We start from the raw sequence: 140,669 nt of genomic DNA, 5'->3' as shown, positions 1-140,669 counted from the left end.
TCCAGGATGGGACCCTGGTCTTCCTCAGAGCAAGAGAAGAAGAAAATTGGTGGGTTCGTCTGCTGTTTTTGAGACAGTTACATTTCCCATTCTCCCCTTTCTGGTAGCAGCAGCTTCTGGCAGAGCACATGGCCACTCTGCTGCCAGGTGGCCTTGGAAGCTGATGGATACTTCATCTGAAACTGCCTCAGCAAACTGACAGCCCCTTGGTGACCTCAGGGACTAATATCAGCTCCGGTACCCAGAAAGGGTGTTTGTAAGGATGCCTTGTGGTACAGACCAGCACCTCAGGCAGCGGGTGGCACCTGTTGGCAATGCACAGAGCCCAGGATTGGTGGCCCTGGCTCCATCCTTGTCTCTCTGACTCCTTCGCTGTGGCTTAATTCAGCCCTTAGTAGAGCACCAGCCAGGAGAGGTGTAGGAAATGCAGCTTCCTCTGTCAGCCTCGCAGCCCTGGGGTGAGCCTGCCCCGCTCCGCTGGTGGTCCTAAAGCCACAGGAAACCCTTCAGCAGCAGCAGCAGAGAGCACACCCCCCACTGCTCAGCACGATTTGGGATTCCTGATGGTCTGGATGACATTAGGCAACTTCCCACAGCTGCTAATTGGGCCAGATCTTCCTCCTGCTGGTATAATTGGTGTTTTCCAGTGATCACTCAGAGCCAAGTCTGGCACCTCACTGTGTCTATCACTGTCCCAGACATGTTATTTACCGAGGACATACTTTTCATTACTTTAGCTCATCAGTCCTGACTCCTCCCAAAACATCTTAGAGGCTGGTCATGGTCTTTGATGGTTTCTCTTAGATCAAAAGCTCATCAGTGGAGAACCCGGGCCCTTCCATTCTCTCCTGAATGGACAATTTTCTGTGAAGCACCTCAGAGCTGAAGACAATGTCAGTGGAGACCGAAGAAACCATCTCTTGTTGTAGATTCTGCATCCTCAAAAACATGTCCTCGCTTTCCCTAAGGGCATCTCCCAGATGCTGCAGAAACAGCCAGGGCAGGAAATTATTTGGGGGAAGGAGCTGGCAGAGGCAGCAGAACATGTTTTTCTTGCAGACAAAGTTACGGTGTTCCTTTAGCTCTCCTTGACCTCAGCAGTGACCAGGGAAGGGAGACTGGCTTTATCTCATCCCTCGATTTGCAAAAACGCTTCTCATGCTTCCTTGCTGCTGCTGCCGCCATGGTGCACATTGCCCCTCCAGAGCCCTCCTCCTGCAAGTGAAGGCTGAACCGGCTCCTTCCTCCCCACCCTGGGCAACTCCTCGTAGAGGGAGGTCACCTGGCACCCTTCTCAGCCACTTCCCATCCTTCACTTTGACTCAAGCACCTGAAGACCTGTGCGCTGCTCTTTGTAAACTCAGCTAGTGTCCTCTCCTGTAACAACCATATCCTCTATCAGGTCAAGAGTGTCAGGGCAACTCATGCTCCATGAGACACCTTGCATGTCTGCCTTGGGTGAGTGAATCCTAATTGGTTTGGGGTTAATCCTGTGTCCTTCTGGTGGCTTTCTGAGCTTTCTTCCCCATCTCTGAATTGCTAAAAGATCTCGTCTCATGTCAGGGATCCATCAGCCCTGGGAATATTGCCTCTTTAGGTTTACGAGAGACACAAACTCTCCTGTGCTTACGTTGATTTCTGCTTTTCGTTCAAAGGCACCGCTCAGCTGCTCGGGTTTTGTGCAGCATGCGGAACTCCTCAATTTTCCGTAATACCCTGTGACAGTTAGCTTCCTCTGCCTGACTTAATTGAAAGTATTAAAAACATCATGTTCTTCAGAGCAGCCTATTGTAAGAAATGAAGCTGCCTTCTCACAGTCTTCCCTCTCCAGTTCATCCACTACTTGCAGAGAAATGGGAAAGCACCATTTAAGCTCTCCCTCCCACCCTGCCCCCTGCCCAAGAAGCTCTGCCTTGCACAGGGCTTTTAGCAGCCCTGTGCTTGCCTTCAGGGTCTCTCTCCAGTCTGCATATTGGCTGTGGTTACCTGAGCTCAACCTCCTGACACCATGCTTGGTCATCACACAGCAACCTGTCTCCTGTGAGGAGCCCTGAAGTCTTCATGTTGCTCAGCAGAGGGGAAGGGATGCTTCATCTTTTGCCTAGAGATGGTGTCATCCCCCTGTTTTGGTCATATGGGGCAGCCCCATGGTTAGGGGCCCTGTCCCCTGGAGGTCTGTCTGCTGCGGGAGTGCTGGTGCCATACAACCAGCAGGTACCATGTGCAGGAGGGTTTAGGATGGGCTGAGGGAAGGCAACCTGGGGCATGGTGCACCAGAAAGATGCCTTTCCAGAGCTTCTGAAGAGTCACCCCAAATACCTGAATTTCTTCTTGCCATCGAGGCTGCGGCCCCACAAGATGGGGGGCACAGACCGGCAAAGCCTTTGTCACCAGGCGTAAATGGCAGCATGGCTGGGACCATCACCTGCAGCCTTAGTTGGGGGCTCCTCTGAGCACCACATCTAACCTCCTCTATCATCCATCTCCCTCAAAACAGCCAATCGATCACCTCAGCTTGCGTGGCCATGGGGGCTTTGAGGACCAGGATATCCACACTGTGGACAGAATAATGACACAAATGCCCCATAACAGTGGACTAAAATTACTGAGGTGCTGAGCGATTACCTTACTCTTGGGACTGATGGAGTCTGTCCCAAAGCTTTCATATCCTCCACCAGCCCACAGCTGGGAGACTTAAGAGATGCCAGTCCCCTCAGAGCCAGCTGAGGCACAGAGCGGTACAGAGCCACTGCACGACGTGTGACTGGAGGAGGTGATCTGAGATCTGCGGTGAGGAGATGCGTCGCCATCTCACATCCTCACCTGGTGCCCTGGTGAGAGGGAACCAAAGCAGGCCGATGCCAGGGTGGGCAGGGTGCACGGCAGTTGTGCTGTGACTAATTATGGATGGGTGAAGGAGCACTCAGAGCCACCATCACTACAGCCGCTGCAGACCTACAGCCTTGCTTGGCACTGGCTCCCCTAGTGCCACCCGTAGCGAGGGCATCACAGCATGAGAGCTGACACCAACTCCGAGCTACCACAGGTGAGGCTGAACCTGGCAACCCTCTTCTGCCCACAGGTAGTTCATGGAGGATCCCGAACCCTCCCAGTTTGTAGCAAGGGGTATGCCCCACCTTTTGCTTATGCAAGGTCATAAAAATCACTAAAATTCACTAAATATTGTGAATTGTTGTGATTGGTTGTCCCACGATGCATCAAGTGCCCAAGTGTTACTACCATGCCACAAGCTCCCTTCCACTCTTCCCTGCCCCCAGAAGAGCAAGGGATGATGCACAGCCTGGAGCACACCTCTTTCTCCTCCTCCTCCACATCCTTCTCCTCCTCCTCTGTCTCCTGCTCCTCCTCCTCCTCTTAGCACTGCTGAGGAAGGAAGGTGAGGTCCTGCCAAGGCACAGCACTTACCTCATTCTGCCATCAAAAATCAAGCCAGCCCAGTGATCAGCTGTTATCAGTGCTGATTCTTGGTGCCCTGGGATGGCGTGCGAGAGCAGAGCTTGCTGCACAGGGCACTGCGTGTGCACCCACACTAAGGAAGCAAGAGACAAGGGAAAGCACAGCACCCTGTAAGAGGTGTAAAGGTCCCAGGTGGCCCGGGGTTTGGGAGCTCTGCTGTTTTCCATACCTGGTTTGCTAAAGAAGAGAATTGTGGGTCCCAGTTCTGTCAGTCCCGTTTTTAGGCTTCACTGGAGAGGGACTGGAGCACCACTGGCAGGAGGATCATCACCATCTCACCTGTGGAGTAGAGGGGAGTGGTGGTCTCCAGAGGGAGAGCAGTGTTAGACTTGAGTGCCCAGCTCAAAGCATAAACCCTCAGAGCAGCCACTCTCTCAATGTGTTTTAGTGTCACAAAGCATGGAAATACCAGCAAGTCTAACATTCACCTCTGCTGCACCCCTTTTTGCTACTGATGCTGAGGAGCAGCTGAGCAGGATGTGCTACGCCTGCAGGTGAGCTTGGGTGGGAGCTGTCAGATGTACATCTGGGAGGAGAAGAGCTCTCAGGATGGGCCAGAAATTATTCCCCTCTGTTCTTACCTTCACAGTAAGAAAAACCTGATCTTGATCTAAATTGGAGCCTTGAGGAGTTCAGCAACCTTTAACCTGTCTCTGAAAGCTTTGGGGGGTTTCTTTTTCTTTTAAAAAACCCAAGGAAGTGGCTGTCCCAGTAGAACACATATCCAATCTCGCTTGATTCCAGCAGGCAGTTTGCTCTTGCCGAGCAAGCAGCTTGGGAAATCAAAAAGCCAGCCCCAGCTGCAGACAAGCATTGATAGGAACAAGCCCAGTAACCAGAAAGGCCGGGAGCCACAAAGCTGGCTGCAGGAGGCCAAGTGTGTCCCTGGTGTAAGGTGGCTACAGCAGGGACTGTGCGTCTTGCAGTGCTGCTGGTCACAGACAGCCTGTCCTAGGCAAGCGGCAGGCAGAAAATCAACCTGCTCATTTCTGCTGAGGCACCTTCTTGCTCCCTGATCAAGCGATGATGGGCAAGATGGGACTTCAGAGGCCAGACTGCCCTCCATCCCCATTTCCCTTGGGAAGGAGAAGCTTTGAGTTGCTCTCACTTTTTTACATAAATAGGGGGTTTCTGTCCAGGATATTTTGTCTCAGTCTTGGCTTTGGAACAGTGTGGCTCACACGCTGTGCCTGGAGTTGTGGTGGCAGGGTTGCTCCCTGGTCACACTGCCACTCATAGAATCACAGACTGGTTTGGGTTGGAAGGGACCTTAAAGACCACCTAGTTCCAACCCCCCTGCCACAGGCAGGGAGGGACACCTTCCACTAGACCAGGTTGCTCCAAGCCTCATCCGATCTCCTCCAGGGCCCTGCAGATGTGAGCTGATGGGTCATGAGGGCATCGCATCACGCTGTGCTCAGTGGATGCCTCAGGAGGGGGCCCAGCCTGAGGTCTCTGGACCAAGCTGAGTCCTTGCCCACCTGCCCTTCATCCCAGCTCTCCTGCCCTGGGAGAGGCAAGGAGCAGTGTGACGTCCCGGCAGGGCTGGGTGCTTGTGCTCCGGAGCTGCTGTCTCCGGTGGAGGCGGGCAGAGCGTTGCGCACAGGCTGTGAGCATCAGTGCCACACTGCCAGCCCGGTGGCCTGAGGGGTCCGAGAGGCTGGAGCAGCCCCACTGAGGTCAAAGGAAGGACAGATACACAAGCTGCATCACACACACCAGTGTCTCCAGCCACCATCCAGTGGCCATGACCCTGCTCATCCCTTCTCCTTCCCCCGTCCCACTGAGCACAGAGCACAGTCACAGCTGTCCCTGCAGCACCCCCAGCTCCTGCCTTTGTCTTGTCAGTCTGGACAAGGCTGCAGAGAAGGGAAGGAATCAGTCTGGGGACTCATCCTGCTGCTCCCCTTGCTGCAACAATCAAGGGTGATGGATGTCTGCAAAGGACACAGAGGAGATGGGGTAAGGTGCGTTCTACCATGCCCAGCAGCCCAGGGCTGGCGGGGCCATGGCACACCACGGTGTGCTCCCAGTCAGGTGGCACCAGGTGGCTGGAGCCAGCCAGCTCGGGGACAGCGCTGAGCCTCCGAGGCAGCCCATCTCTACAGATTTCCTGAATGACTCGGGGACAGACTTTACACCATGCAAAAACCAGCCAGATCTAATTTGCAGATTGGGTTAGTGGAGGAGAGATCAGACAATCCACTTAGTGGGTTTGTTGAGCTGTATGCGGCTAAACCAGATTAGGGGCAGACGCTCAGCTGGGGTAAGGTGGCACAGTGCTGTGGGAGCCCGTGACAAAGCACCAGCCTGCTTCCTTCCCCGTAATCTCTCTAGGGGCAGCCTAACGCTAGCTGTGAAGTGACATTAATACAGAGGGATGGATTAAACGGGAGATTTGGAGGTAGCATTATGCATGAATTTCTGCTTTGTCTCACTCCGGGCATCCCACATGAGCCCTTCCGCAGAGAAAGGTGATGCACAAAGGGCTCTGTCGCTTCTACAAATGCTGCCCCTGACTTCGCTGGGTTCCTGTGGCCACGGTGTTTGCTTGGGGCTGTTCACAGCCCCAGCGCCCACACCCGGGTGCAGCTCTGCAGCTGGGAGTTCTTGCTCTGCACAACAAGGGGATAAGGGGAATACAACCTCTCTCCCCCTTCCCAAGCCTATAGAGCAAACTCAGCCCAAATTTTCTGTCACGCTGCAAAGCAAGCTCAACCGCTGTGTCCCTCACGCAGCTGGCTCTTCAGCCACAGGACTCCCCCAGCTTCCGATCTGTCTCATGAAGCACTTCTGAAACCTCATTTATCTATGAATTAACTAATTTCATTTCTCTCAGGAAGAGAACAGGACACAGCAAGCAGTGTGCTGTCTGACTGAAGGCACTGAGCACTGCCTTGGAGAAGCCCACCATCCAGCTCTCAGACTGATCCCTGACCTACGAAGACCTCATGGGCACCCCAGGTACCCCCATTTCCCAGCTGAATATACCAAGAGGATCAGTTTGTTCCATTATCCAAATATTGTTAGACTTTGCCTCTTATGGATGAAGAAATGGAAGCTGAAGGCATATTTCACCCAGGACACACCAAGGTCTGGTGGAACAGCACCATGGAACAGCCAGCATACCCTGAATCTAACACCACTTTGCTGTAGGACTGTGGTGCATCACTTCCCCACACACATTCACCCCTTGATCTGCAAACCAGCAACAGGGTCATTGCACCGTCCTGCTTTTCTGGCTGCTCCTCAGGCCCTGGGACCTGTATGGCTGAGCTGGGGGAGAGGGAAGAGACACTCACTCATCAAAACAATCCACATCTCAGAATTATTTTCTTTTCACAAATATTTAGTGAACAGTGCTGTTTCATTCCAAACAAACTCTTTCATCTCTTTAAGACACTGCCGATTCACAGAGACAAGGCTAAAGCAAGGAATGGGTCAATTCCACATCTTTTCAATTCAATCTGTACCAAAACTCCTTTGAAAACCTCAACATCAGCACCAAAGTCAAGACATTTTCTTTCCAATTTGTCACTTGTAGCCTGAAAATAAAGGTGAAAACAAAATCCTTCCAACCGAAGAGCAACTTGGATAGCGGAGCCTGCGGGATTCCCGTCCTCCCTCCTGCACCCTGCCTACACGCAGAGCAGCACGGCTTGAGCCCCTCAAGGCGCGGAGGGGGCTCACTCACCCCAGCACTGACTCGTGTAGCTGCGCTTACTGCACGGCACGTGCCAAAGGGATGGGATGGCTCCTTAAATAAAACAAGGCACCGCATTTTTTGGGACAGTGGATGTGCAACTTCTCACATCACCACCGATCACCTTTGCTGCTGTTCACACATGGCTGAGATCAGGGACCCTTGTTCTGCACTTTGTGCAAACACTGCTTAAAGGTCCTTTCCAACCAAAACGATTCCATGATTCTGATTCTATGATCGAGTCAGAGGCAAGACAGGCCCAGAACAGGGGGGAATGATGACAGCACCTTCCAGCTTGTGCTCCAGTGCCAGCTGGTTGGGAAACACAGACTATACCCTGTGCTGGCTGTGCTTCCCCAAAGGTCTGGTGAATCTTCCTCTGGTTGTGGGTGCTTCTCCTCCTCTTCCCCTCATTGCATTCATACACTCCCAGGAGGATGGAAGCTGAAACAAGACAGTTCTGGATAAAGAAGGGGCCAACTGGGTCACAAGGATGATCAGAGGATTGGAGCATCTCTCCTACGAGGAGAGGCTGAGGGAGCTGGGGCTGTTCAGCTGGAGAAGAGCAGACTGAGGGGGGATCTTATCAATGCTCACAGATACCTTGGGGGGGTGTCAAGGGGATGGGGCCAGACTCTTCTCAGTGGTGCCCAGTGACAGGACAAGGGGCAACGGGCACAAACTGAAACACGGGAAGTTCCATGTGAATATGAGGAAAAACTTCTTTGCTGTGAGGGTGCCAGAGCCCTGGGACAGGTTGCCCAGGGAGGGTGGGGAGGCTCCTTCTCTGGAGATATTCAAACCTGCCTGGACATGACCCTGTGCAACGTGCTCTGGGTGACCCTGCTTTGGCAGGGGTTGGACTGGGTGATCTGCAGAGGTGCCTTCCGACCCCAACCAGGCTGGGATTCTGTGATTCTGTGATTCTGTGATCAGAAAGGTCCTGTCCGTACTCGAGTGCCAAACATGTACGGAGGGCAGGGAGGCAGAGATGTCCTCAACTACCTCCTGGTGCCCTGGGTGAACCTGGCAAAGACATCCATCCTTCAATCCCCTGTGACTCCCCGGGGACACAGCAGCCTCCTCTCCTCTCTGTTCAGACGGGTCTGAAGGCAGCAGTGCCGGGGAGCCCGTACCCGCCGGCTGCTGGTGGGGAGTCTGCTGGTGTGGGGCTGGCAGTGCTGCCAGGCACGCAGGGCTCCCTTGCAGTGGGCACGGGCACGGGTGCGGATCTCTGCAGCAGGCGAGGGCAGGCAGCAGGGCAGCGCGCCCCACAAGTGCCCAGTCAGCAGCACCCGCAGAGGCTGCTGCGGCCGCAGCCCTCCGCTCCGAGCAGGGTTTGCTTCAGTGAATGAATGAGGCAGCTGATGAATATTCAGAACTGGCGAAGCAGATCGCTTTCAGCTAAATTTGATCACAATACGGGATAAATTAAGCCATGGGATGAATGCATTCGAAATGAAGATTAAAAGAACGCACTGTACAAAGTCAGGAAAGTAGGTTTAGCCAAAATCTGACAATGTACACAAACAGACAAAAATAAAGTTCCTTTCACTGAGCAAATAATGAGGTCGGGATCAGCCTCTCACCGAGTTCCTATGGAAACATCTCTTTTTTTTTTTTTAATTTAAAAATAAAAGGTGGGGGGGAGAATGCCTGGGAAACGAACGATGCTCAAAAGGTCCAAGAATAGAGGGAGGTGCTCAACATGAGTAATATCTAGTGAGAAAAATAACCTCGTGTCAGGAGAGGCCCAGGCAGGCAGGAGGGGAGGCTGCCGAGCCCTCAGCCCCACCGCCCGCTCGGGGAGCTGCAGGGCTGGCACAGCACTGGCCCCAGCGCTGTGGGGTGCCGATGCCTGGCACGTCTGCAGCTCGCTGCAGGTCCTGGGTCAGGGCACTGGGCTCTTCTGGCAGCTGGGAGAAGGGTGAGAAGCGGGAAGCGTTTGGGTTTGCCACAGGAGCACAGAAATGGAAGGGTATCAGGAGACTGAGGTGAGGAATGGGGGCTCGTGCCACGCCTGCTCCCCATTTTGGAAAGATCCAGATTATCGTGGGCCCCTCGAGCAAAGCCAGGGACAGCGCAGCCGCCTTGGCTTAGAGGTAAGTGGAAACAAAGGCGCTGAGGCAAAACAGGGCTGTGGCCCTGCCCTGGGAAAACTGAGGCAGGGAGCTGGCAGAGAGTGGGCATGGGCAGCCCAGCCGGGCACCCAGCTCTTGGGCACAGCCAGGGTTCCCACCCCCTTTCACCGGTGGTAAGCCAGGCACTGCTGCCACCTCCGAGGGGCCCTGCAGCCTCCCCGTCCCGATGGACCCCTTCCCTCTGTCCGCACATCCCGCCGCGTGTGTGCTGGACAGGCAGGCAGCTCTGCTCCGGGGGGAGCAGCATCCCTTTGGGGAGAGGCTCAGCGCCTCTGCCAGGCTGGGAACGCCAGCGGAAAAGCTCCTGCGGGCAGCAGCGTGCCGAGGGGTGCAGGACCAGGCGGAGATTGCTGTGGTCTGCACCTCGCCTGCCCTGCCACCAGCCGCTCGCTGGGGCCATCAGGGCACAGCAGCACTCCCAGGGACCCCAGGGTCTCGGAAACCTGACGGGCCACTGTGCCTCCCCTGGCAGGTGGCCTCCTTCTCCTGCAGCCACACGGTTTGCAGGAGGAGAAAATTACAGGGCTGTCTGTCAGGCTGCCGGGAACAAGTCTATTAGCAGCCCCGGCAGGTGAGAGGGAAGCATTAGCATATGGGGAATGGGGGAGGAAAGGCAGCGTGTCTGGGACTGTTATGCCTGAGCAGACAGGTGACACTGGGGAGGTTATAAATAGATCCCCCACACACGCCCCCGATCGTACTTCTGCAAAATCTCTAAGGGGCTCAGAAGCCCCGTGCTCCTCGCTGGGGCTGGGGCGGGTGGTGGGCTCCCCGCGGGGCGGCAGGCGGGCAGGGAGCAGCGGCCTGTGCCCGCGACGCAGCACCAGCAGCGAGGAGGAGGCGATCCCGGCTGTGGGGGGGAACGGGAGCCCCATCGGGGGTGCTGGGGCTCCGACTGGGACCAGCCGCAGCAGAAGGCCTGGGGGAATGGCTTCCTCTCCCACCCTTTCTGTCCTCAGCTGAGGAGCCTGATGACTCGGGTGGGAGAGGAAAGGGCAAAGGCTTTCGAGAAAGGGACTTACAAAAGGAGCTGGCCGCTTGCGTGCCAACTGGAGCGAGGGCTGTGGGGTGCAGCCCCTCGGAAAGACACGTGGAAAGGCAGGTACAGCTCCAACACGGGCAGGAATGCACAGCCTCTCCTGCCAACGTGACCCCACAGCAAGGGGTTCTGCCACAGAGGCAGGGGGGAGCGCAGCCCTCACCCCCTCCTCGCCTTCCTCGGAGCATCCCTGCTTTCCCTCTCACCCAACGAACCAAACTGCCAGCCTGCGGTTCAGGGAGAGCTACTGTGCCCAACACCAGGTTATCCCAGGGACCCCACCAGCCCCCCGAGACCACGCTGCCCGTCACACCACTGCCAGCAAGGCAGGAACAGGTCTGCTGAAGGATTGCTGCAGGATGGGTGATGCAAAGCAGACCAAGGCCTTGGTTAGGCAAGTGACAGTTTACAGCAATGTCCAGGTTTAGCCCTAGAAGAAACAGTGATTTGACCTCGCAGGGCTGCAGCGAGCTCGGGCAAGCAGTCCTGCCTTGTTCTGCCATAAGAGGCTGGGTTCAGTCCCTGAGAGCACGAGACAGAAGCAGGGTCTGGTAGCAGTGCAGAGCTGTATCGCCCTTGCTGCACCAGCATCCCATCCGAGCCTGTGCGCCTCAGCAAGTTGGTTTTACACAAAGCAACAGCCGAGATCATCAACAAATACATGCCCTGTTCCCCTCCCCAGCAACAACAGAGCAACAACAGGTTACCAAACACACAGGCACCCGCAGCTCTTCACACACATGCTGATGCCCTCAGCATGCCGGGGTTTGCATACCCAGTTCAGGTGGCAAGGCTGGCGGTCTGGGCTGATGAGACATGAATCCTGCACACAAACATCCTGGAAGGGCTCCAGGGTGGCTTCTTGCCCTCCATGCATCCCCAGCCCACCCCATGGCAAGACCTAGAGAGTCATGTTGCTGCCTTTCCTGAAAACCACTGCTGCATCAGGAATATTTATTTCACAGAATCCCAGCCTGGTTGGGGTTGGAAGGCACCTCTGGAGACCATCCAGTCCAACCCCTGCCAAAGCAGGGTCACCCAGAGCATGTTGCACAGGGTCACGTCCAGGCGGGTTTGAATATCTCCAGAGAAGGAGACTCCCCACCCTCCCTGGGCAGCCTGTGCCAGGGCTCTGGCATGCTCTAAAGAAGTTTTTCCTCATTTTCAGATGGAACTTCCCATATTTCAGTTTGTGCTCGTTGCCCCTTGTCCTGTTGCTGGGCACCACTGAGAAGAGTCTGGCCCCATCATCTTGACACCCACCCCTAAGGTATTTGTAAGCATCGATAAGATCCTCAGTCTGCTCTTCTCCAGCTGAACAGCCCCAGCTCCCTCAGCCTCTCCTCGTAGGAGAGATGCTCCAGCCCTCTGACCATCTCTGTACCCCTCCGCTGGACTCTCTCCAGTAGTTCCTTGTCTTTCTGGAACTTGAGCCTTCTTAAACTATTTAGCTATTTTTAACTTAAAGCTCAGGTTGGGAAAACAACATAATGGTTATTTTTGCCTTTTGAGGAGTTTTCCACAAGCAAGGAGAGAGTCAGAGGTCATAGGGAGTGGAAGAAGTTGCAAGAGACCTCCTCCCTGCTTCCCAGGCTCTTCCATGTTTCTCCTGCTTCAAGGCTCCCACCTCAGGCCTTGGTGATTGCGCTGTGCTCAGCAGGTCTCACCCTTTGTTTCGCATGCCCTAAAGGAGAGCTTGTCTCTGCACTTGCAATGCTACATCTCTCTCAGAGTACCCCCACGTGAGAGCATCTGTTTCACAGCCCGGGGTTTTGGCCCAGTGCCCCAAGCGAGGGAGCAGCCCAGTGAGGTGGGAGACTTCAAGTGGTGTCAGGGCCAGAGACTGGCTATGGGTAAGGGACAGAGCAAGTTCAGAGGGTCCAGAGGTCAGAGTGGAGAGATTGCCACTGGGCTGCCTTCCACAAGGGCAACCGCCCTACAGTGTGGAACGACCTTCCTGTGGCATCCGAAGAGCTGGACTACAGAGAAGTCCTGCTGCCCCTCCATTGCCGGGGGGTGCAATCTGCGGGGGGGATCCTTTGTATAATCCCGTGCTGTTATGGGGGAGCGTGACCCAGTGTCACCTTGGGAGCAGGAAAAAACAGGCATTCTGCTCCCCCTCCTCACTTCTTGAAATGAGAAGGGGTGCGTCACCCGCAGGGCTGCAGTGACACACAGGTGCTGAGTTGTCTGCTTGTGCAATTTGTGGCAGTCAAATAAGCGCTACGTTAATTATTGCTGTGTTACAGCTCAACCTCCAGGTCTGTCACTTGGCAAAACTCACACTTGGGTTGGCTCCTGCTTCTGGGAACTTCCCAGAGCCTTCACGTTCAACTGGGAACGCGCGAGCAGCATGGGCACTGTCCCCGGCTGTGCTCGCTCCTCCTTGCTGGGGTCTGGCAGCGCGAGAGCAAAGCAGCCTCTGGGGGAGGGCTAAAAGCAGAGCCCCTGCCTGGGGCTACCCGCCACTTGGGCCATTTGCCACAGGCCACGGGGGGCCAGACAGCTTCTCTTCTCCAGGTGCCTCAGTCCCACCCCGCCAAGTCCTGGGAGAGAGCCCAGTACATCACAGCTCTGACAGGAAACAAGGCCAAGAAGCAAGGTGCAAACGGTGTGGGGGAACTAACCCCACAGCCCTACCGGGGGCTCGGGACCAGCACAACCATGGCAAATGCCAACCCAGCATGCCCTCCCAAAAAGACGGAGGTCTTGGAGAGCAGGAGTTGGTAGTTAGATGGGGCAGCTGCAGAACCACCTTCATCCAGGCTGCCAGGACTAAGGTGGTCCTGGACACAGCCTGTGCCAGGTTTCCCTACCTGTGTCCACACCATGCCAGTCCACCCTCCTCCCAGGCTGTAGTTGAGCCCCTCCAGCTCCCCCATGACTACACAGGGTTTAGTTCATTGCGTTCCCACTTGTACCAGGATGGTCCTGTTGCCATACAGCATTGCGTCACTGATTGCGGGCCAGCCTTTCTGGATGTAAACCCTTCCCACCCAACGAGTACTAAGAACATCCCTGTATTTGGGTATTTTGCACGAGGCTAATGGTTTTGAGGAATGGCACCTTTTGGCTCTTTTTCCAGGAAAGAACGTAGGGCTGGCAGTGCCAGTGGGAGCTATGAAACCAGGAGTGAAGTTTGGGCAAATCCTGCACCCTCTCAGCTCTTGACCTTCTCACAGAAGCAAGTCTCACAGGCCATGGTTGGCCTGTGTAACAAAAACTCTGTTCTGCTGCAAGTTTTGGTCTTTCCAGTTTCACTGAATTGACAGTTACTGACAGACTGGTGCAGAGGGACCAGTTTCTTCGATGCTGCCCACAGTAACTGAACTGCAGCAGGCTGCAGCCAGTATCTGCCACGGGCTTGTTCCTATTTCCAACTGTTGCTGTGAGCAGCAGTGGGACCAGGACATCAAGTCTCCTTTGAACTCTTTTCATTCATCCCCTGCCCTCACAGGTACAGGAATAAAAGGATCATCTTGGGTCAGAGCTGCAACAAGCAGCTACTTCCTATAATCCCTGTCCCGAAATCAGGTAGATTCTTAAAAAATAAGCGTGGGTTTGACAGAGTCATTGGAGGTCCACTACAGGTCACCTCCCACCCTGAAATCACACTGGTGTAGTTTCAATGTACTTCATTGGCTGGCCTGGCACAGATTTCTTCCTGCATCTTTCTCGAGATGTAGATGTTTAAAAGGCTCCGCCCAACCTTACTAAAAGCCACATGAAATTTTCATGTTGCCAGTCTGCTGGGACAAGTTTAATGATGTTTAATAAAGGCTGATGGTGCCTGAACTTCACAGCGGAGTTTTTTCGCAGACTCCCTGGCGGAGGGAGTGTGGAAGAGCTCGCCCCCACTGTGTCTTCTTCATTTGACTTGTCAGCATGAAGAACAAGCTATTGCGAGCCATGTGCTTATGAGACAGCAGAGAAAACGTCATGCAGCTGTGGATATTTTGTGTAAATGAGTCAGCATGGTCAAAATATGCTTTCTATGTATTAAAACCAAATACCATTGGGTTTTATTCTGAACCAAGATAGTCTGGGTTAGAGTTCAGCCCACAAAATGCTCTTACTATCACTCAGAGAAGACACCAGGTGGCTGGTCCAAGGAACTGTGGGTAAGGCAAATATAACTGGACAGAACACAGACCCAGCGTGATCTTGCAACAGCCTCTGTCAGTGCATGCCTGAAAGACCAAAGAGTTGCACCTCCATCGCAGACTTGTTCAGCAGCTTGGGACTGCCTGAGTAGAGCTTCCAGCACAGTGATGGCAGGACCTCAGTCTGAACCTTGCCTGCAGTTCTGTGCTGTAAGCCCACCTAGCCCAGCCTGGAGCCAAACACAACAAGCTGCTTAAGTCTTTAAGAGGGACTTAAGCCTTTAAGAGAGCCAGTTGCCATCAACTCCGTGTCAAGTACCAGACTATCCATATATAACGCTCCATACGCACCCGAAGGTTGTTCCTAGCATATCCACAATGCTTTTGGAGACTCCCCCAAATGCAGTCCGAAAGGCTGGACTGCTCTTTTGACTAACGCATGGAAGACTCCCAGTTTGATAGGATCTAAGTAGACAAGTCTTTCTGGGCACGACAAGTTTGAGATCCGAGAGCCACCACTCTCAGATCTGAGAGTGAAATGGGATCCCAGACTTTGCATGTTCAGAAGGTTGGAAGCCACTGGAATAACAAACACCACCCAGGGCTCTGGTATGACACCAAGCTTGTTATTTTTCAAATTCAGATGGATCAAGCCAGATAGCAGGAGGGTGGGGAAGGGCTAACGCAATCATTTCCCTTCCACAGCTGGAATCACAGCCCAAGCTGAGGGACAAAGCCAGGACCACTGCTTCTCTTGTCAGTACCCATCGGGGTGCGAATGAACAGGAGTCAGCTTTGTGCACTGTCAAGGGAGCGAACAGACGAGCCATTAATCATGGGCACATTTTCTAGTGGGCTTATCTCCTTAGAGGGAAGGTGGAAAGATGCCTGTCACACCTCAGTATAACACAGTAAATGGATAAACAAAATATCCTAATGGAGTTATGAATCTTGAATCCAGAGTTCTTGGCTTTAAAAGATACAAATAGCAAATGTCTCTGGGCCGCAGGACCAAAAGGCATCCTTGAGAAACGCACAAGGCAAAGAACAAGCTAGACACCTCTGTCAAGGGCAGTCCCCCCTAGGACTTTTCTATTATCTCCCAGACAGACTCTTCTCAAAGGGCGTACCTCCCGGTCTCAGCCAGAGACAGTCACAGGCGTAGGAGGTCCCTGCTGAAGAACTTCACCTGCTGCCACTCGGAGGCCCAGGTCCATGATAGGGACATCCACACTGGGTGTGCAGAGCCAGTGCTTTTGTTACAGCAAATCTGACTTGCGTGTGCAGGAAGGACCCTGTCCACAGGTGCACGCTGCCATCAGCACACACAGGCTGCTCCTCCAGCAGCAACTGCTGCATCCCACCTCCCCCTTCTCCTCGGGCCCTAGGACGTGCAGGCACTGCACTAGGGTCTGCTGCACTGGCAACTCTCGTCGCTCAGAAGTCACATCAGAAATAATCTCAGCCCACAGAGCAAAACCATCGTTGGCTGTGCTGCTGTGACAGGAATAGCTCTGTGACTCCAGGAGGCCAAGTTCACCCTTGCGGCAGCACCAGCATGCTTCCAGCATGGCACCCACAGGCCATGGACCCGTGTGGTTCTTGTGGTCCTTTGGATCCTCTCCTGGAGCAAAAGCCTGCAGCATCAGTCTTGCACTTCTATTCAGATACCTGAAAGGAGGCCTTCAGACACTACTCAAGACCACTGGGAGCTACAGGTCCACCCTGTCCTACATTCAGAGGCACAGCACCATCTGGTTATTCTGGGTTGACCACCTGTCTCCTGTCTTCAGTAATAGCATCTCTTTGCCAGGAGATTGCAATGGAAGGGCTGCAGGTAGAAGGCACCCAGCCAGCACCTCGGTGGAGAAGTATGCTCGGTGCCCAGGCCAGTGCTGCCCTTGGCCTCCTGTCCCTCAACCTCTGGCTCAGCCCCACCTGCGTGCTGTGGCATCCCTGAGAACAGGATGGTCCCCAGGCCTGGGGCAGCAGCTTGTCCTCTCCTGGGGGCATCAGGAACTCCAGCCAGAGCACTAGATCCTGGCAGCACACAGCAGCGCAAAGGAACAGAACAGTCAGCAGCAGCTTGGACAGCCCTGGGCACTGCACAGACACAGTGCTGGCCAGGACATCAGGATTATCTTTCTCCATTAACTAAAAGCACTATGGGAGTGCTGGCATCCACCTGGAAAGCCATCAGGGACAGGCACAAGGAAACTTGTCATCAAGGACTGCTGCTGCTCAGCATTTGCTTCTGGGAGGCTTTGCCTTAGACCCCTGTTTCCCCTTGAAATAACAAGCCTGTTTATATTCAATGTCTCGATGCGTGGAAGGAGGGCAGAGGACTTTCAGGCTTGGACTGCTCCCAAGGAAGTTCATTTGCACACTTTGCCTTGGCTTGGTTGGGCTGGAGTGGTGACGGTCCGGACCGCAGGGGGCTCAGGCGCTCAGAGGACGATGTCTAGCGGCAATGAGAGGAACAGAAAGGTGCAATAAAATGGACTCAGGCCATCCTGACGTGGATGACCCCTTCCAGACAGCACCCTTGGGTCCCACTCTGGCACCTTGCAAGAACACTCAGGCATGCCCACCTGACACTGGGCTGCAAGGCATCAACTCTACAAACACTCGCTGGCCTCCTGGCGTGTCAGCTCCCCACCAACTCACACCCCAGAGGAACAGAGCCATCAGCAGTGCTGGCAGTACCAGGAGGAGCGAGCAAGCCCGGTGGTGAGCAAGAGGAACATTTCCTGCTCATGTGGAAACAAACTTCCACCCACAGCAGCTCATGCTGGGCCAGGAGTGACTCAAACCCAACCACCTGAGTCCTATTGCTCTGGAGACACCCAGGCAGGACTGGGCATTTCTCCTGCAAGGTGAGCAGCCAGACTTTGGCAGGGCACGAAAGGACAGCTGGCAGCACGGCCGAAGGAGAGGGTGTAGGAGCCACGCGACGCAAAGCAGCAGTGGCACAGCTGGATGCCAGCTCCAGCCCTCTGGCCACCAGCCCAGCGCTGCCCTGCCTGGGCACGGAGGTGGAACTGGAGCAGGGCACCAACCTGCACCCTTGCCCCTGCCCAGCCCATCCAAGGGGCCGCATGTCACTGCTGGCGCTGGGTCCCCGCAGGGCAGCCCCCAGCACCCACAGGCAGTGCCTCTGCAGAGCGGCTGTCACCGAGCCACGGCACAGGCGCACGGGGCGGTGATTGCTGCGTGGGGAGGGAAGGGTGACCTTGTCCTATATTTTAAAGGCCACTTTTCGTCTACAAAAAGCAGCCAAATGAGGGCAGCAGCAGGGAGGAGGAGAGATGAGCAATGCGATGTGGCCGGGAGGCAGAGGCAATGCCTCCGCACCCAGCAGCGCTCCCCCCGCTCCCTGGCACCGCAGTGGCTGAAAGAGGGTGCCCTGCTGACCCCATCTCTGCTCCCCCTCCTGTCCTGCCCTGCTCCGTGACAGCGAAGGGTGTGTGGGGAGTGGGAGCTGTGGGGTGCAGGGAGAAAGGCAGCAGGGCTGTGCCCAGAGGGGCAGAGCAGGAGTGTTTGAGCGCAGACTCGCAGCTCTGAGTCAGGGTCCCCGAGTTGCTTCGGCTCAGGATCAGTGCAGCCCCCCGGCACCACAGCATGCCCTGCCAGGCTGACAGCAGCCACAGCCCCCAGGTCCTGTGCCAGTCGGCCAGCCCTGCGCCACGTCTCGAACACCAAGGGAGTCTCAAACACCACCAGAAGTGTGAACCAGGAGCCCAGCACATCCCATACGTGTCCTGCGTGTGGCAGCCCTTATTTTCTCAACGAATGGTAAGAATTCTCTGCAAGATCACCAAGTTGGACCATCACAGTCCAAATGTGTCCCCCACACTGGTTCAAAACATCAGGAGATAAACGGAGAACCCCAAGTGCATGGTCAGCTCTGCCAGGGAAACACAAACCTGACTGTGACACAAACCTGACTGCAACACCCAGTCACCTCCCCACTCACTTCCCGAGAGTCCCCGTGAGCAGGGTGAACCCCAGGGAAGGGCCTGGACTTTGGCTGTGGCTGTCTGGGGCCTAGAGAGGAGGAGTCCTGGCTGTCCCATCTGCTGGCAGAGCTGGGGAAGGGAAGCTCCTCCAAGCATCTGGTGGGGCTCAGCCTTGTGCTGCAGCTGTGAGATTTTACTCCAGGCTCTGGAAAGCACTTCAAAGATGTTCTTAGGCATTTTACTGTTTCAGAGCTTTAATGATAGTGCATCACTTGGTTGACAGGAGCTGAGAGCTTCCCTCCTCACTAGTGACAGAGCATTAGCAGAAGAAAGAAAGGCTGCGTTACGGATTGATGCTCTCCACTCAGTCTCCCATTTTCTGGGAGGAAAGATTGCTCAAGTGCAGCCCTTAAAAAAGAAGGCAGTTCCTGTATTCCAACCCCAAACCTGTAAGGCTTACTCAGGTTTAAACAATTCAAGAATTTCTAGCAAAAAAGGCCAAGGTGTCTAGAGAGAGGAAAGGACAAGGAAGGTCAGAGCAGGAGCATCGAGGGGACATGACTGCTTCACCTTTAACCTCTCTGGCAGAGGCAAAACATTGCTCCACGCACAGGGACCTGCTAACACCCAACCTCAGGCACTGCAGAGCCCTCTCCATGCCTTACTACCAGCTTATGAGCAGGTATTTAAGCATGTTGGAAGAAGCATCTGAGCATCAGTCTGGGCTGGCCTCCTGCCTTCTTGGTGTGAGGGCAGGCTGGAAAGAAGCTGATGCATTATCCTTCCCTCAATCTCTCCCTCCTATCCATCTCCTTCCACACTGCCAACCTCTCCTGAACTTTGACAGTGCCACAACTTGTGACATCTTCTCCCAGGCTGTTGGGAGCCCATGTCAATGGGGATGAGGGAGCCAGAACTGGGGAACGTTTCCAGAACACCAGGGTACTGCTCAACAGGCATAGGCAGGGAGGTCAGCCCACGAGGCTGTGGCTGTTCAGTGGACCAGGCTCCCTAGAGATGCTCCCAGAGAAGTTCTCAGATGCTTTTGCCTCCAGAAGTGGCCACAATTTGAAGCAATTTCCAAAATGATACTGCTGCCTTGATGGCACAGCAACTGGCTCTGGGGTCAGACCTGGGCTCCACTTCCTTGGAACCAGCTCCTTTGGGATGGACTCAGGGCAGGAACCCATGAAAGTCTGAATGGAGCTGAACATGGGCATGGAGGCTCATTACAGGAGATATCAACCTACTCTTAGTGCCACAGCATTGACTCGTACACTGTACTGTGCCAACTGAGACAATTTGAACAGTGACTATAAAGTTATATACAGCTGCTACACAGCAGCAGGGTGGAAAACAGACATCAGGAAAAGCTGGGCCTAAGATGGAGGGGAAAAAAAAAAACAACCCCGAACTTAGTCACAAAGCCACTTCTGTGAAAATCTATTCCTTGTCTGGGAGGAAAGGTAGGGCAGGGAGTCCCAAGGCCGTGCTGAGCTTCAGAGGTAGAGGACAAGCTCCTGTATGGCCCAGGAGAGCAGCAAGGAGCCGTTAAAAGCCGCCTCTCACCACCTCACCCGGCGCCGAGGGAGGAGCTGGGAATCGGGCGGAAGCAGGAAGAATTTCCCACTGCTGCCGGGGAAAAATGAGACCTCGGCACAGCTGCAGGAGCAGTTTTGTTGCTGATTGTTTTTACAAGGGGTTAGGCTAGGTCGATCATTAATATTAATGTCTCGGTAAATTATGCATATTATGTATTTGCATGAAGCATCCCCCGGTGCTGCTTCCTGCATCGTTAGCCAGCCTCCCCCTGCGCACCAGCAGCCTGCGCGCAGAGTCGGTGGCTGCGTGGTGAAATGGTTTGTTCTGTTAAGAAAACAAAACTCAAAGGGAGAACGAAAACAGCCTGGCACGGGGAGCCGGTCCCTGCCTGCCCACCGAGAGCAGACTGCAGCCAAGGGGGGCAAACCAACACCGTCACCTTCCTCCATGTGGGACAGAGTAGCCAAAGGTAGGATCCCTCGACTAGGCAGAGGGCAAAGGAAAGGGCGATCTCCTGCCCACCCATCCTCTCCCCAGGATGGATAGATTCGTAGCCCTAAGCTAGATACAACAATCCCATCACAGCCTACATCCAGTCTCCCCTATTTCCTCCCCACATCTCTGTCGAGTTCTTTTCTCATGCCGTGCTTGGCTCCTTGAATTCTGCTCCTGGCTCGTTACTGCTTGTAGGAGCCCAAATTGTATCATCACGTCGTTACCAAGCCATGCACCTGATTTTCTGGTACACTGTGTCCTCACCGAGAGGCAGCTCCTTACAGCTCAGTGCTCCGCTCGGTACAAGCCGTACAAATCGTGTTGCAATGAGCAAAGCAACACTAACTCTCATCTGTCACCTGCCACGGGCTTTGCAACGCCCTGCGCGGCACCACGCGTGGGGGCGGAGGGGTGTCCAGACCGGCCACTTCGAGCCTTACATCTCAAGCCACAAACACAGATTCACTGTGGTTAGAAGCTCCAGGCAGGCTGCTGGGGCCACTCCTCCGCCACACGTCCCACGCCCCACCGCACGTCCCACTCCCCACTCCATGCCCCACACCCCACCGCAGAGCCCCAGCCCGAGCTACCAGGGCCGTGCCGCTGAGCTCGCCGAGCAGCTGGGAGCAGCAATGGGAACTCCGCTCCTTCCCCTTCCCGTCATCACTGTGACTGTGTCCCTGAGGGGCACCTGCAAAGGACCAGAACCAGGACACGCTATATGGAGAGCAAAACACCGTGGAGGCACCCCACTGGCCCCCTGCCCACATGGGGCCACCCTGCCCCATATGGTCAGGAGGCCACATCAGCGCCCTGCAGCTCCCTCCTTGCTTGACCTGCAACAAGGATGGAGGCACAGACAGAAAGGACTTCACAGTTGGGGTGGAGCAGCCTCTCATGGGCTGCGGCAGTGCTGAGTGGGGAGGGACCGCGCTGAGAGCCACAGCTTGTCCTCCACCACTCACCAAACCCCCAAGTCAGCGCCAAGTGCCACACTTTGAGCACAAGCCCTTTAGCCAAGAGTCAGTCTCCAACCTCAGTGCCATGTTTCCACGATGCCTTCTGCAGGTCTCTGTGAAGGGTATCAAGAGATGACTAAGAAGCAGAAAATGCAAAGAGGAAAGACAAGACACTTGTGTGGAACTGAGGCATCTAGAACACCCTTAGTCCACAGTGGACAAGCCACCTTCGAGAAATAGCCCTCCTGTTCCACCAGCTCCCATGAGCACGCCTAGCAGGGAGGGACAAGGACTCATCACTGTCACCTGCAGACCCCACAGACTCCTCTCCACCAGTGCCCCCTGCACGGGAATGAGACAGATGTTACACTCTCCCTGGGCAGCCGCATTTGGGGTGTTTCCTCAGCCGGAGGTTGCAGATATTTGCCCAATTCTCTTTCAAATACCTTTTAATAGTTCTGGTCTTCACAACACCCTGTGAGAAACGACTTCACAAGCAAATCAGGTGCGGGGTGGAAGGATGCTTTCAAGGTCATCAGGCACTTCCTTGCAGCTCTATGGAAGCTGCCCCAGGTCCCACCTCTCCTCCACACCTCTGGTTTCTCAGAGAGGGTGTTCAGCAGTGGCTGTTGTACCCAAGACATAGGCACACCCCTACCATCCCCAAACATCATCCCATCACCAACCACAGCCCCGCCACAGCCCTGTCACTGCAGAGCAAGCGCATGGACACCGACACCCACTGGGTCCCCAGGGATCACAAGGACACGCTGGCTGAGTAGGAGACAGACAGACTGAAAGCACAAAGAGAGGGGGAAGCATGGTGAGTTGCATGGCCAGCTGTGGTCACAAGAGCTCCTGGACCACAGAGCCAAAATCCTCCAAGCACTGAGGTCCCTTGAAGGCACCATGGAGGACAGCTGTCCCTGCGGCCCACCCCTGGCAGCCAGCACAGGGCTAAGAGGGGCAGAGAGCCCCGGTCCTGCCCCAGGGTGGAAAGGCCAGCAGAGCACCCCCAGCAGCGGCTCAGACAGCCCTGCCCATGGCCACCGGAAAGGAAGGGATGGGTCAGTGTGTGGAGGCCACTCAAGCACGGTGTGGGTGGAGCAGAGCAGCAATTTCTTCCCCAGGAGATTATCTTCTTTGCAGAAGTCCTTTTTATCTATTTCTTCTTACAGAACACAGCAATCAGCTGCTCCTCAGCTCCTCCACACCTGGGGCTGCTACCCACAGGAAGGGGACGCTTGCCTTTCCTCCTGCTGTGCCAGGCAGGCGGGCATGGACAGCAGCGCAGCACACACAGCCAGGGCCAGGAGCTCCTCCCGGGACCCCTGTGACACGGAGGGGCCAGGGCTCCACCACCTTGCCTCACACCTCGGCCACAAGCCGCTCCCACCTGCACCCCCAGTACCACCACAGTCCCTGTCGTACTCCTGCTGTGCAAGCTGAGATCACGCCACCCAGTTTCCCTGGTGAAATGCAAGTGTGACTCTGCCAGCTACACACAAATACTACTTTTGGTGCTTGGGCCACTTCAAAGCACTTTCGAGGGACAGCTGCAAAACTCCGTCCACCCACCAGAGTCCACCGCAGCTGGTGCAGCCCTCCCCAGGCTCTGCGGGACCCCAGCCCGACCCACACAGGGGTGGCCACCTTCTCCTCCCAGCTCTGCCAGGCCTCAGCGTGCTGGATGCTGCCTTGCCTGGCACCAGGGTTCAGGGAGAGATAAACAAGTGCACATGTTGTGGAGGCACTTGCTGGAAGGGCTGTCAGAAGCGGTGCTTTTCACAAGCTGTGCTGTCCTTTGGCAAGGGGACCAGGCTGAGGACAGCACCCAACTCACGCTGTGCCTTACGCCGCACTAAAATATGAGAGTTGGCTTTGAGCAGCATCACGCCAAGGGAGCGCAGCTCTCCTCCAGTGAGCATCTTCAGGCCCCGTCTCTGCTGCGAGAGAACAGAAAATCTGACAGATGTTGCCCAGGCAGGATCTGAGGGAAAGCAGAACCGTTCCAGGAAAGGTGACCTCAAGGAAAAGCTCCTCCTTTTGTCCTTCACACTAGCTCTCCCTGCTTGCAAGAACACAGGGAGAAGGATTATTTCCTGAAGCCTTCACAGCACACGTCAGCTGCATGGGGAAGGGACGGGCAGAGCACTGCCCGGGGGGACTTCACTACCCAGCAAAAGGGTGATTCAGCTGACAGAAGGGCACAGGGAAGCATCGATGCCCCCCATATGCTAACAGGAGGTGCTCACCCCACGGAAGACTGCACGCCTCGGACCCAGCACAGCCACCAGCCTGCAGGACAGTTGGGGTGTTCCTGCATCCATCTCCTCCGCAACACATAGTGGAGCTCAGGACAACCCTGAGGTGCCGGTGCTGCCCCTTGGGCAGGTCGCTCCCCACACACTTGTTCCTCCCCAGCCAGGCAGCTTAGGAGCACATCAAGCTGCAGGGGCTGGAACAGGGATGGCCCTGAAGCTCTGGGCAGGGCTGCACACACAGCAGCCCAGGTTCCTGGCCACCCCCCATCCTGCCGCCCTTCACCATCTCCCTACCAGCACATTTCCACCCCGTGTCGAGCAGTGACTGTCAGGTGCTGGTTGGGTCACTCGCTGTAGGACTGGGACCTCCCATGGGCACCCACGCATCTCTGTCCCTGCTGCGAGCTGCAGGGAGCATCCCCTGGGTCTGGCCCCCGCTGAGGTCCCCCCAGGGAAGTCCTGCTGCCAGGGCCCTGCAGAGGCCCAGGTGCCAGCACTGCCAGCAGCCCCAGCTCGGGGACGGTGCCGTTGGCGGGGTGTGCTGCTGTCTGCCTGCACAGCCGTGCCTGGGCACTTTCAGCCCTGCAGCTGAGCTCTTTGCTGCTTGGACCCCCAGCCCAGCACATCACAGGGACGAAGGGCTGTGCAGGCGGAGGCAGAGGTGTTCTTCCTCCATCCCATCTCCCCAGCCCTCCACCTCTGTCAGATTTTGCTGTCCTTCCTCATCATACCGCACACAACCTGTTTCGCTTCCCCCAAATCCCATGGTCAGCTATCCATCCTACCTGCAGCACCCCTCATCTTATTCAAACGTCTCCCAAAACTGTGTACCTAGTGTCTTCCTGCCAAATCCAAGCAAGCATTCACATTTTCATCTCCTAAAACCCACTACTGACTCAGCTCCTGATGACACAGCCCACCATCCACACAGGGGAAGGTCTTCAGAGCAAACCACTGCTCTCCTCCCTAAATCTGCAGGGGTTCAACCACCACAGTGCTCTCATGGAGGTCCCACCGTGCGTTTTCTTACACGCAGCGGGGCTGCTGGTGCCACACAGAGACTCCAAAGCTCAGAGGGAGTGGGATACTTCCAGCACCATCTCAGCCCAGTCTGTGGCCCCTCCAGTCCTCAGCCCCCTGCACCTCGCCTGCCCAGCAGCCTGCTCAGCATCGGCACACCTTTGTCACACCTCCAATGAGCCACGTCTTGCCAGGGCTAACTGGTGTCCTCATCACTAGCAAACCAGCTCAGGCACAGCCTCCATTCCTGCCTTTGACCCTGCTGGTTCTTCATGGCAAAGAGCTCTTCCACCGTACGCTGTGTCATTGTAGGACCAGCCCCACCAGCCTGGGCACTTTGCTTACACATCTGATGTCTACCCATATAGGACAGGTTCCTGCAAAGTCTCATGTTCCAGGCCTGGACAGCCGTCACATCAAGCAGGGGCCAGCTCACAGCCAGCTGAAGGGCTGCCCTGCTGCTGGTGCCTCGGGCACTCACCAGTCACTCACCCCCATTCCCTTCGGGAAGCAGCCACGTCAGGGAGGCAGGGATGGCATGCAGAGCTCTCCTCCGCTGCATTGTCCCGTCGATTCACAGTAGTGTTGTAGAAATTTTCACATAAATTGTTATAGAAGTTCTCACGAATTAAGAATAGAATAATAAATATAAGTCTATCTGATAAACACAGATGGGCTTTCACCATCCATGAATATTGTTCTCAAAGCTCCTTGTGTAATCCTGACCTATGACTGAACCAATCATCAATCAAAGCTTAATGAGGAGTTAAGCAGGAGTAGGCCTAGAAGTATTACCTTCTGATGATTTTAGTAAAGGGGATGTATGGTTAACCTTTTCTTTACCTTGAAAGAAATATAAGATACTTAGAAATAAAGTTCTAAATAGACTTTAGCTATTTTAGGTTAATACTTAGGAGATGCTGGCTGTGGAAAACAGACTCTGGTCAACCCGAATCAAGACGGGACGCTGATCACAGCAAGAACATTAAGGATGGGGTGTCGACTGGAGTTGGAGCAGAACCAGAACATAAAGATCAGCTGAGCAATGGAAAAGAATGGACTTTTGTGGACTCCTGACAATGGACTTTTGTGGACTCTTGACGAAGGAAGAAAGAGGAATTGAAATAGTTAGTGGATTTTTAACAGAAGCTTATGAGTTTATGATGTAATTGCTTATTAGTTTCTATATAAACCGATAGTGAATTTGAGTCAGGTACCATTCACTGTGGTGGTGGGTCCAACTCTGAGTTGCTTCAATAAAGAATCAGCAAACCCAGAGACCCGGACTCTGCCAATTTTCTTTAACAGTAGCATCAGGAGAGGCCAGGATAAGTATCAAAGGTGAAAATCAGTGGGGTGGGGAGGAGGAGAAACAGCTTTGAAACCCAGGGCACAGACATAGGACTGTTGGTGAAGAGCAGTCGTCAGGCAGCAGCTGAGCAGGAGATCCTGTTCCTTGGCTCTTCCCTCACCTCCACAAACTGCAGAACAAGCATAGATGCTGCTGGCTCAATTTCACAGGTGCATGCCTCTACCAGTCCTGTCCCGGCAGCCAGGTTGGGTGCAGCAACTCCCTGCTCACATGCCAAACAAACCGATTTCATTGCCTTGCAAGAGCGCTTTGATTGCCAAGTCACCCTCAGGACATCCCAGGCCTCGGTCTCACTTGCTCCTTACTACATGGAGCACTTTACACCTGCTTTGCACCGGTGCACGCTCAGCCGGTGCTCTGTTTGGTGTGCGTTCAGAGGACCGAGGGCTGGCTGCAGATCCAGAGCCCTTTCCAGGGCCTGCCTCTCTTCAGCAACCCCCGTCCTGCACTGCAAGAGCACAAACACCACCGGCGTGAGCCCTCCCATCACCCACCATGCGACAAGAGGGAGAGAGAAGGTTTTGCGAGGCATTGGCAGTAACCAGGGGAAGAAGCAGAGCTGTTACCCAACGGCCCAAACCCACCCAGCTGCTCGGTACCTTCAGCTGCACAATGCACACGCTGGTGGCTCAGCTCCGCGTGCGTGCACACACCTATGACTTCACGTACACAAGCTGGTCAGCCAGCTCTGAAGGACCCTACCTGGTGGCGCTGGTGAAGCCAGCCAAAAGATGCTTTTACTGAGTGGTGACCTGAGAGGAACACAGAAAAAAAATTGGTTTACTGCTGGCACAAGACAAAACCTGCTGTTCCCTTTCAGTACTGAAGCATGGGAAGGCTGGTGGAGTTAAATCACATTAGAATTGGACTCAGACCCCTAACATGACAAGAGAAGTTGTCTGGTCTTTTGAAGCAGCAGTAAATGTTTTGTCACTGAAGAAGCAAAGGAAGAGGGAGAAAAAACTGTAAATCAAAGGTAACATTTTCTTTGTGAGTTTAAGAGAATCTTTGCAGGGAACGGTGAATAAGGAAGGTGGAACATCTTGCTAATGCAGGAGAGCTCTTGACCTGCCTGCCTCTGCTGAGGGATAAAGTGAATGAGAGCCCCAGAAGAAACATTAGATCACACTGGTTATCGGTCTTGTTAAGAAAATAAGTCCATTAAATGAACACACTTGGGCAGTGTGAACTTCCAGCAAGGATGAACACCCACAGCCCTCCCCAGTGAGCTCTTGCTAATGAAATAAAGCCATTAGAGGCCCCTAGTGACCACACACCACAGCTGGGTGATGTGTTTAACAGGTCCCTGCTGGATTGCACATGGAAGGTCTCTCAGAAGTCTGTAAAGCTCACAGCAACGATCAGCAGACTCTCAAATGATGCTTTTTAAATCCTGAAGTGGCTGCTTGAAAAACGAAACAAAAATACCACCAGAGAAGAGGCTGTGCTTAGGCTTGGAAGGATTGAGCCCACGCGCAACGCAGCGCTTCTCCTGCCTGAATCATCTCCTCTCTTCCGTTGCTGGAAGGTCTGCCAGCTCACCCCTGCCCCATCACCTCCTGCCCAGACTCCAGGAATTCACTGCAGCAGGATTTGTGAGTCTCAGAGATGGGGTCAGGTGTGCACGGTGCTAACAGGAGGCCCTGCGGCAGGAGCCCGGCTGTACCCCGCGTTACGGCCCGGCTCTGGACCTGCTCCCTGCGGGTCTCCCTGGACAGAGCCGTCCCCATCGGCAGAGCGGCGACTGGCCCAGTTCAGGGTCCCCTCGGCACACACATGGGTTCAGGTCACTTGCCATTTAACCTGTTTCAGCGGTTCACAACAGTCTGAAGGGCACAAAAACTTAGAGAGAAGGCACAAGCAGCACTGAGCGAATACTTACTAATGTAGCTACATCAAATCATCCAGCAAACCTTAGGAGAAGAACAACTCGCCTTCCTGTTTCTAGGAACAGTCGACCTCTGCTTGGAGGGAACAACTGCCCCTGAAATGCAGGTTATTGCAGAACTACACAGTGCAAAGCCTGTTTGCTCTGTGGAGCAGGCAATCCCGGGTGCTGGAGCAGCCAGCCCCTTTGCAGACCAAGGCGTGGCTGCGGGGCCTCAGCACGCACGTGAAGCATCACCTTCCCAGCCGGGTGTCCAGTATAGGCTTGGGATGCGTCCCAAGCGTTCAGTGATGAGGCAGCGCTCCCAGGGGTAACTGCCTACTAGAAACAATTCCTTGGACTGGGGTAAGGCTGTCTCCAGCCAGCTGCGTTAGCCAGGCATGAACACCCACTGCTGCTGAGTACCTAAAACACCCGGATGGGTCAGGAAAATACAAGCTGATCGTGTAGCGTGCATGCAGAAATAACAACATCCAGTGACAAACCTGTGAAGATGGAGGCACTCAGAGGTCCTTCTCCTTCACTGAAAACCCTTCTCTGCAAAGGAGCAGCTTTCTCAATCCAAACAAATTTTAACAGCAAAGTTTGTTTTAAAACACACGATGAAGCCTGTGCTCCTGCCAGTGATGCTCCTCACAGGCACCTTCACAGAAAAGGCAGAGCAAGTGGCCCCTCCCTCCCAGGACACAAGTAAAGATATTTTTGGGGGGAAGCTGTAAAAACTCACATCATTAACAGGACTGCTGCTGAAATATTAACTCACAAACTTCTCACCAGTTCAGTAAATTTATGAGCAACTTTCACAGCAAGGGAAGAGTCACACAGGTAACTTGTGCCACTGCTAACCTTCCAGCTATAGAATTAGTTTGGGGTATCCAACATAGGCTCCTGAAAAGCAATCAACAGGAACTCCCACTGTATAAACAAAGATAGCTTCTTTAAAAAAAAAGAAAAAAAAAAAAAGAACAAAAAAGAAACCCACAGGATGAAACGGGTCAGATTCTCAAGGGAATTCATGTCCCTTGGAGATCCTTTCCCAACACACATGGCCACCTCTTTGCACGCTCAAGTGCAAGAAAAATACCAAATTCTGTCCAGACAAAGGAAACAGCTTGTTTCATGCAACATCCAATACCTCCAAAGCAAGGACAAAACCGTGCCTACTTCGACACTGAGAGGGGATGTCTTTTCCAAACCTAGCTTTTTCAGCAGTAACATCCTTGATAGCCCTCATTTCCAAACCTCAGCAGCCTCCTGTAAGACCATAGCTACCCCTGCGTTAAGCCTTCCACCCCCTGCTCTTCTTCACCCTTTCAGCTGCTCCCCAGCTGAGGGAGAAATTGGGGATTTTTGAATATAAAACAATGACCATTTCCTTTTAATCTTTTAAGAAATACCTTTAAACTTGACACTTGCCATCTGTATTAAGGGTTGAATTTACTGTAACGAATAAAAACCTAGTAACTACCTTTATGCTGCCCTCTCATCCTAACGAATTCAGGCACAGTGATCAGAGCTGGGGAGGAGAAGCAACTTTTACTTTTAAAAATCAGCTTCTTCCAAAATAAATCAAGTGTGGCTAAATCTGCCTTTGGGGAGAAAAAAAAAAAGTGCAGAAACCGGCAGCACAGGATAAAACTGACTCCCAGTCCGATGAACCTTGCACATGCCCCAGGCAGACGCTGGCCCCCGACCTCCAGCCCAAGCCAGGGGCTTTGAGCAGCTCCAGGGCCAGCAGAGCCCCAGAGCCGCTCTCCCTTCTGCTCCCTGCCTGCGTTTTCCACCGCTCTTCCTTTACAAATACCAGCTGATTTCCTGAATTATTTAATGACCGTGGTGGGAAGAGGCACAGTTTTTACAGGCAGAGACACAAGTAAATCGCAAAGGGACCCTGCAGGAGCACTCCCAGTTGCTGGCACCTTTCTCTTACCAGGCCAGCCTTGCACGGCATCTGTAAGAGAGTGACTGAGCTGCAAACTCCCTCACAGAGGGGGAAAACATTCACGTGTGATGGCTTCAGGGATCTGAAGTCTGGGACACTTCTCTGCACTTAGCTAAGCACCCCATTTGGCCCCACGAAGGACGCAGGAACTGCCACCCGTCAGCCAGGCTCCTGAGGCCGCAGGAGATGAGAAGTTAACCCTCTCGTCGTTTCCTTCTCCCTCTCACTTCTTGCCTGCCCAAAGCTGAGGCCTGGCAGGGGCTCAGCTTGCAACCACACCGCGACAAGCATGAGCACAGCCTTTTTGTTTCGAACCCGTGGAGCACCTCAAGCTGCGGAGGCCAAGCGCCTCTGGAGCACAAGCTCAGCGCTGCTGGAAGCGGGCAAGGGGCAGCCCTGGCACCTCACTGGCCAGGCTGCAGCTGCACGACCCACTTCTGCTGCACCCTGCCAGCAGCCCCTTCCTCAGGAAAACGCAAAGCCGAAGGGGCTGCTGGAACGAGCAAGCTGGAACAGACCCACTGAGGCAGGCGGGGCAGTGAGTTGGACCAACACATCCAGAGCAGTGGCTCTGACAGTCCCTGTATATGGATTTTTCCTCCTATTGATTAACCCATTTGGAGTTTGTTTATTTGTAGTAAGGCTGTCTTGCAGCTCATTTACACCGTCTTAATGAGGCCCCTGCAGAGCCTCCTGTGCATTAATTACAGGCTCCAGCACAGCCCATGCTTTACGGAGCATCCTCCCACCCGCGCTCCAGCTCCACGCCGTGGTTTGCACACTTGCCTCCGCGGGACAGGCTCCTGCTCTGCCCAGCCCCAGCCCCGCTCTGCCCAGCAGACTGCAGCCGGACAGGAGGTGCGCGTTCTCGCAGGGGGGAGCAGAAACAGCAGAGAAATAGCTGACCACACTGGGAAGGAATGACCATTCACCGCACATCCCTTTTATAGTAACAGGGCTGCAGAACGAGCCGCTGTCGTAGCTGCGTTGAACAGCAATATCAGGGGAAGATTATTTCCTTTTTCAGAGAAAGGGATCAAGATGTTCCATTTCATTTTTTCCATATTCCAGGAGCTCAGTGCCAGCTGCTCCATCTGCAGCAGCTTGCACAGTCTATGTCCAGCTGTCAAAGCAGCAGCAGAAATAAATGTTGCTCCAAACAAAGGTGGTGTATGTCTAACAGACTCTGAAAAATCTCTCACTCCTGTTAGTTGTTAGAGGCACAAACGGCAAATGGATAATTTGCTATTTCTGGATTAGAAAAATAAGGGTACAATACTAACAAACACTAGAAAAGCCTAATAAAAACAGAAAAAGCCTTGAACTGAAACAAGATGCACATGGAAAGGCCTAGGTTTACCCTAAGAAAACACTGAGCAAATAACCAAAAATTCAACTCACCCTTAAGGGGTAAAAGTGAAAGCACCAAGGAAGAGTTCAACTAACAGTTAATCCCTGAGCTCACTTCAGATTTAAAACCACAGCACTTAGGAGCTACACAGAGTCACTGATGGATTTCTACAGCTTCCCCACCTGCTCCCTTTCAGCTGTAGTTTGCATTTAGAGGACAAGAACACCTCCACGTCTGGGTAACATCTGACACTATACGAACCTGGTGCTGCTCAAGGTCTGCGAGCATTGCTCTCACAGGCGTTAAAGCACTGCTGAGACACCTGCCATGCAAACCCAACCTGAACTGCAAAACTACGCTGTGGATGTTCATCAGTGACAGGAGATGAAGTCCTTGGCAGCAATCCACCTGAAAAAAGACAGAAGTGGTCCCTCTGCTTTTATTGCAGCTGGGGTGGTGGAAATCGCAAAGGAAGGTGCAGAACTTGCAGAGCAAGACAGGCCATTTCTCTTCCCAACACAAAAAGGGTGTACTGCAACACTGGGACAGGAAGGCAGCTTCCTGCAGCCTCAGGTGGCACATTCCACATCTTTGAATTTGCAGGGCTGATGAAACAAGAAGCAACTCTCTTCGGTGTGGTGTAGGACAACGTGGAGGCCCCATACAGGATAAATATGGAAATATAACATACAGGAAATATAACAAGGGCAAGTGTAGAGTCCTGCATCTGGGCAAGAACAACCCCATGTACCAGTACAAGTTGGGGACAGACCTGTTGGAGAGCAGCGGAGGGGAAAGGGACCTGGGGGTCCTAGTGGACAGCAGGATGACCATGAGCCAGCAGTGTGCCCTTGTGGCCAAGAAGGCCAATGGCATCCTGGGGTGTATTAGAAGGGGTGTGGTTAGCAGGTCAAGAGAGGTTCTCCTCCCCCTCTACTCTGCCCTGCATCTGGAATATTGTGTCCAGTTCTGGGCCCCTCAGTTCAAGAAGGACAGGGAACTGCTAGAGAGAGTCCAGCGCAGAGCCACGAAGATGATTAAGGGGGTGGAACATCTCCCTTATGAGGAGAGGCTGAGGGAGCTGGGTCTCTTTAGCTTGGAGAAGAGGAGACTGAGGGGTGACCTCGTTAATGTTTATAAATATGTAAAGGGCAAGTGTCATGAGGACGGAGCCAGGCTCTTCTCAGTGACATCCCTTGACAGGACAAGGGGCAATGGGTGCAAGTTGGAACACAGGAGGTTCCACATAAATATGAGGAAAAACTTCTTTACGGTGAGGGTGACCGAACACTGGCACAGGCTGCCCAGAGAGGTTGTGGAGTCTCCTTCTCTGGAGACATTCAAAACCCACCTGGACGCGTTCCTGTGTGATATGGTCTAGGCAATCCTGCTCCGGCAGGGGATTGGACTAGATGATCTTTCGAGGTCCCTTCCAATCCCTGACATTCTGTGATTCTGTGATTCTGTGTAATATCACTGAGTCTCAAAACTCTGGTTTGGCTAATGTTACCCAGCCTATGAAGAAAGTGAAAAAAAAAAAAAGGAATAGCAGCTCTCAGGGTTGAATACACTCACACTGGGCTTTGCGTTGTAAATGCAGTGTGCTGGGCATCTTTGGGGGCATCCAGTGGTCAGCTCATGCCACTGCTGATCCACAAGTGATTAGCCTCACCCAGGGCTAGGCAGAGCCCGTGCTCCAACACGATTTGCAGTGAAAGCATGTCACAGGACAGGAATGATGCCAGTTCGCCTCACTTGCACAACTCCGGCAGCTGGACCGCTCTCCACATAAGCAGGAGGCCAATGTACCTCATGCTTCAGTGCCGCTTCACAACGCACCGAAAGCTGTTTGTTCTGACCCTAATTCATTGCTGAATCAGTGTTGCAAACACATCACATATTACATTTCGTTAGCTCGCAGTAATGCATATTTACACACACACACACACAATCTCTTTTGCTTTCAGATCATTATACTCATCTTAGCTGGAAGAAGGGGTAGTGTTATCATAGCCATAGCTGGCCTAAGGCTACGTAAGGGCAAGAAAATATTCCTTCTATCACACGTTACCACTTTCCTTTTATACCCTCCTTCCTGCTGACTCCAATGGGAATAACAGCACTTTCTTCCCTCCCCAAATTTATAACCCCCCCTTTCAAACATCCAACATAAGTTGCTTCATATGTGCCAGCTTCCCTTTTCCCTCAAAGTGTGCAATTGATTCATACAATGGAGTTGAATTCTGAACCCCTCAAAGTTCGCTGCTTGTGTTTCACATCTAACAAAGGGACTGTGTCCCCAAAGGCCTGTTTTTTCACCACCTATTTTGTGTGTCTAATAAGAGATACTACCTCTCCCTACTACAACCTCGCAAAAAGAAAAAAAAGCACAATGGATGTACAATTATATTCTCTTTTCTCGGTTGCTAAAAGTCTACTTCAATATGGGAACCTGACTGTTACACACTTTGGAAGTTAACTCTCAGTTACTGTTTTTGAGGTTTAACAGACACACTCAGATTAACCTGTCCCTCAAACAAGTGGGAGCATTGCCAGGACAGCCTGCAAAGCACTGACACTGCCTGGCCTGCAGCCACAGAGCCCTGCTCCTCCCTCCCTTCCACACAGGCAGGGCCCCAGGCTCCATGCTACCTTTGCTGCTTAAATCAGTGATTGCTGTTCTGCTCCAGAGCAACAGAACCAGTCAGCAGGATGGTGCAAAGAGCCAACAAACCGAAAAGGCACCTTCCATCAAAGCTGGGACCATTCACTACAAATGATTTGTCCAATCGGCAACTGCAAAGACAGCACTGCCTGTGGGTACAAACAAAGAGCAAGAAGACAAGAGGAGAGCACCAAGTACTGTACAAAACATCTCCAGGGTGTTAGGACAAGAAAGCATGGAAAGAAGGATTTAAGAACACTTGCCAAACCAGAGTAACCTTCCCTACGGGCCTGTGGTCAATATGGAGAGCATTTAAAATGGACAAACCAAGACACTGGAGTAATGGAGTGCAGAGCCCTTGAGGAAAGAGAGGAAACAGCACCGAGCAGCAGATGAAGATTCTGACAGCTGATTCCTGTGGTAATTTCTGGATTATCTGGAAACACCTCATCACATACCTTCTTCCCAGAACACGCTGCGCTTTGTGCCACGCCATGTACCATTTTATTACGAGTTATCCTTGGATGTCACAGATACTGTGATGAGAAAGAAGGCAGTGTCACTGTACCATAAGCTTTGGCTAAATAACTAAAAACACCTATTCGTACAGATTTTTTTCTGTAGGCAAGGCTCTCGAGATTTATTTTGAACTATAAAAGACTGAAAAACAGTGTTATCTTGTTAGACATGCATACAGACAAATTCCTGAAGGAGTCTAACAGCCAAGAAAGTAACAGCGAGTGGCAGGACTAAGTCCCTGTGCAGCTCTGAACGAGCACCACAAGTTTTCTTACAGCCTACCCGTGGGAAATGGGCATAAAGAAGAGACTGTCACCACTGAAAATATGTAAGATTTCCAGTTATAACAAAACAGAGGATCCAGTTCATGTGGAAGTCTGACCTTTTATCTCATGCTGGGCCTCTTCTTTAAGGCCTGGGTGACTACTGTCCAATAACTCTATTTCCTGTTACCAAACTGTTAACTTTCTTTTACGTCAGGCTAAACAGAGTGTCAGCAGTAAATACATCAGGCTTTAACAGAACAGGAGGAGTAAGATACCTCAGTATTAGGGGTATGAAATGGGAGGAATTTTGCCATGGCTTTGAGTCCTCCTCCACAACAGGTCATGCAATAAATCACAGTAAGCAGCATAAGCATCCAACACAGTTTTTAAACAGTTGTGGTTCCATCCCTGTAATGCAAGCCTGGGAAGAGCAGAACTTCTCAGTTCACAGACTGGGTTCTGGCTGTCAAAATCTGCAATCACGTGGGCTTACACTCCTCGCTCAGGAGGCATCAAATGGGAGCAGCAAAGGCTTCAAGTGTGAACTACAGATGCTCTCCAGTGCAGGAGGATGGGAGGGACCAGGGATCTAGAGGTCAGCTGAGTACAGAATGAGGAGATGCTGCAGAAGAGCTAGGGAAAAAAAATGAGGTGTCCAAAGTAGCCGTGTGACAATACTCAAATAATCTTCTAATAATTCTGTTCTCCTCAGAAAGTCAGGAATCCTCCTCAGTTTTCCGCATTTGCTTCTATGGCAGAAAGAGTCAGCTTCACAAACAGACTTTAGGAAGTTGGCAAGGTTGAAGAAGATGTGGAGAAAGAGTTATTTTAAAAAGCTGTTTGTTTCTTAGCGAGTATTTTGCTTAGTCCACCTGCACGCTCTCAGGAAGTTCTACCACTACAGGAGCGCAGTCATCGGGCTCTGCTTCAAAGTCCCATTTAAATTTCTTCGTTAGGTGAGCCTTGAATTTTTCAGCCTTTTTCCTCAGGGTCCCATCAACAGCAGCACTGCACGTGCAGGAAAAAAACACCTGGAAGAACAGAGTAGAGGTCAGTAAGAACTCAGCCATAGCACAAGCTGTGCATCTCTCTCCTACAAAGACGTCATCAACAGGGTGCACCAGGAAAAGTTTCAGGTTAGGCCCCTGGTAAGGGATCTACCACCCTGGAAACCACTACAGCTTTGGGGCTACCGAAGCAAAGCCTACACTTCTCCCCTCATCCCACAGCCAAGACAGACAGCCTGCCGTCACTCCACTGAGTCAGCATTAGAAATATTTGCACTAAGGTAATAACTTCGTTTCAAGCAGGAGTATATATGTAATTAAAACCACGGAATTTGGAAATACTCTTAAGTGTGAGCAAAGAAAAAAAAAAAAAAAATCAGTTTTCATCTGCCACATAGACAATTTTAGAGCATGTGTCAAAGGCCAACAGGTAATTACACCCATCTTTTGCATGGTTGGATGAACCAGGAGATCCCCCAAAGTATTTTTGTAGTATGGTATCACCACCACTTTAAGATACAGAGGAAACTTAATAAAATGACCTTGAAGGTAAGAGAAGAATGGGAGCTCTCTGGAAAAAAGTCTGGTTAACCCCAGCACAGCTATTCCCTTGAGCACAGGGCACTGAAATCTGGACTGACTTCTAAGGGTCATCCGTCATCCAAACACACACACAACTCCATTAACTTTTCACAAATTCACAGCTTCTGTTAGCGCTTTGGGAGTTAACGCAGCCGAGTATGATTAAACAGGGCATTCAGCCTCAGAGCCCATCTCTCACCAGCCCGCTTCTGCTCCTCTGCTGAACTCCTGATCCAGAATGCATTTCCATAGGAAGAAACTTGTATTTCAAAGCCACAGAAAAAAAAAATCATGGCACGCCAGAAGTGAAGGGAAAGCCCTCTGGGGAACAAAGCAAGCTCTTATTTGGGAGAGACCTACTGACAGCTGGATAAAACACTGACAATGAGCAGCAAAGTTCGTTCCTTTGTTTATGATCATTTGCCTTTTTCTTGTTCATTCTACTGTGAAACTGCCTCTTTATAACACAACTCCCTTACACAGCAGGGCTGCTATTGAAAAAAAAAATTAAAATATTATACTTCCTACTTCTTCTCAATGAATTGCACATTAAATTAGTCATTTCATCAAGGTATTTTTTCTTAGGGCTGCATATTCAGTGGAGGTTACGCTGTACTCTTCTTGACTCAGATCAAACTCCAAAAATAAAGTCGCTGTATTCAAAGCTGAGCAAAAGCTAACGCAGGTAACACGCTCCCCCCCCACACACCATTTTGCACTTCTTCTGATCCACCTGCCCACATCCAGTTAAGACTGTTAACTCTGATGGCTGCGTGCATAAAGTGCCTGGGTAAGGCAAGTCCCAGAGGCTCCCCGACACTATTTCAGTGCATCGGGGAAATCCCACAGGAGCAGGAAACAGAGAACTTTTAGCAAGGACAGGCTCAGTACAACCATCAGGCAAATTTCTGCTTTGTTACGAGGAGTGTGGTGACTCCAGCTAGGGCTTAATAGTGATGGCTTAAGCCAGCACAGACACCTAAAGGCATCAGCTTCTACTGCTTAAGTAAAAAGCCCAGACTGATGAAATCCAAGGGTTTATAAGACTCGGGTACCCAAAAAGGAAAGATAACCAGCAAGACAGGGTGCTTCCAAACCTCCCATCAGATGGAAAGAATGGCTGGTTGACACATTCTTTGTACTGTTGTAAACTGACAGTGTGCAGTGTTGCTCTGCGGGTGTGCTGCAAACAGAGCTAGGTTTTCCAGTCCTGTAATGGGATGGAAAAAACCCACCAACAAAAACAAAAATAAAAAAAAAAAATCGAGACTTTTATGAATACACATGCAAAAAAATTGAAGAAAATCACTTGATTAAAGCAGTATTTCCCACAACATTTTACCCAGCAAATTATAAACAAACACCTTCCCTCTCCCCAAATCTACAGCAAGAACTTGGAACTACAAGTCGAGAAATGCAACCACTCCCTGAGACAGGAGAAGGCATCACCAATTTGCACCAAGCACCTGCAACATAACGTGCTACTGTTTCTGCTGGGATTAAGTTTCCATTGCTGAGCTTCCCCGGTGTATCTAGTTTTGGCTGCCTTTTGTTTGGTTGTTTTTTTTTAAACCAAGTTTTGATTAGTCTGTTGGCTGAGCTGTTAGCATGGTTACAGTCAGTGGGAGTCACTGGTTTTACTAGTGCTGAATTAGAGTTTTGCCTGTGCCTGTCTCAGCAGAAGCAACGTTTTCTGCATTTTGGACTAACCATAAATTCCCTCTGGATAAGAACTTGATTATAGGAACCCTTCAGCTTTGCTTAGGGCTAACAGGAATGGAAAAGCTGCTTAAATACTACCAATGCCCTAAGCTCAAGGAGGTTTCACCGCAATTTCTCTGCATACTAAGCACACCACTCGAGCTGACCAAAAATCAGCATCATCAGTCTTTTAAGCCAAAGTTTTGGGTTTTGTTCGTGTTTTTTTTTTTAAAGAATGAATGGCATTTGGGAAAAAATAAACAGACATACATCATCTTGCATTTGCTCAGCCTCTCTCATAGCTGCTCAGCTTCATGTAGTCGAAGGCCTTAAAAATTTTTAGAAAAAATATGCGGGTACAGGCCAGGCGCATTAGATGCGCCACTCCAGAGCTCCCAAACCACGCCAACGTAGCAGGCTCCTTTCAGCACTATTTGCAAGGGAAACATCATAAAAAAAGACACAGTGCCCATTCTCTGTTGCAGCCATCTTCATTAGCCCTTCCTCTCGTTGCCTCACTTTGCTGGCCTTCTGCATGCAGACTAACTCAATTTTACACTGCATTACACTCTTCCAGGCGTAGCTTGAGTAGATCAAACTCTGAGATGACAAGCAAATGGCATTTCTTTGTAAATAACACAGGGAAAAAGTAAAAGAAAATAGGCATGTGCTTAGATAGGCTTACTATCTCCCACGCAGCTCAACAGTAGCTTAATTCCTTTTGCAGCTTCTCCCCGAATTTGCTCTGACATCCTGCATGCCCTCTGCTCCCACTCCCATTTTTCACGAGAGAGCCGCAAACGTACCTGTAAGGTGCTGGTTAAAAAGTTGTCCTGGGAGACAATGTCCACAAAAAAATCAGCTGGGATTTCACTGAGCTGGTGATACAGCACAGAAATGAGGTTGATGTAAAGGTCTTGGTACTTCCCTATGGCAGCTTCAGATCGGCAAAGGATGTTTAAGAGTCTTTTCCAGTGCTCAAACGCATCATATACGTTCCCAATCAGGAAGCAGATGAAAGCAAACTGCAGCTCAGCTGTGCACATTCAAAGGAAAACAAACAAAACACACATAAGACTAAAAACATACCTGAGAGGCATGTCCTCCCAAAACCTCTGTAAATGATTGCGTAAAACCCTGGGTTTGCCTTTCCACGTGCACTCTGCCCTTCCAGCACTTCTGCTAACAGCGATCAACACTCCAAACACTGACTATTTCCTAATGATCTGCTCTTCCGCTGGAGAAAAAGCAAAGCGTAATCAGGCAAAGCGTAACTGTAATTATCATCTCTGGAGAGTGACCTTCCTGGCAATCAGAGTACGCAGCCATCTAAGGACTTGAGTGTCATCCGCGTTCTCAAAACGACACTCACAGAAGTCAGACATTGCTGTTACTCCGCAAGCATTCACGCGGCCTGTGCCCGGGTTGCTGGAGCCGCACAGGAGAGCAAATGCCACTGCCCTTGAACGCCAGGGCCTCGGGAACGCTGGGAGAGGTGAGCAGTACGTTAACAGATGGTGTTTCCTCGTTGAATTAAGAGCCAGGGTTCATCTCACTGGACACTTAGCATCAGCTATTTTGCCGGAGTGAGGGCGTCACCATTTCCTAATTCGTTCTTTGTACATCCTGGAGTTGTCTTTGATATTTTTGATAAATTGTATAACGTTAATATAAAAAAAATGGAAGAAGGGAAAAAACAAAGCCTTATTCCAAACCTCAGCAGCCTCAAGGCTCCAGCTCAGCTGGGTTCCCAAGCCCTTCCTCCTTCCTGCCACAAAACACCACCACACTTCAGGACCTCCACAGATTTGATATTTATTCATATCACAAGTTGTTAAAACAGGCTGGCAACTAATTAAGACCCTGCGAGCAGGAGCCGCAGCCCTCGCGGCGGATGTCTCCTGCAGCAGGGCTGGCAAACCCCAAGCGCTGCCACAGAGAGTCGCCAGCAGCACACAGCTGAGCTGCCACCGCGCCAGCCAGGGAGGGCGACGGCTGCTGCCCTGGGAGCCATTGCTGGGAGACCTGACAGCACCTCACCACCGAAACGGGACGGAGAATCTGAAAATTGCAACGCTCAGCCTCGTCCAATGCTCCCAGGACTCCGTAAGCTCTGTCCTCAGAGGTTCACTCAGCGGACAAATTGCCAGGCTGGTGCCAGACGATGGGCCCCCTTTGCACAAGATGCCGCTCACAGCCACCTGCCAGTGCTGCTTTTGCCTTAATTTGAGGCAATCTGGGCTCCAAGTGCAGCACCCAGGAGCGCGAGATGCAAGCGTGGCAGGCTGGCAGCTCCGGACACGGAGCACCACGTCCTCACAGCGCTGCGACTAGAAGAGGCCCCACAGCTGCTAAAAGCTCCACAAACATCTGTCCTGTCACGCAATGAAGAGGGATGCCTCAGGGCGCCGGGGCCCACAGGACTGGCACAGGTTTCATGCCAGGGCTCTAGTTCTACAGAGAGATGACTTTATTCTCCCAAAGCATCCGAGGACTCTACCGGGGTGATACCAGACAGTTTAATAAAAGTAGGCCTCAAAGTAGGCCCCCAAAGGCCCACTTTGTGTAACCTTCAAACAGAACCAATTTTCCTTCCAGTGATTTTTCCTTTCAGCCAAATAACTGCATCTTCTGAAGCTAACTGCGTGTTTTGCAGTGTCTGCCTCTAGGACTGATAATGAAGTTACAGTTATCACTGAGGTTCCAGTGGGGATGGCACGCAGAAAGGCTCTTGCTTGTGCTTATTCCTAGAGAATCCAAGGTCTCTGCTAAATTCCTCGCTAGTTACGAGCAAAGAGCTGTAGAAGGGCCAAAGATAAACAAGCCTGTGAACATCATCTTTGTTGTGTCGTAAATGACTCAAGTCACAGCTCCAGCCTACAGCTCTGGCGCCAGAGGAAGAGATAAATCCTGTAAGAATCAGAACAGGATCTTTTCCTTGGAGCCACCTGCGTGTGTCAACATAAAGGCCTCGACCATGCTTGCGCAGAAGTGGGGTCATGCAGCGGACAGCATCACTATGGGGGGATTACGACCACCGGAGACCCCTTCCCCAATTTAGTATGCATTCGCACAGACAGTTTCGCAGCATGTTAGCGTATGCATGAGGTTTCTTAGAATAGGTGGGCTTTTCTTGGGAATTGTATGAATATTCATATATAATGTATATACTGAGTGTGCTTTTGTCCCTCCGTGTGCATGCTAGGAGGAGAGATCCCCCGCGCACCCCCCGCGCACTCAGCGCAGCAATAAACCAATGTCAGCTTTCTAAACTATCATTTTGTTATCTGAAAAGCGGATTCGTGCCCGGTGTGCAACAAACCAATCTCACACGCTCGGAAGAGATATTTATTCTGTACGGGGTTCTCAGTGGAATCATCCACAAATCAAGCACACCTACTGCAAATCCCAGCACCTTTTTGTACACAAAGAATTACATGAAATCATTCCTCTGTTTGCATGCTATACTTTTCATTGGTTAATATATGTGATTACAATTAACATAAATGCTTAGTCATTCCTACATGATCTACGCACGCTCAGGGGAAGGGTCTTCATCTGGGCAAGGGCCTTTTCGACCTGTGGGTGTGATTTTTAGTATTATAATGAAGGTAGTTCAGCTAAAGATACTTAAATCCCTACTTCCTTTGCCAAGTTGACAACCTGCACAAGAAATCTTCCTTGACATTCTAGATATCAGTTTACATCTTCTTGGCCTTAACTTGGCAACTGTCTATTATTTTCCAAATCAGCTCACCTGCAAAAGCCACGGTTAAGTTTTAACTCAGCAATAAGCACCAGGTCATCGACATCAGTTTGGTCTGGAGTTTTCTCGGTTACAATTTTCCGGTAAGAGGGGGATACGCGGCACTCACCGAGCAGGTCCAGAGGCTGGCTGGCGTACCGCTGCTCGATCACCTTCTCCAGCGCGTAGCTGAGGTCCATGCTGTGCCTGGTGACCTCCTCCGGAGTCGCCCCGTCGGGGTACATCTGCTTCGGCAGCTCCGTGAACCTGATCTGGGTGCCGGCCCTGGGCGCCATGCGCGGCAGCCGCGCCAGGCCCTCGGCGTAGCTCCGGCACTCGGCGTCGAAGCGGGGCAGGCGCTGCTCGGCGCGGTCCCTGCTGTGCCGCCCGGCCGCCGCCGGCAGCACCTCCGAGAAGGCGCAGATCCGCCCGCTCTCCGGCTGCAGCTGCTTCACCGCCGCTTCGCTGACGAAGCTGGTGAGGGAGACCCACTTCTTCAGGGTCTCGTAGGGGTAGGGCCCGAGGAACGGGTCCAGCTCCCGCAGGCGCTCCGCGAAGGCCTCGGCCTCCCCCGCGGCCGCCAGCCCCACCGCCTCGCCGGCGCCGTCCCACCGCAGCACCCGCACCTCCCGCCGCCGCAGGCTGAGGAAGAGGCCGGTGCGCGGGCCCGTCTCCCGGCCGCCGCCCGCCCGCCCCGCGCTGCAGTGCAGGAAGTGCAGGCCCGGCGGGATCATCTTGACGCCGCGGAACCGGGGCCCCACGGTCCAGGCGCTGTAGTCGATGCCGAACTCGGTGCCCTCGGGCACGCCCAGCACCACGACCGCGGCGCCCTCGAAGAAAAGCTGCCTGGCCAGCTCGGGCTCCAGCCGTGGGCCCGCCATGGCACGGCCGGGCCGAGCCGGGCAGAACAAGGGGCTGGCGGCACAGCCCGCGTCCCCGGCCCGCTCCGCACCGCCCGGAACCGCCGCGCCGCCCGCCCCGTGTCCGCCCCGAAAAGCGCCCGGGCGGCGCGGCGGTTCCGGACGCGGCGGTTCCGGGCGCGGCCGCCTCCCGCCCCCCCCGGGCCCGGGGAGTCCCGCTGGGGCTCTCGCTGCAGCCCGTGATGGCCGCAGCCCCCAGCGGGCAGGGGTGCCCCGGCCCCCCCGCCCGTGCCCCCGGGTCCCCGGTCCTCCCAGCCGCTGACTGGGAGCCCTGCGGCGGGACAGGCACACAGAGACCCTCACAGCGACAGATGCCCGCATAGCGCCACGTCCTCCCTCCCAGGACTGATACCAGACGGTTTAGTAAAAGCAGGCCCTAAAACGCCGGCTCTGTGTAACCTTCAGACAGAATCAACTTTCTTTTCAGCCATTTTCCTTTCAGCTAAAATAACAGCACGTTCTGAAGCTAACGGCATGTTTTGCAGACAGGGTCTGCTTCTGGGACACAAAGTTATACTCATCGCTGACTCTTGCTTCCGCTTAGTCTTAGAGAAGCCAAGGTCTCTGCTAAATTCCTCACTAATTACAAAGAAGGGCCAAAGATAAACAAGACTGTGAACAGCATCTTTGACTTGATTCACAGCTCTGGCGCCAGGAGAAGAGATAAATCCTGTAAGAACCAGAACAGGATCTTCTCCTCGGAGCCACCTGCGTGTGTCAACACAAAGGCATCAGCAACGCTTGCGCAGAAGCGGGGTCATGCAGTGGACAGCATCACTATGGGGGGTTACAACCACCAGAGACCCCTTCCCCAACTTAGTACGCATGCACAAAGACAGTTTCACAATATATTAGCATACGCCTAAGGTTTCTTGGAATAGGCGTGCTTTTCTTGGGAATTGTATGAATATTCATTTTATAATGAGTGTGTTTTTGTGCCTCGGTGGACATGTTAGGTGGAGCAATCCCCCATGTCCCTTGGCCAAATAAAGTAATGCCTGCTCAATAATGCTAAAACCTGGTGTTAAGGAGTTTTATTCCTGGTTTCAGTGACAGGACCAGAGACAGAGTCAGGCTCCTACAGCTGTCGTCTCCTCTCTCTGCACTTTGAGCACCCTCACAATCACCTTCGCCACCCACGCGTGCGTACAACAGCTGGCAGGCGCCGCACGAAGCTGTTCCCAGCACCACCAGCCGCAATCCCCACCCTGGCAGCATCTCCACTTTAGACGGGGCAGAGTCCCGTATTTCCATGTGAAGATCCTGGTTGCAATCGCAAGGGCCTCCCTTCACTTCTCCATCCTCTTGGCAGGAGAGAGTCCACTGAGGCCCCAAGCTGATTTAGCATCAAACACATTTATTTCACTTTTATTGAATACAAGAACAGTGAGCACACACGCATACACCACCGAGCACTGAAAAGGAGTATGACCGAAGGGGAGAGAGGGAGAACAAGGGAAGAGAAAAGGAGAGTTAGTGAAGGAACAACAGAGTGTCGCAGCTGGTTGGTAAGGTGCTTCTCAAATAAAAATAAATATTATTATTATTATTGTTACTGTTATTATTACTCATGCAACCGCAGGCCAGGTTTGGAATGAATTTGTGGGATCAGGTAAAAACAGGCACTCGTGTCTCCCGCCCCTTTCCACAGAAAGGCCCCTGGAAGAAAACAAGCAGTGACCAGCTATCTGAAATGGAGCAAGGCGACAGGCAGGCGGGGGGGAGCTGGGCCTGCAGGGGCCTCAGTTCTCGCGGAGCAGCAGAAACCCACACCTCGCCAGGCAAACAACCAGTGAGCTTTTTTTCTTTCCTTTTCTTTTTTTTTTTTTTTTTTTTTAAAGTTTTTAAACACTTCCACCCATTAAACACGCTGCAGAAGCCAGGGACTGTATCCGCTCACTCCAAACGTAACTCATCTCAGTCCAAGCGCACATCAATTCTAACTCCCTAAGGCCACTAATTTTAACAGTAACCTTTGATTTTATAGCTGTACACTATGTCAAAAGCAAGTATCTCGTTTCACAGTAGCCTCTGGTGGGTTGCAAAGGTGTCAAAGCCAGGTGGACTCCCCCAAGTATGAAATACGCAGTCTGCTGATGAACACCAGCGCCCTGTGTGGACCAAGGCTCCTCTGCCACCTTGCCTCTCTGAAAGTGCCACTACTGATTACAGCTGGTTTGGGTGTATTGAAAAAAGAAAAGAGAGAAAAATAGCCTCTTTGCAACTGCCTTAACTCTTTTTTGGTCGGGGTGTGCTCTCTAAAGGTAGCTGAAGGCGCTTGGATGGCAGCTGGGGAGACCCTCACGACCTGGCAGCACTGGCGCCAGCCAGCAGCTCTATCTGCTTCCCAAGCAGCCTGTGCTCATGCCTTTCACGCTTGCAGGAGAAACCTCTCTGCCAGAAGAACAGACTTCACTGGGCCACACTAGCAAGCAACTGGTGAAGTGTGGCTGCCAGGGAGCAGTCTCTCTCCTAGGACAGCAAAGGCTGTGAGCAGAGTCTGCCCACAACGTCCTCACGGTGCGGGCTCTCCTGCTCACTGTCGTCCTCTGAGCCGTGGCGGGACCTGGCAAAATGCACCTATTTCTGGGCACAGTCTGTGTGAGGGGTGGGAGACTAAAGGCAAAATGGTGCAGAATCGTGGGCCCTTCTGTTTCCGCAGGAGCTAGAGACGATCCCAAGAGGGAAACTCATTTATTTCCTTTCCTTTCTGATTTTGGTTCCAAGTCTACCCTAACTGCCTGGTTCACAGTGTACAAGGCCCTGGGCTTGGCCCGTGATCCCCTTCCAAAGGCAGCCGTAGAGGAAGCTGTGGCTGAAGGCCAAGCTGGGATGCGTTGGGGGAAGGCAGCTCCACTGACATCACCTCGACACGCGCCTTCCTATGCAGAGGGCCTGGGCGCTCTCGTCCAGCCTGGGACGCTGGGGACGCTCTGCAGTGATGGAGACAGCAGGGTCTCTCCACTGCCCATCCCATAGCAGGTCGTTGGAAGGACTGCCACCGCCCCGCCATCGCTGTTACCAGCCCGCAGCACCTTGGGCAGCCCTTGCCATCACACCCTGGGCAGCGGGGGAGGCAGGACAGAAACAACCCCTCTGCCTTTGACCCTACTACAGAGCTCGAGTAACTTCATTACTGGGATCCAGAAACAAAGCAAAACAACCCAGCCACCAGCACGGCTCAGTGGGCTGGAGGAGAGCGATGAATGCAGTCCTGCAGCTGCCACCTTGCCCCCAGCTGACTCCCGTGGCTCTGGGTGGGGGCCAGGGAGACGATCCTGCCTACAGCTGCCAGAGCTGCAGCCTCAACCTCCTTCCCTGCCCCTCCAAGTCACCACTGCCCCTCCAAATCCAGCCACCGTCCACTGCAGATCAGCCGGCAGGACATCTCCCATCTCTCGCCCTCTCCCCTTCCCCCACAAAACAGCAGCCGCTGAAACCTTCCCCGTTCCCTCGCAGGACCGAGTCCCACGTGTGATCTAAGAGTCTCAAAATACACCAACCACAGTCAATCAAAGAGTTAATAATTTAAAAATGTCATCATCGTATTTACCAGCACTGTTGAATTATTTCAGTATTGTTCCCTCCCTCCCCCCCTCGTTATATATAATAATATACATAACTTAAATGCACATCCATATGAAACCCCTACAGGCTGCTTTTTTATAAATGAGAAACCATATACATATCATTTGTTTTGTTTGAAATGAAATCCATTCTTAAACACCTCCAGAGGACAAGAGGTCGGGCAAGTGCCCAGAGAAGAAGATAAGGAACAGAAGGGGAAGAGTTAACAGAACCCCAAAAGATGCAAAAGAATCGGCATGGAATGAGGAGAAGGGCAAAACCACACTTGTGCATCGGAAAATAACTCTAAGGTAATAAATTCACTGTTTTCCTCTCTTCTTTCCAGAGGTGGGGAATGGTTTTGCTTCTGCTTGTTGTTGTTTATTTCAGTTTGCTTATTTCTTGCTTTGTTGCAAAGCAGTTTTCCTTTCCATTCAGTGTGCAACAAATGAACTCATGATTGTGTATCCTTTAAATGTAACATGCAAGATAGTGGCTTATTGTATTGTTAACAATATTATTGTTATTATTGTGATTTTTTTTAAATCTTATTTTATCACCAATCCAGTAAATTCTTCAATTTATCTGCAAAGAGGGTTGGCTTTGTTTGTTGTTGGTGGTGTTTGCTATTCATTTCCAGCATATAGCAGCAGTGCAAGGATGCATTTTGTTTCCTGTTTATATATATATATATATGTATGTATGTATATATATATATAATATATTTGCTATTCCTTTTTTAAAAATTTTTGTCTCTCGCCATGAACATTGCAGCCAGGATGTCTATGTCTTGCTGACAAATCCAGCATGAAGGCTCCTTCTCCGCTGTTCTCCAGGTCTGAATACAGGTGCTGTCTTCCATGAACATGTTGGTCAAGATTCCTGTACAAGGCAGAGGGAAACGGCGTGCTGGTTTCTTTGACTATAAAAGGGCTCCTCTTTGTATGAGGGCACTGGACAGTAAATTTGCAAACACTTGGGGCAACAGCTTGCACTTGATTACCAGGATCCCTGGTAATTAGCAGGAACTCTTAATTCCCTGGGCTGGTGTTGGTGTGTGGGGGAGGTAACAGTGAGTCACTGCCCCCTTACTTAAAGGAAAATTGGGTGGCTCCCTAAGTGAATGTCTGTGCAGAAATGTCTGTGCAATAGGAGGTAAGATTAGGCAGATGCAAGAGCCTCTTCTGACCTTCCAAGCTGCAACGGAGCTGGTCGCTTTTCCAAGCTTAAAAGCTGCCAATCAAAATCTTCATATGATAAAGAAACACCAAATCACATTTCCAAAGAGGCCTCTGAAACGCACCTGCAGCCTGGCTGGTGACAGAGCTCCTCATGCATTTTCCAACAGAGAAGCTGCCTTCAAAATCTCCCCCTCTCCTTTCCGCCACGCTCCTCTGGCCCTCAGCTGCTCTGACACTGTGGGGCTGTGCTACCACCACCAAGCTGCAGCAGCCCGGCTGATCGGGGCAACAACAGGGTCTGAGCAGGGGCTTTAGAGCGGGGCAGGACTCCTCGAGCCAGCTTTCCCCTGAAGAAAAATGTTTGGGGCTGTGACTGCTTTGGGGCATCTGTGGTGAGGTGCAAACCGCGTGCGCTGCTGCCTGCACCTGCATGTGTGTAAAAAGACAACCTGGGGATCTGAACGGGCCTAAAGAAACTTATTTTCTTGCAGTCACTGGTCCAATACTTTGGACTGGCTTTGCAGAACCTGTAGCTAAGGTTATCAGCCCACCCACAAAACTGGCATCGCCTCTTTCCCTCCCTGCCCCAGGGGGACAGGCAGGCCCGTTCTTCCTTACATGCCAATGACCCTGACCCCTCTGCTGAGCAGGACAGCAAGGTGACATCTGCAGAATGGCTTTTGGTGGCATGGCACTGGCTTTCTAACCACAACCAGGTGGCCATGCCCGGAGCCACCATCACACTGGAACTGCTGGCTGAGAGCTGCCACTCTTGGTGCCCAGGAGCAGCCATGTGACCAGCCCCTGCAGCCAGCAGGTATCACAGACACTCGCCCAGTCACATCCACCCCTATGCAGCGGGTATAAATCCCATCAGGTAACTGCTCCACCTACCTGAGGTTTCTTGACCCTTTCCTCTGGAGAAGGCTCTGTTTCTCTGTACACCACAGCTTTGGTTACCAGCATGTCGGGATGCTGTAGTTTTGCCTCTTTGATTGCTAAAGCCAGTGCCTAGAAAGCAGAAGGATGAAAGCATTTGGTGTCACTTCCCTGAAATCTGGTACATCGCTCTCAGCCAGACAGAACCAGCGGACAGAATGCAGCTGGAGCTGAGTGGGATTCCAGGAGGACATGGATGCAGAGGGACAAAACTGAACCCACAGCAGCCTCGCAGAAGAGGCTGGAGCCCGCCACTGATTGAGGATTCCTACACCATCGGGATGCCTCATGCACTGCCTTTCTCTTGCTGTTTTTTTCTGCAGAGATGCGCTATGTCCCAGGCTCCCTACTGAAAGCCAAGCAAAGGAACAGCAGCAATTCTCTATGCAGAAAAATCCTAGGGAAACCTACAACAATAATCTAATTAAATGTATTATTATAATTCTAAAAAAACCTAAAAATTATTTTAGAGCCTTTTAAATACTTCAGTATTTAATTCATTTTTTAAGCAACAAATCCCAAAGGGTTAGGCCACATGAAAATGACCATGCGGCCCTAGAGATTTGTGTCAATCTCTGTTATTTCATCATAAAAGTTTGTCACTTTTTGTTCCTCTGTCACAGAGGCAGATGCAAAACACCGTCACTCGGCGTGAGTCAGGCTGTAGTGAGACTGTGCAGGAAAGAGAGAAAGAACCTGGGTCACTTTGGGGTATTTCAACAGAGAAAGGGCAGCTGGAACCATGTTTTAAGAAAATACAGAGGTGATCCCATCACTGGGCTCTGTGCTGGGATGTGACCTTCACTGCTGCTTCACTGCTGCAGCAGGCACTGATGGGAGCTGGGCTGGGGCTCCATGTGGGTTCCACTGCACCCCGTGGGGACCTGTACTGTTCGACAGAGCTGGGAGGTTTGGGGCCTCAGGGGTCACTTTTTGGAAGGAAGGAGTACACAGGTACGAGCCAGAATGAGAAGCATGCGGTGCTGCAGCCGGGGGCAGCCAGAGCCGAGCAAAGCCAGGGCATCCTGCTCCTACCTGGTCCTGGTCCACGTCTTCATCTCCCGTGATAATGATGCGCTTCTCTATCCGGGTCTCTGAAAACCCTCCTTTCACAGTCTGCAGAACAAGAAGGAAAGCACTCACCCACAGCCGTCCGACAAGCCAGCTCCTGGCACTCGTAGCTCTGCCCACGGGAGGAGGCACAATGCCACCATCACTTTAGGAACTCCCCCCATAATTTAGCGTGTCTCTTACTACCCTGGGCTTGGTGCATGGTTAGAACTGGCAAGACACAGCTGGCCATGGGTGGGGAGGAAAGGAAGAGGGCTGGGTGGCACGTACCGAGCCCCCCTCCTCCCTGCTCAGGTCCCTCACTGAGCTTCTGCTTTCATTTATGTGCACTTAATTTGGGAATGAAATGGCCACGGGTGAGGTTCTCTGACATAGCCTCATCTCCTTCATTTCCTAACGTCACTCTACCTTGCCTACGCCACTCCAGCTCTCATAAACCCAACGCACCCCACGCAAACACAGCTCCCATAGCTGACACAAGGCGAGATGTTTCAGCACTGGTGCTGTGGGCTTTGTGGGCCGGGGGACCTGGGCTCTGGCTCTAGGTACGTCTGGGAACACTCACCCCAGATGCATGGGCAGGGACTCGCACGCACGCTGCTGGCAGCCTCCTTCAGAGCCCCTTCCACCCCGGCAGCTGGCTTTGGGAGGTCAGCAATGCCGCACACTGATCTTCCTTCTCCCCCAACGACCCCCTGCCCTCCCAATCTATCACCAGCAGAGGTGGGCACAGCACACGGACACAGTCCCCACAGTGCCTGGCTGTCCTCGCCTGCAGTCCCCCGCGGTCACGCCTGCTTGGATGGGATGGGTAGCGCAGTGGGGCTGAGTCAGGCACGGGGTGCTCAGAGCGGGGCGTGCGGCACTGTGCTCCTTGCCATCCCCCATGGGACAGCAGACACTTTTTCGGGCACTTTCTGCAGTGCCAACCACAATATGGATCCACCCACGCTCAGGTTCCAGTGCCTTGCGTTAGGAACCCCCCGGCTGCCCCCGTTGGAGCTGCTCTTACCTTGGTGACATGGGTAGTGGTGGAAGTGGAGAGGGTTTCTGCAGTGGCACTGAATATGCTGGTGAGCACTTCCTTCCCAGCGGAGCCGCTGGTGACCTGCGGGACAGAGAGCAGCGGCGTCAGCAGGGCCACCATGGGGACCCCCCAGTGCTAGCTCCCGAAGAGCTGGGACCTTCCTGCCAGGATGCACCTACTCGGCCAAGCACGGGAGGGAAAAAACACACTGCACTGTGCTTCCAACGGGACCTGGGACGCTGGGGAGAGGCTTCCACAGCTACCCCAAGCCCGGAGCTGCAGCAAAGGGCCTCTGCAGCAGGGAGGTGATTTCGTGGCTGCGTTTTGCTCTTCCCCATTCATCCCCAGGGCCGCTGTGAGTGCAGAGCTCTCAGGCTGCCTCTAGCTCTGTCTGTCCCGCTCTGCATGGCGAGGGTTGGGAAGGCTGCGCCGGTGCCACAGCCGCACAGCGCCGGGTACTGCCACACACAGTGATGAGCCTGGGGCAGCATGTGGCGTTTGGCCACGCCTGACTCCATCGAAACAAGGCAATTGAGGAGGAAAATGTGTCCCCCAGGAAGGCCTGCTGCTGGGCAGGCTGATGGACATCACCTCCACTGGGAGTCAGGGCACTTGGTGTGGCTTTGGGTGGCCACGCAGGACACCCAGGGCTAAAGGTATCTCAGCCCGCTACGAGACTTCACCAGGGACTGGGCTATTTGTTAGGAATTCTCCTCCTCCAGCAGATGCTCAAGGTGTGTATCTGGCACAGGAGAAAGGCCGTGGACAGGCCGTCCCCCGCCATCTCGCTCCCCAACCTTCTGAGCATCCTTCTGCTCTTCCCAGTACCAACACACCAGGCAAGGATGCCAGTGCTGGAAACATGGGAGGGGGCCCTGTGGGACCACCCCCAGCCCCACGGGGCTGCCTCCCTCCCTCCCCACCACTTGGCCTGGCCAGCGGCACCATGTGCCCCCCTCACCGGTGAGAGGGAGCGAAGGTCTGTCACGGGAACGGCCCCTTTCCCAGCCTTGGTGCTGTGATCCTGAAAGAAGAGCAGACGGGCGCGTTGGCTCGGACACAACATGGGGGTAAACGCGGCAGGTTGCCCCCCCAGACACCCCCGATGGGGCAGGGTCCCCCCCAGCACAGCCGGCCCCGGTCCCCTGCTGGAGCAGAGAGACCATGGGGGACAGCGGCTCCCCCATCTCTCGAGGGGCCAGCCCCGCTTACTGAGGTCGCCTGTGCCGTCTCTGCGGTGCCAGCGTGAGCAGTGGCCGTGGTGTCCCTGCTGCCCAGGGTGCCTCCTTCCACCTGCCAGGGCAAAGCAAACCCGGTGAGCCTGGGGATGGCAGGGAGGGGTGACACTCGCAGGGGTGGTGCGGCCATCCTTGCTGCCAGAGGAGGCTGGGGAGGGCCATGAGGCCACGGACATGCGTGGGGCAGCACATATGGTGGCCGTCACCCTCTGGAGACATCCCCATGTGCCAGCGGCATGGCAAATGGGGCCAGGGACACACACAGAATACCTCTGGGTGGGCTTTGGTTTGATGTTTTGGGGACTCCAGCAAGACAAGGGCGAGCAGAGGCCCCGACCACCCCACTCAGCCCCCTGCCTTCCCAGCGCTGCTGCCTGGGGACAGGCTTGGCTGGACTGAGGCTCGGCAGAGCCATCGGGGAGCAGGGCTGCAGGAGGACGGAGCCACCACGTCACCTGGGCTGCATCTGTGGTGCCAGCCCCGGGGGGAGCGGAGTCATCTGCTTCAGGCTTCTTCACGCCCGGCCCCAGGCCGATGGTCACGGCGTCCGCTTTTGGGGCTGATGGCTGCAGAAGAAACACAGCAAGTCAGGCACTGGGGCACGATGCCAACAGCCCCGAGTGCTCCTTGTGCACCAGCCCCCACGAGCAGAGCATCCCTGCCCCGCTCCTCCGCAAGTGCCACACACGTATGACATCCCGCAAGCGTCACGCCGAGCCCTGCCTGGGCAAAGAGCAGAGGCCAGGCTGCTGCCCTGGGCAGACGGCCATCATGCAACGTGCCCTGCGTGACTGACATACCCCAAATCAAGACCTGATGCTCAGTCCCTGGGGTTTTCAGGGATTTTGGGGATAGATTTATAGATACCATGGGTTAGGTGAAACTGGTCTTCAAAAGGTGGGCGAGACCCACCAAACCCATTTCACTCGTGCCCTGCAGCAGGTTTATGATCTGCATCAGCTCGTGGTGGCTGGGGTTACACCGGGGTGTCAGAACCTCGGGGGAACAGAGACAGGTTTCCAGCAGTCCCCTGCTACAGGAAACTGGAGCTGCCGAGGGCTCCTGCACAGGGGATGCTCAGCCAGTGCTCAGCATTCCCAAGCCAACGGCCTCCTCCACCCAGTGCTGGCCATGGGGCACCATGGAGCTGATCGCCCATGCCCACGGCCCCGCTGTGAGCCTGGAGCCCATGGCGTTGGATGCTCTGCACAAGGGTTTCCAGGCTGGGTCAGAGAAAGCTCCCTCTAATTCAGCAGCTTTTTCCTGGATCCAGGTCTGCACTCTCTGTGGCAGCTCCAGGCCGTGTTGGGGACTTACCTGCCAGGGCCGGAGGGCTGCACTGGCGCTGACCAGGCAGGAGATGGCCTGGCACAGAGGCAAGGCTATTTTTCATCTGAGCTGGGGCTGGTTCTACTGTCCTCTCCCCATGGCATACACTCACCCTCCACATGCACGCTGCATGCATTTTTCTCAGCCCTGTTATAATCACCACTGGCACAGGAGTGACCCTCCCCGAGCTCTGGAGTGGCTCCCACGAGCTGCTCTGTAAACCCGTCCCAGCCCCGGCACGACCAGAGAGGTTAGTCGGCAGCACAATTCTCTTCACTACACAAACTGGTCACTGACTTCATGCAAAACACAAGGACAGAGGCGTTGGTTAGCGACACATGCCCTTCCCAGCTGCTGACATGCTGTGGTGGTGCGAGGCACAGGGCAGCCAAACGCAGGGGATCAAGAGCTGACGATGACTTCTCCTGGTTAGCAGATGCACAAAACACACGACAGCAACATGCAACACAAATGACAGAGTGCATCGGGGGAAACAGCTACACCGGACAGGAGCCTGGGGGTGTTTGAAAGCTAGCATGCTCTTCCAAACCAGCGTGGGAGTGCACACCAGTGAGGCAATACTGGGCACCAGGACAAGGACATGGAGGCGTGACAGCACTGAGACAGTCTCGGTGGAATGGCGTCCCTGTGTACCTCTAGCTGGGAGACATCTGCGCTGGGCTGGGTGACCTTCTCCTCGCCTTTGACATCCTCTTCCAGTTCAGGAACTACTTTGTCAGTGTGCTGGAAGGAAACCAGGCCTTCATCTTCCGTTTCGCTCTTGTCCTTGTCCAGCTCGGGCAGGCTCCGGGAGATGTCCTCAAAGGCCGTGCCGTGGAAGTCACTGATCACTGTGAAATCCACCTCTGCTTCCAGGCTGGAGGTTGAACTGACTGTGATGCTGGAGCACTTGCGCTCGATGGCCAGGTGGTTGTCCTTCAGAAAGACTGAGTCCTTCTCCTGGTCCTGCTCCTCATCGCCGGTGTCACTCTCGGGAGCCCTGTGCCGAGGCGGCTTAGCTCTCTCCTCGGCGCCCTCCCTCAAGCCTGCTCTCTGAATGAGACACAATGGCGGAGAGAGACAGAGACGGTGAGCACCACGTGGCCCAGCAGCGCGGGTAGTGCCGAGGGAAGGAGGAGGAGGAGAAGGAAAGCTGCAGCAAACATCACAGAGTAGAGTCAAACAACTCAAGCATGGAGACTGAAACCTTTCTGACAGCAGCGACTTTGCAGGGGTAGGGTGGGGGGAGAAGGGTTATTCAATCTGATTTTGCCAAAAGTCTATTGGTAATTAATCATCTCAAAAAAGGGTCAGTCACACAGAAAAGCTTGGCCAGCTTGGAGGCACGTCAGTGCACCCAGTGGAAGCAGATGTATGCAAAACAGCAGCTCTGTGAAGAGACATTCAGAAGCAGCTCAGATGCCAGCGCTATCGTACGTCAGTAAGGGTGGGCACTCAAAAACAAACACATGAAGGGAAAGAAAGAGAGAAGAGTTTGAAAGAAAAGGGCCCCACCAGCCACGCACAGTGAAGGAGAAGCGAAGGAGTGTGCCAATTCCACTGAGCATCCGCATGGGCCCTGCAGAGCATCGCCCCGGGGGGAGGAGGACGAGCCCCACCAGGGCCGCCCACCAGCCCTACACGCCGGGGCAGCTGCCTGCACCGGGGGGTGAACCTGCCCCACAACACAACGCTTCCCCTCCAGAGGCCTCAGGCGGCCGGGGGTGAGTCCTAGGGACGACCTAATTGAGTGGTCAGTGTAATTGACAGCACGCTCAGAGCCGAGGGATGACCTCCCTCTGTCAGCCCTTCTCCAGCCATGGACATACCTCTCAACTCTGCCATCAGAGGGTACATTCCCCTCACCACGCTTTGCCGTGGAGCCACGGGAAATCTAGACCCATTGCTGGACTTTGGGAAATCTAGACCCATGCTGGACTTCGCATCTCACTCTAGGCAGCTCTCCCTCAGGAACAGCCCTAAGACCACTGGTGCCAGAGCAAACCCACCTCCTGGACTCTGGCCCAAGCGTTTGCAACCAGAGCCATCCCCACAACGGGCCAGGCTGTGCCGGCACAACCTCCCCTTGGCAGTGCTGGGAGGTTGAGAGGTATGAGAAACAGGGCGTCAAACAAACTCAAGAGGAACACGCCTGCATACATGTTTTCATGTGTGTGTATGTATAAACACATACATAACAGCTCTGCAATGGGGAGAGGAGCTGGAGGCACACAGCCCTCAGCCGGTTAAGGTGAGCTTTCATACTACGTAAAAAGCAGTTAGTAAAACACTGAGACCTGGAAGACCACTGGAACAGCAGCCTTTAAATTCTCTTCCTTCAGGCTGGATTTTACTGACGGGTCAGATAAATCCTTTTCTTCCTCACTTGGTTCCTGAGATTTGCTCTGGATTAGAGAAAACGGTTAGTTTTAAGGAAATGAACTCCACAGGAGCTGATCTAGCGCTTACAAGAGCGAAGAAAGCTATTTCATCATCCAGCCAGTAGCTTGCCGAAGATAGGGGAGGGCGGGCGAGGCCGGCGGGCTAAGCGAGAAGGGGTATCAACGTGAGAATGCAGGGGTGAAGCTGGAAGCGTGGGCACGCTGCTGGTAGGTGTGCGTGCGTGTCCGTGACAGAGTCGCAGCTCCTTCAGCCACCCCCCGTCTCCCCTTCTTGCTCCTGGACATAAAGTTTGGGTGCCTGCTCTGGGGTTTAGCGAGCGGCATTCTCCAGGGAGCCAAAATGTCGGGGTGGGAGGGGGGGTCACAAAACAAAAGCTGATGAACCGACTGGCCAGCGGGTCTGCATTCAGCAAATAAGCCTGACCACACACACGTACATAGAAGGACAGGGGATGCAAAGCGACTGCTGTCAGTCAATGGATGTGTGAGGAGCCACTGAACATGATCATAAAGAGCCACACAACATGCGCATGAACTTCACATCCGGACAGTTCATTGGAAGAGTTACCACGGCTTCTGCCAGTGTGAGCTCGCAGCCAGAGTCCGGGGAGGCCAGATCAGCACTGTCTTCTCCTTCGTGCTCCAGGTCAACAGAAACATCTTCCTTCAGGGAGAGAGGCTGGGCGGTGTCTCCTGAACCAGCCCCTTGCCCGAGGGCCAGGGAGCCCACACTGGAGGCAGGTCCCACTGGAGTGACCGGCACTGCTGGTGGTGAAGCCAGACCTGTGTTCAAAAGCATGTCCCGTGCCAGACTCATCTTCCCCTTTGCTTTTGCTGCTGTCTCAGCTTCAGGCACGTGCTCTTGCCCCTCCTGGGCTGCCCTTCGCTCTGCTTCACTTTGCTCAAACATCTTAATCTTAGAGGCCACTGAGGTTTTCCTGTAGCTCTCGTTGTCCTGCCAGCTGCCTGGGGCCACAGGGACATCTCCACGCTCCTGGGACACAGCTCCTGCCCTCCCAGCCATGCACATCAATGACCCAGACTCTATTTGATGTGTCTCACTGCTCACTTGCAGCTGTCCCCTGCCTTCATAGATAGACAGCTGGTACGTCTTGCTTCCTTGACACAATCCTGCTTCAGGGGAGTGGGAGTGTGAGACATCAGCAGCTTCTTTGGGAGGAGACTTACCCTGCCAAGGCTGCCCTGGAGCAAGGTCACTGTCCCTGGCGGTGTCTCCTACTGTAGGGCTCCTGCCCTGCAGATCTTGTCCCACATTAAAGTCCAAGTCCCAAGGTGGCTCTTGCGCTTTGGGATCTGCAGCGTGGAGCAGCCCTCCAGCCACAGGACCCTCTTGGGGCAGGTCTCTTATGATGGCCTCAGTCTGCTGTTCTGGTTCTTCTGCCTTGGGAGGCAGCTCTTCCATGCAAGGGCTTTTGTCATGGGACAATTCTTCCATCCCACAGCCTTCGTCTCTGGTCAGCTTCCCTGATGTGGGCCCTATGTCCTGGGAGAGCTCTTTTCCCCTGGGCTTCTCCTCCTGGAGCAGCTCTTCTGTGGCAGGGACTTCGCTCTGGGTTGCCCTTGCTGTCACAGCATCCATGTCCTGGGCCACCTCCCCTGTGGCCAGGTCTCTGACCTGGATCAGCTCTGCTGCAGTGTCTGTGTTTTGGGGTGGCCCTCTCGCAATGGGACTTGCACCTTGGTGTGGTTTCCATGTAGCAAAGCCCATGTCTTGGGGTTGCTCTTCAGGTTCAGGACTGGTGCCTCTGAGTATTGCCACCTCTGCTACAGGGCTCCCATCCCTGGGTGCTCCTTTGCCTACCACACAGCATGCCTCCTCACGTGCCACCTCCGCTGAGGGGTTCACATCCCTGGGTGTGCCCACACCTCTTACAGGGCTGGTGCCCTGGGACAGGTCTCTGCCCTCAGGCTCCGTGCCTGGGGCCGGCTCCGCAGGGACAGGGCTGGATTGCTGGGGAAAGGGCACGGGGACAGGAGTGCTGGGTTTATCCCCCTCCGACTCCGCGGGGGTGTGAGGATGGCCCTGCAGAGGCACAGCTGATGGAGGCAACTTGGTCTCTATCTCTTCCATCTGAAGAACCACTCTGGCACTTTCCTCCCTGTCGCCATCTGCTCCAGTCCTTCCTGAGAGCCCCTCCACTGACGTGCAGATGTCCAGGCTCTGTACTGGGCTCCCTCTGTGCTCCCCAGCCCCGTGGCCATCCCCTGCCAGGCCACACAGCTTCAAGCCTCCCACTGGGCTTTGCAGATCCTTCTCCTCTGGTCCCACCTCTCGGGAACACGGTAGGGCTTCGCCTCCCTCGGGTGCTTTGCAGCCTGTCAGCCCAGCAGATGCTTCCTCTTGCTGTAGGGACAGCCCTTCCTCCTGCCCAGAGGTGGGATGTCCTGCTGGGCTGGTCCCATCGCAGCCTGTCCCGGGCTGCTCCAGTGCTTCAGCAGGTTTTCCAGACACTGCCCTGTGTTGCTGACTTGCTGAGGAAGGGGGTTGGAACCCTTCTGCCGCAGGTGCTGTGTGCGCAGATCCCTCCCCGGACATGTTCACAGTGGCTTCTGGTCTCTCCTCCAAGCCAAGCCGTCCATCAGTCTCCAAGAGCAGGTGTGTTTTACTGTCCTTCTCCTCTCCCTCTGGATCTCCTAAGTAGATGATCCTCTGGGTTGCAGAAGGCTCCAAGCTGTCCTCACTAGCCTTCACTTTGATTTTAACAAGCTCTGTGGCTGTGGCCGGCACTCTGGCCTCCTGCTTCCTGGAGGCTGCAGAAGCATGCTCGTTGGAGGCCACCTCGCTTTCTCCCTGGGGAGGCTCTGGACCCAAAATCCTGGCCCTTTGCCTCTCTTCAGGCTGCTGACATGGCTTGGACAGACCTGGCTCACTGGTGGTTGCTTCCTCGCCCTGCTCTTGGGGCTGCTCCTCTGCGCTCTCAGCTGGCAGGTGCTCCCTGTCCTGGCTGGGCTCCCCCCTGCTTTCCTTCTCATAGATCTCATCCTCCCAGACAGACTCAAAATCCTCGGGACTAGCGATCATTTTTGCTCTCGTCCGGGTATCCAGGGCTGCATCTGCTGGCTCTCTGTGGCCTGCTGCTTCCTTGGCTTTCCCTACTGCCATCTCCATCTCCGATATCCTCACAGTCATTTTCACCTCTGAGGTACTTGCATGTGCTTCTTCTTTCTTGACTCCCAGAGCTTTCCTTAGAGCTACTGTTTCCAGCCTAGGAGTTTCTCTCTCTATAAATACCCAATGCTCCGAGCCCTGCATTGCAATTGGAGCAAGAAGAGTTAGCATCAAACATACTTTACCTCACTGCTGATGATTGCTGTCATGAGTAACAGACACTCATCTGCCTCGGACAGGGCTGACTAAATTATTATTATTATTATTCATGCAAGAGTTGAGGCAGGGTCCATACAAAGATCCTGGCAACTCGCTGATGGAGAGAAGGGGCTGTGACAGGGACTGAGCTCCTCTGTCCTCTCCAAGGACCATGTTTTGCTCTGGGCGGTGGCCCACTGACATACCCGTGAGGTGACTCACCTGCAATATATGCAGCTTTGTTGGAAGTACAGAGGTGGGAGCAATGCTCCCAGCAGACACATTAACAGGTATCAGGGCACCTCTCATGAGGCAGGGGAACATAGATGGTTAAACCCAACCAGGACTCCCCATCTGGCTCCCATTTTCAGCCAGCTCTAGCGATCTCCATGAGCAAAGGGTGAGATTTCATTGTAGGCAACAGTCTGTGTTCTCTGTGGCTTCATTCTCAGCTTCATTCGTGTGCCCTAAGACTGTGTCAGACTGCCAGGAGCATGAGCAAGAAAAGAAACCACCTTTACGCACCAGAAAGGCCCTTTCCCCTTCCTACCAGATGCTGCAGCTCAGATTCACTCCAAAGTCCATCCTTCCTTTCCAGCTCTCCAGGGAATTCTCATCAGGAGCAATCACTTAGCAGGGGTTTCCAGCAATGCTGAAACCAAGCAGTTCAGAACATGTAACCTGTAAAAGGTTACCTACGGAATGTAAAAGAAGACCACGGGCTTGGCAGCTGAGACAGCTATGGGTACTGTACCAAGGACCAAGCAAAGGGTGTGGAGCATCCTGCAGCAAGGACACAGTGGGTATGTGACGTACCACACAGCGTGTCTGTGCTGCTGCGCAGGGGAGGGTGCTACGTTACTGTTACTACATACATGTTTGTCCTGCAAGACAGCTAAAGACTTCACAAGTGCCAAGAACAAAGCACTGCTAAAATTCAACCACTTCTGGAACAGAAGGTAGAAAATAACCCATGAGAACACAGCAGCAGGAGAACATCTGCACCAATGAGGAAGCTCAGCAGCCTCCCCAGCCATCCCAGCGTAGGCAGCACGCGCGCGAAGGGCGATGCCGTGGGCATGGTCCTGTGGAGCTCACCAGGGCTGGCTCTGTCCGTGACACAGGCTGCGGGGCACCAGGAGTGGGCAGAGCTGGTGTCGCTGCTGCAGGCTGGGCAGGACGGACCCTCTGCGGCACCAGCGCGTGCTCCAGCCCCAGGGAGCGCGAGGTGCTGGCTGCCCGCTCCCCGCTCAAACCAGGAAAAATAACCCACGAACACGAGCCGTCCCCCACGCAGGGCTGTCAGGGTGACTGCTTGGAGCAGTTGCACCCGAAATGGAAACCTAATAACTGACCAGGGAAATGGGGGCAGAGGGAAGCAGAGCAAGGGGGAGGGAAAAGAAGATGAGATTAGAGGAGAGGGAGAAAGGAGGAAAACCAACCACTAGTGGAAGGGCTTCCACAAGGAGGGGAATCAGACACTGGTGAAAGCCCCTGGCAGAAAAGTGCCACCTCCCAGCTCCTCCCTTCTCTACCAGGAATCAAGGAAAGAACAGCTCCCTGAGCACGGTGCCCCAGGCCTCACCCTGGCAGCACCCGGGCCAGCAGCAGACCCCGCGCCTGCCCCCGGGGCTGGCAAGAGTGTGGCTGCCCCCCAAAAAACCCCACGAACGCCAGCAGGGCTGTGCCGGGGTGGGAGGCCCCACAGGGCTGCGCACGGGTACGGCCCGCTGCTGGCCCCCCGCGAGAACGCCGAGCCCCCCGAGGGCAGAGGCGGGCGCGGGCTCCTGGCACTGCCGCCGGGATGGCACGCGCGCGTTGCAAGCCATGCCGCACGCATGGCAGTCAGGGCACCCTCCTCCACAGGCTCTGCCATGGCACCTGCACCCTGCCCCAGCCAGGCAGCCCTGGGCACCCGTGCTGGAGGAGCCAGGTCTTCAGGAGCCCTGCCCCCCACAGCATCACTCACACAAGCCTCTCCAACGTCCCTGTACCCCGCACTCCCAGGCACTGTCCGCTCTCCAGGTCCCCTCCTCCACACCTGCCTCCAACGCAGGTTTTATTTCTTCCTAGTCCATGGAAATCACAACAGAGGCAGTCGGTGACTGCCAGGAGCACCAGGTTGCACCTAGATCTTTCACAGTTGGGTTTGACCCATGAAAGCAACACGATCACTAACTTGGTGGCTGCATTCCTGGCATCCCCTCAACACCAGTCTTCCCGTTCAGGAGCGATGCTTGTGGGCGATTCAACCAGAAGGCCGCTCACTTTCCTGAGGCTACAGCAGCTTCTCTTCTGCGCCTGCACTGCAGTCTCATTGCTGAACCCTTTCTTCAGCCAAGGCAAGGATGGACAGGTTGTGAGCACATGTACAAATCTCCGCGGTGAAGCCCTCTCATCCCCCTTCTCTGGCTGCAATCCAGAGTCCTTTGGAGGAGACCTTCCCTGGACAAAGATGAGTTTCTTCAAGCTCCTTCTCTGAGTTAAGGCTTGAGACTTATGTTGTAGATCAAAAAGCCTTAAGACAAGTTTTCCGAAGCCTGGAATAATGTGTTCATCCATGGCAGCACCTCTTAACCAGTAAGGAAAACCCAAAAGCTCCAGATTTATTTCCAAACCAGCTTCCTTCTCCTCAAACTTTGTTGGAATGAGCACAGCCCACTCTAATGGAACAGCCAACTACTCTGTGGTGTGACCTGAACTCTGCTCCGAAGGGTCAATGCCAGTCCTGGCCACAGCTCTGGTTCCGCAGCTCATGGCAGCCCTTGTGTCTCCAGAGCTTGAGGACTCTCAGGGATGTTCAGAGCAAGTATCTGGATACTTGGGTATGCGCTCCAGGAAAGAAGAGAACTTCTGGAGCTTTGGAGGTCAGACTGGCAGGACAGAGTGTGTACCAAGGGAGGAGCTGAGTCTAAGAACTGATGATGCTGGGAAGGGTCTGTCCATAGAGCAACCTTGACTTCCCAAGGGATAATTTACCTTCGCACTTTCCTCCCGCAAGGCATCTGCTCTAGGAACAGGAGCATTTGGGAAGGCCATTCACGCTGTGGCCTACACATTGCAAGAGAGAGCAAGCTGGTAGAAAGGAAAGAAACGACGGCATGGAGCAGCCAGCCTTCTGCCCCTGCCAGCAAGGCCCACACCCGCAGCAGAGCCCAAGGCAGGCAGGAGGCTTCTCCCTTTGGCATCCTTCAATGTCCTGCCATCCTTCTTTGCTCCTCAGGGAGACCCAGCTCATCTGAGAGGAAAGCCTGAGCCTCAAAACAAGGAGGGAAGAATGAGTGAATCTGAGACACCACACTGGGTTGCTTTGTCCCCCAAAGCTGAAGAGCCTCCCGGCACCTCCCAGCCCAGCACTCTGATCCTCCGGCGGGAGTGAGGACTGGGGCATGAAGGTGAGGGTGGAGACGCGTGTAGCTGGGCTCAGACCCAGCCTCAGCGGGTCTGAAGCCCACAGGCACTGAGGGACTTTCTGACTGAATGTGATGACAGCTCCAAGCTCTGCAGATGTGCTGTCTTCATGTCATCACCCTTTTGGGGCCAGGAATTCCTCATGGCAACCACGGGCCAGGAGAGGACAAGTTCCCACATATCAGCTGCTGAGTCTCGGCCACTAATGCCTGGAGAGAAACCACCGGTGAGGCCACCTCGGCACCTGCACCCCAGCGCAGCCCTGGCACCCCGAGGGTCTACAGAGGGCAGAAGGGAGGACTCTCTGAATCAAGAGATGTGTGCGCACCTCGCTTCTGCTGTTTCTGTTCACCAGCTCCTAAATACTGGCACGTAGAGGGTCCCAGCATGGGCCAGGAGATGCTGCTGCAGAGCCCAAGCGTCACTGAAGGTGTCTGCATCCCTGCTGCAGCCCGAGGCTGCGCCCAAGCCCTCACTCACACCCGTGCTGGCTCCAGGGGACACGTGCTCCAGCCAGCCCAGGTTCAGCTCCAGCTGTGCTGGGTGGGCACAGCCTGCCAACGCCGGCACCTTCTGCACTGACAAAGGGAGACGACAGGGAGCGAGAGCGGGACCAGCCTCGCCCCTGCCCCTGTCCTGTCCTGTCTGCCCCCCTGCCCAACGCTGCTCCTGCTCCGCTGCCTTCCCTGGAGGCGCTCAGGCAGGACGTGCACCGCAGCACTGCTGGGCACCGCACTGCAGCGTGGCTGGGTCCAGCCACACCAGAACCAAGTCTCAAAGACCAGTTTTCTTCTGCTCAGTGGTATCTTCTCTTGGCTGTCCTGAGAAACCACCACCATCACATGAGAGAAACCCTGCATGCAAGCAGTGCCGAGCGCCCACATTCCTCACCCGTGGGCACTGCGCGAGGACATCAAAGGCAGCATGATCCTGCTTTTGCCTCCAGAGACACCCTGTTTTGGGGTGCCTGGGCCTGGGGAACTGCAACTGCAGCCAAAGTGAGAGGAAAGCACAAGGGATTGCTAAAGACAGCTTGTAGCTGCCTGCCTGCTTGCACAGGACACCCGCAGAGTGCCTGTGCCATAGGGTCAGCACCGCCTTGGGACCCCCAGCACCGGCCTCCAGCATGGCCCCCTCACCCACAGAGCCAGCCCTGGGGGTGCACAGCAGGGCTCTGCTGGAAGGTCTCTCCCAAGACCCTGTCTCACAGCCCAGAAGAAACGGTCAGGGGAGCAGATTACACTACCAGCCCTGTCCTGGCGAGGGATCCTGCCCATCGCTGGAGAGAGCACCCACCCAGGGGGGCCAGGAGCCACCTGGGCAGGCTGGAGGGCCCAACAGAGGGGCAAACTGTGAGGGCGAGGGGTGGGGAGAGAAGGAGGATGGTGACAACCTCAGGAGAGGAGACAAGGCTTTTCTGCGTGAAAGACTCCATGCTTAGGGAAGCTCCGTGCTCAGATGCAAAATCGTCTAGGGTGTCCTCTTCCATCGTCTGTGCCAGCACGGAAACCCCAGCACCCACGGAGGCAGAGAGAGAGAGAGACAGAGAGACAGAGAGAGAGAGAGCGCATGAGAAGGAATGAAGGAACAAATGGTGGGTAGGTGGGTGGGTGGATGGGTAGATAGATGGATGGGTGGATAAATGGACGGATGGGTGGGTGGATGAACAGAGGTCACAGCTACGTCAGCTCTAGATGCTCCATTTACATCTCTGCACTTTATATATTTGCTTGTAAAAGAGACGTGGGGTGAAGTCCCTCCTCTTCTTCCCAGCTCAGTGCTCTGAAGAGGGGCTGTGAGCTCACCTCTGCCCGGGTCTCCCTGCAGCCCTGGGGCTCCGGTCGGTGCTGGGGGCCAGCAGGCACACGGGCACATCACGCATCCCCCGCAGAGAGCCCCCGGCCCAGCCGCCCCGCAGCGCCTGTGCCCTCCTCGCAGCCCTGCACCACGTCCTCACCTGCTCTGCAAGCCTGGCCCGGGAGGGAGCCAGGGCAAAGCGGGCCCCGTGTGTGGCAGCCACCCTGCCTGGGGCTGTGCCCACCGGTACAGGCACAGGGCTGGCTCCAGAGCCCCCGTGAGGAGGAGAACACCACAGAGGGGAGAGCAAGCAGGGAGGGTCCCTGGCAGGGGCAGGGCAGCCAGGCTGGCAGCGGGGATGCCCTTGCCGTGCACTGCCTGTGCCGAGCCAGCCAGGAGCCCAGCCCTGCAGAGCACCCACCTGCGCCACATCCGCACCCCTCACGCAGCGCTGGGGGCTCTGCATGTCCTGGCACCCCCAGTTCCAGCTCCCCAGGCACCTTCCTGTCACACTCGTGCTCCCACCGCAAAGCCAGCAGGCAAAACACCAGGAGGGGAGGGCGTGCGTGCAGGATGCCAGCGCAGCACCGCGCACCCCTCCGCCTGCTCCCACCACCCAGGTCCTGGTGAGAGGACCACGGAGCACCTCTGCGCAGGCCCCTGATCCTGCTCCTCTGAGGACACCCCTCGGGCAAGAGCTGCACCGGGCACTGCCACGCGGCAGCCCTGCTGGTACGAGGTGGGAGGAAAGCCCCATCTCATGGGCCAACAAAGCCATAGCCCAGCTCTCAAGTACCCCTAAAACACAGCCCCCCCGAGAAGGATGACAAGTCCAACCCCATGCAGTGCCTGAGCACAAGGGGAGGTCACTACCAGCAGTGTGAAAATGGTTAGCTCGTTACAAAACTTGACAGACAATGGCCTGGCCAGAGGCCCCCTCCCTCCACCCCGTGTCCCCACCACATAACTTCCACCATGCTCCCCCAGGGCAGCACAGGACACAAAGACCCAGAGCCCCCCCAGCTGAGGAACACCTCCCCGCAAACAACCCGATCCCCTCCATAAAAGAAGCATCGGAACAAACCTCGCTGGCCTTTTCTGGGGTTCCCTTTGGTGTTTCATCCTCATGCTTGGGTGAGGAAGAGGCTGGTGAGGAAGGCAGCCTCCTGTCCCGGTCCCTGTGAACCAGCTTGCTGTTGGGCTCCTTCAGGGTCCGTTTCAGCTCATTGATGCTGGCCTGATGCTTCAGTAAAACATCTTCTGGCTTGTCTAAAAACTTGGGGAAGGAGAGAGGAAGGTAACTATGATTAAAGCACCAGCCAAGGCAAAAGCGATGAGCAGGGGCACTGGGAGGGTTTGCTTCACACTGGGCTTGAATTTAGGGTCTCAGGAGCCAAATGAGCAGCATGTCAGAGCACCCCGGTCCGCAGTTCACACTAATGCCGTTGCAGGGAGCAGCAAAAAGGCAGCACATGGACAAACACGCATGCAGGCATCCCTCCGTGCAGGGCACAGCACGCGCCTCTGGCATCTCCAGCGTGGCCTGGTGAGGACAAGCTAAGCCACCTGGAGCGAGTGGGCTCTCCCTTGGGATCAGCACGGGATCAGGTCCTGCTGGAAGCACCAGCAGCCTCCTCGGCTGCTCTCTCATGCCAGGCACAAAGGGAGCCCGAGCCTCTGTCCCAGCAGGGCAGGAAAGTGGCGTTTCCAACGGAGCTCCTTCAGAGCGGGCTTCTGCCACAGGGCAGGAGGCCCAGGGCTGGTCAGAGATGGCCAGCAGAGATCTGAGCCTGGATGGCCACGGGCCAGCCTGTGCCCAACAGCAGCCTGGGCTGGGTGGCGGGTCTGGCCTGCTGTGGAGAGGGGACAGCTCCGAGCACTCGAGTGCACGGTGGGGTTTAGGCGTTAGGGCATCGTTTTGAGGCGGGACAGGCACCAGGGTGGCTCCCGTCGTCCTGCCGCAGAGGTGGGCAAACCGGCTCAGAGCAGGAACCAGCAAGAGCAAGAACCCTGGCTTCTGCTTCAAACTCAAACTTCTTCTGAGGTTCAAAAGGAGCCACCTAAAATACCTCCCCAGTATTTCTCCTCAGCAACAGCCAGAGATCCAAGAGAGTCCCATGAAAAACCCTACTACCAAATTTTCCAGGTCCTGAAGGCTCAGCCCAGCTCATGACAAAACTCCCCCCATGGCCCCGTGTGTCTGAGCCGTGGCGAAGTGCTCCCTGGTTTGCCCACCTCTGGGCTCGAGGTGCGCCGGGGCCGGGGGAGCAGCACATGCACATGCAGCAGGGTAAGCAATGAGGAGGGCAGGGCAGGGACCGGTGCCCACCACCCCAGCGGGGTCTGCCCTGCGGTGCCAAGCGGGATGGCGAGGGCTGTGTGGTGCCAGCGCAGCAAACCCCACTGCCTGGCTGCGTTTGCCCCCGCCGAGGATCTACATCCCACTGCGAGCGGAGGGGAAACCCCGAGGGAGGAGCTGTAGATTTTAGGCTGGGATGAATCGTTCCTGATGGGGGGACCCCACGGACACGGGCGTTTGTGCAGAGGAGAGGACAGCCTCCCCCTTCGCTCTCGGGCCAGGCAGAGGCAGGCAGCTGCCCTCTGGCCTGGGGGCGGGTGCCAGGGCCTGCCCCCGCAGGCAGCCCAGCGGGCGCCGAGGGCAGCTCTTTGCCCGCGCCAGAGCAGGCCGGCGGCCACGGCGCTGCGAGGAGCCCCAGCCCTGCTCTCTGCGGAGGGGAGCCGGGGCTGCGGGAGCCGGGGCTGCGGGAGCCGGGGCTGCAGGGAGCAGGGCAGGGACAGAGGCAGTTCGGGGCAGGCGAAAGCAGAGCATGTGTTGGGGCGCGGGCGGGAGCGATGGGAGCAGCCCCCACGGGAGAGCTCGGGCTGCAGGGCGGCACGGAGAGGAGACACGAGGCGAAGACATGGAGGAGTCGGTGACATGAGCAAGAAGCCAGGTCTTCCCAAGGGGCCAAGGACCCGGTGCGGGGCCTGGCCGTCGCGCCTCGGGAGGGCTCTTGCTCACACGTACGACCAGGACTCCCTTACTTAGTGGGATAGAAGATGCCGTGTGCGTGCGGGGGCACAGCCCCAGCCGTCTGCTCCGCGGGCTGCTCTAGTGTCCAACCCCCCGCCCAGGTGCATCTTATATTCCAGTAAATAGGGTGACACACGGTGTTGCTGTGGGAAGGATGGACAATATGATGCACCAATGAGGACTAAGATACTCCAGAGAGAGAATACCTCCTGCTTGTGCCTGGGAGTTGTTTCATGCTCCGGCTGGCAGCAAAGAGAGGGTTAAAAGTAACCAGCAGGGTCAGACGAGGGAACTTGTCACAAACATCACAGCTAAGTCGATGGGCTGGTGGGGCACAGAAGGACGGGATCCCCCCTCCCTCGCACCGTGGGGCTGAAATGGGCTGGGGTGTCCCCTGGCCAGCCCGGGGGCTGGAGCAGGGAGTGGGTGGGCTATGCCCAGGCAGTGGCAGGCATGGGTGGGCACCAGTGTGCCTGGCCTGTCCCCATCTCCATCCCCGTCCTGGAGCGGGGCTGCTCCCAGGTCCAGCCCTGCCTGGGGACCAGCCTCGAGACAACCTGGAGGATGCTCAGGAATCAGAGTTGGGCCAAGCCCCTGTGACAGCCCCATGTGCACTGGTGAGGCCAAGAGCTGTGCCCCAGGGTCCCACCAGCCTGGGGCACAGCTAGTGGAGAAAGGGCTGCAGGGGACCATGCCCCACGGTGACCCATCCTTCCTGCAGCCCAGCCCTGCTGCCTGTGCCCAGGTCCCCTGCCTGTCCTCTCCAGGAGTGAGCCAGCCTACCCCTCCACCTCCACCCTCCTCTGCCCGCCTCGTTTGTACCTTCAGCTCCTTGATCTTCGTCGGGGTGGTCACCTCCTCGTCCTCCGTCTCGGACCGTCTCCTGCTGCCAAACTCACCGTCCTCATCCCGCTTCTCGCCCTCCACCCCAGCATCGTGGTTCTCGCTGACGGAGGCTGGGCGCGAGAACTCTGCCCGTGGGGGAGAGCTCGGGTCACCCCAGCCCTGCCGCCCTCAACACCCACCCCAGCCACCCACCCCCTGCCCCCCACCCTGCCAGCTCAGACCCGGGGGCCAAGGAGTCCCAAACGCCCTGCAGCAGGGACAGCTGGTCCCGGGGGTCCCAGGGCTTCCTGGCGGCCCCAGGAGTCCCAGGGCACAGGGACTGGGGGGAAGCCCCGTCCCCAAGCTGCCCAACCTCAGCCCTGCCATGTCCCCCTGCTCATGTGCAGTCTATCACTTGGGGTGGGGACAGACCCTCTGCCATGGGGATGTGGCTGGGGACAGCCTCCAGAAGGAGGCCTGATGGCTGCCTTAACCCTGCCAGCCCGCTGCCCGCAGAGACGAGCCGAACAGCACCCCCCTGGCTCCCGCCAGCGGACCAATCTCCCTCCCCCTCCCCAATTTGGGGCATACCTCCGTCAAGGCTGCGAGACATGGTGTACCGTTTGCTGGAGGAGCGCTCGAAGAAGGGAGCCGGGCGGTCAATGAGGGCACTGGCCTGCCGCGTCTGCGCCTGCGTCCGCCCGCTGTAGCGGAACTTGGAGCCCATCACCAGGAAGCCCTTGGGGGGTGGCTCTGGGGACACGAGCCTGGGGGTGAGAAAAGTGGGGTGCCATCAGCAAGCCCCAGCCTTGCCCCCTGGCACTGCCCTCAATGCGTACCCACTGTGGCAGAGGCAGGAGCATGTCTGCCTCTGAGAAGGGAGGCCTGGAGGCCTGGAGAAGGTCTCCTTACCTGAAGAAGGTGTGATGCTCTATGCAGACCTTCCAGAGACGCTTGGCAGAGCGGTGGTTGGGCAGCTTGAAGCCAATGGTGCTCTCAAACTGTTCGTACTTGGGGGAGACAGAGACATGCCGTTACAGGCAGATCCTGCCCTAGAGGACGCGACGGTATGGGACCTGACTTGCCAAGGCCCTCAGGTTCCCCTGGCAGGAGCCATGACCATGAAAAAAAAAAGTCGTCTTCAAACCAGTGCTGGAAAGGTCCATGCCCAGCCCCACCGGGTGGTGGGATCACGCCCTCACACTTTTAGCCTAAGCACTTCCCTCAACTGTAAATGGCTTTACAGTGCAAGAGAAATTCCCTCAAGAAACAAAAACCTTTTACAGCTCGTTTTGGCGAGAGGGCATCACTCTCCATTTTAGATGCACTGTCCTTGCCCTCCTGTCTGCTGGAAAATGTGGGTGGAAATACATTCTCCCATCAGTGCACGTAAAAGTGAAAATAAAGTCAGAAAACGATCAAAAAAGCTTCCTGCTGTTCTTTTGTGAGGCACAGAAGACACATCAAAAATGGCCCTCAACCCCCCTTCCTGGGTGACGTCCCAACGCTAGTGGGGTCGCGGTTTCTGGCTGGTGGGGAAAGGAGCCTGGGGTGCCCGCTGCCTGCTGGAGTCACTTTGCCAGTGAGAAAATGAGCACAGGAACAAGAAAGTATTTGCTGAAAGCCTCCATACGCCACAGGAGATGTGCTCTCTCGGCCAGCGTGGTCACTAACTTGAGACCCTTGGGGCAGAGGCTGGAGCCAGGTGAGGACCTCCTCAGCAGGCAGCCCCAGTCCAGCAGCGCAGGCACCCTGGGACCGCGCTGGCCCATGGCACTCACCTCGCCCGGGCGGATCTTGATGTAGAAGTTGCTCCTCTTGTAGGAAATTTTGAGGATCTTGGGCCAGGCGAAGCGGTTGATCCTCAGCCGGTCCCTGTAGATGAGGAGGCCGTTGGCGCAGACGCCCAGCATGATGTCGATGCCCTCTGAGTCCTGGAGGAGGCAAGAGGGACAGGAGGTGACTGCTCAGCTGCCCAGTAAGAACCAGTCTGGCCAGCAGTGCCATGCTCCCTCCTGCTCAGTGCTCTGCTATGGGGGACCAGCTGACAGAGAGCTCACTGAATCACAGACTGGTTGAGGCTGGACCTCTGGAGGTCCTCTGGTCCTACGCAGGGCCACCCAGATCCGGCTGCCCAGAACCGTGTCCGTGCTGAACCTTCGTTGTGGGAGGAAGGGGCTGGGCAGGGAGGGGTGTGCAGGAGCAGGGCAGGATGGGCTGGCACTGGCCATCGCTCTGGCAGCCCCATGGCCCCATACCTTGGCGTGGTGCAGGTCCACCCCGTACATGGAGAGCTTCTTGGCGTTCTCCAGGAAGTGGATCTCTGCTTCCCCGGGGGTCATTCCCCTGCAGGGAGACAGAGAGGGGGACACGTGGCCGGGTGCCCCACCACGCGTGGGCCAGCTCTCCAGAGACTTCCTCGCTACCAGGCCGTCCCCTCCTGGGGCTCACCGGTAGGTCTTGTGCAGCTCCATGATGCGCTCCTCCAGCTCCCGCGTCTGGTTAGGGGCGAAGCGGAGCTCGCTGACGTAGTTGGCCACGTGCTCCTCGGCGTCATAGTCGCCCAGCTCGGCCTGCACAGCGTAGGAGCCCAGCAGGGCGTGTGTGACAAAGGAGCAGGGCAGGCGCCCCGTGATGATGTCCGCACGGAGCTGCAGGCACAGGTAGTATCTGCAGGAGGGGGCAGAAGGTGAGAGCCGGGCAGAGGTGTGGGACCTTCAGAGCAGGCTGGGTCTCCCCAGGGAGTGGCAGCGTGCACCCCACCTCACACTGCTCTCCGTGGGGACTGCCACCTCCCACAGCCACCTTCCTGGCCCCACTCTGCATGACCTAGACATGGCACATGCAGCAGGAGGGCAGTGAGCCCCCAGACATCCCCCACATCCTGCCTGAGCCCAGCCCCTCCACACGTCCCAGCTGGACCCCTGGGAGCTGCCCCTGCAGCGGTGCCCATGGAGGGGTGGTCCTCACCTGGTGATGTCCTCCGTGAGCTGGGCAGGGTCTGGAGGGTAAAACTTCACGGTGAAGGCAAAGTTCCAGGGCCCGCCTAGGGAGGGGAGAGAGCGGTAAGGGCAGCACCCGTGCTGGCTGCACACAGGCGTGCGGGAGCATCTGGGCATCCACGAAGGGTCCCGCAACTCCCCCCAAAGCCCCACACAGGGCAGGGACAAGGGGGCTCCAGAATCTGCTGGGAGAACAGCCACTGGGACACCAGCACGACTTGGTCAATCCTCCCCAAACAGCTGGGGAGAGAAAAGCATCACACCTTGAGGTGCCATCAGCTCAGCATGGCTACCAATGTCACAGCAAAAGCCCCACACATCCCAGAAAGTGACACCTTGGGCAACAGCCCTTCTGCTGCCCCAGCAAGGCACCATCGTGGGCAAAGGCACCCCAGGACCTGTCCCAGCGAGCCCCTCACTCTTCCCTCCATCCCTGTCCTCCCAGCTCAGGGCAGGTGGGGATGGTGCCCAGAGAGGGACCAGGTCTCAGGCAGCTATCTGGTGGCATGGACGGGGCCGTTTGCCCCCAACGCCTGTCACGAGTCAGAGGAGAGGTAGGTAAGAGGCAGCCGAATGAGCAACAGCATCCCTGTGCCCAGGCCAGCTGCCAAAGGTCCCCTCCAGGGCATGTCAGGAGGGGACCCATCAGAGGGACAGCCACAGCCGAGCCACCTGGGAGCCACGCAGGATGCCCCAGGGCTGGCGAGGATGGACCCTCCTCGGGCACTTACTGCGGATCTGCTTCTTGATCTCCTTGGAGGGGTCCAGCCAGTTCTGCAACGAGGAGACAGCGGGTCAGGGGGGCCTCGTGCCACAGAGGGGGCAGCCAGAGTGACCCCCCATGCTTACCTTCTGGCTGTCCGCGTCGCAGAAGGTGAGGCCGAAGTAGTCCTTCTCCAGGAGGTTGAGGTGCTCACACACCATGTCGAAGAGGACCTGGCCTCGGGCGTGCTTCTGCCGGAGACAAGGAGAGACGGAGGGTGAGCTGGCTCCCGTGTGCTCCCGGGGACCCGCAGGCGCAGGCAGCACCCGCCGGGTGCAGGCAGGGAGCACTGGGGAGGGGCAGGGCAGCCTGGCCCTCTAAGTGACCACGCTGCCTTTGAGAGCAGCCCTCTCACCCGGCAGCACCGCGCTGGGGACACCCAGGTGGTCCCGGGGCTGTGGGGACAGGGCACGGCCAGGTCCAGCCAGTGCGTGCAGGTAGCAGATCCCACAGGCCAGGGGGACCCAGTGCCCACCCAGCTCATCCCCCATCACACCAGGAGACGGTGATGCCAAACCAGAGAGGGGTCCAGCCAGCCCAGGCACCTCCACTCCAGACCAGCATGGTGGGACAAATGCACCCAAGAGCTCGTGGGGCCGGCGCTGCCCATGGGACACGCTCCCTCCTGACCCCATCCCACTGGTGGTGGCGGTGGCTGGGTCCCAAAGCACAGCCTGACAAACGAGAGCCATGAAGAGCCCGAGCCATGTGCAGGGATGGAGGGGACCCTCATTACCTGGTCCTTTGAGTTCCCCTGAATTTCCCTTTGTTGCTGGTGGCAGTGAGGCCCAAGCTTGTTCATGGAGATGGCAGAACAACCCATGCGTGTTTCTCCCCTATTTACAGCCTTCCAGCTCCCATCTCCCCTCTCCAAGGCATCCATTTACCGGAGCACCTTCACCACGCGCCCCAGGGACGGCAGCCCAGGGCACCAAGCGGCACAGCCCCAGCAGCTCGCTGCCCGCAGCTGCAGCTCTGCGCTCCTGCTGCCCTGCAAAGCTCTTCCAGCAGCTGCAGTCACCCTTCCTGGCTCTCCTCCCTCCTGCTGACCCGGGTTTTGAAGGCAGGGGTTCACCCATAGAATCATGGAATCGTTTGGTTGGAAAAGACCTTTAAGATCATCGAGTCCAACCGTTAACCCAGCACTGCCAAGCCCACCACTAACCCATGTCCCTCAGCACCACATCTACACGGCTTTTAAATCCCCCCAGGGATGGTGACTCCACCACTGCCCTGGGCAGCCTGTTCCGATCCTTGACAACCCTTGCAGTGAAGAAATTGTCCCTGATCTCCAATCTAAACCTCCCCTGGCACAACTTGAGGCCGGTTCCTCTCGTCCTATCACTTGTTACCTGGGAGAAGAGACCGACCCCCCCTCGCTACACCCTCCTTTCAGGCAGTTGTAGAGAGCGATAAGGTCTCCCCTCAGCCTCTTTTTCTCCAGACTAAACCCCCCCAGGTCCCTCAGCCGCTCCCCATCACACTTGTGCTCCAGACCCTTCACCAGCTTCATTGCTCTTCTCTGGACTCGCTCCAACACCTCAATGACTTTCTTGTCGTGGTGGGCCCAAAACTGAACACAGGATTCGAGGTGCGGCCTCACCAGTGCCAAGTACAGGGGGATGATCCCTGCCCTAGTCCTGCTGGCCACACTAGCGCTGATACAAGCCAGGACACTGTTTGCCTTCTCGGCCACCTGGGCACACCATGGCATGTGCCATGGTGTCACACTGAATGGTTTGACTCCCTGTTTTGATTTTTACTGAATTAAGTCTTAATTAAGCATGCAGGCAAGACACAACTATTCCCACGGGGCCTGCAAGAAAGAAAGAAGAAATGCAACACCAGCCTTTCTACAACTCTCTACAACTCTGAAAGGAGGGTGTAGTGAGGCGGAGGGTTTCTTCTTCCAAGTAACAAGCGATAGGCTGAGCAGAAATGGCCTCAAGTTGCACGAGGGGAGGTTTAGATTGGATATCAGGAAAAAATTCTTCACCGAAAGGCTGGTCAAGCACTGGAACAGACTGCCCAGGGCAGTGGTGGAGTCACCATCCCTGGAGGGATTTAAAAGCCACGTAGATGTGGTGCTGAGGGACATGGGTTAGTGGTGGGCTTGGCAGTGCTGGGTTAACGGTTGGACTTGATGATCTTAAAAGGTCCTTTCCAACCAAAACGATTTTATGACTTTAGGCTAAACCCTCTCCCTGTGCCCCAGGAGGCTTTTTGAGAGAGCAGCAGCTCTCTACAAGTCGACCCCATCCTCTGTGCCCCAACAGCAGAGAGCTTATCCTACCCACGCCTGGTGAGGGCCATCGCTCTGCTCACAAAGCCACCAGCCAGCCACCACCCAGGTCCTGCTCGCATACAGATGCAGGTCTGCTCTGCTCAGTCAGCTCCGACCGACAAAAACCCATCTGCCCGCTCATAAGCAGCAAGAGCAAAGGTCTCTCCAGCAACGGCTCTGCGATTTCTGCTCCTGAACACCCTCAGCTTTTGAATTTTTAAGCAAAGTTGCCAGTCCTTAAAAACATCCCTTCCAGCAGGCTGATGGCACAAGTCACAGAGTCGGAGCAGCACTGCCTTCACCAGCGCGCAGGCAGGAGACACCGGGAGCACTGGGGGCAGAAACAGGCACAGCACGTGCTTCTCCTCCAGCTGCCTCTGCCCCCGCGGCAGGGCCATAGGGCCATAGAATCACAGACTGGTTTGGGTTGGAAGGGACCTTAAAGACCATCTAGTTCCAACCCCCTGCCACAGGCAGGGACACCTTCCACCAGACCAGGTTGCTCCAAGCCCCATCCAGCCTGGCCTTGAACACTGCCAGGGAGGGGGCAGCCACAGCTTCTCTGGGCAACCTGGGCCAGGGTCTCACCACCCTCACAGCAAAGAACTTCTGCCTAATATCTGATCTAAATCTCCCCTCTTTCAGTTTAAAACCATTCCCCCTTGTCCTGTCACTCCGTGCCCTTGTAAAAAGCCCCTCTCCAGCTTTCCTGGAGCCCATTCAGGTACTGGAAGGTGCTAGAAGGTCTCCCCAGAGCCTTCTCTTCTCCAGGCTGAACAGCCCCAGCTCTCTCAGCCTGTCTCCATAGCAGAGGGGCTCCAGCCCTCTGAGCATCTCCGTGGCCTCCTCTGGACTCGCTCCAACAGCTCCGTGTCCTTCTTCTGTTGGGGGCCCCAGAGCTGGACGCAGCACTGCAGGGGGGGTCTCCCGAGAGCGGAGCAGAGGGGCAGAATCCCCTCCCTCGCCCTGCTGGCCACGCTGCTGGGGATGCAGCCCAGGACACGGTTGGCTTTCTGGGCTGCATGCGCACATTGCCAGCTCATGGTGACCTTCTTGTCAACCATCACCCCCAAGTCCTTCTCCTCAGGGCTGCTCTCCATCCATTCTCCCAGAAAAACCAGCCCCTACTCCTGGTTTAATCCTGGGTGTCCCCCAGCCTGTCCTGAAAGGGAGAGGTCCCTGTGCTGACAGCAGCTGAAGCAGCCCTGCAGCATCTCCCACTGCCAAGGCAGCTGCTGGCCGGTGCCGGTCCCCTCCGTCCCTCCCTGTGGTGACAGCCGCTGCAGCTCCCCGGCTCACACCCGCTGCACTCGTGCGTGCCCATGCCACGCGCTTGCCACGCTGCTCACATAGCGGTGGCCCACACCCCCAGGGCAGGGTGCTGGCACATCGCCTGCCTACACACACAAGGATGCAGCGACAAAGACGTGCACGTGTATCACCCCTGCGTACGCACGCACGATGCTGCCGGGCTCTGACACGCCTCCCCACGCGGTCCCTGGCCTGCCAGCTCCAAGGGGAGGGACAGCAAGGGATGAGAAGTTGAACACAGAGAGGATGGACACAAACCCACCTGGGGCAGCCATCAGGTCCCCAACGTGTCAGCCTCTTCGCACCAACACGTGCACACACATCCCTCGCCTCAGCACGCAGGACAGCCGACACGTGCGATCCATTGGCACTGGGTGTGTCGTGCACGTGTTGGCAGGCAGAGCTCTATCTCCCATCTATTAAGCTTCTGCTTTTTAGATGCCGTTTTCTATCACGAGTCGCTGCCGAATTTGGATCCACTGGCCTGAAATTCCCTGCTAGGGTCTGTCTGTCCAGATTTTTTCCTTATTTTGAAATTTCAACTTAAACCGCTACTTCTGTGGACCCTTTTCCCTAGGAGGGAGGTACTACAAAGCTGTCCTTGGAAGAGCCCTGACATCGGGGAGTCACTGGGCTCGGCAGGGTCCTTGTGCTGAGACGTGTCCCCTCCTCGGTGCCAGCACAGCCCCCCCAAAGTGGGACTCACCTCCACCTCGCATTCGTACTCAGAGGCATCGAGCAGGGTCACTCTGCAGAGAGCACTCTTCATTTTCTTGGTGGTTTTCTGGGGTGACTTCTGGGTCTTGCTGGGGGTGGTTTTGTCAGAGAGCCCATCTGTCTCACTGTAGTCCTTCTCTTCCATCTCTGAGCCCTGGAGCGGGGAGATGCAGAAGGTTACGTGGCACCGCTGCCAGGACAGACGGACAGACAGAGGGGGCAAGGCCTCCAGCAGCAGGCAGAGGAGGGCAGCTGATGGCAGGGAGGCTGATGGCCTCTTGGGAGTCCACAGCCAAGCCCAGCTCCCCCACCACAAGCTGTCGGCACAACCAGGGTCCTGGAAAATGGATGCCCATGAGTCTGGGGTCAGTTCAGCACCCGAGACCTCCCTGCCCACCTGCCTGGTGCCACAGGCAGGGCCCGGGCAGCACCGTGACCACCGGACGCAGCCCAGGCCCCCAGCAGCTCCGAGGCTGACACCGGGGTGCAGCCACTGCACCCAGCCCTGCCAGGGGCAGCTCGGTCCCGGGACACAGGGCCACCCGCTTCGCCCCCAGCGCTGGCCGGGCCGCGGCGGTGCCATCTCCAGCACTTCAGGCTGCTGCGCGGCTCCTCCCGCCCGTCCTGCCCGCAGGGCCCCGCGCAAGCAGCTGGGAGGCAGCCGGCAGAGCCCACCCACTGCTCTGGTTGTGGGGGGCTCCCCTCTGGGATGCTCCCCCGGGGCCGACAGCGCAGGGAAGATGCCCACCTTGCCAGGCTCCCCGCAGCCCCCAAGCTGCAGCGAGGATGGGGCCATGGGCAGCAGAGAGCAGTGGCATGTCCCCTTCCCCTGCTGCGCCTTCCTCCCTGCCCCATCTCACGGCACCTGGCCGACATCCACTCACCGGCTCCATACTTCGGGCATCAGGCTGTGCCCTGGCCTTCTCGCTGGCCTCGGCGACCCGGCCAGTGGGGTTGGTGGCCGCAGCGGTGGGGTCCTGCACGGCCGCCTCCAGCTGCTGCTGCGGAGCCTCCTCCTGGGCGTTCCTCACCTCCGAGCCAGGGCCCGTCTCCGTCGTCATGACCGCTGGTCACCCTGCCCTGCCACCGCCACCCACAAGGAGAGACAGGAGGTGTCACCCAGGTGCACGGGGATGGAGGAGGCCCGTGGGCAGCCCTGGATGCCCCAGCTGCACGGGTGGGCACAGGACCTGCCTGTCCCTGCCCCACTGCCGGACACCCGGCTCCCCGCCTGCACCAAGAGGTGGCTTCCCAAAGCCGGTGGCAGCAGCAGGGGCAGTCAGGGTTTCACACTCAGCTGAGCCGGAGGAGAAGAGCTGGCGGCGTGGGGAGGGACACCGGTGGCACGGACCCGCCGCAGCCAGGGCACGGGGCTCGTGCCCCATCCCTGCACTCGCAGCAGGGAGCAAGGCCGCCCAGAACCCCCAGCTCCCCCCAGCCCTGGGGCATTCGGTACCTCCACTAGTATTTTTTATGAGTGGAAGGGTTTATTCTGGGAGGAAAAACCAGTCTGTGCGTCAGGTTAAAGGCTGCTCCGACACAGGACATTGCAAACACAGACAACTCCACCTATTGCACCCGGGACGGCTGGTTTTTCACCTCTGGACTTCCCAGCAGCATCTGCACGCTGGGTTCCCACGGCCAGCGCGGCTGGACCCTGCATTTCAGCAGGATGAAACAGCCTGTCCTGTGCAAGAGGCAAAAACAAACACAGGGCCAGGGCCAGGGCGGGGGAAGGCACTTTCCGTACCGTCCCTGGCTGGGGGGCTCAGTAACATGTTTTTTCAACCTTTATGTTTTTCAAACCATGATGGAAATGAGCGTGGGGCTGCCGGGGGCTCCTGGGACGGTCCACACACGCACAGGTCATCGAGCAGCCTTGGTGACCGGCACCCATCCGCCACTCAGGCTGCTCAGGCCCCACCAGCTCCCCACCGCGGGGCTGCCCAGGCCACGTCCAGCTGCGCAGGACCAGCTGGGATCGCCGCCACCAGCACGCCTGAGGGCTGCGGCTGGCCGAGTTGGCCGTCTCTGTCTGTGGTCACATCACCCACCTCACCCACAGAGCACCCACACGAGCAGTAACGCCTGCAACACCAGAACAACGGCAGGTTTTTGGAGTGTGGAAGCCCATACGGGATATTTCTGAACCCTGTTTCTGGAATGACAGCCCACGTGGCCTGGGCAGGGAGCCGGCTTCTCCTTGAGCTGTCAAACCCCAGGCTTTGCCCCAGCCCTGGCAGCACTAACACAGGGATGAGGTCCCAGTTCAGCCCCAGGCCATGGACCCAGCCACGCTGGGGCTGGAGGAGTTGCTTGGTGACATGACATCCCACCACCATCACCTCCTGTAAGTCCCCACCACCTAAATGCTGTTCTAGCAGGTATGGGAGAGCCTGGTCAGCACCACGACCAAAGGCAGGCAGGGAAAGACCACTTTGAGAATCACAGAATGGTTTGTGTTGGAAGGGACCTTCAAAGACCATCTAGTCCAACCCCCATGCCATGGACAAGGATATCTTTCACTAGACCAGGTTGCTCCAAGCCCCATCCAACCTGACCTTGAACACTTCCAATGATGGGGCATCCGCAGCTTTTCTGGGCAACCTGGGCCAGAGTCTCACCACCCTCATCCTAAAACATTTGTTCCTTATGTCCAGTCTAACTCTACCCTCTTTCAGTTTAAAACCGTTGCCCCTTGTCTGGTCACTAGAGGCCCTGGTAAAAAGTTTTTCTTCTTCTTTCCTATAAGTCCCCTTTGAGTATTGAAAGGCCACAATAAGGTCTCCCCCGAGCCTTCTCTTCTCCAGGCTGAACAGCCCCAGCTCTCAGCCTGTCTCCAGAGCAGAGGGGCTCCAGCCCTCTGACCACCTCCGTGGCCTCCTCTGGACTCGCTCCAACAGCTCCGTGTCCTTCTTCTGTTGGGCCCCCTGAGCTGGACGCAGCACTGCAGGGGGGGTCTCATGAGAGCGGAGCAGAGGGGCAGAATCCCCTCCCTTGCCCTGCTGGCCACGATGCCTGTGATGCAGCCCAGGACACGGTTGGCTTTCTGGGCTGCAAGTGCACGTTGCCAGCTCATGGTGAGCTTCTCATCAACCATCACCCCCAAGTCCTTCTCCTCAGGGCTGCTCTCAACCCATCCATCCCCCAGTCCATGCTGGTATTGGGGATGCTCCAACCCAGGTGCAGGACCTTGCACTTGGCCTGGCTGAACTTCACGAGGTTCACACGGGCGCGCTCCTCCCACCTGCCCAGGCCCCTCGGGCTGGCATCCCTTCCCTGCGGGAGCCCACCGCACCGCTCAGCTGGGCGTCCTTCACAAACCTGCTGACTTTCTTTGTTTTGCACAGAAAACACATCTCACACCACAGCTCACGTCCTGCCTCTGCCTTTCAGGTGTCCTCAGCACAATGGGGAGATGTGAAACCTTATCCAGAAAAACTGCTAAAACTGGATCCCGGCAGCGGGAGGGGACAGATGGGCAGCAGGGGAAGGCACGGGCAGAGAGGACAGAGTGAGTCAGCCTGTGCCTCCCACCGGACCCAGCCTGCCCCGGAGCAGCCCTCTCGGCTGGCTGTGCAGGTGCTGTGCCCACTGCAGAGGGACTTGGATCGCACCAAAATAGCCAGGATTTCACCTCCCTGCCCCGGGGCCACGCTCTCCCGGCCAGAACAGGCAGGACAACCTGCCCCCTGCCCCTGAGAAACACCAGCTCAGCTTCTCCTGACAGACCCCCGTGCTCGGAGGTCGCCAGTGGTTTATTTTTTCCGCTGAGGAAACGGGGCTGCTGTTTTTCCACTGCAAATCCAAGCACTTGCGTGCTCTCAGCTCCATCCCCTGTGTGGATCATTCCCAACCGCTTCCGTTTGGATCTCGGCGTGTGAATTTTTTCATCGATGTTACATCTCTAAATGACAACCACCACTCTGGGCCAAAAGCATGCTGAGTTTTTCACTCAAGGTTTCTACACTTTCTTCCAAACTATTTTTCCCTGCACCAGGAAGCACCAGTGCCCAAGGATGCGACGGGGGTTGTTCAAGGGTGGCAGGCTGAGGACTCTCCCACCCAGCCCTAATTTTGCATATTAAGCTCCAGTTCAACCCTTTTGATGATGGGCAAGGAGCCCGATCCAGGGACCCTAACTTCCAGCTGAAGCAGGTTAGGGAGTGCCGGGGTGGCGGGGCCCCAGGGAAGGGGGCTGGCAAGCCCCCGGGACCATCTCCCTGCTCCCATCAGGGCCTGGCTTCCCCCGTCACCATCCTCTGGGATCCCGCTGCTGCCCCTTTCCCCAGTCCCAGTGTGACCCAGCCCCACCGCACACTCTCCCTCCTGCCCCACCGGCTGCGGGTCCCAGACGGCTCCCCGGCACCCCCGTCCCTGCGCCTCGGCAGAGAGACGAGGCTCAGCGCGGGCACAGAGGAAACCCAAGCACCAACAGGCCCCAGCCCATCCCCGTGGCATTGCTCCTGTCCCAGCAGCTTGGAACATGGTGGAGGGAGGAGCATGCCCCTCCACGTCTGGTCCCCGGCTCAGGGCTGCAAACTCATTCCAGGATAAAAGGGTCCATCAGGGAGACGGGGCTGGCAGGGAAGGCAGCGACCCGGGGCACAGCCCCGCTGCAGCTGCGCCCTGCGGATGTGCTCAGCCCCGGCACGGGCAGAGTGGGGGGGGCTGCGCTGGCACAGCCACGCACCGGCACTGCCACGCACCGGGCACAGCCACAACGGCCGCGTTCAGGAGCCCACAGGGCATCAGTGCCGCGTCCCTGCGGGCAGTGCTGCTGCCCAGGGCTCTGCCCACGGCGGGGCCGAGCAGAGAGGCCGGGAGTGCGGCGCTGGGGCTGCCCGCAGCACTGCCCCTTGCCCCACGGCACTGCCCCTCGCCCCGCAGCAGCGCGGGCAGCGGGACCGGCGGGCTCGGGGCTGGCTGGGCACGGAGGGTCAGCTCAGCCTGGCAGCACTACGCTCCTGGACACGGCGGCACTCAGCCCCCAGGACTCGGGCCAGCAGTGGGATGTTGCCACCCTCCACCGCAGCCTGGTCACCTGCGCCCAGGGCTGCTGCAGCCCAGCCATGGGAGAAGACCCCCGAGGCTGACATGACCACCAGCACCCTGACGTGCCCCCCGCCAGGCTGGGGGTGCTCAGCACCCCGGGGTACCTGCAGGACTCCATAGGGACCTGAGCAGCACCCACGGTGAGGCGGCTGGTGCGACCTGTCCCAGCCCTTTCTCCCTCGGCAGAGCTTTTCCCGTGGACTTTCCCACAGCCCTCAAGAGCTTCAGAAGCAGATGTTAATTACGGGAGCATCTCTGTGCCCTAAGCAGGAACCACCCCTGAGTTAAAGGCGGAAAGCGCACTTTCAGACAGCGAGAAGCCAGCCGTGCAGAGTGTTTGCCATCACACTGCACTTCCCGGATGCAAAACTCAGCTCCTTCTGCCCCACCTCACAGGACAGCCCCCAGGAGACCCCGATGTGGGGGGCCACAGGCCAAGAAAGGACATGGGTCCCAGCATGCTGCCAAAGGGACAATTTAACTGACTTATTTGCCATCACAAACCTTTAGAAGAGGTTTAGACCACAACTGCAGCGAACTCAGTCGAGACCAGTGGAAATGCTGTCCCAAATCACTACCTGCAGCAGGAGCAGGACCCAATCCTTCCCGGGCCGTCCCAGCCCTGCCCGGCACCCAGCGCTGCTCACGCGTGTTCCCTCGGGAGCGAAGCCAGGCCCAGAGCGGCTCCTGCATGAGGCAGCGGCTGGCAGAGGCAGGAGGCAGCGGGCACCGTCGCCCCGGACCCCTTCTCTGACCAGGGCGCTGGCTGAAGGACTCCTCCACACCCACCGTCCCCGGTGCCCTGTGCCAAGCACAGCCCTGGTTTTCAGCAAGGGCTGGCTCGCTTCTGCTGCAGCTGGACCCAGAATGGGCTGGGGGATATTCTCCTCTGGGCAAACATCAGATGAAATGGCTGCAGCCGGTTAGAGATCCAGGCTCCTGAAACAGGCACATGGGAACGGTGACTGCAAAGAAAGCCTTAGCAGGATCAGAGCAGACCTGCCTGTCATGCCTATAATCGCCTCCCATCATCTCCCTGCTTGTTCCTCCTTCCCTTGGCGTTTTCCCCTTCTCCCTCTCCACGCTGGAGGGTGGATTCATGGCTTTCCCAGACACTCGGCCCCCACACATCCCGGCTCCAGCCTCCGCAGTGCTCCCCTTCCGCAGCCTTCCCCTTCCTGCCACCTCCAAACGGGGTTTCGCTGGAGCCTGCTTTCCCCTTCCCCTGGCCTGTTCGCTCCCTGCTGCTGGGCTGGTTTGAAGGCTGGGCAGCCCCCTTCGCTCCTGGGCTCTGCTTTCCCCCCGCGCTCCCTGCTGAGGACACTGCCCGTGCACGGGGCTTCACTTCCGAAGCATCATGGACACGGGCAGGCACCAGCCTCTGTGCAAAGCTCCACGCTCAGTGCCCAAACAGGTCTCCCGGGCTCCAGCACAACTGAGGTGCGCAGAGCTGGGTAACAACCGAGCGCCCTGATCCCCTGCCACTGCGTTCGGCAGCTGCTGTGGGCCCTGCGGGGCTGAGCCTGGCAGCAAGGTCCATCATCACGCTGCGGGACGGACGGCGATGGGGAGCAAGCTGGGCACAGGGAGCACCCTGCGGGGGTGGCAGCAGCTGCGTGACACCGGGCAGGGGGTCCGGGTACTTGCCAGCCCCAAAGAATAAGAGAGGAGCTCAGCGGGCTGCAGCACCCAGCACCCCTGGCATGGGGCAGAGGCTGAGCTGTCAGGGACAGGCAGGACGAGGAGAGCACAAGGCAGCACAGGCAGCGCCTTGCAGCCATCCTGGAACCAGGAGAGGAGCCTGGCGGGGAGTCCTGGGTGTCCTCCAGGGACACAAAAAGAGAACAAGGGAAGCGGTCCCCGAAGCCCTGGCACCACGCGGCACCCCTGAGTCCTGCTCTCACCCAGTCCTCGCCCCTGGCACTAGGGATGTGCAAATCCCCAACCCCCGCCCAGTGCGGCAGGCAGCCCAAGGAGCTCTCCTGTGCTGCTCTGCACGGAGGCCAGAAAATCCTGTGAGCTGCCATTCTTATGGCGAAGGGGGGATCAGAAACGCAGGGTGTTCCAGCTCCTGGGGACTGCACACTGCTGCTCCTCCTGTGGGACTGGCAGGAGCAGAGAGCTGCCCTGCCCCAAACTGTCCCCAGCTGCAGAAGTGCCCCGTCCCCCCTCCCGGGCTCCAGGACCCGCACCCCACCCCGGCTGCTGCTCCCCACGCTGGGCACCCGCTGCTGGCTGAAGCCCAGAGCAGCCTGCGGGCAGCCCGCAGAGCACCCCGCGCCGTTGCCCTCTCCACGTCGGGGCCAGCCCTACCTTGGTGCCAACTCCCCATGCCCCCGGCACGGCTCCTCGCTGCCCGGCTGCCGCCGCGGCCAAGGCAGGGCTCTCCGCAGAGCCGCCTCTCCCCGATCCCGACACCCCCGCGCCGTGATTGATGTGCACCGCAGCCGAGCTGGGAACTGGGCGGCCTTCCCATCCCAGCGCCGGGCTCCCCCCTCGCCAGCAGCTCTGCGCCTGCACCGCAGCCCCTCGGCAGGGCTGGAGGGTCCCACGTGGGTGCTGGTGCCAGCCCCATCCGCCCCCCTTGCCTGCAAACACCTGACTCATCCCGGGCCAGGCACCAGTGAGCCGGCCAGGATCCCTCCCCAGCACACACCAGCACGGGAGGGGAGCTCAGCTCCTGCGCTGGCCGCTTAGCAAGGCGCTGGAGCCACGATACATCTTCATCCCTGGCACTTCACCCCTAATCTGGCTTTCCTGCCTCACCCCCCCACCCCTTACAAGGGTCCTCGGGCAGCAAACACCGTGCCACCTCCAAAACACAGACCCGAGCACCCCGCCTGCACTAGTCAGCCTGGAGATGTACCAGCAGCGAGAGCTGAACTGCAGCGCTTTCATCGCCCCTCACCACAGCGCAGGGCAGAGCATGACACCCAGCACATCCCTGCCTGCAGTGCACGTGGCTCCTTGTCCCCCCCTTGTCCCCTGGGAGGGACAGCACCACAGAGCAAACACTGGAGCTGGGGACCGCACCGCAGGGGTGCCCCGTACCCCTGCAATGCACCAGCCCGCCGCGCCCATAACGCACAGCGCTGACCCGGCCGCAGCAGTGGGACGCATCCTGCCCTTGGCGAGCAGTGGGACACCCCAGGGTGCAGGCAGGGGTGCTGGCAGGGCAGCGGCAGGGTGGCAGCGGGTGCTGCCCAGCACCCCGTAGCCGGGCAGCCCAGGGGCGGGCAGGCAGGGCTGGCTGTGCCTGCAGGCAGGGGCCGGGTAACATTTACGAGGTGCAGGCAGCCTGCCCGGAGGAGCAGCGCTCAGGGAGCGCCCACCAGTTTGGACACACACCGATGAAAGCTCCAGAGCATGCCAAGCCGTCAGGAGCTTCAGGGGAAGAAGCACAAGCCAAGCAAAGTCTGGCAACTCGCTGGCAGACTCCAGGCAGGCTCCTGCTATCGGGGTGCAGGCACCCACCCACGTGGTCCGGCCACGCAGAGCCTGACCGTGCTGGATGCAGAGGGACAAAACCCCGATCAGCCCCAACTGCCCAGTTGCTGACCAGTTCTCCAAATGGTACCCGTGGGTTGGGATGCTCATGGACGGTCCCCCCAGCATCAGCCCTGGGGGAGCCGGCAGGGCAGGGACCAGGTCGCAGCCCTGACACCCCTCCCCACGAGCCCCCCGCGGAGCCGGGCACTGCTCAGTCAGGCTGGCACACGCCACACTGGCAGGCGGCGAGCTCGGCCTCGCACAGGGACTCTGAGCCGTCGGAGCAGGACAGCCCAGGGGGGTCTTGCTCAAGTGAAACACAGAAGCCTGCAGCAAGGAAGAACCAGTCATCCCACACTTCCCAGCAAGCCCCCCTCTTCCGAAATCCTTGCCCGGTCCGTTTGCACCCTGACCCGACACCCCGACCTCGGCAGCGCAATCCCCGCGAGTTCAGCCAGGCCGGGGACCAGTGGGGCTTGCAGCTCCCCCGGCCTCCCGTGGGGCAGCCGCGCAGGCACAGCCCTCACAGCTTCCCCAGACAGCACCCAGGCAGCTCCGCGAGCGAGGGGATCCCAGCCTGCGCAGCCTCAGCCCCCTCAACGACACTGCCAGCCGCGACCCCCCCTCGCCCTCACCCCGGGGGGTCGCAGCTGTGGGGCTGCAGGGCCAGCGGCCACCAGATCCCAGCTGCTCTGCACCCTCCTGCTGCGGTCGGGGCTGGCGTCATCATTCTCTGAGCACCCCCGACTGTAAAACCTCCTTCTCCAGAGCTGCCGCAGGAAAGAGGAGGAGGAGACACGGAGAGCGGAGGGAAGAGTCAGCCCAGAGCCTGAGAGAGAAACACAGACAGGAAAAGGAGGGGGAGAGGGAGAGCCGGCGCAGACAAAGACCCCGAGACCAGAGCCGTGCCTCAGACTGGACCCAACACGTGATGGGAAAGACCTAATTTATCGTGTGGTGCAGAGCTTCCCCCGGCCCAGTCGAAACCCCCGGCCCAGGGAGCGCGTCCCGAAGCGGGAGGGAGGCGGCAGGAGCTGCTGCTGTCGCCTGTTTGCCCCGGGACAGCCAGCCTGGGGGGCGGCAGGCGATGACCACGGGATGTCCCCTGGGTCTGATCAGCACTGAACCCCCTGAAACATCCCTGTGCTGGCCCCGTAAGGTAGCCTAGGGCAAACAAGAGCAGGAAGGGTCTTCCCCCCATCCCTGGCAAGAAGCAATGATGCACCCAGCCAGAGATGCTCAGGCCCCAGGGTGCCGGGCTGGAAGGGACCCACCTTGCCTGCTATCCACTAACAGGGATGGAGGTGCCTGTGGAAATGCTCTTCTCCCTGGCTCCAAAATCTGCCACTGGTGAGACCCACAGAGTGCACAAGGCATTGAAGAGCCCTGAACAGCAACGGGGTTCAAACAGGGTCCTCCTGGCACCTTATCAGTGCCTGCACTGCACCCCATCAAGGACCCCACTGTGCACTGCTGAACCCCATACGTGCTGCCCACGCTGGAAGCCACCGTGCTGTGCTTGAGGACTGAATCACAGAATCCCTGCCTGGCTGAGGTTGGAGGAACCTCTGGAGGTCACCATGTCTTCCACAACCTCCCTGGACAACCTGTGCCAGTGCTTGGTCACCCTCACAGTGGAGGAGTGTTTCCTGACGTTCAGAGGAACCCTCCTGTGTGTCAGCTTGTGCCCATGGCCTCTGGCCCTGTCCCTGGGCACCACCGAGAAGAGCCTGGCTCTGTCCTCTCTGCAGGAAGCCCTGGCAGTGGCCAAGGATGGCACGTGGTGCTGGGAGCCGGGGGAAGTTGCCCCATGGATGAGCTCCCCCCACTTTTCACTCTGAGGCAACTGAACCCCCCGAGGCGGCACAGACCAACTCGCATAGCACATTTTTCCCCTTAAAAGGGAGGGGCTGGCAGAGTCCCGGCAGAGACCAAGAGACTCCACGTGCATTTCAGCACAGGGTTCGGGCCAGAAGAAAGACATCAGCTGTGGTACCCCCCCCAGAGGAGCACCCCTCAGTGCCGTGGTGCCACTGGGCCCAGCGGGGACCCAGCTAATGCCCGAGTTGTCCCATGGAGATGTGACTCATGGGCAGGGCCTGATCCTGCACCTCCTCACCCACCAGAAAACCACACCAAGATCCCTCCTGGGGGAAGGAGCAGCTGGGGACCCATCCCACCCCAGAGGCACCCCCCAAGCAAGCACTAAGCCATGCCACTGAGCACAGCTCCTGCAAAGGCGGTGGCTGCTGGCGAGTCCCTCCTGGCTCCTACCACCCCTGCTGACCCCACGACACGGTTTCCTCACGTCCTCGTGAGCCCACCCGGCACAGGAGGCCACCGTCTGCATTCCTCACTGCCACCCAAAGTGCCATTTGGTGGCTCGGGCACCGAAGTGGAGCCAGCTCCCTCTGACCACGGTGGGACACAACTCTTAGAAGAGGTCAGGGCTAGGCTGGGCTTAGGGTTTAGTTCAGCATCACTAAGTCCTTAGGTCCCAGCAGAGGATGCTGTAGGGGTGGAAGGGCACCGGTCTCACCCCCCGCCCCAGGCCAGCAAAGCTGGCTGCAGCCATCGTTCTGGAGGCATTTGCAAAGCCGGAGGGTGACAGGGAGGTGGCTACTGCACGGAGCAGTTCTACCTACAGGCTAATTCAAGGTTTCCTTCAATCCCAGATATAGCCTCTGATTTCGAGCATCAAAATGTTTCTGATTAATTTGGTAGAAATTAAACTTGGGGGTGGGGGGGAAGGGCTGGCAAAGCCAACCTCTGCCCTGGAAATGCTGGAAAATCCATTGACAAACTTCACCCCAACTTGCATTTTAAAAAAAAAAAGTATGTTTTGATGACCACTAGCACCAGGCACATCCCTCACGTAAGGACGGCTCGCAGAGGACAGCCCTCCCCATATCCCGGCATCCCCACAGTCCGTCCCCCCGCCCCGAGCAGGGCAATACGGCACCCATCACAGCACGGAGCTCGGGCAAGGAGGGAGGGTGGCAGAGCTGTGCCACCGCCACGCTGCTGGGCTTCGTGCACACACCACCAGCACCCTCCACCTGCTGGGAGCTCGCCCAGCTCCTGGCAGGGGAAACTGAGGCACGTGGGGCTTGGTCACACAGCAGCCACAGCAGTGCTCTCTCCCTGCCTCCCACCCTGCTCAGGGATGTAGGCATTCGGGACGGGCCTCATCCTGCAACCATTCCCCTGCCCAGAGCCTGCACCCAGCTGCCCACTCAGGTCCCTGAGAAGGGCAGGGAGGTGCAGGCGTAGGAGAAAACATGACATTGATCCTCAGAGTGCTTTAAATCCAAGCGAGGGCTAATCATTCCTTGTAACCCCCAGCCATCAGGGGCACCCGCAGGCATCCCGCAGCTGGTCACCCTGTGCGGAGACCCCGTGCCCGTGCCTGTCCCCACTGCCCTCCACAGCCCGAGCAGGAGGGAGGATTCGAGGGGCCAGGGGCTGCGGCATGGCGCACTGGGTCCATGCCCAAAACACCCCACTTGGACCACTAGTCCCTGTCACCAGCTCTGTCCTCGCGTTAGCAAACAAGAGTTCGGTACCTACCTTGGGGGTTCGCACAGGCTAAAGCAAGCACCAGAGGGGCTGTTATCAGAATACTTGTGGGTCTCAATCCAATTCCCCTGCTTTCGGGGTGCCTGGCTCGTGCTTTCCGAATGCCTAAAGTCACCAGCGCAGGCTCCGCTCTGGTTTCTCCCCATCCCACCCTCTCCCAACCACAGGGAACGTATGTCGGGAGAGGGAAGTGATGGCACCCTGGCGGCTGCGCGGCCATGAACCACAGTCCCACCACTGACAACAGGCTGAAGCAGGATCAGGACCGTAAGGAACCCCAGAGAGTCACCAAATAACCAGAGCACGGCAGCACGGTCCCCCTGCCCATCTCGGGGTGCCACATCCCGCTGATGAGCCGGGCCTGGGGGTAACAACCCCCCGACGGGGCCAGCGGAGCAGCCGGGCAGCAGCAAACCGGGGAGCAGCGTGTCCACCGGTGAAGAGCTGCAGCTCGGGTGAGGAGTGAGGGCAGAAGAGGAGGAACACTCTCCCACACACGGAAATGTCCCCCCGGTCCCCACAGTGCCACGGCTCCCCAGGCCGCGGCAGGGGACACGCAGGTGCTCGGGCACAGGACAAAAGAGCTTTTGAGCTTTTCCAAGGCAAGGACAGCTCTGAGGCCTCGGAGATGTTCCAGCCTTACAGGCAATTATCAACGATAAGAGAGAAATGTTTTAAAGGCCAGACTGGATGGAAGAGGGATAACAGAGAGTGGGGAGAAGAAAAGGCAAGTCGGCTTGGAGCTGCAGTGGGGTGGGGAGCGGCACACGGGCTTCCTTCATCAGCTCTGACCTTGCACGTAGAGGACACCATGGGACATCGTGGGACACAGCGGGGACTCGGGCCATGGGGGCAGATCTGGGGCTACTGCGGAGAAAAAAACCACTGCCGAGGAGAAGGTACCTCGGTCCTGCCTCAGGACTGCACTGCGGGGTGCACCCCAACTCAAACCAGGCCCCCACCAGCGCTGCCCACAGCAGGGTCCTGCCGTCCCCCGCCACCCCAGTGGGCAGGACACGCGGTGCCGTGCCCCTGGGTCCTGCAGGACAGCACAGACCCCGCTCGCTAAGGAAGCCTCCAGGGCCACCCGCACTGGCCAGGCTCGCTCCCACCCAGCCTCACGTTTTCCAGTTTGTCGGGGGCCGTGTCCCAGTGCTCAGGGTCCCCAAAGACCTCCCTGGGCACCCCCGGACCCATACAAAGCTTGCCCGGAGATGTGCTGGCCGGATCCGGGGCTCTGACAGGCACCATTGGAGGGAGCACCCCGCTTCACCGGACCGGGGCTCGGCTGCGTATGGTCAGCCCCGAGGGCAAGGAGGAAAGGGGCCCCCAGCCCTCCCCACCTGCTGAGGAGACAGGGAGGGGACAGGCCGTGCCACCAGGCCTGGAGAAGCAGCAGGAGAGCTGCCCCAGCCCCTGCGCTGCCCCACGCCCACCTTCACAAGCCCGCCGTGCTCTCGGCCCCCCTCTCCTCTCCCATCAGCTCCCCACCAGGTCACATCCCCAGGAGCTGGGACGCCATCTCCCCCCAGCCCTGCCCGGCTTCGCTGCAGCACAGCACAAGCAGCGCCCGCACACCAGACAACCCATTCTTGGGAACAGATTTACTCCGATTTACCCTTTACCCATCCCGTTTGTAATTCAGCAGCAATCAGCTCTGACCGGACTGCTTTCCCAGCCTGTTTTACATTCAGGAGGTGTATATATATATATATAACATATGTATGATATACATCCACACGGCGTCATCACCGCGCAGTCCAACACGCCGTGCACCGTCACTTCAGCAGGTCCGAGTCCCAAAGCCCCCGTGATGCTGGTCCTCAGCCGTGCCCTCAGCGACCAGCACCGCAGCGCCCACTCCTGCGCCCCAGTCCTAAAATACACGTGCGTCAGAGCTGGATTCCAGCTGCCGCGGGGAGAACTGTAACTTGGAAATTTCCATGCTCTGAAGCATTTCACAGATAGGCGAAAGGACCAACAAGGTGTCACAGGAGCTTGAACAGGTCACAGGGCTGAGCAGGAGGCAGAAATAGCAATCAGGAGCCCAGGCTCCACGTGCTGGGCAGGACCACGGCACGGCCGGCCAGACACCCGCCCACTAGCAGAAAACAACCTTCCAACTGTTTCCTCAGTGGAGATGGATGGCAAGAGGTTCACGGCCTTGGACAACCCTTCTGACCTGGCTCTGACTCTGCTTTGCTAAGAAAATACTTCACTAGTCTCACTTCAATACAGATTTGCAAGCAACAGCATTTGTCACCCGCAGAGCTGTGGAGAATCTGTCCTTTGGCACCCGAGTGCCTGGACATGACGGACACCCAAACCGGGGACAAATGGAAAATTCCTCAATGACTTGCAAAATGCAACCAAAAAAAACCACTGCCATCAGGCTTCAGCCTGCTGCAGGGCACCTGCTCTGCAGAAATCCTTCAGAAGGAAATCAGAGGCTGGACGGCACCAACCCGGACACACACGCACGGAGGACACAGTACTTCAGCCTCCGAGCCCCAGCATCGACGTCGGGGCCAAGTCTCCCAAGAGGATTACACCTGTGGGCAGCTCTGACAACAACATCTCGGGTTGAGGTATCTGAGCCCAGAAACAACACGGGAAGATGCCCAATTAATATTTTTGAAGCGTAACAACAGTACGTGTCTGTCGTCCTCGAGGTGGTTCAGAACAGCTCCATGGATTTACAGTTGTGCCAGACGTGCTGGGGGTCACCTCCCTCCCACCAGGAAAAGGGAGGCAGGTGACCCCCAATTTTAATCTGAATTACAGAAACACCTGCCCAGCAAGGAGCCCCACAGTGGGGTTTGCAGGGACCAGAGATACCTCCCCACGCAGGCACAGGGAGGAGGAGGTCACCCCATCCTCCCTGCTGGGTCGCAGAGGGCAGGGGCTGCCTGAGACCGCAGCAGCACTCTGGGAGGTCCAGCCAAGCAGGGGACTATGCTCTCGGGTTAGGGCAATGATGGCCAGATGCAGCCACCAGCTCGCCAAGGTGCCAGGGCACCAAACCCTGTGCCCTCCCAGCCAGGCAGGGGACCGCAAGCCGGAGCTCCCTTTGCAGGCAGAGCACATCTCTCCATCTCAGGGCTGGCGTACCTCGCAGCCAGGCTTGGGAAGCGCTGATAAGTTGAGGGAAAACATGTTCTCCCCTCCTCTCGCGCTACCCTCCTTCCAGACGATTAATCTCAGCCCGTGGCTGCCTCGCAGCGCGGCCGTGAATCATCGTCAGCGAAACGCTGACTCACAGAGGTGAGGCGCTGGATGCGGCTGCTGCTGGAGCCCTGGCCCCCGCAGCCACCCCACACAACCCTCCTCCCAGTCCCCACACCGCCTCTGCGAGCCCCACGGAGCCCGCGGCAGCTCTCCACTGCAGCAGGGAGATGATGCTTCAAGAGGTCATTTAATCCCGCTCAGCTCAACACAAGGAGCAGCTCCATCCGTACCCACCCAACGAGCCTTTAATAGTCTCCCGCGGTGGAAACCCCTCTCCCTGCACTGCTACCTGCACCAGGGCTTCATCCTCATCACATTCTCCAGCATCTCACCAAACCTCCTTCCCTGTAGTTTTGGGCTGTGGCTGTTCCTGTCCCGAGGAGCCAGGTCAGAGGTCCTACTGCTTTTCCGCTGTTTCAAAGCTCTGCAGCTCCCCACCATCCCCAGGCCACCGTGAGCCCTCCACGGGAGCAGCCCTGCAGAGAGCCAGTGCTGGTGGCAGCTCAGCCCTGCACGGAGAAGGCAACACCTGTGGTAGCTCACTCTGCTCAGGGACAGCAACCCCCTGCAGCCACCATTCAACCAGCAGGACCTGTGTGACCCTGACAGGAAAGTGCTTTCTCAGATCCACCAGGTTCCAGCTTGGTCCTTCCCAGAGGCGATCCGGAGGCCCTCAGGGAGCAGCAGGTCTAGAGAGCTACTGAACCAAGGCAAAGAGAGCCACCCAGGGAGGTCCCTGCAGGACCAGCCCCAGGAGCTCCTCTGCTCAACCCTGAAAGGGCAGAAAACCACTGTCAGAGGCATGGGCAGCTGGGCACTGCTGGGTCCATACAAAAAGCATTCGGTTCCTCCTCCTGCCATCAGGGTCTTGGCTGTGCCATGAGGGTTTAGTCCATGTGCCCTCGCTGCCTGTAGCTGGATGGACCTTGGGGTTCACCTCTCGTCTCTGCCTGGCTCCTGCAGATCCCCGGTAGCCGGGACAGCAAGGCTTTGCAAATTTGCCACCTGGTGCGTAACCACAGCTTGCTAAGAGCCCTCATGCCTGCACGCTTGTCTCAAGCCCCCTCTCTACGTTCCCCCCTCACGTCTCGCTATTTTATCTCCTCCTCAGATCAGTCACGCAGATGGATGTTCTAGCATTCAAGTCTTTTTCCAGACAATCACAATCTCTTCTGATCTTCTCCATTTACAGTAAAGCAGTTCACCCCTCGCCTCACGCCAAAGGCATCCTCCAGTTCCCAGTGACCTGGCTCCTCTGCCCAGCAAGCACTTAAGCGTGCACACAACAGGCAGGGCTAAAGCACAAGAGCACGGGCACCGCATCCCATGGGCACCCTGCACAGCAGGACTCCACTGCAGAAGCAGCAGGGCACTGGGTTGCTGGGAGAAGCCTTATTTCTCACCCATCCCCTGCCACTACCATTCACATCATCCAGTCCTCCCTGTAGCCACGAGGTGCTTGCAGACATCGTCCCTCCATCCACCCATGAGCCCTGCACCACACATCCATCCACGTCACTGCACACACGGGTAGTCCCATGGCCACACTGCCCATAACTCACCCTTTTCCCATCACCTCCTAGCCTGCTCCCTCCCATCCACTTGCCAGGAGCATCTCCAGGAAAGGAGATGTCAGACCAACATAGCATGATGCTCTCCTGCCCAGCAGGATGGTGTGAGCTCAAGCAGGTCACACTGGGAGCAGGAAGGACAGCGTGAACATTCCCTCTGCACCCCGGATGCCTTTCTCACAAGCCTGTGCACAGACCTCGCACTGGCTGACCCGAGCTCTGCTGCCTTGTCCTGCTAACCAGACCAGGGCTGGCCCACCACACTACAGCACAGTGTCAGGAGGACCCAGCCCTGCCACAGCTCCTGCTTGCAGGTAGGGAAGACCAATGAGTTTTGAACCCGCTGGTGGAGGAGATCACCACCAACCAACCACGAGACACTGCTCCCAGTGAAACTGCAGGGACATATCAGCTCCTGTCCCTCCAGCGGAGGTGACAGGTCTAGCTCAGAGCCTGCCTGGCGATGGAGGGCAGGAAGGTCTCATCAAGGCTGTCTGGACCAGCGCCTTCCTGAAGACAGGCCCAAGCCTGCCCTATCAGCAGGCCTTCAATCAGTGGAGGGCTTTGATGGCTCCTACAGACCCCCTTGTCAGGAGCGGTGGTTATTTGCCAGCCCCAAGCAAGCCTGGCAAGCTTGGGCTGTGGAGTTGGCATGTTCTGCAACCACTGACCTGACCTGGAGCTCCCGAGAGCTGGGGAAAAGGAGTCAAACACAGTGCTGAAGCAGCCGCTGAGCACCATGATGAGAAGCGGACGGTGGCTCTTCATTGACAGGGTGCATGATGGCCAGGCTGGAACTGCCAAGTGATGAATTGGGTGAAGTGGGGAAAAATATGAGAGTAAAGGCAGCAAAGATGAGATGATCCTGTGGCAACACACTCATGTGAGGGCAGGGATTCTGTGCAACACCTCCATGAGCTCTGGGATCCACCACATGGAGGAGCCCACGGGATGGGGCTCTCACACCTCTCTGAACAGGGCTGGCAAAACTGCTGTCCTGCAGCAAGCTCAGACTTAATCAACACGTGTTGAATCTGTGTTTGGGCAATTATGTATTTATATTATGTCAGCAGTTGCCAAGAGCCCAGTCATCTGCTCACTCATCATGCGCGAGCCAGGCAGCACGGAGACATCTGACCCCCGAGAAAGATGCTGGGCTTTTGCAAACACAGCTGGACAGGCAGAAAAGGGCCTCCCCCACCACAAACCACGCTGTCCCCTGCCGGCATCGCCTTCGGGAGGTGGGCAGCGTCCTGCTGCCCACAGTGCCATCTCTCCCTGCTCCAGGGGCAAGAAAGCAGCCTGAGCGTATTTCACCAAGCTGCCCTCTGGAAGCCGGGCTCGGCTCCTCTGGGGCTCCAAAGGCATCGTGCCATGGGTCAAAAATGAATCATGGGAAAGTTAGGGGAGGGCGGGGGGAAGCAAAGTTAAGAAGCCATCGAGTTCACAGAGGGAGGGCAGGGCTGGCCCCCAAGCCAGCCTTGAGCTGGGCAGTGATGGCAGCCAGGGCAGAGTCCGTCCCGAGAGACCAAACCCTCCCTCCAGCTCGCTCCCTCTGCGCTTCGGCCCCAGCCTTTTGGCACCAGGAAAAAACAGGGAAGAGGAACATGGAACATGACCTCTGCCGCGTCCCCAAGGCGGGGGACGGGGCTGAGGCGCCTCCTCCTCCTCCGAGCCTGCCGGGATGCAAAAGCAGCACATCCTCCTCCCTGCTCCCGCCGCGGCACACGGCCGTTTTGCAAGACCTGGGCAATATGGGGCCATTTTAAACAAGGTTTCACTCCTACCCTTTCGGGTGGTACCTCCCAGCTGAGTAAATAAGTTCAGGAATGAATTGCTGCGACCCCTCACAGCAGACAGCTGGGGAAGCCAAGAAACGCCTTCCACACAACATCATTAACATGCAGAAGAAGATCTCTCAACCGGTGGGTCAGGAGAGCGGTGATTCAGCCCTTGCAAAAACACCCTGCGCTCCTCCAGATGAAAGGGCAGCCCAGACGCATCAGTGAGATGAAAGAGCCAGCGCAGACTGCGACGCCCAGCCACCCGCGTCCCCTGGTTTGCTCTCCCTGCTCCCACAGGCCCACGCGAGCACATGGCACGGGACTGGCAGCAGCAGCCACGGCATGCCGTGTGCCATCGCTGAGCCAGACACCACAGCAGCATCTTCCTGGCAGACCAGGACCTGCCTTCTCGATGCTTGCGGGATTTCTTTGCTTTCCTCGGCACCCACGGGTCCCTCCAGTCTCACCCATTTTCCCCTCCAAAAGCCAGGTCCAATGATGCCCTCGGCCGTGCCAGGGCCCTGCCTGTGCCTGCCCAGCCCGGCCAGGGCAGCAGCTCCGCGGTCCCGCAGCCTTTGGAGGTGCCGAAGGGCCGATGCTATCCCAGAGCTCCCTGGTTTCAGCTGACTCCCTCACACGTCAGCTCCCTCTCCCTGACGACAGCCACTCCACAGCACGAGCAGAAATGCCTCCCTGTCACCAGCCAGCTGCTAACCATCCCCTGCTCCCAGGCAGAGCCGCCATCGCTGCTCCCTGATAGCCATCCCTGCTGCTCGCTGGCCACCCGCCCCAACGCACCCCTGAAGCCGCTGAGTGGGCAGCGATGGCCACCGCGCCGCCACCTCGGGGAGGGCGCCCGGCAGCCAGGCTGCACCGCACCAGCGCCTTCGCTGGCTCTCAGGGACAGGGACACGTTTCGGCAAGGAAGGGCTCGCCGGTCCCAGCCCTGCCCAGGGCTGGCCACGCTGCCACGCAGCACCTCCGCGCGAGAACAGCCACGCCAGCCCCCGGGCTTACAGAGACCCCAGAGCTCAGCCCGGCCCAGAGCACGGGCTCCCACCGGCAGCTCAGCCCTCGGGAGCGAAGGGCGCAGCGAGGACGGACCCTTGCCCCAGGACCCGTGGCACAGCAGGCAGCCCCTGTGCCAGACACCATACAGCCATGAGCAAGGCCTCCCTGCATCACCCTCCGCTGGCCGCCCGCGTCCTGCCCGCGGCTCCAGGGAGGAGCCCGGGGGGTGCAAGTCCATCAAGGCTTCCTGCAAAACCACAGGCTGCCCAGCTTGTCCCCTCTGTCACGTCAGGCAGCCCCGTGACGCCAGGCACGTGCCTCTTCCAGGCACACACATACCTTTTAAAAGGCACGCTCGTGCTGTCAGCAGAGTTTGGAGGACACTAAGAGCAGGGAGACGGGAGGTTTGTGACACGCTGACACACCCAGGGCACTCAGTGCTTCCAGCAACGATCCAGCAAGAAGCACTGGCTGCGGGCAGGAATATTACAGGAGAGAAAGCAGGTCACTTAATGTTCAGCATACGACATCCCCCAGTGCGATGGCACCCGGTGAATCAGCCCTGCAGATGCACTGAAGGGTTTAAGCCACCACCCAGAGCAACCTCCCCACCCTCCAGCCCCCGGCAGCCACCGCCACAGCTCCTGCCCACGCTGCGGGACATCACTTGACCCAAAGACTTTCCCAGTGCCTTACAAACACCTGGCACCGGGAAGGGCATAAAGAAGGCCCCAAGTTACCCAGGCAGGGCTGCAGTCGCCCTGAGGCACAGCCCTGAGCAGGGACACCTGAGCAGTGCAGCCACTGACACCTCCCCAAACCCTTCTGCACCTCCCAGTGTTCCCACACCGCCCTGACTGCCCCTGTCCCCACACTGCCACCACCTAAGGCAGACCGAAGGTGCCCAGGCTCCACTGGCACAACTGTCCCAGAGGGGAAAATGCTTCCCCAGCGTCTCACGGCCAGCCCACCCTGCACCCCCAGCCGAGGGGCTGTGTGTGAGCCACGGGATGCAGGAGCCTTGGGGGTTCCCACTTTTTGTCCTGCTTTGGTGCAAAATGGCTGAACCAGGCAGCGAAGCAGCACTGAAGTGGAAGCCCCAAACAAAAGGGTCAACAGAGCTTCAAGACAACTTCCTTCGCCAGGGTGAGGGGGTCAGTGATCTTGGGCAGAGGAACCCCAAATCAGGGTTTGGCAATGCCCAGAGACACCCTGGGGCGCCCCTCTGCCCTGGGACAGCGCGGTGAGGCCAGCGGGATGTCCCGCCGTGTCGCCTGGGCAGGACACAGGCAATGCTGGAGCACACACGCCACGGCGCTGGAGATGGTACCCAGCAAGCTCCACCTCTGGCGGTTGCCTGGCAACCAGCATCCCGCAGGAGCCGCCTCACCCGCACATCCCTGCCCGCAGCTCTGCTGCAATGGCTCTGGCAGCAGAGGTGACACCAGAAGCCTCCACCTCGTACCCACCAGCTTTCTGCTTCCCGCTGACGCACCAGGGCCTGGGCGTGCCGGCCACGTGCCCCACTGCAACCTGTCCCTGCACCCCATTGGCCCCCACATCTCGGCTCCCGGCCTCGCCTCGGACCCAAGGCCTACAGGAAAGGGAGCAATGCTTTTAGATGAGACAGACCTCCCCCTCCAAGCCCAGCTGCTGCCTCCAGAAGCTGACAAATGCTAGGCAGGGAAAGGAAAAGTGGAAACCACTTCACGCCGTCTGAGCCCATCTCAAGCAGCCAGTCTGGCTCCCAGGAACGAGCACCTGCCACAGCACCACACAATCTGTTTTCCCAGGGACACCAATGAGTCTGAGGCCCCCTCGCCCCGTGCTCTGGTCACATCACCCTTCACAGCTTGGCTCCCTCCTAGCAAGTCCCCAAGCTGCAAAGGGCAAATCACAAGCCTCAGCATCGCTGTTGCTTCCCAACTGATAGAGACCAAAGTACTTGGGAAAATCCCTCCAAACATAAAATCACAGACTGGTTTGGGTTGGAAGGGTCCTTAAAGACCATCTAGTCCCAACCCCCCTGCCACGGGCAGGGACACCTTCCACCAGACCAGGTTGCTTCAAGCCCCATCCAACCTGGCCTTGAACACTGCCAGGGAAACATCTCACAATTCCTTTGCAGGGAAGAAAATGCTACAAGTTCTCAGGAAGAAAAGCAGCAGATCAGTAAGTGAAACAGGCAGGAGCTGGAGCTCAAGGAAGAGAATTGTTCTCGCAAATGTCTCCTTGGACACTGCCTGCTATTTATGCTGCTGTTTGTCTCGCTTCTGAGTGAAGATCAGCTGGCTGGAAAGAGGAGCAGGAAACTGCTATATTATCCAGGGAAAATCAAGACTGGAAAATAGTCCCTCTGGGGCTTCCTTAAACTGCCCCCAGCACCGGTGTCTCTAGCAGAGGCCCAGCCTCGCAGAGGTCAGAGCTAGAGAGCAAACCAAGCTCTTCCTTAGACTTGGCACATGTAAATCTGATGAATCATCCGTGCTGCAAGAAATCAGTGCGACCGCAAGCACACTGCCCCAAAGTCTCATTAAAAAAGCTGAGGGGCTTCCACGAGCTTTCAGCCCTGCAGCAACAGCCTCCTTGCAGCTTGGCACTGGGCGCCAGCACCACAGGAGGCAGAGGCCCTGTGCATTAAAGTAGCCCAAGATCCCTGCTGTTGGGTCTCCAGAAGCTGCTCTCCCAACGGTCCCCACCTCCCCTTGCACCCCCACCCAGGGCCATGCCGGGTGGCCGGGGAGATGCTCCCAGCTGGCATGGCCTGGCGTCCCCCGCCCAGCTCACCCCTCGGCATCACCAAAAACAAAGGTTTTTCAGTGAAGCATAGTAGAAAATCTTAAGCTGGCTGTTTTTTTTTTTTAAGATATGGGAAGGAGATACTTTATGCAACAAAATGACTACTACTGTAGGTTTGGTAAAACAAACCAGCTTCTGCTAGAGACCGAGCCGCTGACACCTCTCCAAGCGCTGGCTTCATCTCGTCCTGAGACTGCAAACAATGCCACTGCTTGGGATTTATTCCATTTGCTTTGTATTATGTAAAACATTATTATTAAAACCTTAAAATTCGATTTTTTCCCCATCTTGAACAGCAAGTTGAAGTCCGATTCACCCCTCAGGTGCACGCAGGTCTCTGCCAGTCGCAGGCAGCAGCAGCACCCGAACGCAGCTGGGTGGGTGCAGGTCTGCTCCTGCTGCTGTGCCCACACCCCCCCGCAGGAATCCAGCCCAGGTATGACACCCAGTTTGCCACTTAATTTTAACCCTTTTCACCCCTGGCACCGCTCCTCCACTTCCACGCAAGCAGATGCCAACCCTGCCAGAGGGGTGGCAGGAATCAGGGTCGTTTCGATGACGCCCAGATACAACCCTGACGCACAGCTGTATAAACCTCTGCCAGGGTCAAAACTAGGAGAGACGCCCAGAGACCCCCCGCCACCACCGCAGACCTGCTCCAGCCTGGTGTTCCTGCACCCAGCATCCTCCAGGCCTCACCCTGGGGGGACCCACCGCACCAGCCCGCACTCCCAGGCACGAGGCAGACATTTTCTGGTGAGCCAATACTGCTGGTTTTCCCTCCCTCTCCCCCCACCCTGCCACTTTACCTCTTGGACAATCCCGAGCAGTTGTTTCTCTCAGCTGTTTAATCTCTCTCCAGCTCCCAGAGGATGTACGCTTAGCCCCTGCAGAAGCTCATCCAGCTTTGATGTGTCTCAAATTCTACCCCCAGGCAGGTGATGGGTGTTCAGGGAACTTGGGCAATTAAATGACAACAGAAGGGAGGGCTGGAGGAGAAGTTTTAAAAAAAAATAAAGTAAATAAAGCAAATGTGAATGCAGCCTCTCCTCCCTGCCGCACCCAAGGGCAGAGCCCCAAGGTGGGCAGAGCCCCAAGGTGGGCAGAGCCCCAAGGTGGGCAGAGCCCCAAGGTGGGCACCAGTGCCTCCTGCTCCAAGAGGAAGGAAGGTCCCAGTCCACGGTGCAGGCACCCTGGGCACAAAACCCTACTCCCGGCACAGGAGGGTGCTGAGGCCAGCCTGAACCCGGGGAGCAGGGACCCCATCGCCGCAGCCGAGCTGGCCCTGCCACAGCACAAGCCAAGGGAGAAATGCGTGTGCAGGAGGTGGCTGTCAGAGGCACTCCCTGGCACACGGCTTGTGCCGGGCAGACCTGGGCACAGCCTGGCACGGCTCCTGCCCTCCCAGCAAAACTGGGGCAGCCTCAGCCAGGACCAGGGACGCAAAGCCAGTGGCGGCTCCCAGGTGGCCTGGGCTCAGCCAAGCCCATCCCAGCCTGACCCTTCTGTCCCACAGAGCCCAGCCTGGCACAGAGCAGTGGCACCAGGGCTGCCGCGAGCGCAAGGCTTGAGTGCTCTCACCGCAGCACGAGAGGAACAAGGCAGAGATGCCTTTATACCTGGCAGCCATCCCCGAGGGGTTCACCGCTTCCCACTGTGGCCTCCGGACGGGAGGCAGGACACCCGTCCCACAGCCAGGAGGAAGGTGTGTGGGGGGAACAGTGCAGGCAGCGGCCAGAGGCTGCCCAGGGCTGGGCGTGCAGGCAGAAGGCATGGTGGTCTTGCCTGGAAGAGGCACTGGACGGGTGACGCAGGCAGGGCTGTAGCCCTGGCAGAGCACCAACACGCTGCACCCAGTCCCGGACTGGCACGGCACTGCGTCCCTCTGCTCGCCAGTCCCTGGTCACTCATCGGGGACCTGGAGGTGGCCCATGACGGGTGCTTTCTGGAAGAGAAGTCTAGACTTCCCAAGAGACGGGGCTGCCTGTCTCTACGTCACCAGGTGGACAAGCAGAGCGGTTGCAAGGCCACATGCAACCCCAGACAGCCTCTCACCCCCCATCAGCATCACCCCACCGGGGCCAGCACTTGGAGATGGCTCTGGAGCACAGGCCTCTGATCCATGCCAGAAGCACACATGGTCATCCAGCTCTCCCAAGACTGCCCTGACTTCGGGGCATCCATCCAGGGCACTGGTACAGCCACAGTCACCGGGAGCCAGCGGCGCGCGGGCTCCATCACCAGTGCCCCTCGGGACGAGGCAGCACACACACCGCTCAGCACTGCGTCCCCTGCAACAGCATCAGGGACAGCCACTGGGGCTGTCACCGGTGGCAGCGAAGGGGTGGGACAGCAATCCGCCCAGCAAGGCCACAGCAGCCGCCACGTCTCCCCAGCGGCTGAACGTCTCCGTCTCCCCGGCAACCCGGGTACCAGCGCCTTCTCGCTCGCAGCCGAGCAGCCCTGTGCAGCAGAAGCCATGCTGAACCTGGAGCGGCATTACGGCAGCCCTCTCCTTCCCTCGCCTTCCTGCCCTTCCCACCCAAAATTCATCATTAAAACACAGCCTTGCAGTGAGGAACAAGAAGCATCATGCCAGGGTCACGGGGAGTGGCAGCACTCCTGCTCGCCCTGCCAACCACCACCACCGTGGGATTTACTGGGCACCGCTGGGCTTTCAGCTGGAGGAAAGCGGAACCTGGGCAGCAGCCACACGTACAGTGACAGATGCCATCTCAATGGCCTGGGCCATTACATGCACACAGGAGCAGGACGAGCATCCTCCAGGTGACACCAGTGGCAAGCAGACTCAACCTCACGCTCCATCCAGCACGTTCAGTGGCCTCAGAGGCTCCAAAAGCTCCTCACGACAGTGAAAAGCTCCCTCTGGTGCTCTGCCAGCTCCCCCATTGCCCTCAAGCGTCCCGCCTTCTTTGCAGGTGGGGAAGGACACAGGCCAAGACCTGAGTCCCCAGGCAGCATAAGGCTCCATGAAGACCTGGCCCTTTCCAGAGGTCCCTGAGCAATGCCATGGTAGGGAAAATACTCGCCGTGCTGAGGGCCCTCTCAGCAGGCTGAGACACGGTACGCAGAGGCAGGACAAGCAGCCAGCCCCCACGGAAGGAGCATCCCCTGGGGAGGGAGCCCCGGCACCCCAGACCTGCACTCTGGATGGGGCTGAGCCTGCCAAGCTGCAGATCATGCCCCACAGAACCTGCTGGCCTCCCACCCAGCAGCTCCCAGCACCTGCTCTTGGAGCTGCTGAGGATAGGAAGCGGCCCAAACGCTGTTTAACCCCTTCAGCAACAGGGAGGAAAGCCAAGAAAGGAGAATCAAAAGCCTCCGTCCCACAATAAAGGAGACAGCAGCAAGGGCTGTGGGGGAGCCAGGCTGGAAGAAGCCCAGAGAGGTGCCACCACCAGTACCCACCTGTTGGAAGATGATGCCCCTGAGCATACCCACACCAGGGCACGGTGCTCTCCTGCATGTGGTCCAGCCTCCACACCCACCCTTGGGAGCCAGTCCTGCAGATCCCCACCCCACCCTGTGCCTGCTGAGACACTACCTACAGCTTTGCATCCCTTGGCGCCTGCTGTGCCAAAAAAGCTGCTGAAACGCCAGTCCTGGGTGGCAAGTCCTCCTCTGCAGGGACCTGAGAACAGACAGCTCTTCCTTTCCACCCGGCCCCAGTGGGATCACCAGTTTAGCAAGGCAGGAGCCCATCCCAGCCCTTCACAGCCTTGGCCAAAACCAGTGGTGAGGGTGGTACATCACGTGGGAACAGAGCTCTCCACCATGCTGAGACCTGCCAAGGACTTGGGCGAGTGCACGGCCACGAGAGCAGCAAAGCTGCACTTTCCAAGGAAAGCCCCATCTCCTGCTGCCTGAGCAGACAGTGCCGTGTGTCGAAGGTGGGGCACGACCGCAGCCCCGGCACAGCTCTCGGGCAGAGCAGCCTGCAGCAGCCAGGCCAGAGGGGGTCAGAGACGGGTGGGCATCCCAGCTCACCCCTGCTGTCACACGACACAGGGGAAGCCCAGCTCCTCACTGACGTGATGCAGAAGAGGTTAAAAGCATGAGCCAAAGCAAGCAGGGTGGTTGGCCAGAGGCCAGCCCTTCCCAAGCCCAGTGTGAGGGAGCTGGCAGCTCGGCAGCCTCCAGGGCATGCATTGCCACATACCGCAAACCTGCCCGCTCAGCCCAGGCCAGCGCAGCTGCGATGGCACGGAGCAAGCTCCATTGACCAAGGCACGCCGTGCAGCGAGGATGGGCCCCAAATCAAGAGGAAAGTGCCCCAGCAGCCCCGAGGCAGGGTGGGGGGAGCAGGCACAGCACTGCCCCAGCGCCCGCCCCGTGGCAGCGCTGCCAGCTCCCACCGGCTGTGCCAGGGCTGGCAGTGACCCTGCCCAGCCGGGGTCCCACCGCCGCACGGGCGCAGGGCAGGGAGCAATGAACCGCTTTGTCTTCCTAACTGCTCCGTCAAACAGACCGACGGGGTTTCTCAGGCAAAAGGTGATCAGAGCAGCATCCTGGGCCAATTCTTACAATGAGGAGCTAATCCTGCCCAGGGCGCTGGGGAGTGACCTCAGCAGCTGCTCCGTGCTCATCTGTGCTTTGCAGCCATCAGAAACCGCCCGTGAGCAGAGTTACGGGGCTGAACCATCCCAGGGCAGCATCTGGACAGCGCGGGGACTCTGCCTGGGGGACGGGGCTGCCCTGCTGAGCGCTGGCTGTGCCCCGCTGGCCCCCGCATGCTTTTTGGACAGGAAAGGGGCTGCCCAAGAGGTGCCACGGCCAAATGGAGCCGCCAGCCCAGGTGGGGACCATGCTCTCCAGGGAGACGCTGGGGCCACCAGCACTGCAGCCATCCCTCCCCTCCTACTCCAGCCCTCACGCAGGGATGGCACCGGAGTGGAGCCTGGGACTGTTCTGGTGCAGCAGAGGGACGAAGACTGCTGCACCAGGGACGAAGACCCAAAGGCTGTTGTGGTAACGACTGGTGCTCTCTGAACCCAGCTCGCTCAGCTGCAGCCATGCCCTGTGGCTGAGCACTGTGGAGCACCAGCAAGGCACCTCAGATACGCACCAGAAGCAGCAGGGGTGGTGCAAATTTGGACAAAAGCAAGCAGAGGAAGGCAGAGACCAGGGGTTCAGCCGTCCTGCACTGGGACGCAGCGGCCATGGGAGATCAGCTGCCTCATGTGCAAGAAGAGCACAGGCCCAGACACCCTGGAAAGCACAAGGCCAGCCTGTGCGCAGCGTGTTGGAGAGGAGAGGAGCTGAAGTGGGCAAGGAGCACCTAGAGCAAGGGGAGCCGCTGAAGGGAGCCCAGCTGAGGCACACGCTCAGCCCTGCCTTCTCCCGTCTTCCCTCTCCTTCCAAAGGAAGGCCCAAGCTCTCCACCCACAGCCATCGTCCTTTGATCTGCAGCCCCACAAGAGCCCTGTGCAGGGTCTAAAGCCGTGGCTATAAAGTGCCATTTTCCCCAAGGTAACGGTCATGTCTTGTGCACCACTTCCGAGAAGGATGGAGTAGATCAGTTGGAAGGGAGGTACAGTGATCACCTAGTCCAACTGATGGATGACCACCTCCTCTGAGCAAGCTCCCAAGGAGACAGTCCCTTCCCCCCACCCTTGCCTCCCAAATCCCAGCAGCAAGCCCTTCGTGACACGCAGGAGGTAGGACGTTACATCAGCTGTGAGGGAGCTGCAGAAATACAGAGAAGTGAGCAGCTCATGGCCAGCGTGACCACTGTGCTGTGACGGGAGTGTCACCAACCCTTCCAGAAGCGAGGGGACACCTCTCTCGGCACAAAGCGGCAGCTGGCCTGGGCTGTGCCCGCAAGGCTTCGCTTGCCCAGACTTGCCAGGGAGCTGGGACCCAGAGGGCTCGGCGAGTGTGCCCAGAGCGCGCAGCCATGAAGCAGCTCTGCCACGCGAGTGCTTCCCCGGGTCCCCGGGGCTGGCTCACGAGACACAACGGAAAGAGGGAAACGTGAAACCAAAGACACCCAGACCTGGGCCACCGACCCAGCCGCACCCGGGACACCGAGACCACCAGCGACAGCGAGGGGCTGGGTGGGTATCAGGGGTCACCGCAGAGGTGGTGTCTGTCCTCCTGCACCCCGAGAGCGGAGAACCCTGACCAGGACTCACGCCCCACCCAGGGGCAGAGCTTCCCACCAGGCCCTGCCCAGGAGCCAAGCACTCCCACGGCAGCGGTGGCCAGTGCCCAGTCACCCCAGCAGCCCTCCTCTCACAGAGCCCGAACGAAGCACACCCCCCACCCTGTGCCGGAGGGAAACTGAGGCACGCAGCGATGCAGGATCACATGCATCCACCACTGAAGCTGGGCCTGCGCCTCTGCCCCGCATCAATTCCAAAACCGGTCTCCCAGCACTGAAACTCTTCAGCACACAGAGACAGGACAAGAAACCCTGTCATCCTCCTTGCTTTCCCCACAGACACACACCCCCAGACCCACAAAGAGTCCCCCTGCAGGGATGGGCTTTGTCGCACGGCTGGTGAGAAACCGCTCACAGAAAGTAACGAGCTGCCCCGTTCAGAGCCAGAGACCCCTCTAGCCCTAAGGAGCACACGACAGCGGCCCATCACGGCCCTGGGCAGGGACGCGGACCCCCTGCCCGCACCCAGGGCGCTGCCTGGAGCCAAGCCCTGGGGTGCAGCGGGGCTCCGTGGATGCACCGAGCCCCACGGCACACGCTGCCACGTGCTCCTGTCGCCCGGAAAAGAGCCGGGACAACGCGGCGCAGCCATGGAACCCCTTGTCCCCAGTTTTCAGATGACAACACCTTCCCCTCACCTCGGCCCCAGAGCGAGGGGAGTGCTGCTGCGCTGCCGTCCGCCCTGGCTCACCTTGCAGGTCAGGGAGCGAAAGCAGAAGCGAGACCTTGTCCTCCCAGCTATCCCCGGCCGCACGCTGTCTGCGGGACGTGTGGAAGCAGCTCACGACTGGTTTTGCAGGGACAGCACCATGCAAACCCACTGTGCACTGGGACCCTGGAGCGGAGCAGCCCGCCCAGCCAGAGGGACCCCAGGGCTCCCCAAGAAGGCCTGCACCACAAGTCCTTGACTCTTTCAGGCATCTCACCAATTTAATTCTGCAGCTCAGACCTATTGCTGTCCTCTCCCATCCGCTGCTCCCAGCTGCCCGGCAATGCCAGCCTCCCCGGGACGTGCCTCAGGTGGGCTGCGACCAGCCCCCGCGAGCCTGGGGACCTGCGCCCTGGGCTCAGATCCACACCCGACAAAATGCAATGGCTGGTTTGCAAACACGCCGCCTTCCTCAAATCCTCCGCACAACAGAGAGCACCGGAACTCAGCGTTAAGCCTGACGTCCCAAAGCTGCTCCACCAGCGGGCAAAGGCTCGGGCAGCCAGCAGAAGCCTTTCTGTTTGCAGAGGAGCTGTTGCCCAACTCCTAACTAAACCAGGAAACAAGCCCAACACACAAAGAAAGCCAGAACAAGCCCAAGCCCAGCAGTTTTGTGCTTTGGTGGTAGCAGGCCAGATTTCCAGTCCTGCCGGGGGCTTCTGGCAGACGAGCCTCCCTGCAGCACCGGCTCCATGCTGAGCAACCCCTTCTACGCTACAAAACCCACTCAGCCTCATGTGGGATCTGGAAAGGAGAATAAAAGCCTTCAGGATAAACTCACGCTGCTTCCAGGGGCTGCTCTCAGCGCTCCGCTCGGGTACAATTCAGAACCTGCAAAGAAGAAATCAGATTTGGTTAAAAAGAAAAAAAAAATAAAACTTCCTACAGATGATGGCAAATGCAGGGAAAGACGTTAGCCAGGCTCTTCATCACAAGATGGTGCCCGCACGGCTCGAGCGCTGCATTTCCACTCCACACAAATCTGCTGGCTGGAGAATGTAAGCTCCAGATTACGTTAGACGCTGGTTTACTCTCAAAAAGGCTGATGTGAAAACAGCACCTTCTCACGCAGCCAGCCCGCCCGCTGCGCGCGGTGTGAGCCAGCTCCGCTCATTGCAGTGATAAAAGCAAATATTTACTACAGCAGTGCCGCAGAACCGGCACACCTCCGAGCAGCCACACCGATACCCTCCTGGCTCACACCGCCCCGCTCTACCCACGTCCTCCTGCCAGGGCCACCTGTGCCACCCCATTGTCACCTGTCCCTCCAGCTCACCGGCGTGGCCCCGGTGGTGACGCCGAGGGCAACACCTGGTCGGCAGGACCTTAACGCCAGGGAACGATGCAGGTCAGCGATGCAGGACCCCCGGGAGCCAGCCCCACTCGCTCACCCATGGAGCGACCAGCAGCTCTGGCACACCAGGAATAAAATCAGCAGTTTCAATAGGAACAGCCCAAATCCTGCACCAGCATTTTCAGGGCCTCTTTTTAGATGACAACTGCATCTAATGGGGGAGGAACAACTGCCCAGCAGGCTCTACGGTTACACGAAGGAGGAAGCAGGGTCTCACAGCACAGCAAGGACACCTTCTGCTTTTCCAAGGGTTAATTTTCAGCCATACCTTCAACAGGCAAGGACCACCCTCCCATAAGCACAGAAACAAATCAGGCAGGATGACCCACCTGTGCTAAGCACCCACCTCTCCAAGGATTCAGCAAAAACCTTTTACTCTCCACAAGCAAACACCAGCTGTGTGCAGCCCAACACAGCTCGCCCTGAGTGACACCGACCCACAGCAGCTTTCCCCAGAGCTCGGACAGTCCCCATGCAGCACGGCGATGCGCAGCGACGGATCTGCGGCTGGGCAGCTGCCGCGCGGGGCTCCGGCCATTCCCTCCCGGACAAGGACAGGACCTGCCGCTGTCCCCCAGGCAGAAAACCTGATGCAATAAGGCCGGGAGCTTTGGCACCTCCAAGGAAACATCATCTTTGAGCAGGGAGGAACTGCACCCCCAAACGATCTGCGTGAGAGATACGGACAGAGGAGGGACTTACAGCCACCGCCGCGTGCGTGGTCCTGTCCCAGCTCTCTGCTGATGTCACGCAAGCGGAGGCACCAGCCGGACGTCCCCGTGCGCGGGCGCTGGGCACGCTCTCGTACGCCCCTGCCCACCAGGGATGGGTTCCCTTGCAGCTGCCATGGAGGCCGGTTATACTCGCTCAGCTGCCTCGTTGAGCGGGGCTGGGATGCAGTGTGGGGCACCCTGTACCCGGCCAGATGGCACCAGCACTGGCTGCACCCGCAGCCCCAGGTCTCCCCACCCGCAGGCACCGTGGGGCCGGTGTCACAGGGCCTGAACACCTCCCCACCAGCGCCCAGCACGGGAGCTGAGCGCACGCCCCGGTGCACAGCTCGCTGCTCCCCCACACCGGGGAACGGCATCTTCCCGACCCACTCATGATTACACACAGAGCCCACACTGCCCACAGACCAAGGGATGCCACTGGCACGTGGAGGCTACTGTCCCATGCCATTGCCTATGTACCCATACCCCTCGATCCCAGAGCCCATGACAGACCTCAGACCTCTCTCTCCTTCACCTGTCTCCTCTCCTCGTGCAGGTGCCACTGCCCAGAGGCCAACGAGCCAAAGGAGAGAAAGACGCCATCAGGAGCTCTGCCCTGTCCCCGTGCCAGGACACATGGGTACCCCAGCAGCCCCAGCTGATCTGGGGAACAGACTCCAGCTCCCGCTCCCACCTGCAGACAGTCGCACAAAGCCGCAGGGATCTGTAGGGCTCTCTCCCCTCTTCAGCACAGCCTCCGTGGCCCTGCTCCCATTCTGCCAGGCTCAGGAGGGGCCCCGTGCTGCTCCCGGGTTCGTACGCTCGCCTTTCCCCCATCCCAGAGATGCGCAGCAGAGATGGGCAGGCAGACGCCCAGCCGGGCACAAGAGCAGCCAGCTTTCAACGGGGTATCGTGCCAGCGGCCCCGGCCCCTGGGGCTCACCAGGGCTGCACCGGGTTCCCCTTGCAAGGGAGGATGGAGGGTGCAGGCACCAAAGGCAGGCTGGCGGCACCCAACGCTCCCCAACCTGCCTGTGTTAACGCTGCCAAACAAAGCCCCTGCGCCCTCCATCAGACACCAACCGTCCCTGCTCCCCGTCTCCTGCTGCGTGAAGCAGCGTTCACCGGGGCTGCCGGCACCACAGCAGGCTCTGAGCTATAGACATTTGGGGATCTGAGCTGTAGACATTTGGGGATCTGAGCTCCTGCATCAATTAGTATCATATTAATGAAGTGTTCTGAGAATACAGGCAGCAGGAGCAAGACCCTCCCCCAACCCTGCTCACTTCTGCCTGCAAACAGCAGCTCCCCATAACACTCTTGCTATCAGAAATCCATGCTAGGTCGCATGGCGATCTCCCGCCACGCAGCTCTCCCTGGCGCCAGGCCGACGCAGACACCATCTCAGCCACAGACAGTGCCTCGGGCTTGAAAACATCCTCCAGTGACCCACATTGTCACAACTTCGTCATCGCAATCACCCAGCCTGGCCCTGATGGGGTGAGCAGGAGTGCTGGCTGTGGAAGCAGGCGCTGGGATGCCAACGGCAGCCAGACGAAGGCGATGGTCCGTGCAAGGGCCCGATCCCAGCCAGCACCGCTGGCAGGCTCAGCCACTGCCTGGGGTTAGGAGGGAGCCACGTGCTGAGCCCAGCTCACTTGAACCTAGGCCAGCGCATTGCAAAAATGCTGATGGGTCCGACAAAGGGCAAGGAAGGGGACAAGGATTCCTACTGTCCCCTTCACATGCCCACCAGAGCAGGAACATAAACGAGACAAGGCAGCACAGCAGCCCCAGGGCACCTTAGGCGAGCATGAGGCACGACCAGAGAGAGGTCCAGCTGTGCACGGGATCACATCAGCTCTGGTGAGCCAAGAAGGAGCAGCCCAGCCAGCGCTCAGCAGGAGATGGCCACGGACCACACCACCATGGGCCTTCCAGGTTGCTGTGCCTACACACACCAGGCTGCCGCAGCCAGCAGCGCCGTGCCAGGGTGGGAATGAGCTCCGGGGTGGGACTGAGCTCCAAGGCTCTTGCAGCAGCACAGAAGTGGCCAGGTGGGCTTACAGTGATGGGGGAAGTTGCCACCAAAACACAGCACAGACAACCGCGTTTTCTCTACATCCTGTAGTACTTCCAACAGTCACCCTCAAGTCAGCTGCGCTTCTTACAGATGGATCACGCACAAGACCAAGGTGACCAACAGGGATCTACTCATGCCACGCTACCAGAAAGCATGTTTTGGTTCCCTGAAGAGCCCCAGTGAATCTGCAGAGGTGATGGTCCCTGCCTCACCGTAGGCAGGCAGATACCCACAGCGAGATCAGACCTCAAAGGAGGTTACCCTTGTTCTGGCCAGTTCACTCTGCAGGACCTTCATCTATCAGGACTTCATCTATTCAGGCTGGAGGTTTCCCACACCAAAGTTCACCATCAATGTTGGGTTTGTATCCTCATCAAAAATTGCACCTTCCCATAGTGAGCAGCAGACCCAGCTGTGTGGCCACCCCTTAGGCCTTACCACAGCACTGCTCTCCTGCTTTGAGACCTTTGCCACATCCCTCTCATCACCAGCAAAGCAGAGACCCAAAGCTTTGTCAGGTGCCATGCCATCCCACGCTCAGCAGGAGCTCCTGCCAGATCAATAGTGCACCTAATTAGAACATTTAATTGCTTCTCTCATACACAGGGGTACTGCTTCCCCAACAGGATCATTAAGGAGAAAACCCTGCAGGACCCCTCCCAGCACTGCAGCCCATCATGCGGGGCCACCTGGGTGATGGTCCCATGGGGATGGGCAGGAGGAGGACGCAAAGGTCTGGTCCACCCCCGTACCCTCCCACCCCGGGGTACGCACCTGCCCGCGCCTGGCCCGGCCACTGTGGCTTCTGCTGGCACTCACCCCAGCGAGCACCATCAGCTGATTACAAAGGGGGACGTGTCATTTGAAACGCACAATCAGATTTCCCGGCCCTTCTGCCCATAACAAAATGTCTCGTGAAATGGCTCATTCTGTTCTCCCTTAGAAACATGTTTCCCTTCCAAAGCCTGATACTAGGAGAGGGGGAAAAAAATAAAAGGCAAAGCTAAAAATATCTTCTGAAAGATATCACGACAGCAACAGATTCACAGGAAAATGAAGTGGGAAGGGGGCTGTGAATATGTTAAGATCCTGTTTAATCTCTCCCTAGCCAACTAAAAAATCCACCGAAGGCAGAAACGATACCTCAACGTTTCCTTTGTGTGAGAGCTGACTCCACCCTGTGTCTCCCTCTCCATCTGATGCTTGGGGAAGGATACCAGCACACACGGCCGCTCCGCTCCGCTGCCAGGGGCCCCGGCAGTGGGTTAGTAGGAGCAGAGGGAGGAAGGAGCGGGTGGGTGGGACCTGGCAGCGGGGCTGGCTGTGAATCCTCATTCAGTATCGCCTCAAACGCACGATGTGTTTTACACTAGAGCTGCGCCTGGTCCCGGTTCCACCTCACCCCCAGGACCTTGCAAAGCAGCATCTGTCTTTGGGACCGAGAAGGGGGCAGGGACAGCAAAGCCCAACGAGATGGCTGCGGGGTCCAGTTCTATCTGGTGGGCAGAGGACTGGTTTCAGAAAGGGGGATGGAGCAGATACTGAACTGCTACCACATTTTATCTCCACAAAGAGGCCAAGTGCCCCAGTAAAACTGCTGACCTGCTGGCAACTGCAGATCTGCAGCTTCAGCCTCATTTGTCTCGTGTTTTGAGCACAATAGGGTCAGCCCAGTCTCCCCTCCGCGCTGTGATCACGCTGGACCCAGGATGCTGCTTACCCAGACCCGGCTGCTCCTGGACACAGCAGCTCCTGCACAGGCAGACCCAGCCTGGGACACTGCGAAGCCCCTGGGGGAGCTAGTACTGCTGTCCAGAGGGCAAAAGACAGACCATCAGCAGAAGCTGGAAAGAAATTCCTCTTCCAGAGCATGATCACACTGATTTTAAGGCTCTGTCTGCTACTCCCACCCTCCCAGACAGCAAACCTGGGAGTGTGCGTGAGCATGCACACACTATAGGCAAGGCTCTGTCTGTCCTCAGCTGCGTACTGGGACAAGCAGACATGAAGTATTTGTACCAAATCACCCACCTCGGGCTCTGGGACGTCTGCCCCTTTCCACACAGTCCCACAGCTCCCTGTCTAGCACAAGGAGAGCAAACCTTGGCTCCTGTCCCAGTTGTACAAAAGCTCAGCCCAACAGCTCTTGGCACAAAGGCCTCCACACTCCCCCAAACAGTTCACCTCCTTGGAGCAAGGCAAGGAGGATGGAGCAACTGTCATCCCAGACAAGGGACTTCCACAAGTCTGGGCCCAACATCCTGCTCTGCACCAGGGACACGCTGTGCAGATGGGAGAGCTGCTGCGGAAAGCAGACGTTACTTCCATGAGGGAAGATGTGGGTGCTCATATCTCCTCCTCTTCCCTTCAAGGCACACTTAGGTCCTGGACAACCCACAAGCTTCCACTCAAGGGCTGAGAGGAGAGAAAAGATGGATCTGCAGCCACTGCAACATGTCCCCACCAAAGACAGTCTCCTCCCACCATGGTTCCCATCTCCTGTAACACAGACAAGGTGATGTGCATGAGAAAGCCTGGTCCACCCGGCAAGCTGCCTCGCTGGCAGTGGTGATGCTCAACTTCACAGACCCAAATCACAGAATCATAGAATGGTTTCAGTTGGAAGGAACCTTAAAGACCATCTAGTTCCAACCCCCCTGCCACAGGCAGGGGCTCCTTCCACTAGACCAGGTTGCTCCAAGCCCCATTCAACCTGACCTTCAACACTTCCAATGATGGGGCATCCACAGCTTCTCTGGGCAACCTGGGCCAGTGTCTCACTACCCTCACAGCAAAGAATTTCTTCCTAATATCTAACCTAAATCTCCCCTCTTTCAGTTTAAAACCGGTCCCCCTCGTCCTGTCACTCCATGCCCTTGTAAAAAGTCCCTCTCCAGCTTTCCTGTAGCCCCTTCAGGCACTGCAAGGTGCTAGAAGGTCTCCCTGGAGCCTTCTCTTCTCCAGGCTGAACAGCCCCAGCTCTCTCAGCCTGTCTCCATAGCAGAGGTGCTCCAGCCCTCATGGAGGCACAGGGCAGGTATTGGAAAGGAGCTCCCAAGGGAGACTGACCTCCAGCTCCCACCAATACTGACAACTCCTTCCAGGCTCAAGTGACAACACGAGCCAACAGTGAGTGTGGGTCCAGGCTCAAACCCCAACGCCCCGCACAGAAGGAGACAGCCAGGGCCAGCCCCTCCACCTGGCACCACAGAACCTCACGGGTCTCCCTGGCTGTAACAAATCCAAACCTGCTGACTCAGAGCCACCCGACTGCTCTGATGAGAACAATAAACCACGCAGCCATCACTGTCACAGCCTCAGCGCAAGCACATTTTTAGATGCCGTATGAGAGTCACGTATTTGTCGCTGCACAAGTCTTCCTGCACAGGAGCTTCCAGCAACCGGGGACTCAGGAACCTCCACTGCTTCATGTTTCTTCTTTTGCATCTATGCTTAAAACAGAGCTTCAGACTCAGCCCAGACCTCCAAGTGACAGGCACCGCATGAAAGTCTACTACGGAGCTAAACACAGGCCTTACAGACGCCCACGCTGCTCTGCTGCACAGCTTAAGCCCGTACTCAGCCCATCTCCTCGCATACGCTTGCTTCCCCCTCGGTGTCCCAGCTGCCACTCAGGCACCGTAGCACTGCACCCAAGGCAGCGGGGAAATATCCCCGGTCCACAGCCAAATAAAATCAAGGCAAAGGACACTCAAGTGATGTCTGCGAGACTGGGCAGGAAACCCAGAGCAAGCCTGGGAACAGCCAAGCCCACCTCCTGCCCTTTAACCAACAGGTCACTCTCTGTGACTTCCTAACTCAGGAATCCTAATTAGCTACGGGAAAGATTTCTTTTTTTAGGGACAAAATTCATCAGGCACCCGACTGGTCTGTCTGTCCGTCTCTGAAAACCTCCAGTAATACAGAAGTCATCAGCAGTGCTAGAGCAAGGAGGAACGCAGGCAACGCAGAGTGACGCTGGAGTTACACACGGGACGAGGGCTCGGTGCTGCCAGCAGAAAGCGTGAAAGGTTATTCTGTAAATCAGTGAGAGATCCAGCTCCTCACCAGGACCAAGGTCATCACCCAGAGCTTAACAAGGAGGTCAACTGCCTGGCGGAAGGAAATGGATTTTGAAGGTTTTCCCGATTCTACACTGCAGTGACGTCTTCAGCTGACCTGGCCACTGCTCCTGGCTGGCCATAAACCACGTGCCAGAAGACACCTGGAAGGTTGTTGTGGTGGCGGCAACCATGGCAGCAGCCCAGGTAAGGGGGCCCAGCAAGCTCCGTGCCTGCACTGGACAGGAAAGGTACCAAAACCTTCACCCTCCACACACCAGGAACACAGACTCTCTTCTACACTCATGCTTTTTGACCAGAAATACAACACTGGCCTTCAAAAACCTTTTTTGGAAGCTTCCTCCAAAACAAAACATCTCCCTTGAGAGTTTTGGAAAATGCTGATTTCTCAAAAATTGGTAAAAATAAAAATTCTGGATGGTTCTAGCTACAGCATCAACAAGCAACCAACTCAGCAGGGGAAGAACACATCATCTGCAGCTGAAGCCAGCCTGCAGTCAGCACAAACACACAGGCTCTGCAGCTCACCCAGGGCTGCATCGCACCCTCCGAGACACCCCGTACCCCTGCAGCCCAACCCAGGGCTCTGCTCTCTACAGCGATGTCTGGTTCAATGACTGCATCAGCATCTGAAGTGGCAGCTAAAGCCACCAACGTGGCACAAGGATGGCGCAAAGAGGACAGACAGAGGAGAGACACGAATACTCCGCTCCTGGAGGGGGCTGCAGGTGGGGAGATGGCTTGTGCCCCCCAAGGGACGGGGACACCATGATCCTCTGACACCAAACACAGAGCTTACCCCTGCGTAAGGAGGGAGCCCTCTGGGAGAAGAGGGTGGCTGTGGATCGGCCATAGGCTACAACTGCCAGGGTCTGATACAGCTTCCAGAACATGCTCTGCATCTCTGCATGCAGCAGCAACCGGGGTGCTCATGAGAGTACGGCTCTGAGCACCCTGGGGAGGCCTCCACAGACAGGCTCCATGCCTCTAAACCAGACTCTAAAAAAATATTATTAAAGCGTAATTCCCTTCTTGCAAGGATCATTGCCCAAATCCAGCCTTCCCTCAGCTCCAAACTGGCTTGACGGCAGCAAGAGCATGCAAGTGAAGGCCACCAGAACAGCCCTCCCGCCTGCGCAGCCACGGTCAAAGGGATGTCACACATGCAGAGTCCTCCCGGGGGCTGCAAAGGACACAGAGATCTGCAAGGCAGCCCCAAGGAGCAGACCTTGGTAACGACGTGCTTCCCACATCCCGAGTCGTTTGGAAGCAAAAATCACTCTGGACAAATCAAGCATGAGAAAGCAGGAGGGAAAGGGACTGTTAAGTGCAGGAGGAGACTGATGCATGGACTGGTCTCTGTAGGGATGCTGGAGAAGCCACACCTCATCCACGACAGCGGACAGGGGCTGATCAGGAGTCACCTCCCACCATCTACAGCTGAATCAAACACAGCGTTTCCATCGCCTGCTCCTGCAACACGTTGTGAATACTCAACCACGCAGACCCAGACCATTGTTTGTCCACAGAACGGTCCCCACCATAACACGCTGAAGGCTGGGCATGCCGGAGGGGAACAATACCACCGTGGAAACAGCAAGAGAAATAGTGTTTTATACAGAAACTGCTGATAGAGAAAAGGGCCACGCAGGTCCTCTAGTACAATCTCCCGGGTAACCAGCCTATGGAGAAAATGCTGAGCTCAAGGATACCTCCAGAGCCCACCTCCTGCCATATGACGATACTCCAAAAATAACCACAGAAATATGCGAGGACCCATTCCAAGTTGTTCCTGGCTCTCTCCGCATTCTCCCTCTAATGTAAATCGTCTCCCTCCAACCACAGCCCGGCCGTGAAACGCTGCGACGGGAACCCGCAGCTCGGGGCTGCGGCTCAGCCCGCTGCGAGAACGGGATCCCACCGCGCTGCCGCCTCCCCGCACCCCGCTTCGCTCCTTCGCGGGGGGGAAGCGCAGTGTCGGCCCCCGCCCCCGCCCTGCCCGGATGGACCCCCGCGGCGAGCCGCGCCCCGACCCCGCACGGCGGGCGGGACACGGTGCGGGGCGGCGGGACACGGTGCGGGATGCGCTGCCCGCCCGCCCCCGCCTCCCTCCCGGCGCTGCCGAGAAGGGGAAGCCCGGCTCGGAGAAGCTTTCCCAGCGGCGGGGCTGCGCCTGCCTCCCGCCCTGCCTGCATCGCTGCCTCCCGCCCTGCCCGCAGCCCTGCCTGCACCGCTGCCTCCCGCCCTGCCCGCAGCCCTGCCTGCCTCTCCCCTGCAGGCACCTGGGGCTGCCGCCGCTGCCCCCCCCCAGCTCGCCCGGGCTCTCACCTCAGCACAGCCCCGCTCCGCCGCCGCCTCCCGGGCGCGGCCCCCGCCGCAGCGCGCTGCCCGCCCTGCCCGCTGCCTGCTGCCTGCCCGCCGCCTGCTGCCTGCCCGCCGTGCGGCGGCGGCGCGGGGCGGGGCGGGGCGGGGCGGGCCCCGGCGCGGCGCAGGGGGAGCGGCCGCCGCGGTCGCAGCGCCGAGGCCCGCCCCGCCCCGCGCTGCGTGGGAGCCGCCCACCGGGGTACCCCCCTCCCCGCCCCGGCCTGAGGCCTCCTTGCTCCAGGACGGAGCTTTGCCTTCGGTGGGGCAGTAAATCCCTCCAGGGCACTCCCTGGGCAGCCTGTTCCGATCCTTGACAACCCTTTCAGGGAAGAAATTGTCCCTGCTCTCCAATCTAAACCTCCCCTGGTGCAACTTGGGGCCGTTTCCTCTTGTCCCATCGCTTGTTACCTGTGAGAAGAGGCCAACACCCTCCTCACTACACCCTCCTTTCAGGCAGTTGTACAGAGCGAGAAGGTCTCCCCTCAGCCTCCTTTTCTCCAGACTAAACATCCCCAGGTCCCTCAGCCGCTCCCCATCACACTTGTGCTCTAGACCCTTCCCCAGCTTCGTTGCCCTTCTCTGGACTCGCTCCAGCACCTCAATGTCTTTCTTGTTGTGAGGGGCCCAAAACTGAACCCAGGATTTGAGGTGCGGCCTCACCAGTGCCAAGTACAGGGGGTTGATCCCTGCCCTAGTCCTGCTGGCCACACTAGTGCTGATACAAGCCAGGAGACAAGTAGATGTGGTGCTTAGGGACATGGTTTGTCAGTGGACTCAGTAGTGTTAGGTTAACAGTTGGACTCAATGATCTTAAAGGTCCTTTCCAATGAAAACGATTCTATGATCCTATGTGGGCAGGTTTTGCAGCTCCCAAGGGTGGCTGACCCTTCCTGGAGCATCCAGGGCTGTCCGCCCACTGCCCACAGCCCCAGAGCACTGAGTGCAGTGCCAGGGGATCTCCACATCATCAAGTGGTCTGACTTGTATATTTTGGGTGCGTCAGGGCACGCAGCCTCCTTCAGGAGTTGCAGAGGAAAATGGGGGGCCGTTGTTCTACCACACACATGTGCACCCACAGCATGGATGCACTGGGTGCATGGGTGCACACCATGGATGCAGCGGATGCACGGGTGCACTCGCTGCACAGCATGGCTGCGATGGCCGCTATGGCCATAGATGAAACCTTTGGGAAGGCAGATTGGCGCTCGTAAACAGGAGGAAAGAGACTAGAGGTGAGCTGCACACTCAGCCCTCTGCCTCGCGGATGCTGAGGAGCGAAGGACAGAGGGGATGTGTCACGCACAGGTTAGCACTGGGTCTGGTTTCCTCGTTCCCAGAGCCTGGGCTAGTCCTGACTTGGCACCCAACGCCCACTAGCACTTGCTGCATCATGCAGGGCTCCGAGCAGCATGTTGTGCCCCTGGCCTTCCCTGTGGGGCCTTTGCTTTGCCCTGATATCTAGTGGCACATCTGCCATCAGTCACTGTGTTGGTCCTCTGAAGCCAGAGGGTGCAGCTCTGCGCAGGACCCAGGAACAGCAGGTCTGCAGCGGCAAGGGGAGGCTTGGGGACCCTTCCCAGCAGGGCAGGTCTGACCTGGCTGCCTCTGCTTGTCCTCTGCAAGCCAGGGCTAGCCTAGGGCGACTCCTCACTGTGTGTCAGCACACAGGCACCTGTCTGGCAGCAGTGGGTGCCAGGGCTCTGTGCCGGCTGCCTCTGGGTGCTGCTCCTCAGCTTCCTCTCCACCAGCCTTCGGGAAACCTGCCGCTCCCACTCGCCCAGGGAGCCTGACCCCTACACCACCACGACTGGGATGAAGCACTGGAACGAAGCGAGCTGTTTTTTACTGCTTTATAAAGTGCCTCCTTTATTAGCCACATTGAGGCTTTTTTCCTGACAAACCACATACCAGCAGAGAGTACCAGGAACAAAATGAAGCTGCATGGTCCAGTGGTTCAAGCCAAGGCAGCGATGCCAGCAGGGCTGTGGGCCCTAATCCCCTGCTGAGCTGTTGACTCACTGTACAAACTCAGGCTGGTCCTGCCTCTTTGTGCCTCCAAGAAGCCCAGCTGGAAAGTTGGGTAAATAGCAGGAACCTCTTGGAAAAAAAACCCTACCACATCGGAGCCAAGCTTGAGGGAGGGCATTCATTTGCAAATAAAAGACATTTCAACTGGCTGCTCAGATTCCACTTGCAGGCATGGTTTTCACCTCTAGCCCGAGTTAAGGGGCCATGCTGAACGGGTGCATAACCTCGCTGCTGGGTTGGCTGCGCTGCAAGTGACGTCACTCACGTGTCGTGCTGCGCTGAATTTGTGGGGAACTTGCACAGGAGAAAAGTTACACCATATTGTTGCAAAAAAAATAATTGCAGTTGTAGCTTTGTGCAGTGTCTTGAGGACTGTTGTTATCTGTTTTCATCTTTCAGGTCATTCACAGGAAAAATAGCGGTTTCTGCTCAATGGGTCGGGTTCTGTCATACTCTAAAAGAAAATCTAGGAAATTTAAATATTAAATACACTTTCAAGTGAATTTAGGTCAAATAAGTCAGCGAGTGACCGCACTGGCAGAGTTATGAGCACAAATAGCCTTGGTATAGTTCCCCAGCACCCACCACAGGTAGCGTTCCCCTTGCGCAGCCAAGGAGCCGCAAGAAGAGCATGTAGAAGAAATTCCTCCAGTGAATCCTTCACTCCCCTTCTTGCGCTGGTGCAAACAGCCCGGCCTGAACTTCCAGTTACCACGAAGCTAAAACCCGAAACTCTTCAACAGTCCTAAAGACACAGAAAATGCCATCCATGTGCACACCTGGCCATACAGCCCTCTGCCCACGGAAATAAGGAAAGGAGCTTAATTTGAAAACTAATCACCTGTGAGCAATTATCACCCCTCCACGTGCTGGACCTTCCTCTGGTGATTCAATAACAGGCATGTGAGCTTTCCTGCACCCCTGCCAGGTTCCTGCTGCAGTGATGGAAGTGATGGAGATACCTGCTCCGGCCACACATTGCAGACGGGGTCGCGGGGAGGGGACAGTAAGACTTTTTTTTCCCCCCAGAAAACATTGAGGAAGTGTAAACTTTACAAGGTTTTCAGGAGCGTAACTGAAATTTAAAGAATTTAAAGAAATTTAAAGGAGCTGACATTTGTTCAGTTATTTTTTCAGATAAATCAAATTTATTTCCAGAAAATTTAGTTGTTTTCAACACCAAAACCAGCCGTTACGTGGCTGGGTGGAACTGCCTGTCCGTTTGCCCATTGGGCACCGGAGGCCTTTGCTGCCCAGCAGTGCACAAGAGAAACCTTTGGGCCTCCCGCAACTGCGACGTGCCCGGAGGAGCCTGCAAGCCCTGCTCGCTGCTGGCCAGAAGCTCCATGGGAAAGCCTCTCTCGGAAGCCAGGTCATTTTTGCAGCCCAGGTGAGGATCTCCTCACCAGATTCCCATTGTCTGGCAGAATCAACTTGAAACAACAATGTAAGAAAACACAAATGCCCATACAAATAAACGAGGACTAGCATAAATTGCGAGGGCTTGCAGATGTTTCACGACCCATTGTTAGGACAGGTCTGGTCACCAGGCTCTTGCCAGGTCTCCTTGAGAGCCTCCAAGCTCTTTTATTCCAGCAAGTTTTCCCCTTACAATTTAACTCTGCAGCGACTCTGACCTGGCTTTATGGGACAAAGCAAAGAGGATCAGCGTATCCTCCAGTAGTGACCCCTGAGTGTATTTCCACATGGAAGCCTGCTCCTCCTTGGAGAAGATGGATGAGATAGGGGTGCAGCAAGGGGTCCAGCTTCATAGGTGCAGCTGCGAAGAGGAAACCTCCTCCAAGGAAGAGCACCTTGGAGCTCTGGGAGCTCCTCCTTCCAAGCACAGAGCAAACTCTTAATTAGTCCTTGCGATACCAGTGTCAGGGAGGCACATCACCAGTTACAAATAATCATTGCAAAGCTTTCTTTGTCACACTTAGAAACACGAGGGTGCAGCAAAAGATGAGGTGGTGGTGTGTTCTCCCTCACTTCCAACACAAGGTGAACACCCACATGTGTGCGTACGCACGGTCACACATGTGCATGCTGGTGCAGCGCCAGCCCTGCCTTGGCACCGGCAGGCACAGGGGTCAAACCCTGCCTGTGAGCCAGCTCTCAGGGTTCAGCAGAGGAGCTGGGTGCACCCAAAACCTTTATTCCATAACACCCGGCAGCACGGAAAAAGGGGTGTGCGTGTCTGTGCGGTTTTGGGAGGTTATTTTGGGAATCCCCGCCTGAGCTGCTGCTAGTGCTGATGCTCTGCGATAACAACCTTTCATGCCTCTCGCTTGTTTATGCAGGGCATGAAAAGGCCCTTTGTGCAGCTCGGGGAGCTGGCTGCCAGCTGGGATTAGCGAGATGCTCCCTATGTGCTCCTCGGCTCGATCCCCCTCGGCAAAGCTGTGCCTGCAGGGAGGCATGGGGGTGCCCGCGGGCTGAGGAGGGCTCACAGGAACAGCCACCCCGCAGGAGAGGGAGCACAGCTCCTGGTGTTGAGGTCCTGGGCACTTTCTGCCCTTCACGTGTTTTGGATGATGGGAACACAGTGGTGAGCTTGGGCTGCGTCACCACCAGGAGCTCCAGGCAGGTGTTTCCACCCAAAGAAAATATTTCTGGCTCTTGGTGCCAGCTTCCTCCAGGCTTGTTTGAGTGGGATCCAAAGCTCAAAGAAGTCCCTGGGACTGAGATGTCACCAGAGACACCAGATCAAGCCCTTGTTATCCCTCTATGTCTGGAGCCCTGAAGACCTGGGGAACAAGGAGGCCTCCCAGTGCCTTCATCCTCTGCTTGCCAAGGAACAGGACCTAGTACCCAAATGCCGTCAATGCCTCCTGACCTTCAGGCAGTTGGTCATAACTTCAGATAGTTATGCACATGGTGGGTAACTAGGAATAAAAGGGGCAGGAAATGCCTTTTTTAATTTAAGTCCTGGAGACTAATGGCCTGTGTAACAGTTATGGCACATCCCACCTTGCCACCTTGCAAGGGTAGGAGGATTGCAGTGGAAAGAGTTGCAGGACCCCCAGGAGACAGGGAGAAAGGAACATTTGCCCACTTTACACGCAGCGAACCTGACACCTGGGAACCCTGATGCCACCCAACAGAGCTGTAAAGAGGTGCGAAGTCACCAGGGAAAGCACTTGTGCTGCGGCTGTCTCAGCAGACCTGTGGGGCAGATGGGGTGCCCAGCAAGTCAGTGATGGGGTTAGAAGCCACCAGCAAAGAGAGTGACGATATTGGCAATGGATTACTCCTGTCCTGTGAGCTGTGAGGGGAAGGAGGACAGGCCAGGCAGGTCCTGCTCCCAGCCCCAGCCCTCCATGCACATCCTGCCCCACAGAGATGAGAGCCCTGTGGGAGCTGCTCCTTGCTTAGCTGGGCTTTCTGCATGGACCAGCTGGGTGCAATCCCAGGCTGCACATCCCTGGGGAGCATCAGTCTTACCCTGTTTAGGAACGTAGCGAGTCTGAGGCTCTGCCCCAGACCGTGTGACAGGCAGGGTGATGGGATATCCTGTGTCTTGTAATCCTGATGCTGCCAGGAAAGTACCGTTCTCCTGAGGGGAGCCCCGGGTACGGGTCTGACATGCTCTGATTAAAGGAAGACTCTGACAGCTTAATTAACTGCCAGCTTGAGGATGGCAGGGATTGAACGAAGATGAGTCTAACACCAGCCTACCCCACTGAGATCAGCTGAGACCCCCAGCAGAAACCAATGGCACCAAAGAGAGAGAAAGCAGGGAAAGAAGAAGAACAAGGTGCAAAGCGGGGAGCGGACGCGGTCATGTTTGCTCCTGTAGCCAATTCTAACTGCTCTGCTGGTGTTCCTGCTCTGAGGCGGAGATTAGGCTGATATGGCAACACCCCCCAGTGAAGCATCTTGTCCTCTCACATGGCTCCTGTATCCTCTGCTGCCCTCGTTAGAAGGATGCTCCTTAACATGGACTGTCCTAAATTGCTCCGCTTTGGGGAGCCACAGAGGAGAGTGCAGTATCAATGACAGCGTTGCTGCAGGAGCGCTGACCTGGGGGCTGCACCGGCAGAAAATGGTATTTCTGCCCAAGAACCTGATTTTGTGCTGCATCATCTCTCGTGCTGCCCAAGCTATCATTTCTCAGTGCAAACATTTTGAGACTGTATGGATTTTTCTATTAAGAATCACAGGCATGAAGGGAACACCAAAAGAAACAAACCAACCAACCCATCTGTCCTGGATTTCAGATTACCAGTTACAACCCCCAGTGTCCCAATTTATGGAGCCAGGTGACCATGTGAAAATCTCAGCTTCTAATGCTTCTGGCTATAGCAAAGACAGGAAAATGTGAACCCTAAAGTCTGGAATGACAGAAAGCAAATCAAGAGAGAGTCAAGAATGATCTAGGGATCTGTTTAGGTGGAAAAGGCACCAAGCCATGTGGGACCACTACAGTCATCCGGCCTGGTGCCTTGCACAGTAAAGCCTGGAGAACTGGCTCCACAGCCTCCCACGAGGCCCAGGGCTGGTGGCTGAGCAGACACGTGTCTGTGGGAGGGACAACCAGCGGAGGGGTGATGGTGAACTGACCACAGACCTAAGGAAGTTAATGACCTCCATAATTTCAGTATCTCCAGTTACTGGCCCCCAGGTCTTGCTGCACGTACCTGGTTACAGAGCGCTCTGTTACGCACAAGCCTCTCCCCACACCGGTGCTTACGGCTCCCACGTGCACCGTGGGCATTCTCCTGGAGAAACCCAATGAGCTGAAGTTCTTCGGTCTGCTGTTGCCAGGTGGGTTCTTCTGACCCCAGCTGGGCTTGCAGCCCTCTGTGGAACTCTTTCAGCTTCATACATAATGGCAGTGAATGTTTGTGTTTTTAAGACACATTTGAGACGCAGCTTCATACAGGAAGGGTTCGGGATGGGTCTAGGAAGAATGACACTTTCTTTACCAAGGGTCTCCAGGAGTCTGTGCTCCAGACCTGGGCTGAAGTTAGGTCAGAGGTGGGCACAACCCCCTTCCCTGCTGACGCAGAGAGGCACAGAAGTTGTTGTAGGGATATGGGTGACAAGGAACAGAGGCTTCCCTCTAGTGTCTTCAAAGTAATTAGTACATCCTGTCGTTACTGACAGCGTCTTCCTGGGATGTCTTCTGAATGAAGGGAATCCATAAAAACATTTTCCCTGGATCCAATGACATGAAACCACCTGGGCTGAGTGACATTATTGTGAGGGCTCTGCTGCAAGGACTTGCCAGGGACAATGAAAAAGGACCCTAGTCCTGGGATCAGCATGTGGGGAGGGCTGAACAGCTTGCAAAACCTCTGCTAAAGCCACATTTGGTCCTAAACACTCTGGACTGAGGACTGGATGATGGCAAGGTACTCATGGGTTTGGATGCAGGATTCACATGGTTTCTATCTCCTGCCAAAGATCCCAGCGTACATGCCAGAAATTCACCCGGAGACACTGCGCAGATCAGAAGCAGATCCCAGTGCTCCAAGTGTAGCTGGAGGGTGCTCCAGCCTTCCCTGAATAAAAAGAGATCAGTCTCACACATTTTCCCGACAGCCACAATCACACTGCTAGTCATCAGCGGGGCAGCAGGCACTGGGGAAGCAAAATGAGTGCTTGGGGCAGTTTCCATCAGGCAGGAGAGGTGGTCCGGATCAGCACGGAGCCTGCTCTCCCATCTGCTTGTGGTGTCGAGATGGCTGCTGCAGCTGGAGCCTCCTCCGCTTGTTAGCTCCCAGCTTGTGCCTTTTACTGTCCTGACATGGGATCTGTTGAAGGAACGGAAAGGGCTTGGTTTGCTCTGCAGGCAAGAGTTTGGATTGAGACAGGCTTTGCCCAGTCTTGTGCATATGACCCAGGTCTTATTGGGGCAGAGGGTTGGTGGCAGGCAGGGCGGGCAGGCAGGGCAGGCTCGCTCCTTGGCGGGCAACTCACTCACTCCCCACTGGACCCCAGGCAGCACCAAGGCACTGAGTTCCCACTGACTTCTCCCAGCCCTCGGGAATATCAGCCTTTGGTCCACCTCTGAGCGAAACTGGAGCTCTGCAGCCCCTGGGAGAGGCGAGCCTCTCCCTGACAACGAACCAGTGGGCGAGAGAGTCAGGGACACCATGGAGCCTGCGAGCAGCCAGACCCAAACCTGGCTGGATCGCAGGTTTTACTGGCACTGCCGGGTGGGAAACGGCTGCTGCTGGAAGCAGGAGCTTCTCCTGCTCCCTCCGTCCACATGCCAGCCGGAGCAGGCAGGGTGGCTGCTGATGGCTGGCTGGACCCCCACGGGTGGCTCCCCCAAAAGCGAGGAGGGCTCCTGCCCCCCGCAGACCTGCCTGCCCCTGGCAGCACTCCCCACAGCCACTCTCCTGCCTCTCCCAGCTGCCACCACTGCCCACGGGCAGCCTGACTGCCCTGGCCCATTGCAGCATGGCAAGTATCCTGCCCAGGTGTCAGGGGCACCCCACCAGCTGGCAAATTTCCAAGAGACTCAGAGTAGGAGCTGGGCCAGCGTTACTGTTTTAGGTGGTGGCGTAGGGTCAGAAGCTGTAGCCCTTTCCATCTTCCCCAAAACAGGAAAGTACGTGCCTCCTTGCTGCCCTCTCCAAGTGGCTGTCTCATACTTGTCCTGCCCTGGAGCACAGGGCTTGCTTCCAAATGGTCTAACCCCCTGATGGGGGGGATCCTGTGAACTGCGCCCCAGCATCACCCCACTAAGGTGACACCTACCCAGTGCTGGGCAGTTCACCCCACTTCCCCAATCCAAAAGCCTGGGAAGGTGTGGAGAGGGCAGTTCCTCACCGCTGGACATGCTGGTCAGAAGCATTTGGCAGCCTGGGAGAATCCCAGCCTGGTTGGGGTTGGAAGGCACCTCTGGGGATCATCCAGTCCAACCCCTGCCAAAGCAGGGTCACCCAGAGCACGTTGCACAGGGTCATGTCCAGGCGGCTTTGAATATCTCCAGAGAAGGACACTCCCCACCCTCCCTGGGCAGCCTGTGCCAGGGCTCTGGCACCCTCACAGTAAAGAAGTTCCTCCTCATATTCACATGGAACTTCCCATGTTTCCGTTTGTGCCAATTGCCCCTTGTCCTGTCACTGGGCACCACTGAGAAGAGTCTGGCCCCATCCCCTTGACACCCGCCCCTGAGGTATTTGTAAGCATTGATAAGATCCCCCCTCAGTCTGCTCTTCTCTGAGCCAATATTGCAAGATTACAGCCTCCTCTTCCAGGGAGGATGAGCAGCCAAATCCCCAGCGACAGGCTTGTGGCTGTACCCCCAACGCTGGCTGTGCCCACGGGCGGGAGGGCAGCATGGAGGCCAAACCCCTGCCAGAACCTGGGGAGCAGCTCTCTCCTCCTTCCTGTGGTGCAAGGGAGACAGTCTGCTTCTCGTTCCCTCCACGCAGCCTCTGTCCAACAGCCCCCAGCCAGGGCCAGCAGATCGCCTGTGGATGTCCCATGGGCAGGATGATGCGGGGAGTTCTGCACCCTCCTGGGGCCCCTGAGCCAGAGGGTCCCAGCCATGTGGGCTGGCGCAGCGCTGTGCCATCACCTCCCCACCATTGTACCTGTCCTGGGCATGCCTGAGCCTGGCCTGGAGGTGGCCCCTTTGCAGTGTCAACCTCGGAAAGGCACTGGCTCACCCTCTCCCTGCGTCCATCCACCCCAGCCCCTTCCAGGATGCAATCAATGCCCTGGGGTCTGCTGAGATCTCCTCCTCTGCAGCCCTGGCTGGTGGTAGCTCTCCCCATGGGGCCCAGACCCACAAGCTGCACAAGAAGGGGGTCACCAGGTCCTCAGTGAAGCTCCAATGAGGACACAGGACCTCAAATGCCATGGGACAAGAGGAGCATCCTCCTGGGGGATGCCACCCCACTGAGATGTGGGAACACAAGCCCACAGCTGAGCCAATGAAAGAAGTCACGGCTGGGGAAACAAACCCTGTTATGTCCTGGATTCCTGCCTCCCTGGACTCCGAGCAACCTCCGCCGCAGCGTCTGGCACGAGCTGCCCCCGACCCCATGGCCAAGGGCACGGAGAGCAGCAAACAGGCTCCCTGCTGTGGCCATGAGGGCACCCGGGCTCAGCCCCCCCAACACGCTGCAAAAGCACTTCAAATGCCTCCACAGCCCATTTCCCTGGCCCAGGCGCCCTGGCAGCAGCACACAGTCAGATCCCAGCCTTATTACTGCTCATCACACACAGGGTCACAAATAACATTTGGAAAATAAAGGTCTGTGCACAGCCAGCCCCTGCCAGGGGTGTCCAGCACCTGGCTGGAGCCTCTCCCAGCAGGACAGGATCAGGCTCGACGGTGGGGTCCTTTTTTCAGGGTATTTATTTGCATTGCTGAGACCTCCAGCCCTCTGCCAGCTTCAGCTGATGCTGGTTAATGGGACCAGAGTTCGGAGGAGGGAAGGGGCGTGCGGGGGCAGCTTGCCCTGGGGCCAGCTCTGCTCCCTGGCCGGGGGTCCCATGGTGCTGTGGTCTTGCTCGACCCCTCGCAGCATGTGCAGGGCTTGCCCAAGGCTCTCCGAGCCCCATGGGGATGGGGGCCGAGCACAGGCTCAGGGAGGAAAGCAGAGGCCTGCTGGGGAAGGACCAGAGCCATGGGGGCTTCACACCGCTGGCTGGTCCCCCTCCAAAGCACACTGCTGGCAGGAGCAAAGGGGTCACATGGCTGCGGTGCAGGGTGTGCTCAACAGGGCAAGGAGGTGCAGGAGGAACCTCTCCTGCTCCACATGCCTTGGGTAAGGTGCTGGTGACGGCCACAGAGGACCCAGGAACACACTCCAGTTAGCCAGTCTGAGGGATGGACGTGGGTACTTGGCACTTGTCTGGATCAGCCCCTCACTGATCGCTGTTCTCAGATGCTGGAGCCTGGTGAGGAGCCCAGCCAGGTAGCAGAGCTGCCACTGCACAGGGGTGGCACAGGGACCACCAGCCGATACTGACAGCTCACGGCCAGGTGCTTTTTGGGGACACACTCTCGTCTTCCACAACGAGAAGGGCTGGGCATCCCCAGTGTCAATGGTCAGCTGGGTCCAGGGGGACCTACTCCACCCCTCGCGTATCTCCTGTGCAAAGCCACCATTAGGGGTGTCAGCCACATCAGGCGAAACAGCAGGTCCCCACATCCTCCCTTGGGACATACCCTGTAGGGCCTCGTCATCCTCAACACGTGTGCTGTCCTTTCCCTGTCCTGGAGGGGACCAGCGAGGGTGCCAGGACTGGGTAGGTGAAGATGATGGTCAGTGACCTTTGTGAGTGGGCATCGCTGGCAGGCTTGGCACTTAAGGTGCTCATGTGGACAAGAAGTCCAGATTGCTGGGGTCAGTCAGAGAGTCACATTTCTGAAAGTTCTGACATGCTACAGTTGAGGCAGTTCTATATGAGACCTGGACCAGATGTAAGCACCAACGCAGAAATGCCAGTGATTTCCTCATTGCGTAAACCAGTTGGACTGGCTTGTGGGAGCACTGGGGAATCCATCCTGCCCCCTCAGCTTCGGTGCTTTGCACATAGGACATGTTTTGAGCCCTTGCCTTTTTGTTCACCCGCGTGGCAGAAGTGCCAGTGCCAGCCCTGCCCGCACACCGGGGCTGGGTGTTCGGGCACCTCTGTGGGTGGTTGTCTGCACTGACCCTCCTGCCTGACAGATCGCCCGGCCGCCAGACGACATCCAGACAAACCAGGCTGACGCGGTCCCCCGCAGCACCACTTGGCTCCTCGTTTTCCTGGTTCACTCGCCAGCACTGGTTGGCATCACCCACCAGCCCCAAAGGTCCTGCAGACACACTGATTTATTTGGGCAGGAGAGAAAGGTTAACAGCTGGTGCTACGGAAAGCAGTGAGTGAGTTGTGTTGAGTCAAGGACTGCGCTTTGCAGTGCTGCAAGGGCTGGAGCAGGCTGGAAAGCTCTCTCCTTGTTGCTGCAAAACGAAAGAATATGCCCTGCAAAGGCTCTGCACGCCTGCCTGTGCCCGTGAAACACAGGCTCCCTGGCAGCAGCTCCAGCATCCACACTGTGGGGCCATGCGTGCTCTGCCCTGTGTCCTGCTGAGCCTTCAGGCCACACGTGCTAGATGAGAAGTATGGGCTGCCAGTATCTGCAAGCCATGATCACACCCTGGTACTTGTATGATGACACCTCAGCAGGTCACACTGCACATCGCTGCACTTCAGAGGGATTCGGGGACCAGGCGTAGGACGGGATGCATGTGCCCACCTAGACCTGACGCCCTGGAAGGGACAATTTCTGGCAAAAGCCCCTTGCAGGCATCCTCAAATTTAGCACTCAGAATGTCAGACCTTGAGCACAAGCCCACACTGGTCCCTGCAGCAGAGCCAGGTCCTGGCTCCTGGTTCCTGCAAGGACAAACGCCAGATGCATCGAAGCACCCATCCATCAGGCAGATGTGGGACAGCCTGTCCCGTGGGAGAACGGGGCTGATTTCTAACAGCGAGGTGCTGATTCATCCCCAAAGGGAGAATTTCCTTCAAAAGCCACGTTAGCATTAGTTCTCATGATCCATGTAAATCTCCGCTCGCTCCCAGCTGTGGAAGGTGGATATTCTCTCAATGCATGAGCTCTTTGGAGCTGTAATTGCTGGGATAAATATGAGCTGATCATTCCTATTAAGGAAAGCTTTTAGGACCTAAATTAGCATTATCATCTCTTATCAAATGCTGATAATAACGTTTCCCAGATCAGCTTTTTTCCATGACAAGCCTCTGAGCAGCAAACGAGCCGCTACCTGCTGTCACATTTGCAGCCCAGGCCCTGCAGTCCAGGAGCAGCGCAAAGGACCTGAAATTAGCTGGAAAAAGACTCACAACCAGCCTTGCTAAATAGCCATGAAAATTTAGCAACCCAAGCGCAAAGCCTGTTTGCCTGTTTGCTTTTTCCATCACAGCCGAGAGAATGGAAATCAAGTGATGTATTAACACACCAGTCGAAAATGAAGGGACCAGGCGCTGTGCCACGCTGCTGCCACCGAAGGGCAGCCCCAGTCGCTGCTCATATGGTCCGAGGGTCACCACGTGTCAATGGTTTGTGAATGGCCATCAGTGAAACGCAAAAAAGACTGCAAAATATTCTGTGCCTTTGCACTCTTGCTAGCAGAATCTGACCCTCTTTCAAATAGATGAGCTTCTGGGTAACAGCTCTGCTTTTAGCGACAGTAAGCAGAAGCCTGTGCACCCATTTTTCTTCCATGATGAGGGAGCTGCTGGCCACAGCCATCGGGGAGCTCCCGGCACTTGATGCCTTAGCACCAACTGCCTGCACGCCGAGGGTGTCTTGTTCATTTACTGGTAAAGGGCTCGAGGCGCCCCTGAGTACCTCAGAGTGCCAACCCTACTCCCACCCACTCTGCCCCTGAGAAGGAGACTGGCAGGACTTTGATTTACAGCCCCACAGGGACCGTAGCCCTTTTCCTGATGGCAAACAACCAGGTCGCTGCAGGTCCCCCACAGCCTCAGCTGCACCTGTAGCCCTCCATCAGACCGAGCTTCTACATCCTCTATGTGAAACCGAGCCCTCCCTGGACCCGCTCCTGTCCCCTGCTGCTGGCAGCTGTGGCTGGCTGCCTGCAGCCCGCGCTGCCTGGAAGCGTTGTCCTGCCCTTCTGCCGCTGCACCCGTGTGGAGGCATCTGCAAAGTGGGCACCGGTTCCACCTGGCACGGAGAGATGTTCACCAGATACCAACCGGCTCTTGGTTTTTCTTTAACCAAGAGGTTAAAGAAAATGTTGAAGGGCTCCCTGCTTGCCAGGAGGAAAACTCCTGAAAGTTAACCATTAACTGGTACCTGATAGAGAAGGAAAGAAACACCATGTGAGGCCGGAAGTTATTTCTCTGTGTGTCCACCTGGTGCTGGGGAGATCATAAATCTTAATTCAGCCTGGGCAGACTGCAAGATTACAGGGGAGAGAGGTAGAACTCTGCAAGGCTGAGCACCCAAGTGAGCCTCAAGAGAAGAGAGAAGAAGGTGGGGAGGGTGGGCAGCCATGTGCCCCACAGGTCTCCACCCCAACCCTGCCTTCCAGGCCAAGGGACCTCAGGGGACATGCACCTGGGGACAGAACCGTGTCCTGATCTTGGGGACTTTCACAACAGGGCCTCTCATGTCCATGGAGAGGTAGCCCACAGGATGAGATTTCCTGGCTCCCTGTCCTCCAGGTGAAGGAGCTGGGGAACCTCAGCCAGCAGCCCCGGGGGCCAGGGGAGGCAGAAGAGCTGCCACCGGGGGTCCCAGGCCCAGCTCAATGGCCCCTGCATGGTGTGGTCTGGTCCTTGATGGATGTTCATATGTGCTGATGTGCGAGAAGTGAATTCACATGCGTGTGAGCGGGCATTTGGGAGTACACGTGCACAGACAGCTGAGAGCCAGGGGGGCACCTCTCAGCTTAAGATCTTGGCTCTGGGAAGGCTGGAGGAGGGAGAGACGAGGCACAGTTTGCCTCTGCTTTGGTAGGGTCCTGGTGAGGCTGAGCACACAGCTGAGTGAAGCGGAGCAACCCCAAGGCATGTGGCTGTCACATCCTGCACGTGCCGTGGGTGCCATCGGGGAAGGTGTTTCAGCAGGGATGGCTCCACCAAAGCCCTTGTGCTGAACTGCTGCCTCTGGAACAAAAATAGCCACTGCGATGGGTGACTGAAGGGCAGAGGGTGGCTCTGGGAGTGTGAAGCTCCATGACATGCTCCTTAGTGCGCACACACACACCCCGTCTGCTTCAGCATGGACAAGGCTGTGAAAAACAGGAGAAGTTCAGACACTTTGCACAGACCACAGCATCATGCTGATAGGGCCTTGGGAAAATGCAGAAAAGAGCCAGTGTGCCCCAAAACACCATCCTCAGCACCCAGATAAGCAGGAACATGTGGAGGTGGTCCTTGGGAAGGAACGGACTTTGCCAGACCTCAGTGGCTAATCCAAGGGTCTCTGTAGAGCTGGGGAGGTCCTTGCACTGAGAGTGCTTCAGAGGGGCTGGGCTGAGCCCAGCACCCCCACCCACCACACAGCGAACACCCGAGCCTGCACCACCCTGGTGAGACCAGGCCTTCGCTCCTAGCGAACCTAGTGCCTGCTAGAAAGTCTGTCTGATGGCTGCCCCCAGCCAGCAGATCTTACAGACATCCACCCTCCACCAGACGATCCCTCTCACCACACTTATCTCTCGCCTTTGCCACTGTGGTGCCTGATTTGGCAGGAGGGCTGCCAGGCTGGCCCACAGGGACTGAAGGGCAGAGATGGCGTGGACGCACGTGCCTTGTACCCTGCAGACCCAGCAGATCCCCTGGAAATGGGGGTCTGCAGAGTGCCCTTTCCTCCTCGGGGGATGCCGGTGGGGAGCACTCGGTCTGTCTCCAGGCAAGACTTGCCATCGCTCCCCCTGCGCACAGGGACCGGCGCCCTGCGCACGCTGTGATCCGTGCTCAGCTCAGCTGGCCGGTGGGTCTGGGACAGGATGCAGCACCCTGGCTTGGCTCCTATCCTGGATGGAGTCAGGAAAGCGATTCAAATGGAAAAGTTGTGCTGCTGAATTAAAAATCTGGTGTGAGGAGGAATGAGAATGAAGAGGGAGAGACTAGAAAGGAGGAGTGCAGCTGGAGGGATGGGGAAGAGTGGTACAGCAGGAGAAAGATGATGGAGGAGATGCAAAACAGAGGCACGGAGAGGCGGGAGAGGAAGGATGGTGTGGCAGAGGGACAGACCAAAAAGGGGAGAACTGGAGATACAGTTATGGAGCTGGTTTTCCTATTCAGTGGCACAGCTTACCAAAACAGCTTCCACCCTCTGCCACTGGGCAAAGACCTCCTTCTCCCACAGCAAGGAGGCAGGCAGCTTCTCGAGAGCGGGTACCAAGAGCCCCTGCTGCCTGCCCTCTCCCCTCTCTCCGGCTTCCTCAGCCCTCAGCGCTGGGTGCTCGGAGATGGCTCTGCCCAGCCTTTCCCTGCCTGGCCCTGATTGACCAGGGAAATCTCCCCAAGGTGCCTGTCACAGCGGGGTCCCTCCAGGGTGCCTTGCAGCCCCAAAGGGCACGTGGGACTGCAAGGATCTGCTCCTCTGCATGCTGTTTTGGAGCAGCTAGATCCCAGCCACCTTTTGACACATCATGATGTGGCCCAAGGAATATCTTCTTGCAATTCTCGTACCTACCCTAAATCTCTCTAGATGCAAATTAAGCCAATTACTGCACAAAATATCCTCGGTAGACCTGAGAATAAATGGTCACTAATCTCTTTCTAGTGATTTTTAGCATTTTAGAAGGCTGTTCTCATATCCCTGCTCAGGCTTTGCCCTGCCAGACCTAGGCAGATTCAGCTTGCTCTTCCTCTTCTTGCAGCTCATGTATTTCAAACTTCTGACTAATCTCGTAAGCATCTCCTCTGGACTTTCCCCTGTTTGCTACCTCCTCCTTACAGTGACCAGCCCAAATCTCTGGTTGAAATCCTCCCCCAGCCAAGCCGAGCAGGGTTGTGGCTGTCCCTGCCTTTTGAGGGCCACCTTGCTGGCAGTGCCCAGCACGCACTTGCCTTGCTCACAGCAGCAGAAGGCTGCTGGGTCTGGTCAGCGGTCACCCACCAAAGCTCCCCAGCAGCAGTACTGCTCTCCAGCCAGAGTTTCTGCATGGTGTTTGTGCATGGCAGGTTGACTGCTTTGCATTTGTCTTTACTGAATTGCATTTTATCAATTTCAAGTAATTTCTAAGTGATTGGGGTTTATTTTAAATTCTGATATGTCCTTCAAAACAGTTGCAGCCCTTTACTGTTATTATTTCAGCACTTTGTAAGCATAATCACTATTTCATCAACGTGGTGGCTAATGAAAATATTGACCAGGACCGACCTCACAGGACCCCTCTTAACATGTCTTCCCCGTCTGATAGCATCTGAGCAGCCCCTGCTCTCAGTGGTTTCTCACCAGCTGGACATCCACCTCAGCGATGTTTCAGTTGCACTCCATCGCCTGTGTTTCCTGAAGAGTGTGTCCTGTGGGACAGTGCCAAAAACCCATGAAAGGCGTACCATATCTACTGCTTCCTGTTATCAGCTGGGCTACTTCCCCATCAATGATGGAAATTAGATTGGTTCAACATGTTGCATTATTGGCAAATCCTTGTTGTCTGTTCCTTGTCACATATTATCCTTGAGATGCTTAACATGGGATTGTGTAATAATTACATTCTGTATCTTTTCAGGCACCAAAGTTAATCTGAGCAGTGTATTTCCCTTTCTCCCTTTTTAATGCGATGCACTATGTTTTGTCCCGCTCCAGTCCACAAGGACCTCACCCATGCTCCATGTGTTTTCTGAGATAATTCCTAATGGGGTCAGAGATTACTGTGGCTAGTTCCTTATGTACTCCATGGTAAATTTTATCAGACCGTCACAATTTGAATATTCCCATGCTATATTCTTCGACCTTCATAGAATCATAGAAGGATTTGGGTCAGAAGGAACCTTAAAGACCATCTAGTTCCAACCAGCTGCCACGGGCAGGGACACCTTCCACCAGACCAGGTTGCTCCAAGCCCCATCCAACCTGACCTCATTATTCTGTTCTTGTTCCTAGACTCCTCTTGTTGCTAATAGTAATCCGGTCATAGTTAAACCTTCTGTAAATATTTAAAGCATAAAAAATATCACACAATTCAGCCACCTCACATATCATCTGCTATTTGCTTATTGTCCCATTTAGTTAATCTAGACTTTCCTGGACATACAGATTTTTTTTTTTTTTTGTAAGCTTAAGCATCTAGGCAGAACGCATTTTCTGCCTTAGTCTGCTTGATTTTATCTCTCCATATTTGTGTTTTCCTCTGTATTAATCTTGATACACACATCCTTGATGTATAGCAATGCTGCACTATTGCCTTTTCCCAGGTTCTGCCTTCTATATTGATGTGCCCGGCCTGTGTTGTCCCACCAAGTCCCTGTGATGTTCAGCTCCCAGGGGATGTTCCCAGCTCTTCCATTTTGTCCCCTTTGCTGCTGGTGTTTGTGTCTGCCCTGCTCAGGTCCTAGGAGTCTGCTCCATGCTCCCTCCTTCAGCCCTGGTCAGGGCCTTCCCACTCTCCCTGAAGGCTTTTATGCAGCTTTCTTGGTTCTTCCCCTTGGTTTTTGTCATTACTTCTTTCAAACTGGAAATAAATCTCTCCTCACCACACAGGTACATCGGGGTCCTTGAATGCTCTCTCATTCTTCAAGCAGGATCCGCCTCTGGCCAGCCGTGCTGTGAAGGGAACCAAGCCCTCCTTTCTGCACTACTTGCACAAACTGATGCGTTTACCCCTCAGGGATGTGCCTCGGGCTCAGAGGATGGCCAGACACTGGTGCGGGGGAGGGAGGGCAGCTGGGAGGGTCCAGAAGCCAGGAAAGGCTTGAGCTGAGCGGCAGACTCGTTATCCTTCCTGCATAAAACTTCTTATACTCAGTTTATCCAGATTTCAAAAAGGGAAATCTCACGTTTTTCATTAAGTGGAACACTGCAAGGAATGAAACAGAAGTGTCACCTCTGGAAAAGGAAAGCACGTGGGGTTTTGGGTGGTTTTTTTGATACATAGTCAGCAAGTATTACCAAGGTGGAAAGAACAGTTGTAGTTTGATGAGCAGATCCAAAACATTTAATACGGGTCAATTCAATGTGATACTTCTGTTTCTCTCTGGCGCTGTGTTGCCTCACTAGTGCTGGGGTTCAGAAGCCAGGCATCCTCAGCTCACTCCTGAAGTTGTCTTCTGGACGGCATCTCCAGGGTCCACTGGATGGTGCAGAGAGGACATGCCAGGGATGCCAGGCAGAGAGCTTAGCTGTGGCCATCCCGAATGTGGCAACGACTGCTGTGGCAGAGTGGAGAGATGAGCACACAGGCTCTGCAGGCAGCTCACCAGCCAGTGGTAGGTATCACCAAGGTCAGGGATACCATAAAGCACCAGTGAAAATCCTCCCTGGGGAGATAAGCAGTTTGGCAGGAATTGCTCCTGAAGGCCATGCCAGCTGTCATCAGGGTTTTGCTCATCCCCAGGGATTGTCATCCTTTTGGATTTGAGCATGGTGCACATAAAGCTCCTGTTGCTGTCAGGCCAGGTTTGAAGTAATGTTGTACGAGTGTTGCTTTGGCTGTTGCTTCAGCCTGGAGAAGAGAAGGCTCCGGGGAGACCTTCTAGCACCTTCCAGTACCTGAAGGGGCTACAGGAAAGCAGGAGAGGGGCTTTTTACAAGGGCCTGGAGTGACAGGATGAGGGGGGAATGGTTTTAAACTGAAAGAGGGGAGATTTAGATGAGATATGAGGAAGAAATTCTTTCCTGTGAGGGTGGTGAGACACTGGCCCAGGTTGCCCAGAGAAGCTGTGGCTGCCCCTTCCCTGGCAGTGTTGAAGGCCAGGTTGGATGGGGCTTGGAGCAACCTGGTCTAGTGGAAGGTGTCCCTGCCTGTGGCAGGGGGGTTGGAACTGGAGGGTCTTTAAGGTCCCTTCCAACCCAAACCAGTCTGTGATTGTATGAAATCTAGCTGGCAGAGAGGAAGGTAAGTACCCCATTGTACTCCTTGGGTGCCCCAGGACACCCAGGCTGCTGGTGGTTTTGGGAGACCCACCGTGCTGAAGGTATGGGTGCCTGGGCAGTGACTCAGACTGGTAGGCAGTGCTTTGCCAGCAGGATGAGGAAGGAGCACTGATTATTGTTCAAGGATCTGATCCTGGAGCCCCCGTATGCCAACATGCTACCTGCAGCCTGCTGGGTCACTGCGCAGGACTAGGGAAAAAGACAGTGTCAGGGAGCAAGTTTCCCTTCCTCCAGTCTGTCCAGGGCTCAGACAAGACTTCCCCTTGGCACTAGGATGGGACTGCTCAGTATGGCCCTTCATTTCCCCAAGGCACCAGCAGGAGCTTGTACGGATAAGCAGGCAGGGAAGGCAGAGAGCAGATAGCATCAAGTAGCAATGTTCTTCAGATGCAGTTGGCACATCCAGAGACCCTGCCCCTAGGCCCCAGGCTACAGCACTCGTCTCAGACTGGTTTGAAGCTACAAGGAGGGCTCACGGGAAAGGGCTTGAGCCTGAGTCAGTGCCTGGTCCCACCATGGCTCAGCCAATGGAGCAGAAGGCACATCTTCTCCCTGGCTGTGTCTCTGGCAGTGCTGGGAATGGGTTCATGCAGGGGCCAAGGCGGGTGACAGGACCACAGGCTGCATGGGTGGGTGGGTGGGTGGAGACCCTGAGCTGCTCTGTCAGGTGAGGAAAGTCCAGCTGGCCCCAGGGCTTGGGACTGGGTCACGCAGAGTGCAAGGACCTGAGGAACGAGCTCTGTGCCCATCTCTTGAAGGGCTGGCGATGTGGGTGGGAGCTCTGAGGCTGTCAGAGTTAGCGCCTGCTCTTTTGCAGGTGGTGATGCCTTTTTGTTTTTTGACATGATTGCACCGGCATAAAAACACTGAGGAGGCTTTTTTTTGACTGTGCTTCCTGCTTGTGCTTTCCACCCCCTCATTGCAGATGGGTTTAGGTTGCACGGAGATGAACATAATGCTTGGGAGGAATCCCTGACAGTGCTGCACTCTGCCTGCCAGCCCCAACCCTGCAACACACCATCCCTGCAGTGACTGCCCTGGCTGGGCCATGTGGCCTCTGTGCCCCCAGCACAACAGCACAGCAGAGGTTTCTACAGGTGCTTTTGTCTTTGACACTCAGAGGAACGACTATGTTGTTTCACCAACTCTTTCAGCTCCTGGTCCTTCTCTCTTCTTGCTGCTCCCCAGCAGTGCTGCACAGCCCAGGTCCTGGTGCTGGCTGACACTGCCACATCCACTTGCTGAGATGGCTTCAGGTCCTGGTTCACATGCCTGTCTGTGCTGGAATAACCCAGCACAGAGGAGCTTCCCCAGTGGTGCTAAACTTCCTTTCAGGATATGCAGAGGTTGCTTGTTCCATCGAGGCACCCCGATGCACCACGATGCACGTGAGGTCCAGGAACTGGGGAGGAAGGTGACTGCGAGGCCCCCGTGCAGCCTCGCTGTTTATTAGGCAGGCGAGCAAAGGCTTCTCTGCTCATGGCACCAGCCCAGCATCGCAGCACTGAGGACTGATCTCCCACAGCCAAACCTTCTGGCACCTGGGCACAGCAGGGGATGCTGCCCAAATGGAGCGGGATGTATTTTCTGCTCCCCAGTAGATGAATGGGGGGGATATGGGGCAGTAGCAAATCCATTCCCACTGTATCACTCATCAGCTGGGCTCCTGCAGGCTGCAAAATGTGGGTCCCATCCCTCGCTGCTCTCTGGAGGGCTAAGCTTTGCCATGTACCATGGATGGCCGATGGCTGTGGAGCCACCGACAGAGGGGCAGAGGGAAGATTGCCCCTGGGAAGTGGGGAAGGGCACTGATCCCATCAGGCCCTTGGGAAGGATGCGCCGGGCTAGTGATGCCAGAAAGCTGCTCACTGGTCCAGTCTGGGTTTCACATCCTCAGGTCTTGGCTCTTGAGCTTTGGGGACACTCAGGCTGGGTGTGCACCTGAGCTGGGCAGCTCCAGCCTGCTTCCAGGATGAGTGAGTCAGGAGAGGAAGCAATTAGCTCTGCAGTTGGATGTCTGATGAATCATTCCTTCTGCAGGCTCCTCTCCAGATCCACTGCAGGCAGCTGTGACATCCAGGGTGCAGGGAGCAGGGACAGGCGTCAGGGCAGTTGAGACACCCAGAGGGAGGTGGCAATGCAGGTATGGACAGGATGGCAAACATTAGGAGGCATGTCAGACCTCCTCAGCTCACCCCTTTGCTGTCACCCCTCATCCTTCATCCCCCCACTTTGCCCCCAGCTCCCAGGAAGCAGAGGCTGTGTCCCCACACCAACACTGCAGCCTCCTCCCAGCCCGAAGAGCTCCCGTGGGTAGATGTGACTGCCTGGTCAGGCTGGTGATACATCATCTGCTCTGCATCACATCTGGCTCTGCAGGATCTGGAAGAGGAGATGTGCCACAGCAGAGCCAAGGAACTGTGCCAGATACTGGGCTGAGAAGTGTTGTGAAAACGGGTAAAAAGGCAAAATCTGGCCAAAAGATTGTCTGCTGCAAAGTTCAAACGCTCAGGTTGAGATATAATGGGTCAAACTTTCTAAAAGGTCATGGACAAGGGCTCAGTGCCTGTAAGAGAGACCAGATTTTCCAGAATGCTTACAGCCCCTGCAAAGCCCAGCCCAGGAGCCAGTGCCCGCGCCTGTCAGACATGTTTCTAACCTTCAGCATGACAGTTGCCCAGGTATCTTTCAAACAGCAATGCTTCTCCACTCGGCAAAATAAATCCATGGTACAAAACCAGATTTGCATGTAGCTAAATGCAGTTCATAAGGAAATGCAGAGCTTTCAGTGGAGTAAAGCAGTGAATACCGGATTCCACTCAGCACACAACAAATGACAAAACAACCCTGAACTCTGAAAGCCAGAAAAAACAGAAAGCTCTTCCTAGACTGAAATGAAATCTGTAAATGGGATGCAGAGTCAGAATTCAGGTTACGTGAGTGCTGGCAAGTCCGTGTTTCTCTGAATCTGCTTTGCTCGTGAGTCCTATACCCACACGGCGCTCTCCTTCCTGGCTTCCTCCCGAGGTTACCAGGTTTGTCTTGATTTCTGCTGGTTCCTCTCCCTCTGCTACCTCCAATCATCACTGAAGCTCCTGGGGTTGATACAGAAATAAAGAATGCAGCATTTGCTTGTGATTTCTGGGGGTTTAATGTTTAAGCACTTGTTCTTATGTAGTGTCTCTTAGGTTGGGTTGTACTTAGCCGTCTTGATGATATGATAAAAAATTCTTTATGTGGGAATTTTCTAGGTTTAGAGAAACCCAAACACTATGATACATGAAAGACAGGCTGAGAGGAGCTCTGGGTGGCTTGGCTGGAGGCCTCCATACTCAGTTCCTATTCTGCTTTCCTTCTTTACCATCCTCCAGCACCTCTCTCCTCACTGTCTGTTCTCTTGTTCCTGCCTTAGTCTCCTGCTCATCCCTTTCCTCCCTGGTTTTCTGATCTTCCTATCACCTGTTTTGGCCTGAGCTGATAGCTGAGGGCAGAGAAAAAGAAGTAAAAGTATCAGCCTTGTTCTTGAATCAAAGCAGGTCTTTCTAAAACGCTGAGAGCATACAAAGGCAATTGACTTAGAAATCTGGATCCTTCCTCCTCACTGCAATACCCCCAGAAGTGCCAGCTCCTGCTGTCCTTCCAGAGCCACAGCCACCAAAGTCTCCTTGCCCACCACTGGCTCCTGCTCCCACTCCTGCAACCAGAAAACCCCACCAGGCCCTGGGAATCTCAGCTGCAGGGGCCAAGCTCAGCACCCATGGGCACTGCGAGGCCGAGGACCTGCAGCCATGAGCCCTTTCTGGACTGCAGTGACTGGGATCTGCAGGTATTCGGAGATACCAGCAGCCTGAGGGCTCTCTGCTTCTCACTCAGTGTGTCCCATTCCCTCCCCCAGTTCCCTTTCCAGACCCAGGTGTGGGAGCTTCTCTCCATGGTTCCTCCTGTGGAAGGAGGAACCACCTCCTCCTTCTCACTGTCACCTTCTCTTCTTACCCCGGTCCCTGCAGCAGCACTAGTGGAGCCTGCTTTTAGGAGATTAAAGCTTTCCTGAGTCACACAGGTCATGGTATGTGAGGGTAGAAACGTGCAGGAGCCTCTTGTGAAGTCCAGCAGAAGCTGGGCTAAATACATACCAGATCTGAGGAGCAAGGCAGGTTCTGCAAGGTGTGATTGCTCTGGCGTGCTCGAGAACTTGTTTGAGATAACCTGACCAGTAAGAACGAGCAAGAAAAGTATCGGGATGGTGACAGATGAGGAACACCCAAAACCAGCTTGTCTTGACATCCCCTGTCAGATTTCATGGGAAATACATTTCTTTCTCCTTTGGGGTTAGCCTTCGCTCTGCTGTGCTTTGGATGGACCCTCCACCCGCAGCACCAGGCTGAGCCAGGAGAAAGACAGCAACTAAGGCAGCGGGACATCTCCGTGGGGCTAAGGAAAACCACATGTGGAAACCCCGGAGCTCATGTGGAAACCCCGGAGCTCCGCCACCGTGGTGCTCTATTACTCAGCAGTGCTAAGGGCAGGTGGGGGAAGGAGGACTGAAGAGGGGCCATCCGAAGCCCCAGGCAGTGTCCTATGGCCCCTTCACTGTGCGATGGGAGCTGGAGGCTGTGAGCACCCCCAGGTTCAGCAGCGGTTCAGTGGTGCCCAGTCTGGGTCACCAGCCCTACGTGCAGAGCAGGTACCACCCAGGCACTGCGAAGCGCCTCATTAGCACTCATTAAGCTGTATCCATCTCCTGTGAGCTGAGGAGATACTGCTAACTGGCAGGGAGAGAGGCAAGGGTGCTCCAGTGGTCACACAGTGAGTCAGGCAGCCCACGGGACCCGGCCTCGTGGCTGCCCAGTCTGCAGAGTGGATGGCACATCACTGAAAGACTCTGCTCTGTGGTCCCTGGTGTGCTGCAGCAGCACAGCACTGGCAGATGAATCATCTTGAACATGTGCTTGTCCCTGGAGGGTGCTCATTAACAGGGACAAGGTGGCCATAGTCCCTCAGTTTGACAGCTGGTGGCCTTTGTCATGAGGGACAGCCCAACGTGCAGCCCCTGGGAGCCCAGGCTGGCCTCAGTGTGGCTCACGCTCTCCCTGCCTCGACTCTGGTTCAAGTTTTCTCCTTCATAGCCCATGGCAGAAGGAGATGCTGGCTGTATCTCCAGGGCTGAATTTCTCACCGTAAGCTGTCAGCTCA

At 56.6% G+C, this 140,669-nt stretch overlaps 2 protein-coding genes across 11 annotated transcripts; both read right to left on the bottom strand.

The window, feature by feature from the left end:
* Window positions 1–34,426: 34,426 nt before the first annotated feature.
* On the bottom strand, window positions 34,427–42,709 carry AAR2 (AAR2 splicing factor). Its single transcript, XM_068419698.1, has 3 exons — window positions 41,871–42,709; window positions 38,802–39,031; window positions 34,427–35,736 (listed from the first exon to the last, which is right to left on the bottom strand). The coding sequence occupies exons 1-3, from the start codon at window positions 42,619–42,621 to the stop codon at window positions 35,569–35,571; spliced, it is 1,149 nt and encodes a 382-aa protein (XP_068275799.1). The 5' UTR covers window positions 42,622–42,709; the 3' UTR covers window positions 34,427–35,568.
* Window positions 42,710–46,294: 3,585 nt separating this feature from the next.
* EPB41L1 (erythrocyte membrane protein band 4.1 like 1) lies at window positions 46,295–115,944 on the bottom strand. Of its 10 annotated transcripts, none has more exons than XM_068419716.1 (25): window positions 115,856–115,944; window positions 106,077–106,126; window positions 76,771–76,966; window positions 75,876–76,040; window positions 71,661–71,765; window positions 71,543–71,585; window positions 70,780–70,855; window positions 70,261–70,479; window positions 70,068–70,155; window positions 69,591–69,743; window positions 68,722–68,819; window positions 68,401–68,576; window positions 67,807–67,955; window positions 65,035–65,226; window positions 63,547–63,645; window positions 55,983–58,682; window positions 55,310–55,417; window positions 53,667–54,065; window positions 52,139–52,249; window positions 51,658–51,738; window positions 51,407–51,469; window positions 50,431–50,526; window positions 49,383–49,463; window positions 48,303–48,419; window positions 46,295–47,109 (listed from the first exon to the last, which is right to left on the bottom strand). In XM_068419716.1, the coding sequence occupies exons 3-25, from the start codon at window positions 76,945–76,947 to the stop codon at window positions 47,101–47,103; spliced, it is 5,505 nt and encodes a 1,834-aa protein (XP_068275817.1). In that variant the 5' UTR covers window positions 76,948–76,966; window positions 106,077–106,126; window positions 115,856–115,944; the 3' UTR covers window positions 46,295–47,100. The 10 variants fall into 10 exon arrangements, with proteins under 10 accessions (XP_068275817.1, XP_068275820.1, XP_068275818.1 ...); XM_068419719.1 differs by having other exon boundaries at window positions 55,986–58,682; XM_068419717.1 differs by having other exon boundaries at window positions 76,771–76,961.
* Between the last annotated feature and the right edge of the window lie 24,725 nt (window positions 115,945–140,669).

This window comes from Nyctibius grandis, chromosome 28 (genome assembly GCF_013368605.1).
Source record: "Nyctibius grandis isolate bNycGra1 chromosome 28, bNycGra1.pri, whole genome shotgun sequence".
In the NCBI taxonomy this organism is placed as follows: domain Eukaryota; kingdom Metazoa; phylum Chordata; class Aves; order Nyctibiiformes; family Nyctibiidae; genus Nyctibius; species Nyctibius grandis.
This window is presented reverse-complemented; position numbering and strand designations above follow the sequence as displayed.

Bases quoted from the DNA above. Each gene is read 5' to 3' on its own strand.
- EPB41L1 (XM_068419716.1), bottom strand. From the start codon at position 76,947: ATGACGACGGAGACGGGCCCTGGCTCGGAGGTGAGGAACGCCCAGGAG. The intron at 76,041-76,770 runs GTGAGTGGATGT...TCCCCGCTCCAG, and splicing joins ATGCCCGAAGTATGGAGCCG to GGCTCAGAGATGGAAGAGAA. The intron at 49,464-50,430 runs GTAAGAGCAGCT...CTTGTTCTGCAG, and splicing joins CCACTACCCATGTCACCAAG to ACTGTGAAAGGAGGGTTTTC.
- AAR2 (XM_068419698.1), bottom strand. From the start codon at position 42,621: ATGGCGGGCCCACGGCTGGAGCCCGAGCTGGCCAGGCAGCTTTTCTTC. The intron at 39,032-41,870 runs GTGAGTGCCGCG...GAATGTGCACAG, and splicing joins CCAGCCTCTGGACCTGCTCG to CTGAGCTGCAGTTTGCTTTC. The intron at 35,737-38,801 runs GTACGTTTGCGG...CTGTTCTTCCAG, and splicing joins TTTTAACCAGCACCTTACAG to GTGTTTTTTTCCTGCACGTG.